Source organism: Daldinia childiae (genome assembly GCF_008694065.1).
Source record: "Daldinia childiae strain JS-1345 chromosome Unknown Scaffold3, whole genome shotgun sequence".
In the NCBI taxonomy this organism is placed as follows: domain Eukaryota; kingdom Fungi; phylum Ascomycota; class Sordariomycetes; order Xylariales; family Hypoxylaceae; genus Daldinia; species Daldinia childiae.
The window spans coordinates 4,794,216-4,916,111 of NW_022984644.1; the positions used below are offsets into that span (position 1 = coordinate 4,794,216).

Genomic DNA, 121,896 nt, shown 5'->3' on the forward strand with positions numbered 1-121,896 from the left:
GTGGGGGTCGATATTCTAGAAGCCATTGCTACGAGAGTTGAAGGTTATGAATTATGAATTAAAGGGGCTTTTTCTCTTGGCCATCTTTAGTTCCTTTTTTTTTAAAAGTGGGGGGAAGCAACCTTGGAAATGGAAACATTTTGAAGGATTCAAGATGGTACCAAGTTGGGTATAGCGTTGGTTTGATCTAGTACAGCAACACGCTGGTCATTGAAGTACGACGGCCAATTACTCTGGCTTGTTGAATACGATCGTACGGTACCCCCTACACTTGTAAGCTATCGGTAGTCGCTGGCCGGGGGGGTTTATTCTGGGGTAAGCTACCTACATACATGATACATATAGGATTCATCGCATCTAAACGTCATCGCGTGAGCAAGTTGGAGATGTTGGAGTCGTTGGGAAAGTCTTATTCAACAGACGAAGAGAAGAGGAAAAGGTAGAGTTAGTAATAAACAAAATAGTATTCGGTAACATCTTGAAATATTATAAGATAGGTAGTTAATTAAATAAAAACTTCATAAATACTTAGCTAGTTATATAAATAATACATAAAGGGGTATCCATTAACTAGTGAACATGTCACCATGAAACTAGTTTAGTTAATATATTCCGTATTCAGTTGTATCTTCCGAGGTAACGAATACCCGGACAAAGCTTTGATTTATAACCCCCTTTTGACTCCAACATCCAATTGACTACACCGTCATGTGGCCCTTTATGACTTTTCCCCCCCAAATCCCCCCCCAAGTCCCCTAATTTTAATTCGTGATCACCAGTGGAGAAAACATGTACTGCAGTTCTTGTGCCACTTCAGGAAATAACAATATCCTGACCTACTGCTTTGATACGTCATGTAATCGATGTGACCCCCGCCTCGTAACGAGACACAACATATGCCCAGCATACCGAGCCACCCGCGCTACCGCGTTTGGTCTGATAACTCTCCTTTATAACTTGACCGGATCATGGCCTAAAAGTTGAAATTCATGTTCCTTGACTTCTCACTTATCCCTCTCTTATCACTTATACAAACCCATAGTCATCGTCACTGTCACCATGGCTACGTTCGCGAGTCTTCCTGCTGAGTTACGTCTAGAGATCTGGGATCTTGCGTTACACCAGGAAGCACGCGATCGCTTACTTATAATTGGCCAAACCAAGAATGCCCCCATCACTAATGAGTCGCCGCTCTGTCTCATACCCCTCAAGCACCACGCAAGCTCACTTCTCTCGGTCAATTCCGAGAGTCGCTATCAAGCCAAGGCTTTCTACACAGCCAAGCTTGATGTCTACGAAGTCCCTCGTCTCTCAAAAGAAGACGTCGGTCGTAACAGCAAATGTTCATATCAAGTGCAATACATCAACAAAGCCATTCAAACTGCTAGCGTAGTAAAGGGCTCTATCTATCTTAGCCCGCGATATGATTTTTTCGTCTCGATTCGAGGCATTGATACATTCCCGTATCTCCAGGAAGAAAAGAAAGAAGAGTTGCCCGACAAGCAACAGGAAACTCAAGAAGCCCCCCGCCATTATGTCACAGCGAAGATACCACCGGAGATCGCCATGAAAGTCCGTAACGTTGTCTGTATACAAAAGAACCTAGACAGAGACGACGACTTTTACGATTGGTGGTGGACAGACACGTACATGGAGAACCTCTTATACAACCGGGAGGAGCTCGTGCGATATCTATGCGTCCCACCATTCCGACCCCGTTTATATGGACCCGTTTACGTCAAATACCTCTGGAGAGCATCCGATTTCAAGCAGATACAGAATTACCTGCATCTATGGCTACCGCAAGAAGAATTAGAAGGGTTTATTTCCAACGTGATCGAAAATCGTGGTCGCGGCTCTTACGATTTTCGGGAATGGTCACTACATCCGGCTAATCGTATTCCCAAGTTGGTATTACTCGATCTAAACGAGGAGCCGCAAAAGCAAGATGAAGATTGTGCACCAGTTGAGGCGCAAATCAAGACCTTATGATAAGAAGAATTGAGATTAATTAGTACGAGATCTTTTTTTTATGGATTCAGCGTTTTGGCATTCGGTTTAGCATTTGAGGAATTTAAGTCCTATACCTACTGCTTAATACCTTGGGAATCTTTCACGGCGAAACATTTTTGTAATTAAGGGTATGTCTCATGAGACTTTAGGAGTTATGGTAAATGGTAAATGGCAAATGGCAAATGGCAAATAGGTGGTACTGAGGAAAATGGGTATGATGATCTCCACGTAGCAATACATTCGCTTTTGCATTTCTCAACAATGCGTAATGCGCAATACGCATAACATAACATAACAATCGGTCCGTCAATCATCCCCACCAGTTTTTCCAGCTGCCGCATCGAGTATTTCACCTCGCAGGAAAAGCAACTTTCATCACAAACAAGACAATATGTAAAAGCCATGTGATAGAATATATAAACAGTGCCAATACATATAATATATATAAGGTATGAGGCGGTTAGTTAGTAAAAATTAAGAAGCGTAGTTGTCATCGTAGCCCTAAGACGAATACGTAACTTCGGCTTGCCCAGTTCCGCACGCGGTAATTTGGTCTCCGAAAACCCATTTCGTTAAGCAGAGTGACGAATAATAACCACTAAACATAAGCATCAATGAGGCTTTTATTTTTAGAAGAGAACAGTTTAAAATCCCACCGGTTAGGATCGCGAAATCGTAGACTGCCTTCCAACCATGCGCCGTGGCGAACGCTTTAATCCAGACAGTAGCGTTGCATCGTATATAATATGTAATTCTTGGTGCTGGAGCCTCTGCGATAAATAAGGATGGGTGCTCCTGGTGTATTTTAATGTCTGTTTCTTACCGTTATCAGTTATTTTGCTCACTAGCTGTAGTTCGTAGAGATATTGGACTCGTGTAATCCCAATTCTCATTCACCATGCCTGTGTCTACCGCCTCTTTCATCACCTTGCTCGGTGCCTTCGTCACCACGACTCTCGGGCACGGATACGTCACCGGCTATGTAGCGGACGGTGTGCAGAAACCTGGCTTCTTGCTGGATTACTACTATGACAAGAAGAACGGAGGGACCGTGCCTCCGCTAGCCGCTTGGTACGCCGAAAACCTCGACAGCGGTTTCGTCGCCCCCGACGCTTACCAAACCGCCGACATCAACTGCCACAAGAACTCCGCCCCGGGCTCACTGACGACGACGGTAAAAGCCGGCGGCTCCGTGGTATTCCAGTGGGGCACCTCGGCAGGAGGAGCGTGGCCGCACCCGTACGGCCCCATCATCGACTACATCGCTCCCTGCGACGGCGATTGCAGCAAGGCAGACAAGACGAAGCTCAAGTGGATCAAGATCCAGGCTAGCGGCATCGACGCGGCCACGCAGGAGTGGGCGAGCGCGAAGCTGATCGCGAACAACAACACGTGGACGACAACGATCCCCAAGTCTATCGCGCCCGGCAACTACGTCCTGCGACACGAGATCATCGCTCTTCACGGCGGAGGGTCGCTAAACGGCGCCCAATCCTACCCCCAGTGCTTCAACATCCAGATCACGGGTTCGGGCACGGCGAAGCCCAGTGGAACCCTCGGCACTGCGCTGTACAAGAACACTGACCCGGGTATCCACTTCAGCCCGTACGGTACTATTACGGACTACCCGATGCCCGGCCCGGCGCTATTCACTGGTTAGAGAAGGATTATTGAAGGATTCGGAGCGGGCCATGGTGCGGCGAAATGTGGGTAAGGTTGAGAAAGAAAGTCGGATTCCGTTGCTCGGATGTTGGAATAGCTAAGCTTGAGGAATAATGAAAATTAGCTATTTAAGCTAACCTCATAACTGACTTCTATAATTTTGGCAATTTGATGTTATTTAAGTGAAATGTACGGATCCGTAAGCTTAACGATGACTTACTTAGGAGATACATAAATATACTCAGTCCTAGAATAATCTCTATTTAAAGATATTACTGTATACCCACTTTACTGTATCCGCGCGCGTCGCATGACCCTACGTAATGCAATGCCAAATACAGTATAAATGGTCCGTGCGTAACTTCCGCCCATCGCAGCCGCACGGCGTCACGCCAACTTCGACAGCAACGCCTCATCCTATCATAAATTCTTTCTTCCCTTCAACATAAAAAAACCTACTCTAAATACAACAAGAAAGAAAAAAAGACACCATATCGATATTGCAACCTTTCATCAAGGATGGGAGCGCTCCTATCTCTTCCCTTCCTGGCGCTGCCCGGCGCTGGCACGGTATGTTTAACAACTCTGATTCCTTTAATCCAGCAGGTCGAAGACTAACGATAATCCAGTTGATATCTTTCGCTGCTAGCTGCTGTGGCGCCGCTACATGCTCCATGGTATGCAGCGCCTGCGGGAAGTGCGGCAACAGGTAAGATAACTATATTCTATTATCCTATGCCGTGTCGCAATGCGCAGACTAACTAACATTGAACTTCAAGTGTTGCTACCCGTATCGCTTACGCCCTCCTCCTCCTCGTTAACTCGATTCTCTCGTGGATCATGCTCACACCTTGGGCCATCGAAAAACTGCAGCATCTGATGTTGGATTATGTTAAGATCAACTGTCCAAACGGCAAGTGTTACGGCTGGCTGGCCGTTCATCGAATCAACTTCGCCCTCGGGCTCTTCCACCTTATCTTCGCCGGCCTGTTATTCGGTGTCGCCTCTACGAAAAACCCGCGAGCTTCCCTCCAGAATGGCTTCTGGGGCCCTAAAATCATCGCCTGGCTCGCCTTCGTTGTCATGTCGTTCCTTATTCCCGATGCCTTCTTCCAGGTCTACGGTAATTACATCGCCTTCATCGGCGCTATGCTCTTCCTCGTCCTCGGTCTTATCCTCCTCGTCGATCTTGCGCATAACTGGGCCGAGTACTGCCTTGAGCAGATTGAAAAGACCGACTCGAAAGTCTGGAGAGGCGTGCTAATTGGTTCAACCCTCAGCATGTACATTGGTTCGCTGGCCATGACTATCATACAATATGTATTCTTCGCTCATAGCGGCTGCTCCATGAACCAAGCCGCGATTACCATCAACCTCCTATTTTGGGTTGCCATTTCGATTATCTCGGTACACCCAGTCGTTCAGGAGTACAACCCTAAGGCTGGATTGGCGCAGGCCGCCATGGTCGGGGTTTACTGCACATATCTTACCATGTCCGCCGTCTCGATGGAACCCGACGACAAGCAGTGCAACCCCCTAGTTCGTGCCCAGGGTACTCGAACGACATCCGTAGTGATCGGTGCCATCGTAACGATGCTAACAGTTGCGTATACTACTACGCGCGCAGCAACCCAGAGTCTGGGCCTAGGTAACAATAGGGGTGGTATCAAGCTTCCAGACGAGGATGAGCACGATCTCGTGACTCAACAGCCGGGACGTGAGGATATGCGAGCAGTTCTTCGCCGAGCAGTCGAAGAAGGTAGTTTACCCGCCGACGCCCTGCTATCCGACGATGAGGATGAAGAAAGCGGCAAGACGCCGAATGATGATGAGCGGGGTAGAACTCAGTACAATTACTCGGTGTTCCACGTCATCTTCTTCCTGGCGACGTGTTGGGTAGCCACATTGCTCACAGGCACGGTGGAAGGATTAGACGACCTTCCTCAAGACAGCGACTTCGCGACCGTCGGGAGGACATACTGGGCTAGCTGGGTCAAGATTGTCAGCGCTTGGATCTGCTACGGCATGTACATCTGGACCCTGGTAGCCCCTATTGCCCTACCGGAGCGGTTTGACTTTTCCTAGAGTAACCTGTGGAGCTCCTTTTGTATAATTTAGTTACCTATTTTTGCTATGTTAGAATGTTGAAGCATTGCTTGCTAGAGTGTATTTTTAACAAGCGTTCTATGTTAATACCTCTACTTAAACCAATACTCAGTCACATAAGTTTTTGATTGTTCTATCTCTTATGTGTGTTGCTAGGCGGTCGTTTGTGTAATTTAAGGAGTAGTTGGGTGCTACTTGACTGGAATATCGCGAGATAAACTATTTACCCTCGAGGGCTTACGAGCGTGGTTTAGTCTATAAAATCTACCAATTCATTGCGATTATATGTGCGAGGAAAGCAAAAGTATAGATTCTGATATATTGTTACCTTTTTTTCTGGCGTTAATCTACGACAAATGTCCCCTGATGAACTGGAAGATCACTTCATAGTAATTAATTATAACAGATAGCTGATAGATTATATACATCTTGAAAGGTAGTCTTGAAGGGATAAGATCTAGAGCTTCCTATTCAACAATATTTTACCAAATCATTAGTGGAGATAGAAAAGGCGTATGCGGATATAGTAGTTGATAGTCTTTTGATAATCATTATGCACAACATACTAGAATTTATTTACATATTAGTTTATTCCAGTGTTTATTCGTCGTGGTCTCAATTATGTATATCTGACGAGGTATAAATATAATTCAAATAGCTGCCTGGTGTTATAGGAAGAACATTGTGGATCGAAAGGACACCTTGGGGACCAGGTACATCTGTCCAGAAAGGTGTCTTGAGGAAAGTAAGGCATATATATAACGGACATCTATTAGCTGACACCGGAAAATGGGCTTGTCTCTAGGTGGCAAGAGGCTGTGGAAAAGCTCATCATATGAATTAGTATTCTAACTGCTTTACTGAATTACATTCTCTCCCCTTTCCTTCCGGGTTTTACTTGTACTACCTCTAAGCTATAAGTTTCCAGTCGTTTAAAGCTCACATTTCACACATGATATCCGCGCAGTTTCACGGTAGTACAATATGGGTAGGTATTGATAGTAAGCAGGCGGCTACGTGGTGGGACGTCATAACCGAGGTGAATAATACCTATATTCGCAATGCTGTTATACCTGCTAAGGATATAGTTCGTTTTTTGTTATTATAGGCTACGGCTGCCGTTACGCTTCACAGAAAGGGGGTAAGCAACCACGTTCTTAGTTTATCTTCGGATTTGATCGTTACGTGTAAGGATGTATATAGATACATAGTATCAACATGAGGCTATTAAGACTTTTCTTAGAGTATATTATAGCTACGTACATAGCAAGTGATATGTACGGTGTTGATATCTAGGGTGGCGCCAGAGCCTCAACAGATCCTACTCAGGCCACCAGAGACATATCAGAACTCTATGACGAGTCTTGCCGAAACATGGTCGTGATGACCGACCGTATTCTCACGTGAATTTCAACTGGTCAAGGTACCTGTGTATAGAGCGTCTTAGCTCGATGTGTTGTCTCAGTTGAACAACAGAATTGCCGTGACCACCCACGGCAAGCAACTTCATATAAATTAAACAGACAGCGTACAGGACCAGCCAGCCAGCCAGCCAGCCAGCACAAGAAATATGACATATCATACTGCGGAAAATAATGACATGATAAGCTCCTTATCTTAGGTACGTAAGAAAACGCCCTGCCGTCGGTTCATTGGGCTTTAAAAATGAGGCTGATCGGCTGGGCGCTTTCGATTATCGCCGGGTCATTCTTTCTAGAGCCTCGAGGAAGAATTATAGACGAAGGGAAGCTTTTTACCTACAAAGCTATAATTTCGCCCCTGAAGCGATGATGTCGCAGGGGCAGCGGCATATAATCACCCCATATACACGCTGCATGTGGGAACGTATGTATGTCTTAATTATAACGCCGACTTACATACAAGGCTTGATATTCCGACTTGTTTGCTCAAATGCATATACATACTTACCTACAGATAGTGAAAGGCTTCCACTGATATTGAGCAGCAGCGGTGCTTGAACTACATCGCATTTGCCTCTGTCCATTCTGCGATGCCAAGATAGCAAACACGTTTTATTGGTGTTGTACCGCTTCCTCTCCTGTCTCTGATCCTGTAAACGGTCGACTGAAGAAATTGCCCGCTGCTGCTGTTCTGCTGCTGAGAGACCGTAAGAGTAAGAATGGTCTCACAAAATAGGGGGAAAAGACAGAGACAGAGATGTTCCCCCAAGTCGGCGAATCAGACAAACACGGACATGCCTCCTTGTAAACAAGCCAAGCGCTCGGGTACTGCGGCTCGAGAGAAAGAAATAATAGTCAGTCAGTCAGTCGTTCGCATGCCCGAGGTGTCGCCCGTCAAAGGCGGTGAAGAGCTGCAATTGCAATCGCAGCTCTGACGATACGTAGACGTAATGGTATCAACGGGTACGCGCATGTCCATTGCAGGCGCCAGTTCACCTGACCGCCCCTCCTCCCCGTGCCTCGCCCTCGAAACAGCTTAACAATTCGCTTCGGGTTGATAGATCGGCGGCCAGTGGCGCTTGTCTATCTGATCTCATGTGCTTAGGTAGATTGGGACGACCGTGGTGTGTGTATGTGTGTATGTGTCTTTATTTCCACATCAAACCTTTTTCAGCTATTCACCGGTTAAAAATCAACAGCCTCCCTAATCTAACGAACAGCATGTAGTCATGAATAGAGAGCTCTTGGCAACGAGTAGCATCTCTTACGAGCCGAATCTTCGCTAAGTCATACCTAATTCCAACAAGCAGCACGCCTTCAGTACATCTGCGCGTGTTCTGTGTCATTGGATGATGCAAGCCACAGTAGCACACCCAGATCGATAATGGAGAGCGATCGTTGCACGAGCCGGGGGGGTATTGTTATTCGGCTTTTTTCGAATTTCGAAGCGTTACTGCTATGTAGGTAGATTTGACTCATACCCGGCATATATGTACGCCAGTCTGTGTGATATATCCAAGTATGGTGATATGACGGACGACGTTTTTGCAGTCATATTCTTACTGCTTGTTATCCGCTTTATCTTGGAAGGCCAATGGAAACTCACTCTCAGCTCTACAGGTTGGCGTGGAGAATGTGATGAACCCACAGGATAGAGCTACGTAAGAAAGGTTTGTTCCTGTCTAGACACCGAACCGCTACGAAGACATGGTTGTTGCCAATCCTCATATCTATATAAGAGTCCGGTCTAGTCATGGCTAGGAGGAGAATCAAACCCGCAGGTTCAACTCAGTCAGTTTTTATGTTCTAATTATTTTTTCTTAATATTATCAGTTTTAACCCTGGACTTGTCTTCTCAAAGTCACTAGCCATCGCTAAGCATCGTATCGATCCCATAGCTCAACTCTTTAACGAACACAATGCCACATAGCACTCATGAGGCCGAGAAGATGCCTGACTGGTTCGTTAAGAGTATCGCCGAGAATAAGATTTTAATTCTAAGTAACGTATATAGCGGCAATGGCATCAAAACTGATAGCAGTTCCGCGCAAGGAACATCCCAGCGTGGGGGAGGTTCTTCTCAGACGACCATGCTAGAAATCTGGGCAAATGAGACGGAACGCGAGAAACTCCCCTTCAGCGAGGTGACCCAGCAACCAGCTGTCCAGTATGTGTCGCCCCTTTTTGTTTTAATGCTGTCCATATACTAAGTATAAGTCTAGACCGCCTGCGAGGCGTTAACTTTGCTGGGGTCTGCATCAACGTGTACATGTAACTCAAGGAAACCAAGCCCTCGCACAGGGGGCCAGGGGTTGGGTGCGTGTTACAGTCCCTTATGTACAATAGTTAGTAAGAACAATGGATCAGCAATGGAATATCGCTTTTTTCTATTGTGAGAATATGATTTTGCTGCAGTGTTACATCGCGATATGCCGCGATTGGCTCCAAAACACGGAACTTCTGCAGGATCTCAAGATAATGTAGGCTCAGACGACGTATCGTTGCTCGAAATTGTGCTTCCGACCTGTGCTGTAGCTCCTACCGCATGAAAACCGTCAAGCGTAATTGTCACTGCACCTGCTTGTACGAGCTAATTGACATTAGTATGACGATGGTATGAAAGCTGACCTATGTTGTGATACTTACTGCACGGGATAGGTCGTCGACCAGGTCATGGACATCCTCGATACCAACACAGAGTCGAATGATGTCCTCGGGCATCTGCCGCTCCTTTCTTGTCTTTGCGTCGATGCTAGCATGGCTCATACGGCACGGCATGCTGATTAAACTGTTGACACACCCGAAGCTCACGCTGATTCCGTATAGCTTCGCAGCTTCAACAATCCTCTCGGATAAGGCGACGTCACCGGTCTCGAAAGATAAGACTGCTCCGGCACCCCGCGCCATGGACCAATGAAGATCGTACTGTGGATGAGATTTCAACCCAGGGTAACGTACGCGGAAACCGTGAGACTCGAGGAATTCGGCAAGTACTTGAGCGTTCGCTTGTTGCTTCTCCATACGAATTGCTAGCGTCTTGACTCCCCTCATGAGAAGGAATGAATCGTTCGGAGAGAGACCGCAACCGGTAGCGTTAATAGTGAAATACATCTTATCACCGAGAGAAGTGTCATTGCATGCGATGACGCCTGCCATAATATCATGATGGCCTGATAGGTATTTAGTACCTGACTCGTATACTATATCTGCTCCGAGTTCGAGGGGATTGCATAGCATAGGCGATAACATGGTATTGTCAACGATGACGAGCGCCTTTGAATTAGCGTCGTGGACAGCTTTCGCAATTGACGGGATATCGACAATCTTGATTAAGGGGTTGGTCGGGGTTTCCAAGAGCACCATGGAAGTCTTGTCCGAGACAACCTCGCGTACCCTTTCGACTTCTGTGGTATCCACATGGTGGACAACGATGCCTTGATTCGACGATAAATATGTAAGTAGCCGGTTGGTACCCCCATACAGATCATCACCAGTGATCACTTCATCTCCAGGACGCAACAGCCTAGTAATAACGTCTAAAGCACCCATGCCGGAACCAACAGCAAGGGCTCGGTTAGCATTCATAATCTTAGCCATGTGACGCTCTAGATGCGTTCGGGTTGGGTTGCCCGATCGTGTGTAGTCATATTCATCGCCACCCTTGGAAGAGGTCTGCTTAAATGTAGCGGATTGGTAGACTGGGATGCTTGAGGCACCGTATTGGTCTTTGGTTTCGGTATAAACAAGTTCAGTAGCAAGAGCATAACGTCGACGGCCGTTAGAAGGACTCGAGGGAGCAGGTGAGGGCGGTAGAGTATGACCGTCGATATCGACCTTGGAAACGGCCTTGTTTAGAGGTTTAGAGTCGTCCATGGTTGAGTGACGAGATGAAAACAAGACCTCCCGGCGGCCGAAGGGAATCTAAAGATTTAAAACTTAGACCCAGACCTTTTTTTATTTTATTTATCAGTAACACCGATAGAACCCAATTGACTTGCTAAATGACGGTTAAACTATCGTACTCTTTGTATAAAAGGGAACCGTATAAGTATATTAGAGAGGAAATTGGGGCGACTTCGAGGTAAGAACATGAAAAGATTCAAATAGGTAGGTTATGCTGACGGATGTAAATCAGTAAAGAAATTCCGTGATTGCTTGTCCGAGGTCGTCAGGTTGTACAGCTTGACTCAAAAGAGAGCGGTGTGGGGTCTAACGTTCCTTGCAGCATCCGGTTATCGGGTTGAAGAGGTAAAATCTGGGGAAGACGCGGGTATCGCTATAGATGACGTGATTTTGGACGGTAGACAAAGCATCCGATCGGTACATCGATAAGATGGCCTATGATGCGCCAAGACCACGTTGTTTGACCCATAGGGCTGACATCCACGCTACCCTACCTAATTTATTCTGTTCCTGCCTACCTAGTATTCTAGGGAGCTTTAGGCCTTTACTAAGACATTCAATATTAAATATGAGCTCTTTTGAATATGTTATACCAAGCACCACCTAGATAGTTAAATGTATATCCAATAATATTGTCTATTTATAAACCTTCCGGAGTATCCATCGAGTTGAGTGATTAATAGTGGCAAATTAATCATAGACAACTAGGTTAAGTCGATATATTGTGACATACTACATAGCTGAGGTATTGCTTTGGAATAGATGGCTCGTAGGCCAATTTCACTAATAATAATGTTATGATCATACGTGCCGATAGCTCTATCGAGATAGGTAAACCTCAACAGCTCAAGATATACTCGTAAGCATCGAACCTAAGGAAACAAATCCATCGTGGGAATTCATATCATTGTACAGAGTGATGTCTTCCAAACCGATATCTAGTGCTAACTGCAACCCAAGTGGTGATCATTTAAAAGAAAAAAGCCCTATTTATTCCGATAGTTATTCCGACGTAAACGCCTTTCTCCGCCCCCCCCCCCTGATAGCTCATATTATGTTCACCCTATGTTCATCCAAGCACACATTTATGCAGAAACCTCCGTAGCAGCCTCCGCAGTCTTCGCACCCGTGGTCGATGTCTCAACGGTTTCCGCGTCGTCCTCGACGTCTTCATACTCGTCACTTGACGATTTCGCTCGTGCGTGATTCTTCATAAGAATCTGGCCAGCACCTTTTCGCCCGAAGAAATCCTCTGTGCGGATTCCTCGTACTTTAGATGGGTCAATGGCAGACATAGAGCTTCCGCTTGCTCGGTGCTGGCGAATATATTCTCGTACCGGGGCCATAGCCGCATCGCGGCAAGCTTCCTTAATGTCGCTACCAGACATGCCGGCCGTTACCCTCGCTACATACTCAATGTTGAAGTTGTTAGGATCGGTCTTGGTATCTTTGAGAACAAGCTGAAGGATCCGTAGCCGTTGGTTTTTATCCGGTAAAGACACAGGGAACTTCTTAGGCATTCTGCGGAGGATAGCCTCATCGATGTCATGGATACGGTTGGTAGCGCCAAGTACGACGATTCTTGCAGGGAGTCCTTGCGTATTTGCAGAAGTTAAACCATCCCATAACGTCATGAACCTAATATTTATCGTTAGTTCCTGATACGGCTATTGCACGGAAGCATCCTTACTCTGCTTTGACCATACCACTAGCTTCATGTTCACCGCTTCTCCTGGTCCCTAGCACTGCGTCTATCTCGTCGATAAATATGATAGCAGGCTGTAGTTTACGAGCAAGAGAGAAGACTGCTCGTACGAGCTTATTTGAATCTCCGTACCACTTTTCGGTCAAGGTTGAAATATGAAGGTTGATGAAGGACGCGCCACTTTCATGTGCAACAGCCTTTGCCAACATGGTCTTTCCGCAACCCGGAGGGCCGTAGAGTAACACGCCAGACGGCGCGGATAACAAGGGCGCTGCGTGGGAGTAGAGATGCGGCATCGTTAACGGGTAAATGACGGATTCCTTAACTTCTTCAATGATGTCCTCTAATCCACCGATGTCTGCCGTACGTATTAGAATTATAAGTCCAAGTAGATTAGACAAAGTGTGCTAACCATCGAACCCGACGGGTATGTCTTCTGGGGGGACAACCTCCAACGCAACAAGATTCTCATATTCGTTAAGGACTAAATCCTCTATCCGAGGACCCCGTTTCGTTTCGTTGTTCGAGTCTTCCTCTTCTATGCCTTCCTCTTCATACTCTCTTGACTTTTGTAGCCTCTGAAGGTTTGCCTTCGCTTTGAGTCGAGCCTGCTCACGCTTCTCCTTGTCCGGATCGGCGAGGGTTCCTTGGAGAGTCGATATGACATTTCTAGTAAGAAACCAAGCGGCTCCAGCCTAGCGAACGGTGTTAGTGGTGCCAATCCGGCCATGTATAAATTCCAATGAAGCGACTTTGACTCACCGTGCCTAGAATCAATAGTAAGTCCCAGAAATAATCAGATCCATTTCGTCTTCGGTCAACCATGGCGAAGGACTGCTTGATCCCGCTGGAAATCATTGGATACACCACCCAGTTGGCTGGGAGAAATTAAGACGGTCGAAATACAGTCCGTGTGGATTTTAAGGTTAAGACACGCCACAAATGTAGGCAAGCGGGCGTACCTAACGTACCTAACAGTTCCGACTCAGGATTAAAATGTTGGAACTGGATGTACTGCAATCAGGTAACTTGGGCTTACACAGTACCTAGGTACCTAATGTATCAACGCCACATGTAGAACGTGGCTGTCCTACGTATTACCTTGGCGTCTTATCGATTATGTTCCAATTCTTTGACTTTCTTAGGTCCTGCCAGCATGCACACAGGTAAGGGAATCCGTAGGTACATAACAGCATGTACATTTGTGGAGACATGGATGTTGCACTCCCTGCGGATTTTTTTGTTTACTGGGACCCTCCAATCCCAAAATATGATTGGCGACAAACACATCCCACCCTCATCGCACCCTAGGATACATACACTATCTCCACGGTCTTTTGTCGCGTGATTGACATAACTATTGTATAAAGCTGGAGTTAGAAAAATTCAAAATTCATACAATCGCATTATAGCATTATTTGGCTTAGACATAATTGGGTCTAGCCAGACTTACACACGACCTTATCAAACACACAAGACGCGCCGCCAATTCGTTGTCGCGTTCAATGTCAAAGGCGAAGGCGGCTGCATTACTTAGGCTAGTGGGTTCGGACGACGAGGAAGAAGATATCTTAGCTGAAGACGCAGCTACTACTACAAGCATGGCCCCCGGAAGGAAAACCCGTGCGACGGCTGCTGCCGTTAAAGGTGCCACTACAACGAAACCCCCAGTACGAAAAATTTTATCTGATAAATCAGCAAATGTACAAGAAAAAGCCGTCCGAGGGAAAGGCAACAAACGACCTGCCGTAGAGGAGATCACACCGGTAGTAGAGGATGAGCTAGAAGAGGGGTCGATAACTAGCGACGCGAAGCCTAAAGGTTCGAGGGGTCGGCCACGAGCCGCGAAGGCACCGAAGATATCCAAAGATGACGAAATATCGACTACCGATCAATCGGAACCCATGGTTCGACCAGCAGGTAGAAGGGGACGTAAGCCAAAGACGAATACCGACACACTACCTGCAGAACTCGAAATCCCCGAAACCCAACCAGCCGAGGACGAGATTCCGGAGACGCAAGCAGCCAATATGACGGGTTTCAGCACAGAAGAATATGATCAGATAGAGGATTTACCTCCTCATAATCGCCACGGATTCTCCTCAGTCCAACGTATCCAATCACATAATATTTTCGGTATAAATCAAAGAACAGTACCAGCATCAGATTCCGAGCTTCACGAACCATCGATGAGACGACGAGTGGGAGACCTGAGTCGGAAGTATGATAACTTAGAGGCAAAATATCGAGACTTACGAGAGATTGGAATTAAGGAAGCAGAGCGCAATTATGACCGACTTAAGAAACAATCAGAGGAGAGAGCTAATAGTAAGTATCAAACGAGAGGATTTTAAATCGTTATGGAGACGGTTAACCATTTCTAGCTGCAAACCAGCTCATCGAAACTCTGAAAGCGCAGCTGTCTGCCCAAACCGAGCTTGCTAAAGAAGCACAACGTTTGAGACAACAGCTAGAAGCTAGTCAGACTAAAGCAGACCAACTTCAAAGCAAAGTCAATGATACCAATGCTTCGTTGATGGAGGCGAAGACGGAGGTCAAGACACTCACCACGAAGCTATCTGCTGCCCGATCAGCTGAAGTGACGACCAAGATTCCGAGTAGTGCTATTAAAGGGTCAAGTGCGAATAACCGACTTCTTGCCAATGCCGAAGCCGCGGCTCAGGTGGCGCAAATGAAAGAAGATCTATACGGAGACTTGACCGGCTTGATTGTCCGTGGTGTCAAGCGGGAGCAAAGCGGAGAAACTTACGACTGTATCCAGACAGGTAGAAACGGAAGTAAGTTTATAAGTTTATTTGCAATTCTATTATATCCTTCTTTGTCAACTATTTGGGCTACAGAGTATAGGCTAACCTATTTCTCTAGCTCTCCATTTTAAACTGGTCGTAGGTGGTGAAGAGCTCACAGAGAAACTTGATGAGCCTCAATTCATATACATGCCTCAGTTAAACTCAAGTCGCGATCAGGATTTGATCGATATACTACCTGATTATCTCGTTGAGGAGATTACTTTCCCTCAATCACACGCTGCGCGGTTTTACGCAAGGGTCATGAAGGCACTCACGGAGCGTCCAGAGTATGAGTGAAGAGAGGGCTGCGCGCTTATTTATTTATTTGCTAGTAAGTTTTCCGGACGGGTGGGGAATGAATTGTTGTAGATATCCAGATACCAGAATATAATTCTTTGTTGTTTAATAACCCCCCTATTATTCAGATAAGGGGTTAGTTGAAGGTCGAGTTGACTCGTTCCCCCACATATGTTACCTAAGGACCTAGGTACCCAACCTAGGTAGGTACCTAATAACCTAAGGCACCTACGTAATCAGCCCTGTCTGTGCACCCGCAGACCCGTACCCGTACCCGTACCCGTACCTTAAATACATGTAGCTCTTAAGAATCCCTGTAAACGTAGACGCGATTTCCCAAGACCGACACCTTGACGGCCGTCACGAAAGCGGGTTGCAACCTGTCAATTTCAACCTGCAACACAGATATTCTCCTACGTTAGGTACTCTACGTCGGAAAACATCTTCAGGTCTCATCTTAGACCGTATACAAAGACATAACACATTAATTCGTCCATATATTTCTCCTATTTCCTATGGATCCGCATAGGGCTGACCAACACATCTCAGCTAAAAACCCGGAATTTTGGTGAGGAGCTCCTTCACTTGACCACAGCTTTTTCCGCTCCAGGACACCACTTGTCCTTTGAAATCTACCGCGATGGCGGGTACCAGTCGCTTCAGATTCCTGGCTATAGCCATGGTATTCCACCTGATTTACATATACTCCATTTTCGATGTCTACTTCGTCAGTCCCATCGTTAGTGGAATGCAGTTGTTCCGCGTAGAGAGACCTGCCGGAGTTAAGGCGCCGGCAGATCGACTGGTACTCTTTGTTGGTGTGTACCGTTCCTCTGTGAAGTATCAGGGTTAGAATTGCCGTCGCTAACGGATGTATCAACTAGGTGATGGGTTACGCGCAGACAAGGCTTTTCAGTCACACCCCGAACCGTTCCCCGAAACCGAAGCCGACGAAGTCCCGAGACCGCTCGCGCCGTACCTGCGTTCCCGTGTGCTAGAACATGGCACATTTGGTGTGTCTCATACTAGAGTACCTACAGAATCTCGACCCGGACATGTCGCCCTGATCGCAGGACTTTACGAGGATGTTTCTGCTGTTGCAACCGGTTGGAAATTGAACCCGGTCAACTTCGATAGCGTCTTTAATAGAAGCGCTCACACATGGAGTTGGGGTAGCCCTGATATTCTGCCTATGTTCCAACAAGGCGCAACTCCTGGCAGGATAGATGCGGATTGCTACGACGCGGAGTTCGAGGACTTCTCTAAAGAGGCGCTTGAGCTGGATTTTTACGTGTTTGATCATGTCAAGGAGGTATTTGCTGCCGCGCAAAAGAACAAGACCTTAAATGACGCTTTAAGACAAGAGAAAGTTGTCTTCTTCCTGCATCTCTTGGGATTAGATACTAATGGTCATTCGTATCGACCATACTCAAAGGAATACCTCAGAAATATTCAAGTCGTTGACCAAGGCGTCAAGGAAATAACGGAGCTGATTCAAAAGTTTTACAACGATGACAGGACAGCTTTCGTGTTTACGGCTGATCATGGCATGAGCGATTGGGGAAGCCATGGAGACGGCCATCCAGATAACACCAGGACCCCGCTCATCGCATGGGGATCAGGTATAGCCAAGCCGTATGTGTATTCAGGGACTATCGCCCCCGGTCACGACGAATACTCATCGGATTGGAACCTGGACAAAATCAAGAGGAATGACGTACATCAAGCGGATGTTGCTGCTCTAATGGCCTACTTGATCGGGGTCGAGTTTCCTGCCAACTCTGTAGGAGAACTTCCGCTTTCGTATCTTTCTGCAAATATCAAAGAAAAGGCCGAAGCGTCTTTAGTGAACGCTCAGGAAATCCTAGAAATGTACAAAGTGAAAGAGAACAACAAGAAGACAACAGAAATAAGATACCGATCTTATAAGCCCTTAAGCGAAGAGAGTGGCTCATCTCCCGAAAATCGAGTGTCATCTATCAGAAAGTTAATCGATAATGGAAACTTTGAAGAAGCTATCGAGGAGTCCGCAGCGCTGATGAAAATCGGACTCGAAGGAATGCGCTATTTGCAGACTTACGACTGGCTATTCTTGAGAGCTCTCATTACCATTGGCTATCTAGGATGGATGGCGTACGCTTTGACAACCGTTTTGAACCAACATGTATTGCAAGGTAGCACTCAGCCCTCGAGAAACCTTGGTGGCACCATTGTTTTCTCCTCAATCCTTGTTACACTTTACGCGTCCTTCATCGTGTCGCACTCACCCATCACCTACTATGCATACGCTTTATTCCCTGTATTCTTCTGGGAAGAAGTTTACGCTCGTAGGGACAGTTTGGTTAAGGGAAGACAGGCCTTATTTGGGCACATCAAAACCGGGCCCAATATCTTATCTCTTACGTTCAATATTATCATCTATATTGGCATCATTGTGTCGCTGGTAAATAGTCCTCTCCGATTTCCTAGGAGACTTTACAAGGATGACTAACATTCATAGGCATTTGGATATATCCATCGTGAAATATTTACAATACTGTATATCGTGGGGGCATTATATCCTCTAACTACTGGAGTATCTTTCCTCCAAAAGTACTCAGTTCTCTCTGCGACTTGGTCTATATCATGTCTGGTAATGAGTATTTTTACTTTGCTACCAGCAATGAAAATCGAAAGCATACCCCTTACGTAGGTCGATTTGATTAGTTACCCTTTGATCCTACCAAACTAACAAGCAGTTAATAGCATGATTGGCGGTTCGCTCATGGTTGTTGTCGGCATCCTGTACCTGATTTTCGAAGATAAGTTCCTGGCCGGCTCTTCAAGTTCAAAGAAAAGCAGCACATTGCAGAAGGGTAATGAAATTTCCCGAACTTTAATTGGGATTCAGGTGAGTCTTCCACTTCACTTGACTAATGTGTCATATTAACTAGAGCAGGTTGGGCTTATCATATTGGCTATGCTTGTCACTCGGAGCAGTGCTCTATCACTTCAAGCAAAACAGGGCTTGCCACGCGGGAACCAGGCTGTAGGGTGGTTGGTGTTGGTCGTATCGTTTTTGATGCCTGTCGCTCATCGACTTCAACCTAATCACTATTACCTTCATAGGCTACTAGTTGTTTTCCTTACATGCGCACCAACCTTCGTCATCCTTACTATCTCCTACGAGGGTCTATTTTACTTCGCATTCAGCTTGTTACTAGTTACCTGGGTACGATTGGAACACCACACCTACGAATTCCTCAAGTCAACTAGAAAGGGGTCGACGGAAGACAAAGATAACAACAAGAAACCGGCGGAGGCGGTAGTGTCCAAATTCCGGCCGCTAGTTCTATCGGATGCTCGTGTGGCTTTGTTCTTCTTTATTCTACTACAATCGGCCTTCTTCAGCACCGGCAATATCGCGTCTATTTCTTCATTCAGTTTAGAAAGCGTAAACCGACTTCTTCCAGTATTTGACCCCTTTTCCCAGGGGACACTTCTAGTTCTCAAGCTTATGATCCCGTTTGCGCTAATATCAGCGAACCTGGGTATCCTCAATATGAGAATTGGAGTAGCGCCATCGGCGCTCTTTATGGTCGCAATGGCCCTGACTGACGTACTAACACTCTACTTCTTCTGGGTAGTAAAGGATGAGGGCTCGTGGCTTGAGATAGGGTCAACAATTAGTCACTTTGCTATAGCCAGCCTTCTTTGCGTCTTCGTGGCCGCTTTAGAAGGGGTGAGCGCATTATTTATTGCAGGTATCGAAGTGAACAACTCGCACGAGGCAGCTGCTGTAAGGAACGGAAAGGCAATGGAAGCGCCGACAGAGACAACCAACGGGAAAATTAAGGGGCAAGAAATAACGCCTTCAGGTGAAAACTAAATGTGTTTATACACGAAGCGAATCGCTGCTATAAGCTTATAAAAAGATTTTAATACAATTTGTACATACTGTACATGCATGCTTGTTGTAGTACAATTACATGAATGGAATTTTCATGCAGTCCTCATGTCGTAACAGCGAATCTCGATACGAGACCCCCTAATTCGCTTCCAGACCGAATGTTTAGTAGATATACAGCTGATCTCGCCTAGCTGAAGGTGAAATGTCCACTCAAACTCGCCAAAAATTGCATATGTACGACGCAATTTCTAAAGAGAAAAAACTAGGCTTGCCGTTTACTGTCCACAGCCTATGTATGTATGTTGACGATCTCTCTACATTTGGTAAATGCCTCGGCAGCCCCGACGTGTTAGCATCGTGTCAACATGTTAAGACCGCGAGATAACTCTCCACATTTCCTCAGGTTTGAATGCCAAGCAATTCTACAGCTAGTCGAATATGACGGGTATCTGCCGTATGTATATTCGTGCTGAAGAAGAATGCTTAAGCGTATCGTGTCGTTGGTATATGTAATCAATGCTTGTGATCTAGGCTAATCTAGGATTTTAGATAGGTACCTATGCTATGCTATGTTAAGTACCTAATGTAGGCGTTGATGTGTCCTACAACGTAAGGCTACTTACTCCTAACCTAGATCTTTGAGCTTCGTTACGGAGGTCGTGGCCAAAACCAGCTCGTCACCCGACAGGCTTGTAAGGGTACTAAGGGTCGTAAGGGTAGCAGGGATGAGAATAGACTAAAAGAAAACGGACTCGCCGCCGAGTCAACCTCCCACTCTTCTTCACATGTCAATAAAATACCCATGTATGTAATGTAGGTATATATATACTAGTAATATGTATGATTACACACGACCTTTAGCTGTATTGTACATTTCATCGAATGATCGGTATCTGAATACGGAGCAAACAGACTAGTCAAGTTACTCCATTATTCTAAGCTTGTAAACATACACGTAAGAGTGCGTTAGGTGCGTTAGGTGCGTTGCGTTGCGTTCTCAACTTCTAACGAGATATAAAAACCGGGTTATAAAAGATGATCGCATATAATAGTTAGTTATCTCACATGTTAAAGGAGTTGTTTAAGGGTAATACCTATGTACCTATTCTTTTAAAGCCCCACCACGTGCGACTGGGTTATTACTGAGAGACGTTTCGTACCTGTTTAGATATTTTATTTTCATATAATTAGGGCTGCAATATTACATCAAGCAGGTATTTTCATTTGTTAGCAACCTATAGTTACCTATGTAGTAATATGTATATACGTTTAGGAGGTAGGTGTTACTTAGAAGATACTAACTAGTACATATAGGATGTAGGTAGGTATTCCATGCATGCCCGTGTAGCACAAAGAAGAACAAACTTTAGTAGGCACATGTACGCTAATGTTTAATATCCGCATGTACTTTACACCAATAAATACTATGATAGGTACATGGGAATAACCAAAATGGATCAGGTACAAGACTTACATGTACTAAACGGACATTTCTCCATACCGGCAGCTACGGGATATCGTTGTATTATACAACTCGAGAATAGGGCATTAGAAGTGTGGAAAGCTTCGGCGAGTTAGAAAGTTCAGTTTGTTATAGACACCGAAGACATCAAGAAAAATCTCCTGAGTCTCCCCAAATCTCCTGGCGTAAGCGCGGGACGTCAAATTCGAAATCCGCTCCCGCGCTCCCCTTGTCGCATTGAACTCCTAACCCGCTCTCATTATTCGCATCGCCTCCATTTGTGGTCCCCAAAGCTCTTCATTCAACTTTTAATAATTTTATCTTCCGCATGTTCATGCCCACGATTCACTAGCAAACCCTTCCGATTGCCTTCCACTTAACCTACCAACCCCGAGGTAGTGTTAATGTTCCTACCCGTCTGCCTATCCTAACTTATCCAATCCATATACTGCTTCACCAGACGATGAGCCACCGTGAAGTTTAACCCCAAAGTCCGAGTCCATCGACGACGTCCCTTTCGCTTTGACGACGAGATACTTCCTCTTTACATACATATATTCCCTCCCTTCGGCTGTAACATATACGTATATAATTAATAGGACGCGAATCGAATCTGGATGGACGCCGATATGAATTCTGATGGTGGTGATCTGGCAAGGCAGCAGCAGCAACAGCAGCAGCAACCGCCGCCGCCGCCGCTATCCGACTCAGGCTCGCTACATACACCTCCTTCTAATAACTACAACACACCACCCGGGTCGACGACGAGTACGCAGAATGCACAAGGCGCGATGAGCTTCCGAAGGTTTGTAGATAATCTAGTGCGGTAGCATATTCATATATATGCGCCATGTGTTTGCGACGAAAAGGCTGACCAAGAGTGAACTTGAATTAGACAACGTGCTTCGAGGGCATGTGAGGTGCGTATTCTAGTTCCTTTTTTTTTATACCTTTTCTCTTCGTGGTGTAGAGATTATCTGGCGCCCTTTTATCAATTTCAAGCTCGAGCTACCTATCTGGGGCTCGAGGTGGGATTATTCTAAAAGAGCCGAGGCATCTCAAGAATGCGATCCATATTCCATCTACCCTGCATTTATAAACTGACCACTCGGATACCAACAGACTTGTCATGCTAGAAAGGTACGAAATAGCGCCGTATTTTGATTCGTCGAATATAAGAAAAAAAAAAAAGAAAATCAAATAAATGGCTATATCGAAAACGTTCATAGAAGGAAGATGATATTTACATAAATTATTAGGTGCGATGCGATGCGGCGAGCCTTGGCGTCCCCTGTACCAATTGTGTCGCCTTCCAAATCGAATGCAAAATCCCACAACCTAAGAGGAAGAAGACCCAGGCGAACGCGGCAAAGGATTCGGACAGGTGCGTGTATAGTCTTGGCGGCTACTTGTGGTGCAATTGAATATCAAGAGATTGATTAGATCGTTTATAGCGACCGTGGGGACGTTATCGAAGAAGCCTCTCCGAAGCCACCCAATGCCGGCTCCTCTAATACCTTCCCGGCACGACCGGCTGTGTTACACTCCTCCGAGGGTGTTCCAACATCGACCGCCATAGAAGCCCAAGCTAGGAAAGAAGAAGTTGCCCATGATACATACCTCAACTTGGTCATGAAACCCAAATTTACCAGAGCCCCTATCACCGAGGCTGGTAGAGTAGCCTTCTTGGGAGAATCGTCGAATCTGACACTGTTGGTTCATGATCGCCAGGGAGATTCAGATGTTGTGCATTACCCGCTTCCCGAGAATGTGCGCGGATCCAGGGCCCGCTTAACTGAGCTGGATAACATTGAGGTCGATATTCTCCATCGACGTGGGGCTTTCTTACTTCCGCCTAGGTCCCTCTGCGACGAGCTCATCGATTCTTACTTCAAATGGATACACCCTATCGTACCCGTTATAAATAAGACTAGATTTATGAGGCAATATCGAGATCCTAAAAACCCACCCTCGTTACTCCTTCTACAAGCTGTTCTACTTGCCGGCTCTCGAGTATGCCACAACCCGCAACTCATGGATGCGAATGGGTCGACAACGCCGGCTGCCCTGACGTTTTACAAGAGAGCAAAAGCCCTTTACGATGCTAATTATGAGGATGACCGCGTGACGATAGTTCAAGCTTTACTCTTAATGGGTTGGTATTGGGAAGGTCCGGAAGACGTCACTAAGAATGTCTTTTATTGGAGTAGAGTTGCTATCATCGTAGCTCAAGGATCTGGAATGCACAGGTCCGTAGAGGCATCACAACTAACCAAGGCTGACAAGAGATTATGGAAACGTATCTGGTGGACGCTTTTCACCCGTGACCGGTCTGTAGCAGTTGCGCTGGGACGACCATGCAATATCAACCTAGACGATTCAGATGTTGAAATGTTAACTGAAGACGATTTCATTGAAGATGAGCCGGACAACGCGAGCGGAGTCGCCCCTGATCCTATACATGTTCAATTCTTCCTACAGTACGTCAAGCTTTGCGAGATCATGGGCTTAGTCCTATCCCAGCAGTATTCTGTGGCATCCAAAGGCCGACGCCAGAATGCTATCGATCTCACTCACAGCGATATGGCTTTGGCCGATTGGCTACAGAACTGTCCCAAATCGGTATATTGGGAGATGCCGCGACATCATTTCTGGAGCGCATTGCTTCATTCCACCTATTACACTACCTTATGTCTACTACACCGGGCACATATGCCTCCTAATAGTAGTAGCGCCGCCAGGTTTCCAGACGACTCTTCCTACCCTTCGCGAAATATTGCCTTCCAGGCTGCAGGGATGATCACGTCCATCATTGAGAACTTGTCAGCACATGATGAGCTTCGATACTGCCCTGCATTCATCGTCTACAGCTTGTTCTCTGCTCTCATCATGCACGTATATCAGATGCGGTCACCTGTCTTCTCTATCCAGCAAGTTACACAGATTCGGATTCGGACCTGTATGGAAGCTCTTAAGGAGGTTTCTAAGGTATGGCTAGTAGGCAAGATGGTCCACACCCTGTTCGAATCAATATTGGGGAATAGAAATATGGAAGAGAGGTTACAAAAAGCTGCTGGCAAGCATCATAGGAAAGTTCAACAAAGCTTAGCTCAGCTAGAACAGCATCAGCAAAGACAGCAAGAAGCTACTAAACGGAAATACGATGAGATGGCTATTGACTTTAGTATAAATACACCAGTACATCAGGAATCGTACGAACGGTCGCGTCCTCAAACCCCCAGGAACGAACCTATTCAAAACCAGCCACCACATATGGGCCCACCCATCAACTCACCGAATACTAGGTCTGGAGACACTTTCATGGGCACTAACAGCAGACCACATACCCGACCGGCAACCCCGTTCAACCCATCCTTCTCCGTCCCAACTACACCTCCGGACCTCTACCTCGTGACTCGTAACTCACCAAACCTTTCGCAATCCATATGGGAGAATTTCCAACCGGATCAGCTCTTCCCTGAGAGTTCTCACATGCCGATGCCACAAATGTCGCCGCCGCAGAATCAGCAAAGTCTCGACCCGAGTCTTGTGAACCCGATACAGGCTGGTATGTCACCGCAGTCGCCTAGGCAGACCAACCAGTTCCAACCCCGGGTGCCGAACAAGGTCGCCGTTACGAGTCCCCCGCAGGCTAACAACTTCTTACAACCAGGAATTGGAGGATACCAGACCCAGACGAACAACCTGTGGCCGGGAGGCGAGGTCAACACGGGAATGCCGGATGGCCAAAGTCCAAGTGATAGCTGGAGTACCGGATCCGGACAGCAGCCTGTGCCGGCTACCTTGAATGTCGAAGATTGGTATGTCATTTAATTTATTAAGATGAGGATTTTGCTAATATATGCTTATTATCTTAGGTTCCAATTCTTCGGTATTAACGGGAGCGATGTAAATTTTTCAGGCTTGGACATGCCCATAGGCTGAGGCTGGCCCTACTGTACAATTCATACGATGATATTTCTGATACTCCCTCGGTACATTTTCCCGGTCTTTTGTCGGGGCACGATTGACGTGATGACATACAAGTGGGCTTATGCTGTCATATTTGCTAGGAGTTCTGGTGGGCTTCTTAAGGATTGAAGCTACAATGTGAACATATTGGAAAATGGCCTATGAACAAAAAAACTACTTATATATTTATACGGAGATACGCAAAAGCGTATGTGAGGTAGTGATAGAATTGCTACTCAATGAGTATTAAAAAAAAGCTTGATTATAAGATGAACAATGATATATATGATTTTGAAGATATCGGAGTTCGATATAGGGATTCCGTATTATTGGCATTAAATGTGAAAGGTGCATGATCCTTGTAGCAGCTAATGTTAGTTCATTTTCTAACCGTCCACAGCGCCGTTTCAGCCGTCTTGGCCATTATGGCGGTGCTTGTTTTGGGGCTGACGGCGCTGTATTGTACCAGTGTACCTTACGTAGGCAGTACATAATTCAGTACAATATTGACGTGCAGATCCTGTCCAATCCCTAAAGGGGGATCCAATAGTACGTGTACAATTCAACGAACCTCCTGTAATGTAAACTTCTTTCTACATAACCTATCAATTAAGATTGTGGCAACCAGATAACTACCTTGAATTGTTCTAGTACTCTTTCGTTTGCCAGTTATTGAACAGATATTTTCTTTCTTCCTCTTATATATTTACTATTACAAGTTTAGAGCCTAACATTCAACCGACACGACAGCTCGTCTTCTACTCTCACGTATCACTCACACATGCCACCATTCGGCTGATTGCCGATTTGACCGAAACCCCCAGTGATTATATGTGTATATCGCTCTACGACAGAGATAAGAATAAACCTGCTTGCAAGCTACATTTTCGTCCGATGCGATCAATGTTATCTATTAATCCACACCAGCCCTAGCCTCCATAGGCTCGTATCGCCTTAGAATATGGCCGATACGGGTAGGAAGTCGAGCCCTGCCGCACCGAGGTCTACCACTGGTCTCGTACCTGCCAGTGCTGACGATGCCACTTCCATGAGGTCGCGCAGTAGAAGAGCGCCCGCAAATAGAGATGCAATAAAATCCCCAGGCTTAACACCCGCCCAAAGTTCTGCACCTAGTAGAGGTGTGAGTCCTATGCCATCTCCACGCCTCGGGAACAGCAAACTACTTTCGAGCGGACGGTCGAGTCCTTCTAATGCCGCATTCTCACGCGGACTTCTCGAGGGTTCATGGACACCGAGTTGGGCATCCGTTCAAGACTTTGCATCTTCTTTATTAGAAGGCGGTTACAATAGCGAACCTTCGCGTCCTAATAGCCGCAACGGGAACAAACCACAACCGAAATCAATATGGAAAGGACTTGGAAGTGGGATTACGAAAGCCGGCAAGTCCCCTAACGATTGGGGACCAGCACCTCCGGCTGGATCACAACCGGTTGCCGGTGACATCGGAGCAGGGTCTCTTGCGAAACGGGAGGCACAGCTGAAGGCTAGGAAAACTGCCAGCGTATTGGAAAGCTACGAGGGTGTTAATGGTGGTCTAGATGTGGCTGGGAAATACAAGAGGAGGAACTCAGACGAGACTCCACGAGGCGCAACGGAGGTCGTCGAGGAGCAACTAGTCTATTTGCACCATGTACAACCCACAGACACATATGCGGGTATTGTCCTTCGTTACAGATGTCAGGAACATGCATTCAGAAAAACAAACGGTCTATGGTCACGGGATAACATTCAAGTGCGTAAGCATTTAATGATACCCGTCGATGCATGCGAGCTCAAGGGCCGGCCGTGCGACGCCCCATCCCAATATTCTCAGAAGGTCGATCTTTTAGCTACTACCCCCATGACCGTGGACCTTAAAAGCCCTATCACATCTACCCCACAGTCGCGGCAGACCCACGATAGTTACTTCGACTCTATCAGTGGCAAGTCAGCAGGACTTGCTACACAAGGAGACGAGGAACCACCTTGGACTCATGTGCGATGGGTCAAACTCGATTTTTTCCAGGAGCCTGTAGAGATTGTCAGAGTCTCAAGGAAGTCAATGGGATATTTTCCCCCCAGGCGAAAGAAGAGTATTCACACTGTATCCACCTTCTCAACCCCGCGTCACTCTCTCGACCTATCAAAAGCCCTAACAAACACATCCGAAGTCTTCGACAGCCCAGCTCAACTCTCATCCAGGCGGCAAAGTTCCATCAGTGCGCGGCCAGCAGCTGCGAGTCTTGGTATTTCCTCGCCCGCTAGAAGCAGAGTCACTAGTCTGGGCGAAGCAGATGGCGTACCGGCGTGGATGCGCAGGCCGGGGGGAGTAGGATCGATGGGAAGGAGCGTCAAGGCCCCGGGCCCGGCGAAGGATTACTTCAACACATGGGTCAACAAGACACTCCCCGGGCTCGGTATCGACTCAATGCCCTCGATGTCCGTTATGGGGTCCGAGACCGCGCACTTCGGGTTCAATAAGGCGACAGAAGAAACAGCCGGGATTGTGGAAAGCCCCTTTGAAGACGGTCGAGAAGCTACCTCCCCGCCCCGTAACGGCATGGGTCTTGAACACGCCGCCGCGTCTATCGAGTCCTGGCTCCGTGGCGCGTGGGCAAAACGCCCGACTACACCAAGACTAAGCTCCCACAGGAGACCGCCCGAGGATCTCGATCTCATCGAGTTAGCGGATGCGAATAGCGACGATGGACGCAGAGGCTTGGAACCGGGACTCTTAGGTCAGGGTTTTCGCGGGAACGGCACTACGGGCCGGAGCGAGGGTGAAGGTACGGTTAGGGGCCGTTCGGCACAGCCGAGTGCGGTTGCTGGGAAGGGGAAGAAGGCTGACTGAGTGAGGGAGGGGCTGGTTGGTGGGAAGGGCGAGTGAGATATACAACGACGATCCGATGATGAAATTTTAGAAGAGCAAACATTTTCGATAGATGGCAGTTCATCCCGGTTCGAGCCGGTCCGATTTTCATGTTTGCGTGCGTGTACCCAGCCAGTCAACTTCGCGGCGGCAGCAGCAACATATCACGGTCATCCTCCTTTTTTTTTTCTCCCCTTTTCCTCGAGGCACGGTGTGCGCATGTTGTCTGGCTGGCTTGATGTGTTGATATGTGTGTGGCCTGCATTGCCGGAGGCGTTTAGGGGGATCCCATGGCGTTTTCTTTTTTTTGTGTGTGCCACGTCGCGGGGTTTGAAATTATCTATTTATGCCCAGCCCTTTTTTTTTCTCGTTGTTTTGTATATAGATATGTAGTTACCTAAAGTTACTATTACATAAAGATACTTTACAGACTTCAGGGCTTGCATTAATTAGGAAGAGGGAAGAAGGAAGGGAGGCGGAATTTAAGTATGTTGGCATTTTTTGGTGGCTACCTCTCTGGTAGTGGGATAGTATAGTTAGATTACTTATTCGTTAACTTTGATTGTTGCAAGTCCCGAAACAGAACTACGTGATATGACAAATATATTTTTCGCGTAACTATTTCACTTACTTGCTCGTTAATATAGGAGGTGGTAAAGGGGCTTATGTTGAATCTTATACCTTAGTTATCTAAGCTTTAGGTACGATAAGATTATCTGAAGCTTATTATCGATCGGCGTTTAAACTTCAACTTACACATATGTAGGTAAATGCACTTGAGCTTTATCTTTATCAACTCTAAGGTCCCCATTCAATTGGGTCCTTGCTGCGTTATGAAGTATACGTAGATATATGTAGGTAGGACCTAATCAAGCCTCTATACTTAATCCTCGGGTTTGGGGTTTGGGGCATAACCTTGACTTATGTAACTTGTTTGAATACCTTCGCTAACTATCGAACACCGTAGTAGTCATGTTTCCGCGACACCCACCGCCAGGCGATATCCCATCCGCACCCTTTCTACAATCGCGAATGCCACCCTCCTCCTACCTAGTCGTATAGGAGGTACATACATAGCTATTACTAGAATTAAACCCGCGCCATTGCAACTGCATAGACAGGAAAGAAATACAATAATGCCGATCTGCATCGAGTGCCGGCACCCGGTCAAGACACTATGGACGCAGTACTCGGGGGCCGGGGACCCGTCGAGCGGACATAACATCCGGCTGACGGTATGCAAGAAGTGCGGGCGCTTCTGCGACAAGTACGTTGAGCACGACTTCGTGGTGCTCTTCATCGACCTCGTCCTCATCAAGCCCCAGGTCTACCGTCATCTGCTGCATAATACGCTGATGCGAGAGCGCGACCAGTTCGACGTATGTCTGCTATTCTTTTCCAATTTTCCAATTTTATGTCTATTGTTGTTTTATCATATTGTTAGGTATTTATATTATTACATGAACGATGCTGATCGGTTAGGAATATTGCCAACAACAGCCGTCTATTATACGTCTCGGAACGCTATTGCTGCTCTTCGACGTCTATCTCACTTGGGCCCGCATCGAGAAGCAAGCTGCGCCTAATCCGAATTCTCCTACGGGGGGGAGTAACCTGGGGAGTCTGGCGCAGCAGCCTATTGTATTTCAATATCTATTCTTTCGTAAGTTCATCCTCACTCTCTCTTTCTCTTAAACATTCTGCTAACCATTTACTCAGTAATTCTATGCACTTTCTCTACGCTCGCCTTCCATCTCAGCATCCGATTCCTAACCTCGTCTCCGTTCTCCCCACTCAATTTCCTAGGCCTGCTGCCGACGTATGCGCGGCCCAATTCGGTATCGACGGCGCTCCTGGTCTCGTCGTCTACTAAGCTGTTCCCGATCCTCATGGTCATTTGGGACTACGACGTGCCTGCGGCAGCGCGCAGCCTCGGTTGGGCCGTTGTCGCAAACAATGTTGAAGCCCTTAAGATCTTACTAGACTGCGGGTATGGCGTCGCGCTGGCTCTGGCGGCTGCGGGCGCTGTCGCTCGTTGGTTAGTAGGCAGAGCGGTCTTGTGGGTTGTTGGGCTCGAGGATGTGGACTCGGGGGGCGAAAGCGGTGTTGCGGCTGATGGGAGGGCGTTGTGGGCGCTACTCGTATATGCGAGGGAATGGGCGGGAAGGCTAGCTGTTGGGTAATATATTAGTTGCTTCTAGCTTAGAGAAGAGTGCTCCTATAAAGTGACACAATATGAATCACAAACAAGAAACCAATTTGTTCAAAATGCTGTCGTATTAAGAACACTATGTCCGCGCAGATGTTCAGCAATGCCTGCTCGCTCTGTTGCTGTCAAGTGCTGATATGATTGATGCCCGTCTTCCAGAACGCCAAAACCAAACATGTAGATAACGGTAGCGATGTGTTATACAGGTCCATCCCCGGCTTAGTCCGGCTAGTCTTTCCCCCCTCACAACACTGTCGTGCTCTTTGCCATTCTTCTTCATTCTTCTTCCCAACATTGGAGTTGAATACTGAGATATCTCCTCTGTATTTCCGACTTCCGTAACTCTTACAAACTTCATTGTCCTTGATCCCTTTCAACCCCCATATCCGCATTGGATCGCTTCATAATCGGAAGAGGCGCAGGGCCCAGATCATTCGTGTTGGAAGCCCTCGCGAATGTTAGACCGTCTCGGCTCGATAAGCGGATGTAGTTGGGCCATAAAGGTGATGAACCACATAAGGTAGCAGCTGACGAATGCGAGGATAAGAGAGGAGCGCCACGTCCTATTAAATTCTCCCAAAGTCAGCAAGCGAGATCAACATCAAGAACATTGAACTTCTTCCTCATCAACTGCCGCCTCATAAAATGGGAAAGGCAAGAAAAGAGGATAGGATAACTCACGTCTGGTTTTCGCCCTTCGGCGAGAAGAACCAAGCTGCGACGCAGAGGGCGCCCACGATGGCGAGGCCGACGAAGATACTGTAACTGTGGTATGGTCAGCCAGCTTGTCTAGCTAGTACGGATAATACGCGGCCTCAGCAGCAGCAGGCGGCGCGCGAGAGTATTGTAACAACGTACCCCTTTGCCATATTGTAAGCAGGGTAATTATCGACTTCGAATTAGTAGATTGGTAGCTGGGGGATTGTAAAAGGATAGGTTAGGTAGTTGGCGTTGGAAAGCTTCGGGTCTAGATTGAAGCTTGCTTGGTTAATTGGTCGGGGTGACTCGTAATTGGTTAACGCGGTTCAGCCCTGTTGCTGTTGCGCTGAACGGTTCAGGACTTTAGGACGTTAGGGGCGCTAAAGGGTATGCTTACCTAAGTCATCTTATCGAGGGTACGAAGTACGTACATAGGTATTCTTTATTACTCGATCCCTGTTTTGAGATGGCATTTAAACTCAAGAATAAGTGAGATCATATTATTTTATCTCATACCCTTTTTAAAGAGCTTTAACGCAATATTTTAAATGTCAACACTACCTAGGTATTCTCTTCTATAAATTATGCGTCGTTCTCAAACTTCAACCCATAGTCCTTCCTCGCTGCGCCGTAGATTCCCGCAATATCGCCCTTATCACCTCCCGCGTGCTCGGCGACACTCTTCAAGTAGTTTTGAGAGACACTCAGCAGCTTGAGCTCGGCGCCTCCGCTCTTTGCCAAGTTTGAGGCGTGGCCCGCGTCTTTAAGTGCGTTGTTAGCTGAGAAGAGCGGTTCTTCCATCTTCCAATAGGTGCCATTTAGCATGCGCTCAGAGTAAACGCTGTATATGCCACCGTATAGCTGGTCGATAAACTGCTTTAGTGGCTCGGGACCGATACCGATCTTCTCTGCCGTTGCGAAGCCCTCACCTAATACCGTCACCATGTTCACGATGAAGGTATTTCCGAGTAGCTTAAGCTTTAGCGAGTTCGCTGGCGGCTGGTCCTCGAATGGAATCTCTGCCCGGCCCATTACGCCCTTGATATAGGGTCGTATCTTGTCGATAGCAGACTTGGTTCCTGCGGGAACGAAACTGCGTTTCTAATATAAGCAAATAGGTTCTTAGAGTAGGTTAGGGTGAAAGATTCCGACTTACACAAGCTGGCCTGCTTCGGCTGCTGCTGGCGCTCCGAAAACAGGACTCGCAATGAAATCGCCCCCCTTCTCTGCTACTGAGTCGGCGGCTTTTTGTGCGGTGTCTGGATGAATCGTAGAGCACTCAATGAACAGCTTGCCCGTTACGTCAACTTTAAGAATGGTGTCGAAGACGTTCTGGACTGCAGCGTCGTTAGAAAGGATGACGAAGATTATGTCGGCCTTCTTGACGCCCTCCTCGATAGAATCGATGATCTCAGTCTTTCCCGCGGGAAGCTTAGATGCCACGTCCTCGGAACGCTTTCTGGTTCGGTTGTATAAAAGCAAGGGCTTCTCGAGGTTGCCTTTCTCTACCAGATTCTTCACCATCCCCTTAATGAGAGAATCAGTGAGTCAAGCATAAGTATTATGATATTGGAGACTTACCCGCCCCATGTTCCCTAAACCGATCCATAATAGTTGAGGTGCCATATTTATTATTATATCTCACCGGCTACTAATATATATTAGTAATTATGTTAATCACTATAGTTACCTAAGATATATAATAAGAGGTGGTGAGTATACTTAGATAATAGTACCTTTTATTTGAGCGTGATAGAAGATCAGTTATTATAACACCCAGATACATTCAACAAATCTAAAGTGGTTATGTTTTTTTAAAGCGTCTATATTTCAAGCTTTAGGAACATCAGCAGAGGGGTAGCCTTTGTATCTAATATGATAAATAACTGTTGCAATCACTGGATGATAATATGCCCGGCCATTGACTAAAGTTGCCCCGCAAGCTTCCGGTCTAAAGCGACCTCTAACGGCCAATTTTCGTCATTAACATTCGGCTTTAACTTGTTCATGTAACTATGCGAACAACTAAACTTACCTACTTATATCGGCAGATGGTTGATGCATGCATAGGGGTTAAAACAACCTCATGCTTTAACCCACAAAATCCAAGTTACTAAACCAAAAGCTATAGTTATAGCAATCATAAACATGCGCTTAGCCGCCCAGGATGTTATTAAGTAGTAGGGTACGGACCGGCGTTCGCGCAAATTTCGCTCTTATTACAAACCTCCCTCGAGGACCTCATCATTGTCGACCTCTTCATCTAGCTCCACCTTTTCTCCTAGAGGACTATACTCCTCGGTACCAGTTTCTATCGGAGGCCGACGCCGCCAAGAAGCGCGAGCTAGCCCGCGCGCACCTCCGGAACTGTAACCTCTGCCCCCGGCTTTGCGGCGTTAACCGCTACGAGACGACGGGCATGTGCCTCATCGGACATGATGTCAAGGTCAACGTAATCGCTCCTCATTTTGGCGAAGGTCAGGGAGCTGATTCCATAATATTCGTTAATCCGATTTCAAACTAATATAAGCAATAGAGCCTTGTATACAGGGTCACAACGGTAGTGGCTCTGTCTTCTTCTCCGGGTGTAATCTTCGATGCACCTTTTGTCAGAATCATGATATTGCTCATCAGAGGAATGGATTCGACTTGACGCCCGAAGAACTGGCGAAGTGGTATATTAAATTGCAGGATGTTGGCCACGTTCACAATATTAATCTAGTTACTCCCGAGCATGTGGTGCCGCAAGTGGCTTTGTCCATATTACATGCACGCGATTTGGGATTAAAAGTCCCCATCGTTTACAATACGTCAGCATTCGACTCGCTCGCATCATTGGAGCTCATGGATGGACTTGTCGATATTTATTTGCCAGACTTTAAGGTATGGAACAAGGCTACGTCTCAACGCCTGCTGAAAGCCGAAGACTATGCCTCTACCGCCGCTGAGAGTATTAAGGCGATGCATGCGCAAGTCGGGGACTTATGTTTCACTGGTGACGGTATAGCGAAGAAAGGCGTATTGGTCAGACACTTAGTAATGCCGGGAAAGGAGGCAGAAAGTGAAGAAATCATGAGATACCTAGCGCAGGACGTTTCGCGAGATATCTTCGTCAACATCATGGAGCAGTATAGACCCGATGCTCACGTTGGGAAACCAAAGAGAAGAAACAAGAAAGAGACGACTGAAGAGGGAATTCAAGAGGAGGTCAGATACGCGGATATTAATCGACCCGTTACCAAGGAAGAAATATCAATTGTGAGGAAGACTGCAGAGGCTGTAGGACTGGTAAGCTCTATCTTATTCAAACCATTTACACTACGTATGAATCATATGAAGTTAACGATCGCTAACTCGGACTGATAGTGGCGTTTTTGCGATCCTCCTCGACACGACGGTTTTGCTATATGACGTCTTTTACATACATAAGGGTCTACTGAGAGTATTATAATTCTAGGTAGATTCTTAAATTTGGTATAGTTAACTATACTATCAGTCTGATATGTTCTATACATAAACCTGAGAACCTCCTTTTCTTTTTTTGAAAGACATTGATATAGCCTAGACGGGAAACTTTACACTCTAGAACTCGCTTTACTCATTCCAGAATCATTTCCATTGTGGGTGCGAATCAGTCCCTACTAGATAAAGTCTCAGTCTACAGTCTAAGGTGTATTTGTATAGTTATGGTAAATGTCTGTTACGTTCCAGAGTATGACAACTTTTGTTGATACTAACATCATACTACAGAACAATAAATCAATCCTAGGAGTTCGGTTCTACACTGCATAAGTAGGTATCTGTTCTCTTTATAGAAACTCTAGCCACACCTGGAATCGTAGTTTGCCTTGTACTGATATTATTGTCGTGAAACCAGAGCACCCTAGAGAATTGTCTCTTCTTGAACTCTTTCTATTCATTTTCTTACACTGGTGTATATCTGTCTCATCCGCTTTACTAGATGACTTGGATTGATCTACAAATAGCCCCGTCTCTCCACGTATATACAGCATAGAGTAAGTCCTATAAACTAAGTTCGCAGAGGCCCCAACTTCATTATGCCAGAAAATACAGGAGACCAGAAGCCCCGCCATAATAATAGCTTCAGGAATCATATGGATAGATCACAGCCATCCCATTACCGTAGAGGTTCTGGATCAGAACCTAAGCAGACGAAAGTCCGCAGTGACCCCTGGCAATCGGTTAGTGCATTACAACTAGGACTTCACCCACGTCCCTTCCATGAACTACATACAGAGCGTATATGTCTCCTCGAAATGCTACAGTTGCATAACAAAAGAGCCCTCGAACTATTTGAACAGGTGCCAATCTCCGAAGAGAATATACAAAATGCCGATACCCCGTACAAGCTCAGACAAGCGAAGAAGAATCGCGGCTGGTTGAGACACCGTATCACTGACACTGTCGATGAGGAGAAGAAGGTACTAGCGCGGCTGAGCGAACTGCATGTTGAGATACAGTGCCAGGAGAGATGGGTCCAAGTTGAGATGAAGAGGGTAGCGAGGGGACTTTCGCAGCAACAGCACAATCCCAACTTTCCAGATTACCCTCCACCGCCGCCAATATCGCCATGGCCCCGTCCGAACCCACCTCCGGCCCACAACGCTCATCATTCACCCTACGTGGGTATTGTATACCCAAACGCACCGTCTTGGGACGCCTTTCCGAACCAAGGAGCTTATCCCGGATATTGTTGGCCAAATCAAACTTACATATGTCCCCCGAACGTGCCGGAAGCCCATCATACGCCCGGGCCATTTGAAATAGATGGTACCTTTACTAGTAATGTAATGGACGATACGTCCAACAGTCATGTAGAAGTTACTGCGAGAAGCCCTGAACTAGAACAGCGGCGGCCGAGTACTCCGCCTCTAATAGATGAAGACGGGTCCGAACACAATCAAAAGCGGTGCAATTCTACATGGTTTTAGGGTACTGGCACGTTCTTTAGAATGCAATGCGAAGGGACGGTATGGATTTTGGTAAAGGGGGAGCTCATAAGTCATCGTTTAGAGTGTTTATAATGAGAATCTACTTTGTCTTGAGAGTAAGACTATTACCGATAGTTGTATCATCCCATCCCTCCGCCGTAAGCTATCCAGTAATAAACTTTAGTTTAAGCTGCCCAAATCCAGTGCTCATGCAAATTCTCCAAACTTGCCGTTGTCAAACCCTAAATCCTGCGCCGACAACCGTTTTGCGCGCGTGCTGCTATGCGAAGTCGGCGGCGGCGGAAGTATTCCCGGACCGCGAGGCGCTGCCGCAGGTGATGCCGAAGACGGCGGCGGAGGTAACGAGAACGACGATAGACCTTCGTTGTTCGAACCCTGAGGAGGTGGCTCTGGCTTCCGTCTGCCGAATCTTCCCGGTAAGTTGACCGTAATCGTCTCGCCTTCCTTCAGGCTGAGATCGCGCTTCTCAGCACTGTCTTTCCGCTCGACGACCGGCTTCTTCCCGGCCTGCCCCCCGGCCTGATTGCTCCAGCCAAGGGTCTTCTGGGCCTCCTGCAAGGACACACCGAAATCGAAAGCCTCGCTACGCTCCTCGAAGCCGACGCCTAGAGTGGCTTTGCGGCCGGCGTCGTCCTGCACGCGCAGCGCAAAGAACCGCGAGCTATCGGAGACGGGCTCGACAATTGCGGCAGCCGTGTACGGTGCCGCGGCAAATAGCTGGCCCGTGCTGGCGTCCTCGAGGATGATATCCGTCTTCACCTGCTCGTCGCCATCACCATCGGTGTCGGCGTCGGCGTTGTTGCCGGGCACGGGGATAGCAGTCTCGATGACACGCATGCGCGCTGTAAAGATCTGTCGGTCATTACTACCCTCTCCCGTCCAGGTCGCCGCGACATGTCCCTTCCCGGGGGTCATGGGCGGGATGTTGTAGACATGCACGGGGTTCGCTACGAATAGCACTCTTTGGATGGCATCGGGTGGCAGCGTTCGACCAGTAGCCGGGTCGATTGACTCCATAATTTTTTCCTTCCTTTGCCTTGATTTTAACCTTAGGTTAGGTACCTAACCTAACCCCACGTAAAGCGGACAACGTACAGAAAGTTATGTGGTGAGGGGTGAGGGGTGGTCTATCCGGTTTGCTAGTCGGAAGTTGATGCTTCTTTATCATGTAAGTCCAGCCAGCGTCTACGGGTATGACGAGGGTCGGCGGCGGAGCTTTTAGACCACCCCTGAGTCCCTGCAGGTCTGCAGGTCTGCAGGAGCTGCCCCCTATTATGTACCTACATGTAGCTTCCCCTCCCGGGTCTGCATATTGTTGCCTGGTTGTAATCCGTAGGCCTGGAAGAAGCCGCTAATGCCCAAAGTTTAAAGAATCTATGTGGGTAGGTACCTATGTACTATAGGTATATGGATTGCCCCGCTAAGATAATCGATAAGATAACTTTAGAAATACTAGTTAGTTATACCTTGAAGTTTCCGATAATCTACCGACTCCATGCGCTTTATCGAAAAATCCTCAGCGTCACTTATACTATCTAGCCTAAGGTCCTCATCAGCATAGCATTGAGCTCCGCCGCGAGCTTGGAATTGCGCATGATGGCTGGCCGGAGTGTTTCCCCTGGGGCGGCGCTCCTGAGATCATCTCGGATGTTCTCAATGCCAGCCCCAATACCTGCTCCTCCTGGTGACCTTTCTTCGGCAACTAAACACTACTCTCCGACTTCCACGATCCCTTTCCCGACGCATCTTACTGTGACGACGACTGCGTCCTCTCGAATCAATGGCGACTGGGGTTTTAAAAGACCATTTCCTCTAAAGACCACGACGAAGACCACCTATCCCCTTGCGCGGGTAAGGCAGGTCGATTCTGTCGAGCAAGTTACAGATTTCCAGTCTGCATCAGACCATACGATGACTTTACGGAAGTACCAGGAAATGAACCTGCCAATTAGTGTACCAATTTCAAACACCCAGGATACTCATTCGGCTGTTAAATATACGAAGTCGGTCTTTGAAGAGGATGCCGATTTGACTGCTTTGAGCGATGAGCAGAAAGCGCAACTGGCAAACAAGAGGTGGAAGTTCTCAGGGCCATGGCTTGCCGGTATGACAGATGGCGACTTTAAGAAATTCCTTGACAAGAAGGTGCGGAATAAGCGTGTGGAATTCCGTGCCTTTTTAAAGAAGATCTATGCGGCCGAGTTATCGAAGGAACAGGCACAGAAGGCTAGCGAAGCTGGGGAGGCGATACCACCGCCACTCACCGGCGACAATATTACGGATGACCAATTGACAGACTATATGAGGGTACTGAGGCAAGACCGCATGGACCTATACAACCTCGTTAGTCGGTTCCTAGATCTTGCTCCAGTGGATTTGGCTACCGAACTCCATATGCTTGGTAGATTGATACCAGGAAAAAGGAAAGAACTCGTCAGTGGGAGTCCGTATGGGGCAACTGGACCCCCTATTACACACCCTTCAGCTGGTATTTCTTATCTGCGCACCCGGAATTTCCAGGAGAACCATGCAATCTACGGACCTCAATTACAGCACGCCCCTATCAAGGCGAGAGTCTTGAAACCTACGAACTTCACTGCGAAAAGTTTTAAACCGAGTATCGGTATTGCTGGATTTGTCGGTAACACGCCGAACGAGGATACAGCATTTAACTCATCGAAGCAGAGGAACGTATCTGAGTTCAACACAGCTATACACAAGCTGGATCTCGATAAATACGGCGGATCGAAGGTCTACGTGCTGCCCAACATGGCCACAGTCGATTCCACCGGAAGGGTTTACGTCAACATAGGGGAGGCGAATGAGGTGAGCGTGTTGGTGCAGAAAGAGATGGTGGGAGAGGGCACCGTATTCGACGAGGTTGTGAAGAAGGGTGCGACCCCGCAAGTTCCCCGTAATCCTAGGGACACTGGTAGCTTCAGCGCGCGGCCGGGAAGCAGGGTGTCCGGCAGTGCGAGTAGTTACGGCCTCGGTCGTACTTTTGGGAACAATAACGACTACGAGTAGGATTCACGAGGGCTATAGTCCCTAAAGTGGGATGAAGCAACGGAGACATCATGTAGCATTTGATGTAAGCTCTGTGCTTTGTATGATTTCTGTACATATCAGATAGGAGATATCCTCTATAAAGTAATAGAGGAGGCCTAGTAAATCAACACCCAAGCTCAAGTAATTCCATCTATCCTCTTTGACTTTATGTGGTATATGGTATCTGGAATATGTAGTGGGACTCAATGAAGATATGTAATAGTAGGACTGCCAGCTGTCAATCGCAATTCAGCGGCTGTCAGATAAGTACTTAGATACTTAGGTACTTAGACAAGGACCCATTAATTCTTGCCAATCAAGTCCCGACGTGATTCTCTCCTGCCCTAGGACCCAGAGTTTTACCGAATTTCCCCCCCACACAGATTCTGCACACTCCCAATAATTCTTTTTCGAGACATTCTCAAGCGCAACTTTTAACAATCTTCGGACTTCTTTCAACAACCACATTCTACCCCTACTAACCCGTAGCCAATACCGCCAAAATGGGTCGTGTTCGCACAAAGACTGTCAAGAAGTCCGCCAAGGTCATCATTGAGCGGTACTACCCCAAGCTCACTCTCGACTTCGAGACCAACAAGCGCGTCTGCGATGAAATCGCTATCATCGCCTCCAAGCGTCTACGCAACAAGGTCAGCAACTACCTCCGGCTTTTATACGAGATGGAAATTCGCATGCAATTGCAATGGTCGAACTAGCAGGAAATCCAAGCTAACTGGGAGGCTTACAGATTGCCGGCTACACTACCCACTTGATGAAGCGTATTCAGCGAGGACCCGTCCGTGGTATCTCCTTCAAACTGCAAGAAGAGGAGCGAGAACGCAAGGATCAATACGTCCCCGAAGTCTCCGCCCTTGACTTCGTCCAGAACACCGAGGCTGGCCAACTCGATATCGATGTTGAGACTAAGGACCTGCTGAAGCACCTTGGCGTACGTTTCTTCTCCCTCCGCTGTCTTGAAGTTAGATGTCATTTGCTTACCATGATCTGATATATAGTTCGACAACGTCCCCGTCAACGTCGTTCCCGTCACCCAGCAGCAGACCGCTGAGCGACCCCGCAGATTCGGCGACCGCGCTCCCCGATAAACGTTACAAATATTAGCGATTTCATCAGGTGAAAAGTGAAGGAGGGTTATGATGGTTGGTTTGGGCAACTGGTATCGGTCTTAACATGGCTTTACGGCGTCTCTACTACGGACGATAGTAGGTACCATTCTAGATCCGCAATTGACGAGATCTTTCCCACACAAGGTGTCCCTGATTCTCCAGTGCTCTCTCTGGGGATGACGGTTGATGGCCAATTCTTATTCCTTCTGCCCATACGTGACTTGTACTTGACTGGGATTTACAATGTCTAGGTCTTTATTAACTCCCCAGTCCCCGTAAGTTGGACAACTCGGCATTAGGTATAAGGGGATGGTCATAATGTTGGCCATTACACTGTGTGTCTCGGTACAAGTTATTGTCTTTGCCATTATTTTCTACTAAGGGTATCTCAAATGAATCTAATCAGAACGCCGGAACTATGCTAGTAATGATCAAATACTATTATATCATTCTGATGTCGGCTTTTCAGAATCATCCTCTTTCACATCTTCGTCTTCGCCTTTTTGTTCTAGCTCTTGGTTGAATTTTGGTTTGTAACCGTCCAGTACTAAATGGCTCTCGCCATCCTTATCCAGCGTGGGCTCTTGCGGAGCCATCCTAACGGATTTCTCCCTAATCGTAAGCTTAACCTTTCTCGTAGACGGCTTGTCCACCGCATCACCTCGTTCGAGCGCCAGATCCTTAGCATCCTGGGCAGCCTTCCTTTCCACGCTCTGTAACTCCCTCTCTAGTCGTCGAGTCGCATCGTCTTCTTCTTCATCGGCCTGCTTCGGCTCGTCCAACAAATCGATCCGGATAGATGAAATGCCCGCTCGTTCCCAAGCCGCGGTCTCACCAAGCTGCACCTTGACGTACATGGCGCGGCGAGCGCATTCCCTCGAACACCACCGCTCCAACTCCTTTCGTGGCACGATGCCAAAGTCCCCCCGCCCCCAGCTCACCAGCTTATACTCGCCGCCCGGGCCAAGACGCACGCGCGGTCGCGGGCACAGCGCGTACCCGCATTTCTTGAGCGTGTTGCGCTCTTCGATCAGGTCCTCGTAGTCGCCCGGCTGGAAGAGCCGGACTAACTGGCGGAAGGCATCGGCGTCGGAAGGGGAGGGATTCGAGGCGTCGTATGTAGACGAGGAGGCTAGGGGAAGCTTCGATAGCTCGATGATGGTGTCCTGGATTTCGTCTTCGAATACTTGCTGCTGCTGGATTATGCGCGCTTGTTGGATGGCCGTTTGGCGTACGTCGGGTTTGGAGGCGGCTGGTTTGTGTTCTTCGATTGGGAAGGGGGAGATGGGAGCTATGGCTGTGGAAGGGGATGAGGTATTGGTTGTTGTTGTTGTTGTTGTGGGTTTCTTTAAGATCCCCTTGGGCTTCTTGGGTTGTGATGAGGCTGTTGAAGTTGCTGAAGACATATTGTTCAGATCCTTGGTATGATTTTCGTTATTTTGGTAGATCTAAAGAATAGGTAATTAGGTCGTTGTAGCTCTTCAACTATCGTATTGAAATTCTATATCGGCGTCACAGTCCCGCTATTACGTAGTGACACGGTGGAGGGAGTAAATCTGTTTTAATATTTTGGACAGTTTCGTATGTATTATCTGCAGAAATCGTAATCACCCCGCACGGTGCGAGTTGTACGGAATACTCTTCCACAATTTAGGTTAGGTAGTCCTGATAAGGCAATGTGCCACAATGAAAGCTGAGGCGTTTAGCCACCGGACTTACTTACCTTCCATACCTCCATAATATAACAAAAAGGAGCTTGTCTCAAGCGAGGGAAAGGTGCATATAACATCGTCATTGGCCCGTGCACTTGCCTTAACATTAAACATACTCTCATAGTAGCAGCCTAGTCTAGGGACGTTCGGAGCGGGCATCAGCATTGAAGCTAAGCCAAGCCGACGAAACCCTGCACACTGCATTGCATCCTTTCCCTCACATTTGAATCCCATCAGGCGTCCAACCGCACTTTTCAGAACTTTTTTTTTTATCTTTTGCCGATTAGATTAGTCCCGACCCCTTACTGATCCCGTCGCTACTACGGGCCTCATAGTGGAATACGGAAAGCGGAAAGCGGAAAACGGAATACGGGGAATACAAAGCAACATATTCATTAATCATATGCACCCAACCCAACCTTGAAGCACGCAACCTCGGTCGACCAGGCTAAGCTTGGCTTTTACGGTGGGTTACATCTCATCTATTCAATCGTGTAAAAAAACCATATAAGGGTACAAGTTCATGCGCTGACGTCGACCTACTCCCAGCCGCTAGCTGTGACAGGCTGCTTGCGAATGCTCAGCCTCATGCGTTCCCCTTTCAACCTAATTTATCGGATCGTGATACATCACCTGTTGTATTAAACAAACTCGAGAATAGATTCTTGTTTCCTCTCCAACGGCTAGAGAGAGAAACAAAAACAATTTACAGACCCCACGGTCGCCTTCATCTTACTCACTGTCTACGACCCCGCCAATTACACAAGAAGCTCCCGAGATCGAGTTCCACCAAGGTAATATTGCAACATTACCACGCTTGACATTTCCATCATCATGGCTGCCGTGCCATTCAAGGTGAAGGCCATTTACGAGTACACCTCGAGCCACGAGGACGATCTGCCCTTTGGAATTGGCCAAATCATAACCGTCACCGATAATGAGGAAGATGATTGGTACGGCGGTGAATATGTTGATGATTTAGGGGTGAGGCGAGAGGGAATATTTCCCCGAAACTTCGTGGAGAAGTATGAACCGACTGCCCCGCCACGTCCAACAAGAACTCGTAAGAAGGAGGCAGAGGCCCCTTCCTCGCCTCCGCCGCCACCAACAGCTGCTCCATCCTCTCCACCGCCTGTGGAGGAGCCTGCGGATATACCATCAGAAGTAGCCTACGGAGAACCACGTGTTGCTTCACCGCCGATTCCAGTTCCCGCTCCCCGCTCTCCTCCGGCCCCAGTTGCTCCTGTAGCTAAACCGCCAGAGCCAGCCCCCATCCCGGCTCCCGTCCCCGTCCAACCTAGGGCTTTCGAGCCGGCAAGCCCACGAGTCGCTGCTCCGCCGGTATCAAAATCTCCAGCTCCGGGTCCTGCTCGAGCCGCTCCCCCGGTGTCTGAGAAGCCCGGTGGCAATTCCTTCAGAGATCGTATAGCAGCTTTTAACAAGCCAGCAGCTCCTCCGGTTGCCCCTTTCAAACCTGGCAACCTTAGCTCCGGCAGTTCCGGTTTTATCAAAAAGCCTTTTGTCGCTCCCCCGCCCAGTAGAAATGCTTTTGTGCCTCCGCCTCGCGATGTGCCTACCGCTAAAGTATATCGACGGGATGAAGATCCCGAGATCAAAGCTACAGAGGCAGAATCTCTAGAAAGTGCGGAGAAGGCCGGGCTCGTTCCTGCGGGGACCTCCGAAGGTCAAGCGGAAGACGTACCCAAACCAACTAGCTTAAAGGAGCGAATTGCCTTACTCCAGAAGCAACAGGCTGAAGCAGCTCAACGTCATGCTGAAGCCGTTGCAAAAAAGGAGAAGCCTAAACGTCCTCAGAAAAAGCGTACCGAGAGCGAGGAAGGGACACCAGCAGATGAGGCGGCAGAAGCTCCGCCTCCTTTGGAAAGAAAGGACACAGCTGAAGTCGCTAGCAAAAAATCTATGGACGAGCCTAGACCTCCACGACTGTCAATAAGTTCTCGGCGAAGGTCTTCTGCAGCACGTCCTGAGAATGACGGGAACGAGGCGGACATGTCTGGCGCAGGAGACACAACAGAAGGGCAAGAAGATCTCACCGAGAAAGAAGATAGTGATGAAAAATCTCGTCCCCATAGAGGAACTGCTGCTGAGCCAGAAATCCCAGAGGATCGAGAGGGGGAAGAAGGACAGGAGGAGGATGTCGACCCCGAGGTCAGGCGAAAGGAGGAGCTTCGTGCCAGGATGGCGAAGATGAGCGGTGGCATGGGCTTCCATGGTATGTTTGGTCCGCCCGGGATGATGCCCGTCGGAGGCCCGGCGATACCCAAGAAGCCTAAAGCTTCACCACCATCAGAGCGCCGTTCGAGCGAAATTCAAGACAGGCCTTCGTCGCCTAGAATGTCCGCTCCCCCGGTGCCGACTTTGATGGCTCTCCCTGGCATGGGGAAACCCAAGCAGGAAGAAGAAGAAGCTGCCAAATCCGATCATGATGAGCCAGGCGAGCAAGACATTACACCAGTTGTCAGTGCTCAGCCAACTGGCTCAGCTCCAGAACGTAAGTTTCAACCCCGGCGTGTGCTTTGTCTTATTATGACTACGGTAAGGCGATTAACACGACGGTCAGCTCTGTCAAATACATCTAGTGCTCCACCTCCCGTCCCTGGAAGCCGACCTGCACCACCCCCGGTGCCTACAGATTGTTGGTTTCACCTTTATTTTTATTCTTTATAGTATTATACTAATTATCTTCCCAGCTCGACCCCTTCCCACCGGCGTAACTTCACCCAGCCAGGGCTCCGAATCCGATGACGAATTATCCGAGAACCCCCAGAGAGCTCTCGAGACTCCCCGAAGCGAGGCTCCCCCGGCTCCCATAGCCTCTCCTACAATGCCGACTTCACCACGAATTCCCAATCGGCCGACCTCCTATATGGGCGAACAAGCTTCACCAACCTCCCCGCCGGTGCCAAGTAAGAGGAATAGCCGCCCTCCGCCTCCTATACCAGGCGGTGCTCCACCTCCCCCTATCCAAAGTCGTCCCCCACCCCCTCCTCCCCCTGGTGGCCCCCTAAGTCGCTCTTCTACAGCTGATGAACGAATTGCACTCCCAATGCGGCCTGGGACTTTGGACAACGGTGAAGAGGGTGAAGTTACTGAATATGAAGGCGATTATGACACTGACATCGCATCTTCGGTCCCTCATAAGGATGCGCTTAAGTCGCATGCCCGGGATTCGAGTTTCGATGACAATACCTCATTGCGTTCACCGGTAACCGATATTCCACCTTTGCTACCCCCTCCGGTCCCCAGCGCCGCTGCTCCGAGAGCTGGTCCGCCGCCACTGCCCAGTCAACCTCCACCAGGCTCGAGGGGTTCTATCGACGTACCTCGGGCCGCTCCTCCACCACCACCTCCAAAAGAGGCATCGTTTAACGATGACGATTATGATCCTTTCAATTATAATGCCGCCCAAAGTTCTTCTGCCGCGGCTGCCCATAGTCTAGCCACCCATGATGAGCCGACACCAACACCTCAGTCGGCTTCCGCGTATCATTCGCCGCCTCCGCCTCCGCCAGTCACCCGAGGGCCCCCACCAGCACCGCCAGTTAATAGGGCACCACCTCGAAAATCATTAGACGTGCAAAGACCAGGTGGAAGAAGATCAGTCGACGCCTCCCGACCGTCAATGGAAACGGGCTACGTGGCAAATGAGATTGATTTAGCCGGCCATACACAATGGTGGCTTTCGCCAACCGGACTTCCTCCGGTCTTTCAAGGTAGACCAGATATTTATACCGAATGCGATGAGTCAACCTCTGGGACGTCAGTTACCAAAGAAGTGTTTATCCTATTCCAAGATTACTCGCAAACCGTAGTCACGGTTCATTTCGACAGCCAAAATCCCGCAGACGTTCAGCTTGAGCAACGCCATGAAGCACCTCCTCGGAGCCTTCGCCAGGACGAGCTAGAAGGGGCGTACGAGCAATTTGGTCGAGCACTATCCAGTGCCGTTGCGACTAAGAAGGACTCAGTCGTTGGCGACGGATCTCCGTGGGCGCTCATCTTAGAACTTCTCAAGCCTCTGAAAGGTGTCCTACTTCCCGTCGGCAGACGCGGTTATGGTGCCTTAGTCTACGCCAATTTAGCTAATGCTTCGACACAACTAAACGACGAAATTAGACCGGGAGATATCATTTCTATCCGCAATGCCAAGTTTCAAGGTAAACATGGACCTATGCACGCCAAATACACTATGGAAGTGGGCAAGCCGGACCACGTGGCGATCGTCGCAGAGTGGGACGGTACCAAGAAGAAGGTTCGGGCATGGGAACAGGGTCGCGAAAGCAAAAAAGTAAAACAGGAGAGTTTCAAGTTGGAAGATCTTAGGAGTGGCGAAGTGAAGATCTGGCGGGTGATGCCGCGTAGCTGGGTCGGGTGGAGTTCAGACTAGCGGTCTCGAGGACCGTCCTGCGAATACCTGTGGCCGATACTCATGAGGGTCGGCACAGATGGGAGGGTCAGTGTGGATAGCCCTATGCGAATGCTGTTCTAATTTCTCCCCACTTCCCCTTACTCCCTATTAGTTAGTACGGCGGAGAGATGACGTCGGCGGCAAAAGGGGTAAAGGAAGTAATAGAATCTACGGTATGAAGCATTAAGTGGGGGGGTGAGGTGTGGATATCATGGAAAGAGGACAGAGATGAAGATGAGAGGCGTGATGATGATATTATTGATGAGGACTAAGACAGGAGTGAAATGGAAAGCAACGAAGAAGCAAAAGCAAGAAGCATTCGTTAAGGTATCCGGGTCGAGTCGCTCGTGTCATAGTCATAAGTCACGATCGTAATCAGTCATAGTCATGATCATAGTCACAGCTAAAGCTATGGATGATGATGATAATGATGGATGTTCTTCTACCACGATTGACAGCAGCGTTGTTATTACTACCTACTTACTACCTACTTATTACTACATACTTCGCTCATGTACGTTACGGTAGCTATTGCGGAATTTGCGTCTTTTTTTGTTAGACCAGACTTTGCTTGCGTGGTTTTTTTTTGTTTTTTTTTAATACTGTCTTATACGACTCGAGACTACATAGGTATATCTTGATTCTCGTCGTGATTACCTACTGGTAAGCTATGTTCTCATATTGCATGCGACATCCCGCGATCAGGGAAATGTATGCGTATGATATACGTATAGGTACACATTTTATGTCGCATCGACGTTGGATATCCGCGCAAGATTCGCGTTGCTATAAATATCTCACCTCTTATACATAGGAGTAGTATAGTGTATCCAGTATTTTTCACTTTCTCCCTTGCCCTACTTATTTCTACTTGTTGACTCGGTATGTACACCTGTTTACTTACTTACTTACGTATAGCAGCACACACTTAACCAAGAACAGTTGTATCGGAACATGATGTTCCTAATGTTAGGTATTTACTAGCGAAGTGTTGTTGGGTATCTAGGTACCCAGGTATGGGAGATGGATAGGCATAGTTGCACGTGTTTGGAGGATTGGCGTTGGAAGCTGGATATCTGACGTAACTGTTTAATAATGAAGGGAGATGGGTATGTTCTAATGGGGGTTGACTGATGGTAAGTAAACTGGTTGATTACCTAATCGTTCACTTAGATACAGGATAGGAGAATATGAATGAGATGCATAGGTGAAAGTGAAACTTGTCTATAACTTGGTGGTAACTTCGGCGGTATTTTAGTTTTTAGTGTCCCGTATCACAACCTAACTAGCTTGAGTAACTGACTACCTATATGCCGGTAAACTATATCTTAGGAGAATTAAGGAATAGGTAACTAGGTAACTACCTAAGTTACCATGATTATAATATTCCTAAATCAACGGATGATGCATCAACTCAAGTCTCCGGCTCTTCGACTGAACCTTCCCCGTACGGAATATTCTACGTACAACATTTACCTATGCTGTCGTCCTCCCCCCTATAAACAAATCTTCAAGTAACACACCAAAAGAATACCGACATATAGATAATAATAAAAATGTCATCTTGCACAATACGTCATCATATTTTTTTTAAGACCGGGGTATATAGGATATGTTTATGTACGTGCTGGGTTTATTCTCGTTGCACGACAGCCGGTGAGAGAAAATGGAGGAAAGGTGGAAAAGGTGGACGTCATTTAGCTTAGGTCAGGTACGGAGGTGCAGAGGGAACACATTAAAAAAACCCAAAATTTGTCATTATACCCACCCCCACGTATAACCTTATTTTTTTTTTAAAAATTCGATAAGCGAATATATGATATAACTTAATGAAATAAATCGATAAAAATGAACGTAATATAGTGAAATTTACATATAATTTTAAATTATTTATATAAATTTTTAAAAAATATAAATATTTTTATATTATATTTATTTATTTTATTTATTTTTAAAAATAAAGTTTATTATTTATAAAATTAATAAATTATTTTAATAAATTATTTTAATACGATAATATAAACTTTTTTAATTTATACGTTTATTAATTTTTTATGATAAATTTTATTTTAAATTAAATATAAAATTAATAAATTATTATAATAAATTAAAATAATATAATAATATAAATTTTTTTAATTTATACGTTTATTAATTATTTTATTAATTATTTTATTAATTATTTTATTAATTATTTTATTAAATTTTTATAATAATTTTTAATTTATTTAATATAAATAATAAATTTTATTTTAAATTAATAAATTTTAAAAATTTAAAATGTTTTATTTATTTTATTTATTTTATTTATTTTATTTATTTTATTTATTTTATTTATTTTATTTATTTTATTTATTTTATTAATTTTATTACGTAATTTTAATCACGTGTTATTTAAATATTTATAAAAAAAAATTTTATTATTAAATTTTATGTAATTAAAAACTTACTATTTAATACATATCATGGCTATAAACCTACCCTATTCATTTAAAAGCTTATATGTAATAAACAATATAGTTCTAATCGGTCTTATTTTGATTTACCCCCTTCACCCTTGGGGTCAGTCCAATAATTTTAGCGTTTTTTTAATGTGTTCCCTCTGCACCTCCGTAGTCAGGCCGAAATCTGAATTTGAAGACGATGCAGTCCTACATAATAATTAAGTAAGCCAAGCCAGACACAACAATACAACAATATCTATAATACCTATGCACCACAATGTTTATAATATTTATATCTGACTATACAATTAACTAGGTTATACAATTAATTAGGTTATACAATTAATTATATAGTTACATCTGCAAATATGTCATAGATCTCATACATCTATCTATATCTTACTCTCCTTCACCTTAACCCTCCGGCCCATCATCTTCGGAATAATATGGCTCGGAGAAGGCGACGCGAACACCCGAGACATTTCTTACTTGACCGCTGAATTCTTTCTTTCGCGTTCGCTGATTTGTAACCTTGACACGTGATACACGTGATACACGTGCAAGAGCTGTCCGACCTTCTAAGTCTAAAGCTGTATGTCTCACGTGCCTTGTTCTATTTCAACCCGGTTTAGGCTTTGTAGTAGTAGGCCTTCTGCAGTGACAAGCCCATTTGGAAAGACAACACTGATCATGTGTTCGTGTGCCTTGGCCTAGTAACATGAAATTTCCCAGCATTATCCAGCATTATCCTTCTTAGGGTAACTCGCGTACTACCTTTGTTCCGAAACTACAACCTCTTTTTTTGAGGCTTAGAACATCAGCCCGGCTTTAGCCCCTGAAAATCCAAACCCCAGTACGCTCATGATTGAACCGCTTCGGGGAGAATACTGCCAAGTATTAGGCGAAGGGATTGTTACAGAATACTCTAATCCGTCTGTCGGCGGCGAGTATAACAAATAGCATCCATGAATATAGGTTACGGCCAATAACCTCCAGGCCGCCATGTTATTGTGCCCAATGTCTCTGAAATACGACGTGCATCTTAGACAAGGGAAGGGAAGTCCGGCAGAGGGACGATGAGTCTCGAATAAGCAAAATTCTTATCTTCACCATGCTGTTTGCTGCGCCAACCCTGCTATCACATATGTTAGCCTAACTCGATATAGATGAACGATACACTCGACCGGATCACTAGGAATGCGTGGAATAGGAGAACTGGATGGCGAAAAATAGCCCGGCAATTGGCGTTGAGAAACCGCTGTGACAGGCCATCGTCCACGAGTTGTGGCAAACCAATGGCCAGTAGAATCAACTGCGCAAATCTCGTCCAAGCACGGACGGGGTGGATCGCGAGACGACGACTCGGACCTTAATCGACAATGTAGAGTTGGTCGCTGGATTTACCGAGCGTGTCCGATAGGATAAATCTTGCATCACAGGGTCACAGTCTTACTACGGGGTACATTGATGGTCCAATGTCCTTCCACTCACGCTCCCCACGTTCATATATATTAGCATATCGGAGAAAAGCAACGCATGCGTTGGTCGGAGCCACCGCAAGGGATCGAGAGGTTAAGTGCTTATCTCTAAAGCCATCAATTGGGGCTATAACCGTTGCCAGCTCGTGGGAACTCGAATTGATGGGAATTAAGACCCTGGATCTTCTTCATATCTGAATCGACCCTTTGCCCGACCCAATGGTCCGACGAGCAGGACGTGGGGACATGGAGAATATAATCCATATTTTTATGCGAATTGGTATCTATATCTAAATTTTTTTTTTCTTGAGTCCGTGGTCTAGGTTCGCATCTCGGGCAATCCAGGGATGGGATCTATGCGAAGCAGTACTAAGATTGCCGCTGCACGCGCCACGACACAGCCTATGCGTTCTAAACGGCGATGTTGTGAAGACCCCTACTTCGTTGTAATAAATAACAACGAAATATGTTACTAGGGACGGGTAGTTACTACCTTGACTAGGATTTTAGGAAACATGACCATATACTCAACATGAATAGAGTCCAAAACCGCTCATGTAAATGCGAGTGCTACCGACGTTACAGGTAAATATTAGTTAATCGTACGTAGAGAGACGATGAATCCGTACTCTACAGATTGTATAGACCATCTTGATGGCGATAGCCTCTAGCAACGGTGGCTCAGTAAACGTATACTAGGCAAAGCCACGATTTTTTTATAGAGCAAGCCGATTGCGTCAAAGGGAACACCATCTCGTCGAATAGGGTATCCAGCGATCTGGGTGCCGACTTCGGCAACCTGCATGTATGTGGGGTATAAGACAGGACAAGCAGCCGCGTGGGAAACCAGGGGAAGCTGATCTACGACGGTAATCAGTGAGGAGCCCGCGATCGAGAGGTTGGTATCGTGAAGATCGCCGACGGCAAGACTGAGCCGCGAAGCTCATGGACTGTCGATGCACTGCAACGACCTCGTTTCCAAAATAAGGACTTTTGGTAAAGATGCCTTCTGCTAGCCGGGGATGCGGTGCTCTAAGGCATCAATCTCTCGCGAGCGGCTTGTAAAAACTGAGATCCGAAGGATCCAACCTGCTTTTTGCTATCGTGGCATAGTCCAGCATCGTCGTTGATGACACGAATGCCCCCCTTGGCCCATTGTCATCTGGGCATATAGAAAAGAGTAACCGAGAAATATGCTTTCCATTCTCGGAAACGCGAGGTGCCTAGGGGATATGCAAAGTGACCTAACTAGAGGGGATCTCTTACTCTGCATTTCTCGGCAACGCTTTGCGTGGAGGAAAAGAACGACACGCAATAACCAATCATAAAGACTGTCCCAATAATACTCACGACTAGTATCTAGAATATCTAGCGTATCTAGCGTAGAGAAAAGGTCCAAGTTGCTAGAAGCACGTGCGTGAGCCTCCCTGTGCGCATGGTCTCGCATCTGACGCTGAGGTCGGGTCCAAATATGCTAACGAATAAGCGGTTGACACACAACAGACCCGTATTTGACCACCTGCAGATGGGCCAGGGAAAGTACAGGAACAGCTGCACTAGCTATTGCTAGACCAGAAAGTGCTTCGAGCTTTCGTGGAGCAGCCGATGATAGCTCACCAGCTGTCGCACAAAATACAAGCGCGCTGGAAGACGCAGATTGATGGCGACAGATGTTTCGTATGATTGACGCCCATGTGAACTGGGCACTTTAGCTAGTGCAGCGTTGTACAACTTGTGCAGAGATAGTGCAAAGATATTTCCTTGCTTGAACAGACAAGCAAAAATCTCGATTGAATTGTCGAACCACGGGGCATTAAAAAATTGGCAACTTCAGACCCCCTCTAAAGCATCGCGGCCTAGGTAATGGCATACGTACCCAAGATGGCAATCTATTGAGCTGGCCAGTGGTAAAGCCTTGGTCCAATAATTACCCTCAGATGCAAGTAAAGAAATAGTTGAATCCAATACCATGCCTATTCGAAACATCCTGTTGAAGATTGGCCTGGCGTAATGGGTGTAATGGGGGTGCGATGGCACTCTGGGTAGTGCCTCTATTTCTCTCGCAGCATCTAGAACCTAGGCGTGGCAGTCAGAAAATTCAAATTAGAAACATATTGAGTTTGAACGAACGCTGTCGACAACGCAGAGGAGTGTTCCAATCAAGAGACGCAGGTCCCCAGACGGGCTTAGTAGCATAGTATGTATAATCGCCTCGGTACAAAAAAAAATTAAATAAATAATAAGACGAGGCGTTCTGGTTGGGCACAAGCGCACCCCAGATTCAAGCGATGTGAGCCTCGCATCTATTTGTCCCTTGCCGGAACGGATGGTGGAAGGAATGACGATAGTGGTGCACAATGTTAGTGATAGACGGGTAGGCAGTGCAGGACCGTAACTATTCCGAAGTGGAAGACGATTGCTATAGGATAGACGGCCTTCACTGAAACGTCATAACGGAGTACGATGCAGTTGTGCCTACTCTCCGTTTTAATATATTCCTATAATTTGCTGTGATCCGCTGACATGACGAGTTGTCAGACATGCTTTGCTGCGTCGACTTCGTGGCTTTTACAGATGGGAGATTTCGAAATTCGCATTAGTCAAGCATCACTACGGAACCCATGGTCATTATTGGGACCAATAGATCCGTAGACGAGAATATTGCAGACATGTTTCTTGAATTGCTTTATTCCGACCATCCTCTAACGAGGTCTAATGCTGACCGAGGGTAGGATGGTGAACTCAATTAGTTTCCGAATAGGATACTGGGAGAGAAAGCAGAGAAAAAAAAAATATAGTGAGCATGTTGTGCAACAAGTTTTTGCTGCCGTTACCGAAGAATAGGTTACAATGCGCGAATTACTAGATATACTGACGGCCAATTGGTTAAGAATTGGGAAGACAATTCTTTACTTTATGATGTACAAGTATAAATAAATATCTCTCATGTTTTTTTTACGTCTAGTTTAACCTAGGTATGTCTTCGGAGAGAATTGAGCTACTAAGTTCCAGCTAGTAGGAACCCCCCAGACGCTCGGGTTAGGTACATGCCTTTGCGCAATAGGTACTACCTATACATGAATACTATACCGTACCTACCCGACTAGTAAAAACGGTATACCTACTAAAACCCCCACCATTCTTTAAGAGGTATTCAGAAGGTTAGGTAGGTACATACTATCCGGCAAGCGCTTACCTTCTTACCTCTAGGGTTATAGAGGTACCTGTAATGATACGTGATTAAGCTTCTAGCACAGTGACACTCTGTCGCATACACCGTATATGTAAATCCGCAAGCTGGGTTGTGCTCTTTTTTTTTTTTTTTTCCCTTTTCCTCCGCAACGCCTAGGTATAAACCAATAACTTCCAATTCGCGATAACTGTTGACCTCGTGACAGTCTCACCGGTATTGTAGCTCAATTATAGGCGTTATACCTTAAAAAGCGCTGAAGCTAATGCGATAGCTTCAAAAAAAGATTTTTTTTTACCGCTTGGGAGGCTTGTAAGCGTTGTATGATGGTGGTGCGATGAAAGCTCGCCACTCACCACATATCCGGGCTATACCTAAGAAAAAAAAGCTGTGCGACGGAATGATGGAACGGAATACTGGATTGGAAGACTCGATCACTATGTGCGACGCCGAAGAAAGCGCTGCGCTCTACTTCTTCCAATATAGTAGGTACATGCCGGACATGCGCAACTGTCGCTATACCGAATGTTACCTTCAAGTCCTACTTTGAGCTTGACCTTAGGGATCTTGGGGTCTTTAGGTCTTGGGACCTTCAACCTTTGGACGTAAGGAAAATAAAAAAATAAAAACCCCCCACTCGAAGATTCTTGGATACTCTGGTACTTCGACCTATTATGGTAGGCTCTCGTCCGTCTCTGTCCAACCAACGACGATCCCCTCTCTTACGAGACTCCTGTCAAGTAATCAGGTAGTCAAGTAACCAAGTATATGCAGCTAGCATCATGACAATTACCTAAGTAGGTATTAGTGATGCTGAGCAGGGTTAGTAGCGCCGTCTTCCTGTCTCCTGTTCTTGTCACTCCCACCCTTCCCTCCGCCTGCGGGCGTTTGTCTTTCGTCAGCTCAGCTCCAACCAATATCGTCAAAGTTAAGCCTCCCCGTCGTTCCACCGGGACCTTATATCTCTCTCGTTGTGCCATGTTGTTCCACTCGTCTCCCCTCGTTTATAACGGATCTCATTCAGCGTTAGACTCTTGCATAAACTCCCGTTCCATTTTCAGTCCACTTTCACGACCAAACATTACTATTTCGCCTTACATATTCCATCATAGGGCCCATTCGCTTCTCGCGTTGACCAGCTATTCATCCTACCGGGTCCCGCGTCCACTACCCGGTTCGGGCGCATGTCGAGCAGTTCTCAAACAAACCCTTGCGTCTATAAAGATCACCGTCTATACATATATCAGGCCTCAGTGGGGCTTCTTCGAACTACCACTACTTGAATCCCAAGTGTCCCACTTCCGACTACGCATCCAAAGACCCTGAGATCACCAGGCCGCATATCCTCCTCGCAGATATAGATAAAAGGATCCTCTGTTTACCTTTTATCCCCGTTCCTCATACTACTCCTACTAACCCCTACACTCTATTCTCTCTTCAACCGCATACATGACTTCATATCCTCCTCTCATCATGGCACGAAGGCGAGATACAGACTTCTCTAGTCATTCCGCTAGCACTCGGGATACCAGGCAAAGCAGCGACTCATATGACTCAAGAAGTACTGCCCCTACATCTCTCTATGACAGCCCCACATCAACTAAGGACTCGAGTTCTCAAGCTCGTAAATTCCAGCCAGAATGCTACTACGAGGAGGATCTTTCGCCGGCTACGAGTTTATACCCGCGGTCGTCGGTTGACACATACTCATCGCAAGCTTCAAGTGCTGAATTTTCGGACGATACGGATACGGATGATTGCCATGAATTTTCGGATATTCCTGACTTGCCTCCCTACCGACACGACATCGAGGAGTTCAATGTTAGAGCTTCAACCCCCGAGGAATTCGCCAGTGTATTTCCGTCCCTGAATCGATTAACTATTCGTCACGATGATTTTACGTCGGATGGGAACATGAACCTAAGGGTGGACACCACTGTTCCGGGTAGACGAAAGAAGACGCTCCAACTGTTTCACCTGCGCATGTATGATCTGAACAAGCGAGAGTTTTCTCTGAGACGGTATAGCCGAGATTCTGGTCGCGAAGTGTGCAACTCAAAGCGAAAATACGTCGAGCCGCCCACTATCACCCGCCCTAAATTGCAGCGATCGATGTCAACTGCGGTGAAGTCTTTAGCCAAGCGACCGCAACTCATCCGCATTCCTACTGGAGGATCCGTCTTCTCATCGAGGAGCCGACCAGGCACGAGCCACTCTGGTGCCTCGACCGATGATGACTTTACCGAAGCTGCCACCAGTCCTATTCCCATCGATAAGAAGCAGAAGGCCCGCCCAACACCCACGAATACGATCAAACTCGAATTCTCTAATTATGCGCGTGTTGATGTAGTAAGGCGCGGAAAGAAGAATGCGAAGAAGTACGAGTTCGAATGGTGGGGCCACACGTACTCCTGGAAGAGAGTGGTGGACAAGCTCACGGGTTGCGTCTCCTATCATCTATTACGAGATGGTCACAACCACTCGCCTGTAGCGCATATCGTTCCCGAAACTCGATCACCGACCCAGGTTGCCGCTGATGAGGCTGCTGGTGGTTGGGTGCCGCCTTGTCATATGTGGATTAGTGACGACAGTTTAGTCGACGCTATGACCGACGTTGCTGAGTAAGTCTTCATGAAAGCAGCCTCCTTTTCCCCTTAAACAAATACTAATGATATTATTAGCATCGTCGTTGCAACTGGCATCATGGCTCTTGTCGATGACTGCATCGTGGAGCGTTGGCAAACAAAGAAGAGCCCTCGCGCCGTATTCCCGCTCTTATCTAGATCACTAGATGTCAGCCCTAAATTTCTTGTACAACAAATGTTTACCCGTAGGAATTCGGACCATCATCCGAGTCCATTACGCTTTCACAAGGCCGTACCGGCTTACTGAAGGCCGACCGACGACAGAAGATCCCGATCACTTAGACGGGTTTAAACTATATTTAAGAATGCGGGGCCAGGCCGCCAACAGTTTTGTTTGTTTTATTCTCTATTGACGCATCATCTTGACGACCACAGCACCTCGGACGGGCGGCGTCCCGTCGAGGGCATATACCTTCGCTTCTTTTAATCCGACACTTTCTTATTATTTTTGAAAAGGGAAAATAAAAAGGCACTCCTCAAGCTTGAAAAAATGTCGAGCTAACGACCGATGACGATGATTTGACGACGCAGCATCTCATCCTATGTTACCACCAAAAGTTTTGCTTCATCTACTGTCTTATTTCATAATTTTGGGTTTTTTTATACCTCTTCTCCGTTTCGGCCAACATTATTAGACTGAACGTCGATGGAGAAATCACCTCCAGCATCACTTACGGCATGTTATATATATATATATATTGGATCTAGGGTATGCATTGCATTGGGCGGCAGCGGCAACGGCGAAGGCGCGCGCATGCATACTCACCTAGATATACTGCTTTACACGGTATCGGCGCTGTACATATCATATCCTTTTTGCTTTGTCTGTTCTTCTCGGGCCATGAGCATTGGGGTTATAGGTGCATCGGTCGGCGGCGTATGAGTGTCTGGTTTTTATAAGTCTGTTACACTATTGATTTCCCTTTTCTTTTTCTTTTTTTTTACACTATTATTACTACCATCATACCATCATCGTCCTTACGAGGAACAGCACGCATATCGCCAGCGTTGTTTTCATTTGTTGCTTTTACTTGTATCAACGAACTATATACCTTAGGTGCCCTATTAGGGACCCGGCTATGGGCGGAATCAGATTAGCTCTATAATGCCGTGAATTTGTCAAATATACACATTTTGATATATTCTGTTACTTTACATTGTCGACGTGAAAATAAGAAAATCCGATTTAGATTGTGAAGAATGATGCTGTTCGTATCGTAGCTAGAGAATACGCAGCTCATCATTGGAAGTACATACATGTTCTATTATCTGGCCAGTTGCACGCTCCTTAACTAGGCGAGTATTCTAAGTTGATGGTTTAATGAAGGAGTCTATTGGAAGTACCATTATACTATACCAACTACCAGTTTTCCTGACTAGGCACATGGACTAACGAAATAGCTTGACCTATAATCGACCGTCTCCATCCCTCTAAAACTCATCATCGCCAACCCCTTCCTCCCCCCTCGGTATACCGGCATCGAACCACCCGCCAAAATCCAACTTCATAAGCAGTCTATCGATCCCACCCGTCCGCCTGGGTCTATACCCAATCCCCTCTTCATCGAATACTTCATTGCCAACGTCACTTTCTTCCTCGCCGTCTAACCCCCCGTCCTCAAGCTCAGCCATAAATGCGGAATCAGTGCTCAGTGCTCTAAGGGCGGCGACGACAGCGCGTACGCTATCCTTAACACCGGCCTCAACTTCGCGGATACGCATACGAACGTCGGCTTCCTCGGCAACTAGGTCCGCAAATGCGTCCACGACGCCTTCGTCTGCTTCGAGATCTGCTGCCGCCCAGACCCCGTGGAGGCGGTGTACGAGGGCGACGAGGTGGTCTGTGTTCACTAGAAGTTCATATAGGGGATTTGTGAATGATGGTTGTGTTAGGAGGAGGCGGCGGATAAGGATCCGGAGGTATAGTCGGTGAGCTATGGCGAGGGTTTGAGGATCGTGATGCGGGGGGCTTGTGCTCTGTGGTGTCCGATCTGATTCTGAAGGATTGTCTGTATTGCGAGGGCTATCTTGGCCGTAGGAACCATTGCTATTGCTAATACGCTTATCGCCAGACAAATTTAGGTTATCATGTTGTTCATGGCTTTTCTTGCCTATTATCCAACCATGAAAGTCATCCCAAAGGCCTTCTACGACTTCAACTTGGAGATATGCTTCAGTTTCAGCCAGGAAGAAGATAGCGGCACTGCTCGTACTCCACACGCTCCGCATTATAGACGAGCGCACAGAGGAACGCTCTCGAAGGACGCGTGTCCTTGAAGCACCGCTTCTAGTAGTACTATATGGAGGTCTAGGGGGTGCTGGATGGTGGCGGCGCAGGGCTGTTATTTTCCACAGACCCGTCAGATGGAGGTGGGAGCGGCGGATCGATAGCAGGTAAGAATTAATTGAAGTATAGATCTGGACATCAGATGCAGTCAAAAATAAGTCCAGAGGTGGTGGGATCTGCGATGTGAGGACCACGGGGACAGAGAAAAGAAGATTTCGGAACGGAGTGTCTGTGATACTAGTAGGTGCTTGATGGTCTATACCAGTCTTGTTCTTCATAGGGGTTGAGGCTTTGGTCTTGGATAGATTCAGCCGTAGTACATCTCGTGCTTTCTCTAGACCTTCATCTTCGTCTGCATGCTGACCCTGCATTGAGCCTAGCACAGCCCATGTCTTCGTGAGAACTGCTGCGACTTCGCCTTCTTTTACCATCACATTGCTAAGCCCAACCCGCTTTTCGTAAGCGAGGTTATCAGCACGCCGCCAGCGGTTGCGAATTACCTCATCGGCTTGCTGTGTAAGGGCCATAGCAAATTCACCACGTCCAAGCAAAAAGAAATCGCGGAATAAAACCAACATCTCAAGTACCCTAGATAATGGTAATAGCTTTTGTAAGATTGTCCGAGACAATGTGAGCCGGATCGATGTAATGGCTCTCGAAAACGCAGCGCTCTTGAGGGGAGATTTTAAATCCGCGATGGTCTGAAGTTGAGATGAGAGGTGGCCAAGTCCATTGCTGCTTGGCTCTATACTGCTCCTGGTTTTCACACGATTCAAGGATGTTCCGATAAACAGCATGGATGTGGCTGCAGATATTGTAACAAATGATGGCAGTAACCGCTGGTTAATGGAATATCCCTAGTTCCATCAGCTACGGTAACTTTCAGAGTTGGTGGGGATGAAGTTTCTCACCAGTTCGTCACGCTCATTCTTCTGGATGAAGAAGTCTGCATCCCCTAATATAGGTATGGTACCGTAGAGGACCCAAGCGGAAACTTGCTTCAGCCAAGCAGTTTCGGCAACTCTGACGAGGCTAAGCGCAGTCTCCCCAATGTCAGCGTAGCCAGTCTGAAGCTCATCGCGTAATTTGTTAATAAGCTGCGCTGCTCGACAAGGAGAGCCCTCGTTCTCTCTGAGCATGAATTGGACCAAATCCCATAGCCATTCCATTCGACGAGTCCAGCCCGAAAACTCGCCAATGACGGCGGTCAGGGGGACGATATTATAAGCACCAACAAGGGAGGCATCTTTTCGAAGGATGCTTTCTTCAACCTCTAGGACTTTCCTTTGGAATGCGGCGAGATAGAGAGAATTGATAGCGGTTGATACTGCACGACATATAATAGAAGGGTGAGAGGCGCTGACTTGGGCAGTATAAGTAATGAGTTTGCAATGAAGATCACTTAGATGACCGGCGGTCCTCAATAGTTCTCTCTCTGGTGGTGATAGGATGGATTGTGCTCTGGGCTCGGTATAGTCATTCCTGAGAAGGGGCGAGGGGTGCCCTGATAGGGAGAGCAGGATCTCATGGAGCATTGTGGAGCTGACGAGCTGTAAGAGTGTTAGAAATGCGCTTTAGAGGCTTTAGAGGCTTGCGAATTCATTCGACCATAGGAACTTAACCCTTGTAAGATATGTGGAGGCTTCTTAGACCGGATCTTATCACCGATATCCTGAATTAAGAGAATAATGGAACCGAGGCATTCGTAGCGGCACATCTGAACGGGTAAACACGCCGACAGTACTGTGTATTGTAGACATGAAATGATGATCTAGATGAAGGTAGTTGTCGATAGAGATCAAAGTCATTCTTCACCTTTTAATTAAAAAAAAAAAAGATTTTTTTTTTAATTAGCCAGAGCGACTCGGAATTTTAGACATCTTTATATTTGCATAAAAGCAATGATGATAGAATTTTCTTTGTAAATGGGACTTTAATGGAGCGTACCTTGTTTATGAAGCACTTATCTCCTTTCTCGACTTCTTCGTCGCGCCTGCTTTCAAATCTAAGCGCGTCAAGCGTAGCAGTGCACGTGACTTTATAGCTAGGTATGAGGTAATAATTCTACGTCACATTGATATAGTATTAAAAGTATTTACTTTAGGTACATAACCTCATGTGATTAAATTATACTACCTATTATTAAGTATACATTCATGTTTGCTATTTTTTTCTTCTTTTTTTTTTTTGCTATCATCTCATTAAATATTTTATTATGGTCGTAAACTTGGGTAAACTTGAGCGACTTCTAAATTTATATAATATGTCGCTAACGTTTCGGTGCCTTGCTGTTCGATTCGCTACTAATGCTTGCTGAATCTGGAACCAAATACGCCTTGGAGCTGTCAGACCTCTTCACTGATGTTCCACCACTAGTATCATCCCCTACAATGATTTCACCTCCCCCTTTTACTTTCCCAACTACCATACCCTTTCCTACCGCTTTTATAACGGCCTTTCGAGAGACTCCTGTAACATCGATATAGACTAGGCCGACATTCTTGACACTCCCGCTTAGGTGCTTAGACAGCTCTCCAGCTTCGGCTCCCCATTTGTGGGCCACCATATTTGTCGTGGATGATGATGCCGAAGTTAAGAGGTTGCGTGTTGCCTGGTCAATTCCATCCGCCACAGTCGTAAAAGCCATTAGACTCTTGTTCAATAGACCAGGCTTGAATGATTCAATTGGCTTCCCATTCTCATCGAATCCCCTTTTTCCTTCTTTAACACCGCGCCCTGCGACCGTAGCCCCCACATTCTGGGCCAACCTGGTCACCTGCCCGACTGTTTTAGACGATAGCTCAGCTACACCTCCCGAGAACGTGCCTATCCGGCGGACTCGTTCATGTGTTGCAGGCGTAAATGTCACAGCTTTACTGGTGGGTTTCGTTTTCTTAACAAAGCTATCTGAGCCGCTCTGCATAGCATTGGTGACGAAATCTGAGGTGGTTATGATTAATCGAGATGCGTACGCTGCTTTCGATACGATGAACGACTTTTTGTAGGCTGGATGCAGTTCCATTTCCAAGGTTTCTGGCGACGCAGGGACTACAGCAAGTTTATTTGTTCCTTCTTCCGGAAGAGTAATCTCGACAGGATCTATTATTGTGTCAATTGTTGCTAAACAAAGCTCTGGGGAAAAGTGATCCATCCATACCTTTAGAACCTGGCTTGACGCCAGACTCGATGATCTGGAACCCATCCGATAGTTCTCCTATGACACTACCATCTTCTTCATCGATCAATACAATCTGGCCACCTGGCTGAGCACTTTGACTGCCCTTTACGTAGCCCTCACCAGGTTTGTATGAACCCGGATTATATGCTGGAAGCTGCTCTGAAGATGCAGCCTTAGACTTTGATGTTTTTGGCGATGATTTAGTAGAAGTCGGCGATGTTGACGACGAGGACTTCTCTTTCTCCTTTTCTCTTCTTGCAGCCTTTGGCGGCGGTGCTCTTTCGAGAAACGCAGTACATTGCGCCAGGATTGTTTCGAATGTATCTATATCCTCTTGAAGTCCTTTACGACTGCCGACTGAAGGGAATTCGATGCGCGTGAAGGCACCGCTATCGGGACCGAGATCCCATCTTGGGATGAGGTAGCTTCTGGGCGGCTGGTGGTAGATCTGAGTGGTCGCGGGTAGCGGAAGGTCTAATTCGGGTGGTAGATGTAGATGAAGGTAAAAATCTTCAGCAGCCGGTCCATCCTGGCCGTCTGGCGAAATTGGTTCAGCCAAAGGAGATGATGTCGGAACCATTAACAGTGATAATGTCTGCGGTCCAGCAGGTGTAAGGGACTCTTCCTTTCCATAGGCGAGGTGGTAGGCTGAGACGCCTTGAATAGCGTATAATAGCCTGGGATCCTGTTGGGGGGCGCGATGTTAATACTGCAGTGCTACAGTATGCATAATGACAGCATCGTAGAGTGCACCAACTTACATTGTGTCCAGATGCCATATTTTCTCGAGGCACAACAATATAGCGGTCTGGAATTGATTCCTAATAAATTATCGTTTGGTAGCGAATGGCTTACTACACAAGAGACTGTCGTGTATGTCGTGTATTCCGATTCCTAAGAGTAATAAGATCTAGATGCAGTAAATTTGGCGGCTATCAGATGGGGAGGATTGGAATTGGGATGGGGGGTATGGAGATATCGAGATATGGAATTATGATTATCTAGCGTAGCCAACAGGAATAAAGAATAAGAATAAACAAGATTGAAATGGGGTTGGCTCTGGTATATTTCGTGCACAATCGCTAAAGTCAGATAGGCAAGGTGAATGAAAGAGCTTCCAGCGCTTAAAGACAAGCGCCGTGTGGTTGCAAGACTGGAACGTAGTTTGTACGAGAGGCCTCATAGCAACGTCATTGGGTGGTTTCAGTGTGATCGCCACTGTGACTCCCTGCCAATACCTGCCAATATCCTCTAAAAAGAAGTGCATACATCATTTGATGTATTGATGTATTGATGTGCTACATACATGTTTTTACATGTACCTGGGTATCTTCTCTGGAGGTGCTTCCATCAGGTATGTAGTTATCCCTTCCTGTCTAGGCAGTTTCGCGTGACCTTGGCACACGAGCATACGAGATAACTTAGGTAAGTTAGACCTACTTCACACCTAAAAGGTGAGGGGCAACTTTTAGTCTAAGTATACCTCAGTATATGGTAAGTCTTAAAATACATCCTGTATTGGTGGGGGGCTGAGGGGTAGAGAAGAAAGAGGGCGAAGCTCACTTAAGGGCTAATTAGTCAGTGAGGTCCTGCCAGTCCTATGAGGTACTCCGTCCCTTCCCCCTCACCTCCCTAACCTCTGCGGCGGGTTAACAGGGCGTTAGTGAGACTTCTCCAAAAAAAGTAAAAAAAGAAAAAACAAGAAAAGAAAGAAAAGTCCAGTCTTACATTCATTCAGAGCCTCGGAGTATGAGTTGTTGGTGACCGGTGCAGTTGAATCCCTGACGGTTCTTCTCTTATTTGACCACATATTACAAAATACATGGCCAAGAGCCTCATAACAAGTCAGTGGCAATAGAGGCTTCTGCTATTGCTGCTATTGCTGCTGACAACGACGCACCCCTTTATGCGCTGCGTAGACGAGGAAGCCGAGACAATTCAATATGATATATTCGAGATAGCCATGACAACATGTATTGGCTACTTCTTAATCTGAGATGATAGATCCTCAAAGATCTGTCTCAAGGAAACCGGAAAGGATTCTATCTTCAGCTAAATCGATCCCGTGCGGTAAACGTGCATATATGCAGCGGAAACCATGAAACCGGTCAAAGTTGCCGAAACATGTGCAATAAATATACCTATCTGCATTGGTCGGCAACTTAAGGCCCTTATACGGCAACTGGAATAAATAGAACGGAATATTGACTCATTCGTCATATTTTACTTTTGAGCAACCTAAAAACATCAGCTTTAGAAAAACTCGGCGCCAACATTTCTTATCCGAGACTCTTTTAAGTTAGTCAATATTTGTGTTAATAATAGAGATGACCTTCTGCCGCCAGAAATCAGAACAACCCCCCCACGAGTGTCGGATGCAAGCGCTGGTGGTTGGACCGGGATTCAAGTATGTGTCCCGAGGAACGTTACAGCCTACCGCCATTGTCGACTTACAAGTCGTAAAAAGATGACCGGTATTCCACATTCCACATTCCACACCAACACATCACTAAAGGATTTTATGAAAAATGACTGTTGGAAGTTCTTAATAAACTGTTCTGCTAATATCTAGGATAATATCTAGGACTTACAATTATTCAGCCTAACATAACCTAACCTAACGTACATTTGTTAAATGCAGCCTTCACAGTACCTCGTTGCCCGCTTTAATAGGGGAGTTTATCCGTACCTATGTTAGGTATGTAGGTACCCTTGTCAATATTAAGAGTAAGGAGACAGGCTACCTACATAAGTACATAGGGTGACGGATGGGTAACATCTGAGCACATCGGCCCGTGGACGTGTCAGAAAACGTTAATACGACCTACCACACCGAGTCTTCCTTCAAACAAGTACCAACAGACGAGAAGGGTTAACGATCCAAGGATTTGCTTTTTCTCCCCTTCTTCATATATGCTAGTTATTTTATCTTTACATTATAGTCTGCAGCGTCATATGCTGTCGCAAATAGCATATCTTCTCATGCTGTGTATCCTCAGTTCTCAACTTGTAGCATCGGAACCACCTTGATCAAATCATCGGCCCTGATATCTGTGTTCGTTCCCTTTTCCCTAGGAATAAGGAAGCCCTCCCCGGGCGACGTGCATATGAGCCTTGTCGGGGACCCGCAACCGCGGCCTGTGCACCAGATGAGCGCTTTCGATCAGGTCTAAGCTGCTCGTTCATTGGATATCCAAGGGAAAGCCGATCTTCGTCCGCCCTCCAACAACTGCTTAGCTTAGGTAGATTGGTCTCTACCCGACCCGTCCGTGTCCGGGGAACTTTTAACCCTTGGAGCCTTCTAGGCTTGCTTTACCCGACAAGGACGAGCTATTTCCCTTTCTCCAGTGCCCACTCCGACGCAGACACTGTAAACTCATCCCATCTATCTTCGTCTGCCAATGTCCCAATATCAGATTGATACTCTCAAAGCGTTGCACGCTTAGGGGTTTATTTTTCCTCCATCATATTCTGATATTTCTCATATTTCTCATATTCCTCATATTCCCATTTTTCGTATTACTACAGGTCACTTATTAGGCCTTTTGTATCCCGATATTATAGCTAGATTGCCCCCCCTGTCCATAGGTAGCTATACGGCTACCATATAGGTGTTTACATTCTTAAGTGTGCTTATGCCGAAAGACGACGAAGCTCTATACTAGATAACGTTAGGAACTCTCAGCTACGATCGCGCTCCTACAAATAGCTGTAGTTTATGAGTCGCGCCCCATTTGCGGACAGTCGCAGCTCGATGCTGTAGCACATTACCAGGAATCGCATCTGACCATTCAATTCGATTGAAAGACGATACAGAAAGAGGCCCCGGAACACAACACATAGTTTTCCCGTTACTCAAATATCAATCATCTTAGGAATACGAGCACGATCGTCTCCACTCAAACTTGTCTTTTGAAGTATCGTGTCCGACCCCGCGGCGTCGTTCGCTCCGCGAGTTGTCTCGAAAAAGGCCTACTAGGCCGTTTGCAATCCATCTGAATCTTCCGGGTCTGCCTTAGACCCAACCGTCACCATTTCCACTCCAATTCGTATCCAGTCGATACTCTCCTCCCCCGATCGGTTAGGCGCCGATGAGAATTCGAATATAGGACAGTATCAAGCTGTTCCGCAGAGACAGTTTGACGAAGCGGTCCCTTCCGCGGATACTACCCTTACGCACCAAACCCCGCCAGTGCCGCCCAGTCAACAGCTTTCTAATATCGACACATCACGGATAAAGGCTCTTGGAAACGTCGCCGCTCGGGGGCTGGGGGATGACGAGGCTAAGGCAATGGTAGCAGGCAGCATTGAGGGGAAGAAACCCCCAAAGATGCGCCCCCCAATGCGATCTAGTATTGCCTGCACACGTTGCCGGAAGAGTAAAATAAAATGTACGTCAAGTTGGCAAGAATAAAGTTGCGAACATAATTTTTGCTTTGTACCTTCCATGACCAGCTACTAATCTAAATAATTAGGTGAGAATACTGGCGGTACAACTCCTTGTGATGGCTGCATCAAGACGGGAAAACAGTGCCTCTTCAAATTGCCCGAACCTGCACCTCCAAAGAGAACCGAGCCACCTACGCTTGCCAGGCAGGAACGAGATGGAGGATCTGATAGGAAGAAGCTCAAAAAGATAGAAGAGATATCGAAAGGCGACAACCAGAAAGCAAGTATTTACGCCGAGGAGGTACTTTCAGCACCTTTCTTAACTGAAGACCTGTGGGAGCAAGTGTTAGATCTCTACAAGTTACATTTTGCCCCGGAACTTCCCTTTTTACACTTACCCACAATGAAGGAGAAACTGGGGCGCAAGTTCAAAAGTCAACAGTCGGATAGTAACCCGGATCCCAATTTCAACTTAGTGCTACTAGGCGTCCTTACTCTCACCGCACGCTTCCACCCAGACCTCGTTAAATATCTCGCCCATATTTGCAGTAACCAACCTGGCAACGCTAGGACTAGACCAGTTCAGATGCCGCTTGATCCCGCTACAGCGTCTGAATATTATGCCGACGTTCTCACCATGGCTCTGGGTCCGATACGAACGGCGATGAAAACTGCCTCCGTTGAGAGGGTGGCAGCCTTGCTCATGTTGGGGTTATACGACTGGAGTCAAACTCTGCCTAGGACGGGAGGGCTAGGCGCTTGGATGTACGTTGGTCTTGCCATCAGGATGGCACAGTATTTGGGGCTTGGGTTTAGTGACACTCCTGACTCACCTGACGACCTGTCTAAATCTTTGTCTCAGAAAGCGTTAGAGAAAGAAGTTAGGAGGCGGACCATGTTCAGCTGCTTTATTCTAGATCGCATGCTCTCTTGCGGTAAGGAGCGAGTGTCTATCATACAATCAGAGGATATAAAAATCCAACTTCCATGCTCCGAAGATAAGTTTGATTTGGCGATGGAAGCTCGCACAGGCTTCCTCAAGGATAGAGGGCGGCATGGCATGGATGATAGTGTACTCGCTCGGTTTATTCAGTTGGTGGATATATGGGGAGAGATTTCGAAGTTTAGTTCATCAGGTGGACGCCTCAACGAGAAGGAAAAGGATCATCCACCATGGACTCAGGGGAGCGCTTTTTATCAGCTTTCCGAGAAGCTTGCAGACTTCGATGCGGAACTTCCTGACACTTTTACGTTTTCACGGTCTAACTACTTCAAGCATGAAAATCACCAGGCTTCCAGTGTGTATGTGCTGTTGCATATGCTTAGGTGTGTCTGCTTAATCATGCTGCACCGAGAATATATACCCTTCGTACCTGTTCGGTGCACAGAGCCAGAAGGACCTCTTGATAATCCCATATTTCAGGAGGAAAAATTCGGCCCACCCCCTAAAGACTTTTGGATATCTAGTGCGGAACAGGTGTTTAAGGCGTCCCGTGGAATTATTGATTTAATTGAGATATGCCAAAGGAAGGGCAAGTTGCCCCAATCAACCATCGTCCTCTTCGCGATCTGGACCGCCTCTTTTGTAGGGTTGTATGCCGAACATTTCCCTCAAATGGACACCGAAAAACACATGTTGAAATATGATTTTGAAAATACACGACAATCCGAATCCGAATCCGAATCCGAAGTATTTAGGCGTGGGTCGGTGGCATTCGCATTCGTAACGCTTCATAAGATGTCTATGTGGCTTAAGATGGCATCTGCATATGTGTCGATTCTGCGGCAGATGGACGAGTATTTCGAGAAAATCAAGCGGGATTACTATAATTTTGCGACAAAGAATCATGGAAATAAGGAGAGATCCTCCCGGGTTCGCGAAGGTGGCACTGGCGGAGCGCTTGAAGAATATAAGCCTATGACTGGGAAGCTGAAAGACTTTGGGACTCTCCAAATACAGAATGAGCATATTGAGAGTCCACATCGAACATCGCCCGGTCCCATGCCATCACGAGGGATAGAAGCTCCAGATATGTCGACCAAGAGCAAAACACAAAAACCAGTTCCACCTGGATCTTTTACGGCAATCAATCATATTCCAGTGGTGTCGGCGTCAGATGTTGGACGTACATTCACCAACGAAGCAGGTTATCCAACACCTCACCCTGAGGTGTACGCCGAGGCTTGGCGATGCCCGCCTCAACAGCAGCAGCAGCAGCAACAGCAGCAACAACAACAGCATCCGCCGCCCCAGGCCTATCCTACGTCGGAAGAACTGTTGGATACCACGGCCCTCGCCACTGAAGCCCATGATCGACTTTTCTGGGACAATTTCAAGAAGGAAGAACCGCGCCGTATCAGCACGATAGGAGATCTTGGTTACTTCTCAAGCGGGGACTCCCAACTCCCCATGACCGACATGCCCTTCGGAGATTCGGATTTAATCCACGGCCTGCCAGATTCGTCTTACCAATACCTACAGCAGATCGCGGAGTTCTAAGGGTCCAAGCAGCAAGAAGAGTCAACAAGAGAAGTGTTATCAGGTGGTCCAATCACGCCAGGGGGGGTTCGGGGTTGCATGATAGCGAAGAGGAAAAGGGGACATGACGTTTTTTCATAACTAGGCGTTTAGTGGGTGATTACCTACCTGATATGCCGGTAGCATATTCTTCTGTTGTGTACGAGATGATTCATATCGAGGTTGGCCGGGTTGTGCCACTCTAATGGTTGTTGTGTATTTGTCTCGTTTCTCAGATATCCAAGGTAGTAAGCTGTATGGTTAGCAGTTGCTATTGCAGCATCCGGCTTATCGGTCGTGCTTGTGAATGTCGAAAAGATTAAGACCTAGCAAAATGTATTAGCAAGTCAGACTGGCTTGTTGCGGTATTATGCTGTTTCCTTCTCTCGGCCAAGGGGACGTGCGGGTATTTGTTGGTATAGGGAGGTGTAAATATCGACGCTACGGTAGTTGTATGTTAGTGTTGTGGCAATATGGGAAATGAGCAATAATTACGTACAAAACCAAGGTAGGTAGACGAGTAAGCAGTCAAGCTATATATCCTATGTGGACATATCCGCGAATAAACCTTCCTTTATATATATATATCCCCGGCAGCTCCGCCGGCTTAGGTACCAAGGCGGGCCGATCCTGTGAGAATCGCCGCTCGGCTATTGACATTGATATTACTGCTATATAGGTGATTTAGATGATATGACAGACTCGTGCTGATAGGTTGGTTAGGGCAGGGGGTTGGGAAGAAGTGCTAGTGGTAAAGCGTCTGGGATAAAGTGAGATAGACTGCCGGGCCGGGGTAGCAGTGGAGGGTAATCTGCGTAGGGATTGAGAACGATGGTTAAGACTTCGAGGAATGCGTCTATAATGGTAGATATACATAATGGGATTTTGTAAGAGCACTGATAATTCATCCCCCTAAAGATGATATGATATGATATGATATGATATGTATTTAACTATGCTGTCGCAAAATCCTGTGAGATTCGTTCGCTTAACTACATTGTATATAGGCCGAAATTCGCAATTCGTTACACACGGGCTGCGCCGGATTTAATATATCGTATAATATACCCTAGGAAGAATATCACATCGTTGAACCTAGCGCGGGAGGCGTATGGCTTGTAGTTATTTCACTACCCCCTTAAATTTATTCTCTGGGACTTGTATGGAAGTTGCCGAGTACGTTTATGTACCTCATGAATGATAACTGAGTCTACAACAGAGAAGACAATTACAGCCTCATAATAACTTAGACGGGTTCACGCATGAAGGCTGATTAATTGTGGTCTGATGATTACGCTGCGGAGTAGGATCAATTGCGTGTCTCTGCCGCATCTCGCAAGATACCCAGGTGGACTACAAAACCAGGGTTCGAGCGTAATTCCTCAGTTAAGGCGTTATTTGGAATGCGCCATGTCTGGAAATACCTGTTGAACTCCTTTATCCACGACTCAAATATTTCCGGATCTCTAAGTTGTTGTGCAACTAGACAGACGGTAGACTTGTCGGTACTACTCTTGTCCGATGCTCTCAATCTACACACGTCAGCACAGGTTTGCACCAGTGGTTGGATCAGCGTGTCGTTATAGATGCAATCGCAAGCAATGACGAGGTCAAAGCTCTTAACCTTATCGCTTCCTGTAAGGGATGGTGTCACCTCATCTAATTCCCAGTCCAACGGCACGAATCGTAGTTCAGCCTTAGGATAGACAGCCGACGGCTTGCCTTTTCGCTTTTGAGAAGTAGTCTTAGTCTGCTTTGGGTTTCCTAGGGGACTATTTTCGGCAATGTTCTTCTCTACTAATCTTGCGACGTAGGACTGGTCTGTGAGTGTATACTTTGCGACCAATGGCGCAAGAACCAATCCTACTAGGCCGGATATCCCGCAACCCAATTCCAGCACATCGGAACAGGATGATAATATGTTAGAGGTCCAGAGGGGATTGTCGGAAGCGACTAACCAATCGGCTATGAGCGGAGTGATTTTCCATACAACAGCGCCTGTGGTACTTCCTGGACGATTTAAGATGGTTGGTGATTGATGAATTACGTAGTCCTTGCCAGCAACGCTGAGGTCCAACGTGGTCGCCTGAGGATCCACGAAGCCTAAGTTCTGGGACGGAATATCCTGGGAGTATAGTAAGAAGGTTTCTGATAAGGGTCGTGTGTTAGTAGGAGATGAAACGGGAGGTCGGTATGTAAGAAGAACGGAGACTCGGTCTCAATCTTGCCTTCTTCCGGGTCTGATATCTCTGGACCGAGCCGATCAAGCAGGGACGAGAACGCCATCATTTCTTGATTTAGCTGTAACGCCTCTTGACGCGCAAGTCTGCAGCCACATGTCAGGAACACTGCATTTTGATTCATACTGAATCATGAGAATTGCTTACAGAAATTACGTGTACAAGACGGTCTGGGGATCTTATAGATTGTCCGAACCTTTCCTAGAAGAAGAATTGCGGCTTATTACCTTAGGTATGTATATAGCGTATAGTATATAGCTGAATATGTAGGTGGTATTTGTAATGTCTTGGCTGAATTCCCCTGGGGTGTACGGGGTGTAGCATTCGTTCCTTTTGTTGTAACCAAGCCAACCGAGCTCCGATGTTGTTTTTATGTAGGTAGGTATGTATGTACGTACGTATATGCCGGTGGTGGTAGAATTTGCAATTGTAACGCTATTTGAGATAAGCTGTCAGGAGATGTATATTCGAATAGATTGGTTCAACAGAATAAATAGATGAAACGATAAAACCGCTTGTTCTCTTGGCGCTCCAATACCGTTGGGGATTATAAGAAGGATAGACTCAGAGACAACTACCAAGTAAAAAAAAATCGAGTTTGTTGAAGGTTTAGATACACATGTCCATGTACCTACCTAAACAACACACATACATGTATGTATGCAAGAATGTAGCGTATGAGGTATTGTACATATTGTACATACCTACCTAACCTACAGAGCAACTAGTGCCGTAGCTGTGGGTATAGCGACCAGACGCTAAACTCATCCAGGGTCTAGGGTATTAAGTCTCGGCACCTCAAATTGGCAAGGGGTATGGTTTTATTGGAACGGAGTAATACTAGTGTCGTCATGGGGCAAGCCTAGAAGGTAAGAGCTTAGCAGCCAAGTAACTAGGAAGCAGCTTAGGATCTTGGATGCATTGGGGAAGCCCCAGAAAAAACCCGCCTACACCTTCGACTTACAAGAAATAAGAAACGTCCATGACTTCTTCATCTCTTCTTCATAACAATTCAATAAGCCTTTAGGTAACTAAGGTCACTTGGATAGATTAATGAATAAATAAGACACATTATTACCTTTCTAGCCGGCCTGACCCCATTCTCATAACTTATTACATAGTTCATCATCTCCCACCTTCTGTGGCCTATACCAAAATCTAAGCATTCGTGGCCCTTCGTTTACATCATCGTCTACATCATCGTCCGGATCTCTTAAAAGTCCCCCAAACCGAACCTCCTGTATTCTAACGCGCAACTATGCCGAGCACAGACGAGTGGCGAGAAGCAAAGCTAAGGCATGTGGTCCTTCAACCCAAAGCCACTGCAAAGCCACCATATTCCATTGAATCGCCGGGAGCTGAAGCCGTTGCGGGCGAGACGAAACCCCGTAGACATCCGTTGACAAAGGATGGACTCATCACCAAACCTTCCGATGACATTACTACCGCCTATGAGCTCCTACGAGTGAGCGTTGCCAAGTTCGGCAATGCAAAAGCCATGGGCTCTCGACGCCTCGTGCGCACCCACCAGGAAAGCAAAAAGGTCAAGAAGATAGTGGATGGTCAAGAGCAAGAGGTGAACAAGGCTTGGACATTTTTCGAACTTGGTCCCTACGAATACCTCACATACAACGACTTTGAGAAGTTGGTCTTAAATCTCGGTTCTGGTCTGAGGAAACTTGGTATGAATAAAGGGGACAGAGTCCATATCTTCGCTGCCACTAGTGCCAACTGGCTGGCTACCTCGCATGCCGCCTCCTCCCAATCGATGCCAATCGTAACCGCCTACGACACACTCGGTGAGGAAGGATTGAAACATTCGATGGTTGCGACAGGTGCCAAGGCTATCTTCTTGGACCCTCATCTAATACCTACTCTTGGCAACGTCCTCAAGGATGCCACCGAAGTCCGTTATGTCATTTGGAACAACCAACACCAAGTCAGACAGGAACATATCAACAACCTAAAGAGCGCCTACCCCCACATTAAGGTCGTGAGCTTTAAGGAGTTGGAAAAGCTTGGTAGAGATGAACCGTTTGATCCTGTGCCTCCCACCCCCGAAGATCTCTGCTGTATCATGTACACCTCGGGATCCACGGGCACCCCTAAGGGGGTCCCCCTTAAGCACAGGAACATCGTCGCTGCTGGTAAGCATCGTTATTCTAGAATGAGATTATACCAAGCTAACCTGATCAACAGTTGCGGGTGTCAGTGTTGTAGTCCAGCCCTTCATTGGTCCCGGTGATGGTCTGTTAACTTATCTTCCCTTGGCTCATATTCTCGAGCTTGTTTTCGAAAATGCCTCTTTATACTGGGGATGCACTATGGGTTACGGAAACCCAAAGACATTGTCAGATGCCTCAGTTCGTAACTGTTTTGGAGATATTCGCGAATTCAAACCCTCCGTCCTAGTGGGTGTGCCGGCAGTATGGGAGTCTGTCAAGAAGGGGATAACCTCCAAAGTCCACGATGGTGGTCCGGTTGTCCAGAATATGTTTTGGGGTGCATTGGCATTAAAGGCTAGACTGTTAGCCACTGGCCTGCCCGGAACTAGCCTGCTTGACTCTATTGTCTTCAAGAAAATTAAGGAGGCGACCGGCGGTCGACTAAAGCTCTGCCTCAATGGCGGTGGCCCTATCGCAAAGGACACTCAACGATTCATCTCTATGGCCATCGCACCGATGATCATCGGTTACGGCCTTACGGAAACCAATGCTATGGGTTCCCTTATGAACCCTCTTGAGTGGACATCCGAGACGATTGGCGCGATGCCCTCATGCATTGAAGTCAAGCTAGTTGACTTCCCGGATGCGGGTTACTACGCGACGAATAAACCAAACCCTCAAGGCGAGATTTGGATCCGAGGCGCCAGTGTAGCAGAAGAGTATTACCAGAATGAGAAGGAGACTAAAGAGAATATGGCCCCTGGTGGCTGGTTCAAGACAGGAGACATTGGTGAATGGGACTCCAATGGTCACCTAAAGATTATCGACCGCAAGAAGAACTTGGTCAAGACCTTGAACGGCGAATACATTGCGTTAGAAAAGTTAGAGTCTATTTACCGCTCGACGCAGGTTGTGGCCAATATCTGCGTGTACGCGGATCAATCGAAGGCTAAGCCTATTGCGATCATCGTGCCGGCAGAACCAGCGTTGAAGAAGCTGGCCGCCGAGAACGGGATACATGGATCCAGTCTAGAAGAGCTTGTGCACGATAAGAAGCTAAATGGCATCGTACTAAGAGAGCTTCAAAACGTCGGACGATCTGGTGGCCTGTCCGGTATCGAGATAATTGAGGGAGTCGCGTTGTCAGACGAGGAATGGACGCCGAATAACGTAAGTCACTGAATCATTTATAAATTAGTTCCACGAGCTAACTGTCCTATACAGGGTCTCGTAACCGCAGCCCAGAAACTCAACCGTAAAGGTATCCTCGCCAAGTACGAAAAAGAGGTGCAAGCAGCGTACGCCTCCTCGAGCTAGGTGTTAGGAGACAACCTCGAGCCTTTTTAGGTATCTTGGCTAGGTTGGTGGTGGTGGTGGTCTTAGCCAAAGCTATATGAGTTAGGTAGGTTCATGTCGTTAGAACATCATAACACAGGGCGGCGCGAGGGAGAGATTGCAATTATAGTTGACGATCGAGACAACTCTGCGCACGTTCGTTTCACGATGGATGCTGTATTGGTTTTTATTCTGTTTGAGTTGAGCGTTTTTATTTTTCGTGTTTGTGCTCGCGTGTACATTTGCAGAAGAGTAATGGTACGAGGGATGCATATGCTTGTGCCCTGAAAGCCGACTAGGGCGGGAAGGAAGTAGACCTAACAGATAATATATAAGTCTAGTTATGCTTCCTATTGCATATACGTGTCATGTAGTATATATTCCTAATATGCCTCATTTAAGGGTGAAGAGCGCAAAATACCAGATTGGAAACAGAGGGCTCTAGGAAGACAGCTGAGTTGAGTATATTGTGTAGATAGATGTTTAATTAAACTAATTGTATTAATGACAAGTAGATTACGCCGAATATGATGGATGATAACTGCGACGACTGCAAGTTGCAATACCTTAACCAGACTGTAACTGTGAGTAGCTTCTATTATATATAGAGCGGGAGGACGTATAGCGTATCCCCACCGTAGCTTGAGTAATTGATATATTTCGTAAATTGGGTTATGTTATAACCACATTATGTTCTGCCTAGTTAGTTATTTAATAGTTAACCCGTCTTTATAGTATAGAAATAGTTTATTGTATAACTACTACTATTCAACGTATAGGTTAAGTCTTTTATTTATACGCGGGTGACTAATAGAGGTATATATTATTAGATAGGCAATATTATTGGCTACCTACATCAAGTCTAGTATACGATAGTAGGTAAACGGGTAAGTTAGAAAATAACTTAGCACACATGTAGGTACATATACTGTACACTGGGTCCTTCTTGCAGATCAGAGTACTATTTGGTTTTCCTAATGTATTTATTTATACTATGAGGTGGGCAGATCTTCCAACGTGCATGGCGCTGTGTATGTATACCGGGATTGCATCAGTACGTCATTTTAGTAAACTCAGCCTGGACCATAGCCTTAAAGCTATCTAGGTATTCGATAAGAAGTTATCTACCTACCTAGGTACCTTACCTATCTATCATAGTATATGTATGACTCCGCCTCATATATAGGTACAGATAGATAAAATTGAGAGATTTCCCCGGCCTCAGCCACCTTGGTCAGAGGGAGGTAAGGAGGCGAAGCAGTTTGTGTATTGGCATCTTTAAATTAAGACGTGTAGGTAAGTAGGTATAGGATAATATCAAGTTAACCATCTCTATCAAATCAATAATCCAGAATAAACCAACTTATATCTTAACTAACATAAAAGCTCGAACACGGGAACTGACGTCACGTCACATGTATAGGTATATATAAGAAACCCCAGATCTGTAATAATGTATGCGGCGTTAAGTCTAATCTCGTACGAAGTAGAGACTGCCTATCTATAAGAAGGCCACTCACTTGCTTTGCCTGCTGCGCCGCGTTCTAGAAAACCTGGGAGCGATTACCGCTGCGGCTGCGGTAGCCGAGGGACCCGGTCTATCTTGGCCTGCAGTCCCAGTTCTGGAGGACGACATGCTTGGCCGGTGCTTTGCTTGATCATCACATTAGACTATCCTTAACCAGAGCGCCAGAAAAAAAAACCGTCATCTGGCCATCAACATACAACCGCGTTTACCCTTCTCTTGGGATATAGATGCCCGTGTAGGAGACAGAGAAAAGAAAATTTGATACACTGGCAACAACCCTCCAAACGGGACTTTCATCACGACTTTGTCGTCTTTTGTTTTCTTTCTGGTTTGAGCTCTTGTTCTCTGCTAGGTCCTCTCTTCATGTTCCCGAAGCCGTCTACTCTGGAAAGCCTCATTTCTGTCTAACCACACTCTTACGCAATAAGAATTATACCAACCCGTCGTATAGAGAGAGTGCCGAGACGATTGTCTCATCGCGTTTACTGCCTTCTTTAAACTCCTCCATATCTAGACTACCGTTTTCGTCCTTATCCATCATGCGGAAGATCTTCTTAACACGTTTTTCGGGGGTATCTTCGTCCTCGGGAAGCTTCACCATCGAACCGACCTAATTCGAACCACAGTTAGCACGCGTTGACTATTATTGACCCTAAAATGGTGTATATTATATACCATTTTGTAGATCGCTTCTACAATCTTTAGCATCTCGTCATAGCTAATCTTGCCGTCACCGTCGATGTCGTATAATTGGAAAGCCCAATCAAGCTTGTCCTCCATCTTTCCTCGGCTTGTGACACTCAGAGCGCAGATGAATTCCTTGAAATCGATCGAGCCGGACTTGTCGGAATCGAAGACGTTGAATACATAATCTGCAAATGAAGATGGATCACCAAATGGAAAGAATTGTCGGTAGATTTTCTGGAATTCTTCTTTCGTGAGCATGCCGGATGGGCAGTCTTTTAAGAAGCCTATGACGCGATAAGTACAGATCCAACCAATAAATTACAGCAACACAACGACATAGAGGTAACCAACCCTTGTACCATTGTTGCAGTTCCTTCTTGTCAAAATGCGTGGATTTCTGGAGTTCGGCTAGTTGCTCTTGGGAGAGTTTCGATTGACTAAATAGTTTTCATTAGTCGGACTGGCCGGTATTTCAATGGGAGACAATAGCAATGAAGTTATCTCCGTTGTTCTCTACGTAAAAGGGAGAGGAATTCTCGCATCATCATCGCGCAGCCGTGCGTGACAAAGATATGATGCAATATATTTTAGGCAAACTCACGATTTTCCCATTTTCGATTTAGTAACGTTGTGGTAGCAACTATTCTATTAAGTATGATGTCTCTCGGAGAGGCGGAAAAGTTGGTGTTTGTCGTGTGTCAAATCTCGAATCTCGCGAGGCCGAAGGTGAAGGGGGGGTTGTTGATTATGCGACAAGTTCCAAAGCGAAAGCGAATGATGGCAAGGTGGGGTTTTGTCGCAACGGTGAAGATAACAATAAGTCCGACTAGGTTCAGGAGTCTTTCAAGTGTCGCAGCAGGGAGAAGGTCTAATGCAGAAAAATGTTGAAGCGTGAAAATGTGCAAATAGATGAAAGGAGTTCGAATACCAATACCAAAAATAAAAAAGTACGCTTTAGCAATAAGGGAAAAGGTAGTTTATGTTGTCCTGTGTTTAGGTTTGAGGCAACCTAGAGTACACTGATGTATGCAGTCCGGATGTATGTAGGGTACCTATGAGGTATGTATGTATGTATGGATGTACTTTATGCAGCTAAGGTACATAAGGTCATATAGGTGGAAGACCTGTATGTATTTATGTACTTCGTACCTCTATGCTTTGTAAGTTGAAAGCTCTAGATTGGAAATATGTAACACGGTACATAGGTAGGCTACTTAAAAGAGCTGGTTTGGCCAGTGATCGAGGCTTAACTAGGCTGGCTTTTGCTGAGTGACAATAAGGCGGCCGAATGACGGGATTGGACTGCGGTACGCAGATGAAATGCGAGCTTCGCACTTAAGATTGAATTAATCCTACAACTCGTGTGTGTAATAGGTGCAATAAAAGTTGCAATGGGGTACAATGGGGTGTAATACATGTACGATAACTAGGCAATCTACCATCTACCTATTAGGTATCGTATATAAAATACAACTAGATACGTACCTAGGAACTAGGCGAAAAAGGGGTGGACCTCTTGGGATCACTTACATGATCTCTTTGAGGGTCCGCCAACTATTGCGCCGATCACCTAGGAACAACTGCGACGATGTAATGCAAGTTGAGGCTCTCTATTTTTAATTGTGACCTTGAGCTGTATGTTCCCGTATGCTTAAGTGCGATGCGTTCCGGCAAATGGGATATTTTGTAAAGAGTACTGTAAATAATAGACGGTATAGACTCGAGAGGGAAATGATATAGATTTGGCGAGCGTAAACGTCAGTCAATCTTAGGTCTTAGGTTCAAAGAGTTGGAAACTTGGAAGAATGCAGTTAACAGGTTAGGTAACTTGGGAGGGAGGTAGGAGGTATGTACCTACCTCATGTATTAGGACGGGTTTAGTATACCTATCTGGACGAACTCAGTTCTGGCGGGGTAATTAGATCATACCTACCTAGGTACCTTACACTAATCAATGGGGGGTTAGTATCCACAATTCACCTACCTATCGTCCCTGCCAGCTGCCAGTATTAATCACCAGTACATATGTACCTAAGTAACTACGCGCGTACATGTATGGACTTGACACAATTGGTCACTAGTCCTAGTGCCTGTGTCCTAGCCTGTGTCCTAGCCTGTGTTACCCTCTCTGCTTCTACTTCTACTTCCATCGAATTACCCCAACCGGATTATAACATTCGGCTTTACTTGAGAGCCTTTGTCTAGCAATTCAGCCGAATAGTTAGACATACATACACGCCTATGTAATAGATTGGTTTGATCTAACTTGACGTCACGTAAAGTCATCATAATCAACTTATACGCTAATAAAAGCTATATCCAAGGTCATTGTATATCTACATATCTACATAACAGCAAGTAACGAACTACTACCACCCGGTTTCCTCGTAACATATAAATAGGCAAATCGGAAACGATCTTGCTGATTGTCATATCTCAACGTTGATCACTCACTTCAGCATGCAGGGTTACGGGTCATCCCGTCTTATCCGCAAATTATCTAGCTAGGTATCTAGTAGGGTCCATGCTCTTAATTTTATAAGAGCGGTTACCTGTTAGATAACGCCGGTGGCTTGGAGCTTTGCGTCATAGCGAGCGAGCCTTCACTATCATTGATAGATATGATAGATTAATATTTGAATAACCTCTTTGCTAGTAAGTGGGATGTCACCAATTACCTAACTTACTTATATACATGTAACTACGTCTGTGGCTAGTGATAGTATACTAATACGACTATATTATATACCTGACTATTAAACACCTTTAGCAATGAAAGACCCGGGTCATGTTCGATGAAGTATGCATATATTCCACGATGATAATATGTACCTAGGTATGTATCAAATAATTGAATGAACCACCCCTAACTCACAGCTCGGCGGAGTATTTACAGAGTCGGAACCAAACGCCAGTCCAATATCCCGTCCGTCGTTCATGCATCGTCCAAGCTCCACCATGCTATAGCAGACGCCTATATCGCTTCTCATGAGGTATCTTCAGCGGCCAAAAAAAGGGGCACATATTTCGTAGCTTATTAAGTAGAACGCTAAGTCTTGCGTCAACGCTCTGGAGTATCTTGGTAGATTGAAAGATTGTCTTGAGGAATCATCCGACGACGGTCTTTTGACTTAAGCTCTCAAGGAACCCGCCAAGGTCATCCTTCCGAACCTCAACGACGCAGTGCTCAAAGCTGTCGATTCGCACGCGGGCGTTTGTCTCGTTAACCACATCTTGGAAGGCGGTGCCGAACTTGTTTAATCCGTAGCCACGGTCTTTATGCTCTTCAACTTCGTCCTCTGAATCCGAGTCTGATCCATCGCTGTCTTCGGATTCTGTTTCTTCCTCGTCATCGTCCTCGCCGGCTGCAGCTCTTGCAGCGCGCTTCTCTTCCCTGATCTTCTCCCTGTTCCGTTGCTTCTGTTCCCGCTCCTTGAGCTTAGCTTCCTTGGCAACCTGTTTCTTTTTGGCTGCTTCCTTATCTAGGAACGCGAGATCAGGTCCGCCGCCGCCACCGGTACCGACTACAACATAGACACCTCGCTTCTCGTTCAGACTTGCTACAACGAGCGGTGTGCCACGTCCGCCATGTGCTAGTTTCCCATTGACATCCTTTTCCTGCTCAGCAAGGGCCTCGCCAACCCAAAGGGCGAGCTTCGTAAGCGCAGCGGGGTGTGTAAACAGAGGGACGTCCGGTCCGTCTTTAATAACGCAAAGACGGAAAGCATGTAAATGCTTGATTTGTCTTTTGCCAATCAGGGTAGTTCCCGTTCGAAAGATAGCACGATGAAGTTCTTTCGCTGTAGGAAGGCCGGCTTTTAGAGCATCGATGCTGGATACCATTAGTTTCTTAGCCTAGTTTCTTGTTCATGGAACTTACTTTTCAAGAGCATCATACGCTCCCCAAAAGCGACTGACCCATTCCTGGGTTTCGGCCACTCCACCTTCATCTTCGATGTCCTGTATTTGACTTGCTCGGTAGCGGCTATCCTCGCCGGCCACCGTATTATGTTTGCCTACTTCGAGCAAAGCGCCAATGATCACTCCGACGTCTTGAGCGCTGAGCGTGGCTCGCCAACCCCAGCTCCGGACAAACCCCCATCCGTCTTTAGCCCCTGCTCGATCTCTGACATCTGTTTCCACCGCAGGTACCATATCGTCGAGGTTGTATAAAGATGCATACTTCAGCAGTTTCGTACGTAGCTCCTTTTTCAGCATCATATCCATGTGTGTGTAGCTCTGCTTGCATTGGACCAGGCTCACGCCCATTTTGGCAAGAAGCTTGTGTAAACGTTTGATACCGCTCTCGCTCCAGATTCGCAGCCTTGAGAAGAGATATGGTGAATGTAGCATACTATCATAAAGGCTCCAATGTCTAATCAGTAAGAATTTTGGTTCGGGGGATAGTCGAATACTCGTGTCCTCCGGGTTCCGAGCTGTAGTAGGGATAATTCCAGCACCATCTGATACTGAGAGTCTGCCCATTTCCGGTGGGTTAAGACGCCTCACTTCGTCCCGCAGGAGTTGCCGTATCCGGGCGCCACGGACGCCCATCCAGCCATTTGACGGCCTAGAATCTGAACCGCGGACCATAACAGCTAAGCCGGCTGAAGAGCGACCATATAGTTCCATGGACGTGACGCCAACGATTGTTAGCCAAAGCAAGTCATTGTCTTCCCGACCCAACTCTGATGCTAGAGAGTAAATCATTGCACTGATAGGCTCGGAATAAGATGATCCCATCCTGTAATACTTCCGAAGGATACCTTCATTCTCATTTCGCATTCGTAGTAGTCGTCTCCGAAGGGTGCGGGCTGACGGGCCTTTAGGAGGTTGTGCTCCGGAGGGCGGATTTTCCAGGTCGTCCGATCTGATCAGATCGGAATCCCGTATTGAAATCAATCCGCGCTGGGCCGGACGTTGCGGGGAGTCCGGAATTGGGGTAGACTAAGAAAAGGTCAGTGGGGGAGTTTCCAGCTTTGATTAGAGGGTATCGTACAGAATTACTCCTTCTCCTTTGTCGAGGTCGGTCATCTTCCTCACCGCTACTCTCATCATCCCGATCCGACCAAGACTTCCTCTTCTTACCAGAACGTAGAGAATGAACCTCTACTTCTACCTCACCTTGACCTTCACTTTCGGAATCACTTTCCCCATACGGCTCGCCATTATCTTCAATATCAGGCATGTCAATTAGCGCCAGGTACGCGTCCCGTTCGGCTTTGAGCCCTTCTTCGATGTCACCGTCGTCGAATACAATAATTCCACCCTTTCCAGGTTTATACGAGTTGCCTACTCGGCCCGAAGCTACACCACTGGGGGCACGGGCCTGGTAACTCGTAACGGCACCGGAAGTGGGTTCAAGTGGATATCCGCCGAAAACATTGCCAAGGTTCCACGGCCGATGCGAGTCTATAACCCAGACTTCAACACCACTGAAACTCGACTCCTCGCCTTCAGTCTCGAGGCCTAAAATAGTTCCCATGTCCACCATACCACCTACGCCGAGGCACACGACAACTCCTCCACTCCCCCCACGGCTCTCCATCATGGGACCAACAAGGTCCTGGCCAACGCGTTCGAGGTCCCCATATCCGGACACTGGGTGAATCTTGTGTGGTATATAGTCATGTTTGAGAAGCCGTGTTAAAATGCGACAGGCACAGAGGGAATCGGGTTCAAGGGCGACAAGAATGAGGACCGGAGGTGATAGGGGATGTCGGGTGTTCTGAAGGTGAGTGTAGAGTTTTGATATGAGATCGCGTGGCAGATACATAGTTTGGAAGTATCTGAACGCGTTTTCGAGTCTGCTACGGTGGATTCATAGGACCGGTAACAAAGTGTAGCTGCAACGAGCTCAAGCCTTAGGTACCTAGGTAGGTTCGGATTCGAGGAAGGTAAATCGAGTTGGTACACGCCAATTACTTGACAGGTAAAATATTAGGAATTGAACTGGCGGATATATTCCATAAATAATTAACAAAAGACTTTGAGTATGAATGTTATCATATCGTGACGTTGGAGGAGCGACAGGTAGAATTGATTAATTTTAGTGTGGACAAGGTATAAGTGTTGATGGCCAGAACGCGGTTTAAAGTGGGCAAGACGCGATTTGGTACATCGCGGGCGTGTTGGCGTAAAGCACCTTGCAGATACACTGTGCGCTGCGCGGGACGATTCCACTTTTATGTGAGTAAGTTCAACCGGGTCAAGGTACCTCTTACATATCAGACAGAGATCAGCCACATTTATGCACCCCCCTGTAGCTAAAGACCTGAATATCCCTTCAGCCTTATAAGTCTAATCCATTTAATTGAACTTTAAGTAATTGAACTTCAAGGTGCGCAATGTTCAATATCTCCTCATATACTTAGGTCGTAAATAAATATAAGCGCATATTTATCTCTGTGTCTCTGTGTTCAAGTCCCCTACAATTCTGCCTGATTGGATATTTATATATTGATATGCAATGCTTACTATTGGCCAAAAAAATACAGCTGTGCCGTTTAGAAATTTACATAGTTTACCTGTAGCGTAAGTATAGTGGGGTTAGCTTAGTACGTGTAACCACAATTAACTATGTACTTCGATTATCTTAATTACCTATTTTAATCATTACCTGTATTACCGTAAGGCCGACATTTGATGAGGGCCGTCAAAGCTTAACGAAGAAGACCACGAGAAGCAGGTATCCGTTTTCTGCTAGCTGAATTATAAGGAGTAATTTAACAATGACATCATCCTCCCCCACGAAGCAGCTCTTCGAGCTCTGTGTTGAAGCAATATCAACAATTCAAAGCGAATGCAATTCGATACTATCCGTGACAGATCCACCCAATGAATTGTTTCCAACAGGATTAGTAGGGTGTGGCCCTGCTTTAATTGATCTACTATCTCGACAGGCGGCTCAGATCAGTATTTACTATCAAGAATTGAAGCCTACAGAAATAAGCACAGCTCAAAGTCCACCAGAAGAGCAAAAGTTATCGTTGGAACGATTATCTGATCTTGTTTCAATTTCTTACTCCAAGTTCTACGCATATCTTTTCAAAGACCTCCCGGTTTGCTGGCGGCAACTCTATACTGATGCTAGCATCTTGAAATTCTGTCTTATCCTCCTCTGGACGCCTTGCATATATGATCGTGCTGTAGAAGGTATTAAAACTTCTCGTGGGCAGGTAGATAAGGCAGGCCGTCAGATTACTCAACTCGTCAAACTTCTCGATTTTGCATTAATTCTTGCTGGGGCCGCTGGTGAACAGAGAGGCAGAAAATGGATCAATAGAGCTATTGAGCTACTCCAAGAGGTCGGGAACGAACTGGGTATCGATACAGGTGCGCTGGAGGAACTCAATGTTATATTTTCGACGATCGAACCATTTACACCACCTGTAAATCGCCCCATCCAATGTACCGATTCTTTATCCATCGAGGCATTCCAGGCATATATGGATAATCACCGAGATTCAAAATTAGGACCGGAGCCGCTTATCATACGTGGTGTTATTGGTGACTGGCCAGCTTTAACTAAGAACCCCTGGAATAAACCATCGTATCTTCTCTCACAAACTTTTGGGGGTCGTAGGCTTGTGCCGATTGAGATTGGCCGTAGCTATGTTGACGAAGGCTGGGGTCAGAAACTTATCACTTTCGGTGAGTTCTTACGCGGATATATTGATCCTTCCCTTCCTCCTGTCTTGGATAGCCTCGTCGGTGACAATATTTCTGCTTCGTCACAAGGGAAATCAATTGCATACTTAGCCCAGCATCCTTTATTCACTCAACTTCCCGGTTTAAGGAACGATATCCTCATTCCGGATTATTGCTATACCGCTCCGCCTCCGCACCCAACAGATCCCAGCATTGACCAGCCAGAACTTGATGAGCCGCTTCTTAATGCTTGGTTTGGGCCTCCGGGTACTATTACGCCATTGCACACCGATCCATATCATAATATATTAACACAGGTGGTGGGGCGTAAGTATGTACGGCTCTATTCACCCTTGAATACGGAATGTATGAAAGCACGAGGGAAAGAGAACGGTGTCGAGATGGGAAATACTAGCTTAATGGACGTTGGAGTAGTCGAAGGGTGGGATGAGATACCCGATGATGAGAAAGACGAACTTAGCGATGAGGACTTCACTAGTTTTAAAGAGATACCGTTTCTAGACTGTATCCTTGAGCCTGGTGATGTCCTCTACATCCCCATCGGGTGGTGGCATTATGTTCGTGGATTAAGTGTAAGTTTTAGCGTGAGCTTTTGGTGGAATTAATATGAGATGAACTTCCTATGTGATAATCTCGAGACTTGAATTCTACGTTTTCAAATATTAAGTGAAAGTGTATTTAAAATAGGAGACTGCTTAGTCATAATTTTTTTTAGTGTAAGTAATCCATATTATTCTCTTATCGAATATATTTATGAATAATTATAACTTTACCGCCAAATATCAGGCACCTAAATAACTTGGAGGTTGTGAAAAGTCGCTGCCTGTCTAGTATAAAATCGAAAGAGACCTACGGGCATAACATTCAAAATTTAAATATTTATGACTCTATAACCCGTTTTGTTTCTGCTTTTACGCCGTCAATCTTGGTTCATTTCTTTAGCAGGCCTCTATCGAGAAACGAGTTAAGAGCTTTGGTCATTACACCCTGCCACTACAACAGTTCTATAAGGCCCTCGTAATAGTGTGATTCTAACCTTACCCTGAAGATGGATGCACCTGAGCAAGATCGGGATGTTGTCATCCAGAAATATTCAGCAGACCTAGTCACTGATTTTGATCGTTCTCTGATACCGTTCCTGAAGAAGCCCAACGGCCAACTTCGGAGACGCGTGCGTATGAGGGAAACGTCAAGACTGATGTCACTTGTGAGTGTCTAATATATCTAGAGTTATAATAATCAAGCGAAAACTAACAAGCAATATTGAGGTTCTGGAACCATTCCAAGAGCTACCACAGCTGCTCGATCCGCATCTGCCCAAGTGGTTACCGACTTTGGCGGAAGCATACTTAGGGTGTTTACAAGACCACCGTAAACATAGATCGCTATCTATGCGGTCTCAACTTCTACTTCCGTTATCTGATGCAATATGCAAACTTCTTTATACATTTTGCAAAATTCGAGGGGAGAAAGTCATCGTTAGATTCTTAAATGTAGAGACGAAATACTTAGAGCTTCTCCTGCTCGCCATCGAAGAATCGGAGCGTAATGCTGATTCGGCTACTTCATGGACCTGGCATGAAAGATATATTACCCTACTATGGTTATCCCAACTATTCTTCGCTCCTTTCGATCTCTCGACTATATCATCTGGTGACGCTGACGATCTCGATCGGCTCACCGTTTCCGGATTTGAGTGGCCGTCCCAGGTTCCTGGTATCGCCTTAAGGGTTATTCCCCTGGCGGTCAAGTATATTGCGTCGCCTGGCAAGGAAAGGGACGGAGCAAAGGCTCTCCTGGTTCGAGTGGCGATGCGGAAGGACATGCAGGAACTAGGAATACTCAACGCTCTAGTAAAATGGGCTTTGTCGACCTTGAAGCCATCGGAGGATGCCCCAGCTAAATCTCCGTACTATTACATTGGTACCATTTCATTCTTAGCTGGGATCCTCAGTGCCGCCGCAGATACGTCCATCATGGATCCGCATCTTCCTTCTATTTTCAGTACCACACAAGCTATCGCCTCCGGGGAGGACCCCGTTTTCGACGTCATTGTCGGTTCTGCGCTAGCTCGGAAAATGCTCATTAAAGTAATACGCTCGATCGTCACTCTGGTCTTGCGGAAATCACAGCAAGTTGATACTGATACTGAAGTAGTAGAAACTTCTATCGGATATCTACTAGAAAGATTAGCAGATAATGATACGCCGGTACGCCTTGCTGCCAGCAAAGCTCTTAGCATTGTTGCACTTAAACTCGAGCCTGACATGGCCTCACAAGTCATTGAAGCCGTTTTAGAATCACTTAACCGAAACGTGCTCTGGGTCAAAAGTAAGGCGGACCCATCTGCTCCTCCTACGCGAGATATTACGGCCGTCGATCCACTGGAGTGGCATGGGCTGATGCTCACTCTTTCACATCTTCTATACCGGAGGTCACCACCTCCTGACAACTTATCCGATATTATTCATGCCTTATTGATGGGACTTTCTTTCGAGAAGCGAAGTCCATCAGGAGGGTCAGTCGGCACCAACGTCAGAGACGCATCTTGCTTTGGTATATGGGCACTAGCTCGACGTTACAGCACTTCTGAGCTGCTTCAAGTACAGACACAATCCGTGTTAGTTGCTAGGGGGCACGACCCCGCTGCATCGATATTACAAGTGATCGCTACCGAATTAGTAGTGACCGCTTCACTTGATCCCGCCGGGAACATTCGACGTGGCGCATCTGCCGCTCTCCAGGAACTAATCGGCCGTCATCCTGACATTGTGGAGAAGGGTATTTCTGTAGTACAGATAGTCGACTATCATGCCGTCGCTCTTCGCTCCAGAGCGATACATGAAGTCGCCTTGCAAGCGACTAGATTATCACCACATTACGGCCGCGGGTTATTGGAAGCGACTCTTGGGTGGCGAGGTATAGGGGATATGGACGCAGGGGCTCGGAGAGTAGCAGCTAGTTCCTTTGGCGCCCTGACAGCAGAGCTGGTCGGCGTCAGAACCTCCGACCCCTTAGGCTATTTCAAAGACTCCGTTGACTTGCTTCTATCTCGGCTCGGAGCTCTTCAAGTAAGACAAGTAGAAGAACGGCACGGACTCCTATTGAGCCTTGCGGCTGTCTTTGATCTCCTTCCACAACTTGTAGACAGAGAACCCGAATCACTCCAGAAAATACCAACAGCTGAGATCTGCACCACTTTAAGAAAGATTCTACAAGATTTCAAAAACATCAAGTATAGAAAACCAGAATTGATTGCGGAAGCTGCTGGTCGACTTGTGGTATCATCAACTCCGGTCCTTCTGTTAAGCGTTGCACAGAGCCATTTTCTAGGCCCTCAAAGCACAAGTTTGCAGTCAGGTCTCTTTATTGTGGACGAAGATAACTCTGCACATTTGAGTTCGATTGCGGATTTATTGGATACACCACACAGCGATCGTCCACAACATGTTATCGAGCTATTAGGAACTTTACAAGATACTCTGAATAATTGGCTCGACAAAAATGATATTGAAGTAGTCAAGACTTCATCGAAGGCTGCTCTAATTTTACTTATCTTTGCTACCCGAGAACGCCGCGCTCAGATCATCGAAGAATGGTCTAATAAAGTACGTCGTCCGCAAGCACAACGTGCCAAGCATGGAGATGGCTTCTTCCATGCTCTTACCTGCGCGTACCAACTTCAGCGGAACCAGCACGATCGTTCAGAAGGCATCCTAGCAAGTAAAGTGCTTGCAGAACGATGGGCACAAGACAGCGATATAGAGACTCACGTCGCTATTCTGCAAAGTTTAGTTGGCAGAGCCATCCTTCGAGACAGGCCATTAGACTTTCTTACCATCGTCTCAGAAGGCTTGGATGACTACACGACGAACGCACGCGGAGACGTCGGCTCCCATGTTCGATTGGAAGCGATCAAGGCAACAAAGACTTTGTGGGACTCGAAGAGAGATGACGAACATGTCATATCAACCCTCTTCCCACGCATACTTCGGTTAGCAGCCGAGAAGTTAGATCGAGTTCGTACCGAAGCGCAGTCGGCATTGACTCTACTTTTACATCCAAGGTTCGTAAATCCATCCCATATCAGGTTGATAATATGTTCACTCATCACCACATAGATATGCTCAGACCTTTAGCAAGTTATCTTTCTCCTCGAAAGACTATTTCAATTTCCTACTTCGGCTCTGCGATAAAGAGCGATTAGATCAAGTCGCGGCGCAATTTTGGACACTCAGCGTAGATGACTGCACATCCATACTTTTAGCCGGCCTAGTAACCTCAGCTGACACAGGGAACGAAGACTTGGTCATAGTCAGTAGAGCCTCAGTCGCCAACTTTTGTGAGGAGTCAACAGAAAATCGGAAGCAGATATGTACTGCTCTCCTTCGCAATCTTAGGCAGTATCAAGGCCAGGACCGGGTCATAATACCTACGTTAGAAGTCGTGGCGTATTTGTTTCACGTTGGCGTTCTGCAGCGGTGTCCTGAGATAAACCTGCGGCAACTGTGCGTCCTCGTGCAGAAGGCGGCGTACAAGACCGGCAACGTGCGCAAGCTCGAGGCCTGCATCAAGGTCTACGGCGCTATCGCGGCCGTAGATGCGGATGATGACGTGCCGGACATATCGCCGGAGCTAGCGATAAAAAGACGCGAGGGCGTTCTCGAGGCGAGAAAGAGGCTTGGCGTTCTTTTAGTGCACCCTTGGCCTAAGGCAAGATGCTTAGTTGTTGATGAACTCTGGGGCTTGGTGTATGACAACGACGGAGATACGAAACGCGCGAAGCTCCTCTCCGTGGATTGGAGTAAAGCCGAGAAGGCATACGTAAAGAATATAGTGGGAGAGCTTGGACTTGAGTAAAAAGTATCTATTAGCTACGCCAGGAACTTGTATACTTGCAGGTAATATTTCTACATCTAGATATATCATATGGCACTGGCCATCAGCGGGACTTTAAAAAAAAGGGAACTATATTGCGATTGGATGAGTAGTAACTAAAATAAGAATTTCACAAAATAGAAATATGCTATTAGAAGGCGGCAGAGATTGAATATGAGGATCACCATGCGTAGGTATGAAACGTAAACTACTTACACATGATCTAGGTACCTAAGTTACCTAAAGCTTGAGGGTGGAAGAAATTAATAGAGGGAACGGAACTGAACAGAACATAAACATGGCATACACCCTCGTGCCGATATCCGAAGAAAAAAGGCCGAAAAGAGATGAAGGTTTCATTGGTATATTTGTATGTCTCCCGAATTGGAATAATAACGCTCATCATTTTGGGCAGTTCGGGGCACTGCCTAATACATTTTGTTAAAGCGGTTTGAACTGTCTCTCGTGACGTGGGATTTGTCTCAAGTTGCCATCAGCATTTGTTGGATTGGGTATAGATATATGAGTTGGACATGTGAAGGACTGCAAGAGTATAATATAAGTGGACGTGCGTGGGAGGTTTCAGTTATTTTTGTCAGCAGGACGATTTCCTAAGGAGGCAGCTCGTGGGAATAACGGCGCTCGCTGTTATGTGACAACGCAGTCTTTGCCGCATACGCCTAGGTTAAATGCTTTATATATTTATATATGTACATGAAGTATATACTTGCGGTAGAGAAAGCTACCTAATACCCATACCAAGGTGAAGAAGCTTGACATAGGCTGAAAGAGAAAATAGACACGGAGCTAGGATTTTGTGTCTGAGGTAAGTTTAGAGATAATTATAACTGCTTAAACGAAATATCAAAACGAGCACTTTTGGGTAGGATGCTCCACGCGTCTGGTCTAGGTTCTTACGCTTATTCTTACACATGCAAACAATATGCAAACAATATGCAGTTAACCACCATGATGTACACATGGATTCCATGTACACACTTTGCCTCAATGTATCTCGACGTACCAGCAAACGGATTACCGAATACGTACGTGATAGGCGTTTTTTTCTTCTTATCCCCAGCGATAAGATTTTGTCCTCTTAAAATCGAGCCCGCCTCTACGGTATGTATTGCGGGAATGGGTCTGCAGGGCGCAAGACATACAGGCGCATAACGTGAGGTGAGAGACAGAATCTAGACAAGCCTCAACTAACACGTTATTAGCCTCATCTATCGAACGTGTCTTACATGCTTGAAAGCTTTGACCGGGCCGAAGAGCTCTTATCAATGCAACGCCGTATCGCCCGAGTTTACATGGCAAGATATCCTTACGCGGCTCAAGCCGCCTCATCAGCAGATGATATAAGACGCGTAAGATTATGCACATATTATCCTGGGGAAACCCGGACCCCTACTATATATGTACTATATATGTATAAGTATACGCTGACGGGCTTTGACGTAGAGTCGGGATGGCTTTTCCGTGTCTTGTTTATAACGGAATAGGTAGTAGGTAATCATTGTCATTTTTACCGTGATTTGACCCTACGAGCCGTCGCCGCTATAAGCCGGAGAGAGGAAGAGAGAGAAAAGAGAAAATGGTTGGGGGATCCGGTAAGGGCTAACCGAGAAAGACAAGGTCTCACGTGCTCGTACTTACATATGTACGCTTTGCGCGGGAGTTCTGCCTTGATTCGAATTCGGTGAGTTTGGAGATGGCAAAGGTGAAAAAGCTAGACTTAAGTTGGAATAGCCGATTGAAACGTCTGGTGGACGTCGAACTGAGAACAGTAATAATTGTTAGTAATAACCGTGGAGTCGACATGGGACCCGCTGTACAAAGTAGCCACTTGGCCAGAGCTTTCGAGATGACCCCTTGTCGAATTGCCCCGCCAGACCCGCTAATTGAACCCCTGTCTTAAGATGCGCGCATCGATCTGCAGGCCTCCCCCGGTCCAGCCAGCTTTTCCTGCAATGGGAAGCTCTTAAAAAGATATCGTCGAGCAAGCAAACCCTGACATTAAAGGTTTATCTTTGGTTACGCCTCCAACGTCGTTTATCTTTGCACATATTTTGACTATTTTGAATTCTCAGAACTGCTTACTTTGTATGTTTATATATATAGGTAACTAACTACCTATATTATAAAGGACGCTTTTAAGAAGCTATGGTAATTTCGTTGATGGGTAATGATCTTATACGAGTAATGCGTTTAAAAAAAATTGTATATCGCCGTATTGAATGACGAGATCCCCGACAAAATTTTCGTTATCAACCACCCTGCCACCCACATCTCGTAATGAATCGCCCCAAACGGCCGGGTGCTGGTTGGATGTTGGTTGGATGCATCTCGTTACAATTAACGCATGTGTTAATTACCACGTAGTACATAGTACACTTCTTGTGATGAAGAGGGACGCAAGGATAAACGTGGGAAGAGGCTAGTACAAATCTCGAATGGAGTTTATACTCCAGGTACGCTACCTAAGTAGATATTATTCATGTTATTGATGAAAGGCCTAGACTCCAGACTAGACGCCGCAATATTCATGTACATTTCAGCCTTCGCCTCAGGTTGACTTACTCGCGACTTCTGTTAAAAACAGGTATGTTGGATGATAACTGGTAGGCCTGTCATATTCTTGCATTTGAAGGAGCCAATTGTTATCATTGGTAGGAAGCCAAGCAGCGGACCAACCTTACCTCTATAGTAGGTGTCCCGAAAGACTAAACATATCGCAATACGAAAGACCTTATAATATTTTTTTTTCTCCGTGTGATGGACATTAAGCAATTCCATATATGTAGCTATACGGTGACTATTACGAGCGAAGGTGGTGAATGCGCCTTAAACACTACATAGTAAGTACTTCTCGACTGCAACCTATTGGGTAGGTACTTGATCTTTTTATAGTTACCAGCCATTCAATGCTGTATAAATGAGGTTAAGCAGATTACAATGCACCTAGTGTAGATAACTTCAAATGCATCACCGCTAAAAACCAAGCTACATTAGCTTGAGACTATCTCAATAAAACGTGTAACGCTAATCGGTTACACTACATTACCTGAGGTACCTTAGAAGTTTGTATATATTAGCCCCGATAGATTAATTAAAGCAAATAGACATAATGCACATGACAATATAGCGGTCTGGAATATTGAAGTTCTCTATTAACTTTGCCCAATGCGTCTTATACTTGTTCGGTTATAATTTTTACCAATTAGGTAGTAGGACAATAACTTATTGGTCGTAATCTACGAATACATAATGTAGTCTACTGATTATACGTGCCTATAATATTTCGTTATCTAAGACTTAGCAGGTGTTAGAATAATAGGTAGCTAATATTAAGGGACAAAATCAGATGATTATTCCTTTGAGTTCTGCGCCGCCAACTTCAAGATGGGCATAAGAATAGATAAGTCCCGAAGTAGTGGCTCCTAGCAAACATCTTGCTTATCTACCTCATACTTATCTACTATTCTTATGCGTCAGACTAACGTGTGCACAGACTCGGCCCATGTCTTCGGGTCCGATACGTGGTGCTCAAAATCCTATCGTCCAACTTCCTGTAGCTCACTGACCACATTTACAAGTAGACAAGCTTAACCCAGTCCTCGCGTGAGCCAATTGTCGCACGCTTCCGGCCATAAAACCTCGCTTAACGAATTTATACTAAGCCAATCACGCCAATTTGGAGATCGTATTGGTGACAGAGGAGGCGCTAGGAAAAGCGTGGGGACGGCATATGTACAGATGTACGTTACATGCTGGTAGGCCCCGCGCCCTGCTCGCATCGTACATGGGTTTAATAACATATCTATTTGATCATGATACCGCTAACCCAGCCTCTTTACTTTGCGCGCGGAGGTGACAGAATAAGGGTCTGGCAAATCAAACTCCGTAATGGGTAACGGCGTCGCGCGCTTCATGATGGCTAGGATGAGGATAAGAAATATTGGCGCTGTAAGATTGAAAAGGGCACTTACGGACTTTTGAACTTGTTAGTATTAGTACGCTAATAGGAAAACGGCACTTCGATAAGTTTGTTTGATATATCCCACGCTATTAACTTATATCGATCGACTCTATCGAACTGCAATCGTCCGGTCTTACGTCTGTACCTTTCCTTCTCGACACGGACACGGACATGGAAATGGTGTGCTCGCACAACATATGTACGTGCACATAGTACCTACGTTAGACGTTGTATTTCATCTCACACACTTTACCTGGCCGAGGTCATCGTGCATATTTCCGAAGTATTAGATACAGGTAAAACATCTACGTACGGAAAATGATGGCCACAAATCTTGGGCTTAGACAGATCCCATCTAATTGGAAGGATCCTAGTTAAGGTTGAAATTTAGTATACCTTAGGTAGTGTAAGTATGTAACACACAAGCGTACAAGGCACATAGCCCCTTGTAACTCAAGCAATCCTACCTTACCTGCCAATCTTCCTACCTACAGTAGTGTTATCTTTCTAAGTACGCTGAGCCGTGGTGGCGGATATACTTTGCGCTTGCACTTATGTGCATAGGTATCTACTAAGGCATATATCCCTGCTAGATTCATACAGTACATGTGGGATATTGAGCTAGTAGTTCTATGTACACTTGAATGTACATGATAACGTTTAGCCCGTCCGCCAAATCCCTTCTCCCACATCCATGCTACCATAAACTACAACTTCTCTAGTCTCCCCCATAGACCCATAGGCACGTTTTTCTCTCGTCTTTTATCTGTCAATATCGAACGCGACATTTACTACCATGCGCGATCCAGGGTACCTGATGTCATATACCTTTCACGTTCATCACCGGCATCGTTATAACTGCGTATTCCATGTATCGTCTAGTAGACTTGATGCGAGTGTCGTTGGTAGAGGATCACAGTCCACTTATTCATCGTCATAAGTCGGATACAATACTCTGGATCCCTTTAAGCCAATTTTTCGTAAATTGGGTATTCTCTCGAAATACAACAAACAACTCTCACACGGCCCCTTTCGTCTGGATCTTAACGAGGAGGAGGAAAAGGAAAGACTTCCAGTTGTTACAGTGGTCGACGAACTCATGTTCCGGTGGGCTAGACTGACCCTCCGTTTCGACTGTGAACACCGTTGCGATTCTATTGCAGTCGGTGTACTCTGAAGACAACGTATCTATCCCCGCTCGTCCCCTCTACGGAGGTTGACGAGCGTGGTCAAGTTCGGGCACAGGCAAGATGCCCCTATACTCGTCGCCACCCCCGTTCCGTTCTCCCGATCAGGACAAGCCGACGCTTCTGGTTTGTTGGTGGATTACGCTATTTTGCACCGTCATAATTCTATTACGCATCGCCGGTCGTTTTATTCGATCTGAGAAGCTGTTTAGGGAGGACAAGACGGCCGCCCTAGCTATTATTCCGCTCTACCTGCGCATGGGATGTGTTCACGTTATCCTGATTTACGGGACTAATAATGCACACTTGCACGAGATGACGCACGAAGAGATGCATATGAAGTCCGTGGCAAGTGGCTTGGTGCTTGCTAGCCGGATCTTCTATGCGGCAACGTATGTACCTTGTCCCTTTGAGCGGACGAATTCTTCTTGGTGTACTTCACTTAGCAAGCCGTCTTGCCATCAACTATTTATATGCTAACTTATTGTCGATTTAAGGCTCTGGACTCTTAAAAGCGCCATTCTTGAGTTTTTCAAGCGTCTAACGAGTATCACCTGGAACCGTTCGCACGAAATCACCTTGATATTCATACGAGTTACTCTAGCTGCGACCTTCGTGGCTGTTCTAATAGCAGATTTAACGGAATGCCATCCGTTCGTTCACTATTGGCAAGTTATGCCTGATCCTGGAGGACAATGCCGTCAGGGATTCGCCCAACTCATCACAATGGCAACTTGCAACATCTTAACTGACCTCCTCCTCGTTTTCTATCCGATTCCTATAATCCTCACCAGTCATATGAGTACTAAGAGGAAGGTCCAACTAACATTACTGTTTTCTGTGAGCCTGACGGTTGTAGCGATGACGGGATACCGTATTCCTCGCATAATCCGCGCGCATGGAAACCAGCAGTTACGCTCTCTGCTTGCTTCCGTCGAACTTCTTTTCGCTACAGCCGCTGCTAATACGCTTGTCCTCGGATCATTTGTCCGGGATCGAGGCGTGAAAAAGACCAGATATAGACACAACTCCACAACGGCCGAGTCTGTTGACCACTCGATCGAACGAAGGCCTACGTATCAAAGGCACTGGGGTAGTGATGAAGATCTAGTGAGAGATTTGGGCCTTGGTGTAGATCGCGAACTTCAAGATGCTGCAAGACAACAAAGTCAGGCCGAAAAGCCAACTAGGCCTATCTTAGCTGTGGATACTTGGCAGTTTCCCCAACATCGTCAAAGCAGTGTAGCACTTGATCTCTTAGACAGGGATCAAATTACTGCATCTCGAAGTAACTCTACCATAACCCCTCGCAGAGTTTCTTTCTTCGACGTTGGCGGGCTACTCGATGGAGAGCCGGATCGAAGTATACGGGATAGCTATAACTCAAACCTTGAACCGCCGTCTCCTCTCACTCTAAGCTCCCCTTCATCCACGAAGCAAGCGACAAGCAATGGCTTCCGCCGCGGCTCTCAAGTAATTTTACAAGATTTAGGTGGCCTTCTGAATCCTCTCAACGCCAGACAATCTCGATCGAGTTCCAAGAATGGAACCGAATTAGAATCAATACCTCAGCATCCCCAAGAAACACTACACGATCCTACCAATAGCCGGAACAGTTCAAATGACACAGAGGTTGACCAAAAAGATTCGGGGGTTGGCAGTTCCCGTAAGACTTCGTTACGGTGATTTCAATATTCGGATTAACTCTTAAGGTTTCCCTCAACAGCCGGTACAAATTTTTTTTTTTGCACAGTCGCTTCATCAGCAACCATCTGTGTTGTTACCATTTAAACACCGTGATCGAACGGTAGGGAGTCAAGGCTGGGATTCAGGGGTTAGGAGTTTCTTTACAACTATTCGCCGCAGAACGAGGAATCGACTTAGGTTAACAGTCGTAACTTACCCATCGCCCTCCATGTCACAACATTATTTCAGCTCAATTATACGACATCAACATGATAATTACCTGCTTGGCGGATCCACCTATTCCAGAATTTAATATCTTAAGAAGATAACAGCTTGCCAGCCCTATCAGAGCGTCTAGTGAGCTCTAGAATACACAGGACGGGATACTAATACGCACGACTGCGTGCGGCTTACGAAATTTACGAAATAACACGAACATTCTTACCTACTAGACTCTATCACATCATGATATTACGACGTCGATGCCGGGGATCTTCCATACGTTGTATAGATACATACCTTATATACGGAAAGTTTAAACGGCATGAGATCGGATAAATATTTAATCATACATTTTCTCTAAAAACAATCGAGTTCGTCCCAAGACTAGATTACCTGGCGTTTTTTGGGGGGGAGGTGGGGGATTGAGATAGGGGGGTTGTCACAATGGCATAAGTAGGGGACATACGGGGCTACAAATGGTCCCTTCGGAGTTTGGATAGGTGTGTGGTGACATCAAAATAGGCACTCGAGGCATTCTCTGGGGGGATCAGGGGTTCTGATATTAGAACATACATGGTCATGTTCATACTAGAGCCTTTTGTTGCTGTATTTTTTGCCGTCGTTTGCTGCTTCGTACCAGATACCCCCGAGCGCCATGCGCTTATTCTCATAAGACATTAAAATTTAGATAAGGACATATAGATGTTAGATTATACATCTGATTTATACTTCAATGCTTAATAGATACGTTCATACCTCTGAATCATTGTTTGGTTGGTTGGTAATCAACTTAACTTTGCCCTTGGTGATATGGCTCTTCCATTTCCTAGGCGCTGTACGTTAGTTTTGGAGACGCAAAGCCGATAACTCAGCCGGAGAAAAGTATTGTAATGCATATAGTGTTCACGAAAGAACCATGTTGTTGAAGAACGGAGGGGCCTTAGTATAAATCTCTAATATGTCTACATCTAGTAACTCGCGATAGAATAGTAATAAGAACTTTAAGATAACCATAGTTACCTATGTAAGATAAACTTACTATAGTAAGTTTAATAGGTATTCTCGATTACTAGACTACAATTTCCCTTTTTCTTGCGCAGCGGCTCTATGTTCAAATTGCAATAAGAGCTTAGCCTCCCCTCTTCCTCGCTTAGTAGAAAATCAACCTCTTAGTAGCTGCGGGAATGAATTTTAGTGATCTCCCGAGCTGCAGACCAAAAAACGCCGTCCTCTGCCAAATCAAGTCATGCTCGTAGACGCCGGTATTTTGCAAAGCTTTGTTCCCCCTCTCCTCTTCTTCTTCCGCTATTACCTGGAGATGGCCGCGGGGGGCGTAGGTGTAGGTATAAGTTCGGGTTTATACGCACAGTCTGTAACTTGCGTAACGACCAGCCGTCTCGCTGGTGCGGATGATCTTGACGACTTGGCCGCGCTTCATGCCGAAGTACTTAGCGACAGGGTCCTTCTGCAGGATACGGGGGAGCTGTGTCTCCTTGAGACGATAGCGCTTGAGCAGAGCGACCTTCTCTTCTCTACTGAGAAGGACGTGACGAGGCACGAGCTCGTGGTGAGTGATATTGATGAGAAGGTCCTCCTCGAGGAACCACTCAATGGAGGTCCACTGGGCGAACTTGGCAATCTCCTTCTTAGCCGAAGCCGACACGGCCACATGCGATACTAGGATTCCCGTGCTGTGGTTCTCCTGCGCGCAGAACTTGCCGAACTTGCGCATGTGCTCCGCTCCTAGCGAATCCTCGTCGTGGAACTCTACCCATATCGTGCCAACTTCTGTTTTCGGTTCCGAGTTTGACGGCGTGGTAGGAGAGGCTAGTTTCTTCATCATCTCTGGGCTCGGTCGCGCCGAGAATTTGAGCTTCGAACGTCTTTGTAAGGTAAGGCGTATGTTAGCTAGCTATTCCCATCGGAGATAGGTTGCTTAGTGTTCTCGAATACGTACACGATAGAGCCGTCCATGTTGCAGTAGACGTTCTTGAACGACTCTAGCGAGATGTTGACTTCTGTCTCGGAGAGTTCGTATCCCTGGTAGCGCATTAGTATAAATGTCGTGTTTGCGCGGCATACGTAGCAGGTTGTGCGGTTATTGGCTAGGAGCTGAGGGGTGATGAAGGCCATAGTCGCTTTCTTACTCGGTCTTGGACCATCTCATGAACGGTTCTCCATGCTCGCCACGTCTTCACCGCGGTCTTCTCGTTTACTTCATTGTTAGGGGAGTTTTCCTGATCCGACATCGTGGAAGCTACGCGACTTTAGATAATTGGTATTCGACTTGGTAGATATTTTACTCGTGTAAAGGGTTCGTCGCGACGCTTTCACGAGGTGGATGTCAGAGTTGAAGAATTGACAAGTAAAGAAAGACAATGCAAGTTCAGCCTTGCGTTACGAAGATGAAAAATTCCAAGGTATCTCGTACCTGTCTGGCTTTATCTGCAGGGGTTGATGCAGATAAGGTACGTACCTGTTAATTGTGACCAGTACATATATACTTCGTACCCTTGCATCAGTACAACCCACTAGTCACACAGTAAGGCTAGTAAGCAGATTGGTGGGATGCTGAGTGACGGGAGAATCTCGGTTACACTTCCAGTTAAAAAGAACCTTACACAGTGCACAGGCCACTGAGCCCACTACAGCCACAGCCACTAGTAAATTCAACTAGGTTAAAGTCCATTGTTGAATCAAAATCACTTTTTATTTTATTTTTATTAACCTAAACTAGTGGTCCGACTCCGAAAAATTCCTCTGCTGAACCTGGCAGGCCTTTAGGACCCTGAGATCTGGCCTCCTTTCCCCTTGGTATCTCTTGGGTTTGCCAGTCACTTTTTTTTTTTATGACCTATCTTCCTACCTAGGCATTACTCTCTTTCTTTTTATATAATAGATCAAGACTCATTTTCTGATCCTTGTCGTTTTACCTTATTCCATTCATTCTCTAACCCGTCCCTACGTTATAGAGAGCGACCATGGCCGAGGTAGCTGCTTCACCTACTCCCGCCCCGGCGGCCGAGAACAAGAAGCCTGAGAAGCCCAATACCGAGCTCTTCCAAGAGCAATTGGTTAAGGCAGAGAAGGAATACCAGGACGCTTTTGCTAGATACGTAAGTTGCGCATCCAAAATGAATTACGGTAGATATATATATATATATAGATATTAATAATGAAATATAGAATGTTGTTAAGCAAAAGGTCGAGCTCGTCACGGGAAACAAGAACAAGGACACCCAGTCTCCCCTCCAAAAGCGCCGTCAGGAACTTATCTCTCAAGCCAATGAAATCCGAAACAAGCAAGGCGCCGGCAAGAACACTCGCAACACCAAACTGGATCAGATTAAACGCCTCGACGAACAACTGCGATCCCGAATCGCAGAGCAGAAGAATGCGCGTGGCAAGGTTAACTTCAAGAGCGTCGAGGATCTCGACCGCGAGATTGAGCATCTGGAAAAGCAGGTCAACGGCGGCATGATGAAATTGGTCGACGAGAAGAAGGCTCTGACGGAAATATCTAACCTCCGAAAGCAGCGCAAGAACTTTGCCCAATTCGACACTTCACAGAAAGGAATCGACGAGCTCAAGGCCAAGATCAAGGAAATCAAGGACAGCATGGACGACCCCGAAGCCCGTGCGCTAAGCGAACAATACACCAAGATCCAGGCTGAGCTTGACACCATCAAAGCAGAGCAAGATGAAGCGTTCAAGAACCTGAATTCTCTGCGCGACGAGCGAAGCAAGCTACAGGCCGAGCAGCAGGAGAAGTTCCAGGCTATACGTAAGCTTAAGGATGAGTACTACAGTGCGAAGAAAGCTTTTGGCGAGTATGAGCGCGAAGCACGCCAACGAGCCCGAGAACGTCAGAGAGCCGAGCGCGAGCGCATCGAAAAGGAGAAGAAGAAGGAGCGCGCACAAAAGCTGCTCCAGGAGGCCAGTGACCCTGCTTATCTCGAAGAGATCCGGAGAGCCAATAGTCTGCTGCAATACTTCGACCCGTCCTCCGCCCCTGCTGAGAAGGCTCCTCTTCTAGCTGACAGCGGTCTGAGCGCTCAAGCTTCGCGTAAGGTTGACGACTCGGGCTTAAAGGGTACTAGGTTAGTGCGAAAGGAAGACCGTGGCGACGATTACCTACCTGCCGTGAAGAAGGGCAAGAAGGGTAAGAAAGGCAACCACGTCGAAAAGGCCGGCCATACCGAGAAGGGCTTCAACCTTCCCCCTGCTGTTATCGATGACTGCTCATTCTTGGGAATCAACCCTCCTATGGGCTCTGAAGACGTTGCTGCCGCCGTAGAGAAGGTCAAGGCTAAGTTAGAGCACTGGAAGTCTGACCAACAGGCCCAAACTCAACGTGTAAGTTGCGTTCTTAAGAGTCTACATTATAAAAATATCGCTAACGAAACTTAGAACATCGAGAAGGCTAAGAAGGAAATTGAGAAGATAGAAGCCGAGGAGGCTGCTGAAGCTTCCGGTACCGCAACCCCCAACGGTGTCAACGGGGACAAGAAATCCGACGATAAGGTGGAAGCTGTCACGTCGGATCTAAAGGAGGCATCATTGGAGGAGAAGTCGGCTTAGAAGTCCACCGCGCCATTAATTGCCAACCACCAGTCAATCGAGGTTATTTAAATGGATTCTCGGATCGGGGAAAAGAAAAGAAAAAAAGCCTCCACCGCCACGCAATATGTTAACTCGATTTCCTATTTGAGAGAGGAAAAACGAATTGCTGTTTTTGGTTTTCTTGTCGGGTGGGACGAGAAATGAATGAACAAAGGGGGAGGGCTGGCTGGCTATAGGGAAAATAAATTTTCGAGGGTTAGATTTCACAGCATCATTACCATGTATTTAGCACAGCATTCAAACGCCTACCTAGTTACCCTATTCCCGCATCTCTCACACATATTATACATGTATATCACCGTCCGTCTCGTGTGACTCGTTCCCGCCTATCTATCCTTATGGTACTGTTTATCTGACTTGATAGAAGATAGTTGCTTCTGACCATATCAATGTAGGCAATTAATATATTAATATGCAGCAACGACATACGCTAGATATTTTACGTATATTATATATTATATATTATAAAAAATAAAAATAAAAATTCACCAACCAAGCAAACAAGCTACATAGTAGCGGCATCGGCCGAGCAGCCTCGATTACATACATACGCACACCCGTTCCTCCATTCGGCGAGCTGCCTTTCGTAAGCTTTGTCTCATGTCCTTCTGCTGTCCCTATATATTACGTGATGCTCGCGGGACCTTATTTTTTTTTTTTTTTTTCGGTCTGAACAGGTTCGTTGATTCGCCCTTGCTGGGGGGTTTCCCACCCACTAATACATACATACATACATACCTACATATATACATTGGGGAGAGGAGGATGTGTGGTTGGTTTAATGGGATGACTGACTTAGTCGTGCATAGGCAATGTCTCATAAAAACATTGGGTCGGGTCGGGACTCCCCCCTCCTCCTTCATCGTTCCAAGTGCTCGTGTTGTTTCGTCCCGGCAGATGCGGATCCTGTGGAGATGGGGACAGATGGGGACAGATGGGTAGATTGGTAGATGGGTAGATTGGTAGATGGGTAGTAGATGGGTGGATGGGAGGTATACATATGTATGCATGTTCATGTATGTATACATAGGTAGATAGGTGGGTAGGTCCATAGGTAGGTAGTAGGTAAATATGATACGTCTACGATGACTGCTTGTCTAGCAGGTACCTAATGCATGCATTCACATGCTCGTACTCATATCGATGAACTTTAGGTATGTGGGTATGTGGGTATGGAGATAGTACATACATAGGTACATACAGACATTCAAGTTGTTCGTAGCTCGCGAGTCGGACATCATGTTATACCAGCTCATACAGGCGAGCAAGAGCACGAAGGTGTCGTGTAGAAAATAAAAAATAAGAAAAAGAAAAAGGAGAAAACGTAACTATACCGATCTATCTTACCACTAGGTAGGTAGGTCGGTATCTCACCACATCTCCTCCATCTCGCAGCATCAAGTCCCCTAGCCCAGCAAGCTCGCTCGCTCCATCATTGACACCCCTCCCCCTCACCCCTCGCTAATTTACATCCCGAGCCGGGGACCGCTTATCACATATCACATATATATGTAATGTACGTACATACATATATATAAAAGGCTCGCCCACTTCCCGTCGCCTACGTGTCAGCCGCATCGCCATAGGGCGAGGGAGCACCGAGACGCGTGACTGAACGGCAAGCTACAGCTACAGCAAGCAGAAGCAGCTCGAAACTCACTCACTCACTCACTCATTCCTGCTGCCGTGCCCTACCTAATCTGATCTGATGCTTTTGATGCCCGGCTGGAGGGTGACCACGTCTGTCCACCCTATCAAACCAAGCCCGAATACAAAGGAAGAGAAGGAAAAAAGAAGAAAAAAGAAATGCACATGCGTTTGCCTGCCAACGCCCATACCCGTGGGTCGTTCCGAGCCATGATTTGACCAAGACAATGTTTCATTAACTTTGTTGTATATTGATTTGACTAAAATACCTCGCTCTGCTATGCTCTGCTTGGATGATAAGTCGATAGGTATATCGTAACTCCGCTCTCTCCCTCTCGCGCAGGTAGAAAATCTCCGTCCCTATGTGCCGACAGCGGGCACGGACAACAAACACATCATAGAAGTGAAACAAGTGAGCAACCAAAAGGCAAGTGAGAAATGAAGCTTGCCGGATCCTTGCCCTTGCTCGTCCAACCAATACCCATGGAACACTCCGTACGCCCAATAGAATCCCGGGGAAGAAATTGCCACCCGTCTTAGAAATGACTCCCAAGGTCGAAGTAGAACCAGATCCTCAAGGAAAACAGGAACAAAATGAATAGAATACGTGTTGAGTTGCGTCTTGTGTGAACAGTTTGTCAAAAAGAGCAGATGTCTCGCCGCTATGCAGAAAAGAAATGGTATCTGGGACGTTTTCCCTCCTTCCATCCATGCAACAGATACGGTAGTCATGATGCGCTTTCGTGGTCTCATGAATAGGTTAGGTGGTTTGGTTCTTCTTTTCGAATTAATTCAAAGAAATAATAAAATATGTCGTGTGTAGATATGCAAGTTGTGCTGTGATCCGGTTTTACAAGAGTGGTGGAAGGGGTAGGATAGTCCAGGCGTAAAGCTGTCGAGGTCACGGCTGGCCAGATGAGATTAAGCTCTTAACCATCTTCTCCAACTATCACTCCATCTACGACTTAAGTCAGTAGGTCTGGAAGTAAGCAGTCGGCGGTGCGGTCGGCGGCCGGTAGGTGCTATGCCTTCTTTGAGGACCGGGTGGCGGTGCAAGTGGATTCGCAACCGGTCCCGGCGTCCTCCTATCTATCCTGTCAATTCTATCCATGGGGGGCGGGGGTGTCCTTCTTGCAAGAGGGTTCCGTTCCCGCTCCCTCTCGTGAAAGGTATCCCCTGCCACCGTAGCCGTTGACGCACCGCCCCGTCTGCTAACCTTCCGTGATCCGCTTAAGGCACTCAACGGAGGGTCTTTGACTGCAGGTTCGTCATCAGGTGGGAGGGTCAATTCCACCAAACTGTAAAAATATTCTAGCACTTCTGGGTACCGCTGAACGCTAGATTGCCAATCCTCGTCGATTCCTCTCTTCAGAGTCGCTTGGGCCGCGGCAATCTCGTTGGGGTGCGGGGGAGCGTGGTAGTAGTGGTATGCGTGGGCTGTTAATCGTTCAAGATGTTGCGAATGTGCAGCCTTGCGTCGTTCCGTGAGCAGTCGGAAATACTCGAGTATGTAGTCCTGAGCGTGTGCTCGAACCCAGGAACTGGTGCATGTTTAGTAGGCTGCCATACGAAGGCTTAGAGTCGCCCGAGGATAGGTACGAAGCACTTACCGTACGTCATTATATACGGATTGCATCATGCGGGACTCTGCTTGCTCGACGGCAATCTCGAGCCCTTTAGCCTCGCAATCGCAGGCGAGGCTGGCAGGAGCGTGGCAGATAGCACAGTCCGGGTCCATTCTGATGATGGACTTGCGGGGTTTATGTTCCCTGGTATACATCTTAGCGGCGTGAAGCCGGAGGTGGCGGGCAGGAAAGCCGGTATGTAGAAAATGGTGAACATGGGCGGAGGTGTAGAGTATAGATGGGATTATTGTACGACGACGCTGTTCACTTGACGACCCGAGAAGGGTCCATGACAAGAGGGAAAGAAGAGGGAAGGAAAAAGGACCGGGGGGCTAGGGCGAAGGCACAAGGAATGACTGACCTGTATTATGAACAATAGCAAAGAAACAACACAGCAGGCTTGACAATGCGCAGAGTCGCAGCAGGACAACGTGGGAGCAAGAGGGGGAATTGGTCGAGAGTGAGAAGCAGTCAGTGGCTGGCTAGCTTCAGAAAGTTGGCCTGCAGGAGCCAAAGGCTGACCGCCCTGTTGAGTGCCGCGATAGTCAATTGAGGGCAGCAAATAAGGAGGACCGTAGTCAGTTTGCGTTCCGATGGCACCGATATCTGGGCGCGCAAGATACCGCTTGTATGGAGCGTGGGGAACGCGGAGAGCGAGAGAAATTCCAAGAACCCGAGACGGGAGAGGCGAGGAATACCTAGACTTGTCGGTGGATCAACGGGGGGGCGCTCCCCTGTGCGGAAGTGAGATAGTGAGGTTTTGAGAGGCTGGTGCTGGTAAAAGACTGATCTCTTTGGACTAGGAAGACTGCAAGACTGCAAGACTGACTGCAAGACTGACTGCAAGACTCGCACAAGAAAGAGATAGATAGAGAGACTAGGGATTGGGACTTGCAGAGCCTACCTGCAGTATCGACAAGCCCACAAAAAAAGGAACCGGGAAGGCCAATTGCTGGTGGGGAAGATGCTAGACGAAGAGCCCAGCGGAGCCCAAAGACGAGCTTAGCGAGCAAGGAGGTTCGTGAGGGGGGACGACAGTTATGTCCACGTTTGGCCACAAGGAAGAAATGTAGCTGTCGTGGCTCGAATAGGTGGCAGGATTACTAGTAGCATGCAGTGTGCATGAGAGTAACCCAATCGAGAGTTTGCATAATCCGGCCGGTCTGGTGTTGCTGCACGAGCCAGTAGCTAATCGAATGTTGGAGAGAAGATGTGACGGGGGGAATGTATATGTATATGTAGATGTATATGTAAGGTAAGGTAAAAGGTAAGATATATATGGTATGTATGTATATGTATACGTATATGTAAATGTAATGTACGATAGTTATTATTTATTATTATGTTGTTAGGCACGTATGTAGAAAAAAAAAGATGATGATGTGTTTATGTGTTTCTCACCCCTAGATATATTGTAAGACGATGGCTTACCAAACAATCATGAGAGGGCGTCAAGATTGATGATAAAAAGGGATGGATGGATGGATGAATGGATGGATGGCTAGATAGTTAGTTGTATGAGATTAGACCCCTACTATGTGATAGCATACCATTCATATATATATTTATATATATGTCGACCAACAAAATAAGAGAGAAGATCCCTCAAGCGCTTGCTTGTCGGCTTTATTTGGGTCAACTCAACTCCAAACGTGGCAGCGGTAATAGCGGTGGTAGCGGTGGTAGCGGTGGCAGCGTCACTGATCACTGATCACTGATTCTCGATACAAAAGGAGAAGGCCCGCAATCTCGAACAGTGTGTTTGAGGCTCCGAGATGGTCCCATTTGACTGGCCGGTCGCCAAGCTCGAGTTGCCCGCATCTTGCTAGGACCCCCCAAGTTGTACAGCAGAATGGCGTCTTGTTGGCCCTAGCATAAGCTCACCGCCTTTCGAGCGCATCCAGCGGCTTTTGAGACTCCGGTTGAGGCGAGCCATTGGCGCCTATCAATCCAGTGAAGTCCTTATTTGAACCAACTATATTAAAGGACGATAACTGATCAGAGTAACTACACGTCTTCGAACGGTACTATATTAAGGTGTGTAAAATCTCCTCGATTGGATGTGTTCTGGTGATTTCGCACTTATACATATAACTATACGTTTGTGTTGTATGTATTGGTTTTTTTTCGGGTTGGGTTTTTTTTTGTGCGTGCTGCGCTGTCGTGTGAGGTTGGGTCCCCGTCCACATCCCGCCTTCCCCCTTCCCCATTCCGGAAAAGATGTCCCGTCGACCATGTGACCTGCCACTACACCTTTAGCCGAAGCCGGCAGCCGGCATTAAAGCTAAAACTTAAAACGAAGCGCTAGTCTTATCTTATCGACAACGCGCCACCTTATCGCTATCAGATAAAATTTCATTTGGAGAGAATGAGCCGAGGGGGAGGCTTCGGTCGGGTTATCCAACCAGTTCCGTGGAAGCTGAAGAGGGCGCAGCTTTGTAAATTTCACCGACGACTATGAATTTAATATAGCTTCAATCGATACCCAAGATGCCTCCTAGGTGCTCGCCGGGCTCCGGCATATTCCTACCATTCTTATACCCGACTCTCTTCCGATCCGCTTCCTCGCGTATAATCGGCCGAGCGAGTATTACGACCACAACCCTGCACTCATCCAGCTCCTCCAATCCCAACCCCTCCTCTTCGAGTAGCACTGAGCCCTCGTCCTCGAGCGACGCCCTTCCGTCCTCACGCCTCAACCCGGCGCCGGACGATTACGCGCTATCGGCCTTCGCGGATAAAGCGCGCATTACGGTTCATGCAGGCAGCGGCGGTCATGGCTGCATTTCATTCTTGCGGGAGGCGTACCTAGATAACGGTCCCGCGAATGGAGGCGATGGCGGGTATGGTGGAAACGTGTATATCCAGGCCGTGCACGGCGAGACCTCCTTATACAAGCTGGCGCGACGCCGTGTCTTGCGCGCGGGGAGGGGCAAAACGGGGCAGGGAAGCAATCGAGGCGGCGCCCGCGGGGACGATTTCGTCATCCAAGTGCCGGTGGGGACAGTGGTCCGAGAGCTGAACCGTATAGACCCAGTTGTCGAGGAAAACGCAAGGTATCGCGAGGCAAGAGAAAAAGAACGCGAGTATATGCGACTGGTGAGGGAAGCCGATGCAGCGGTTGCTGAGGCGGAAGATGTGGAAAGTGCCATTCGCGCCGAATTGCCTGAAGCTCCCGAACACCCTCACCTGAACAAATTCCTACTGTATCCCGGGATATCGCATACCGAGCGACGGAGCTTAAGACTTCCCCGCCTCCCGCGCCGTGAGCGCTTGTACGTGCAACCTGATGGGCCCATTCATTTGGACCTATCGGCACCGACGCCGCAGCCCATATTGCTAGCCGCAGGTGGAATAGGGGGTCTAGGGAACCCGCACTTCGTATCGAAGGAACGTCCACGGCCCCTTTTCGCGACCAAAGGCGAACGCGCCGTAAGTCTACAACTAGAGCTAGAACTCAAGCTTCTCGCAGACGTCGGCCTAGTCGGTCTCCCCAACGCCGGCAAGAGCACGCTCCTGCGCGCCCTATCAAACAGCCGTGCCCGCGTCGGTAACTGGGCATTTACAACGCTCCAGCCCAACATCGGTACGGTCGTGCTCGACAACCACAAAGGACGCCCCGTCGTCGCTCCCCCGAAGCCCTCACCCCCTCAACCCCACTCCGTAATCCACGACGCGAAGTACGGGTCAGTAGTGATCTCGCAACGCGACCAGCTCGGTGCGCCAGCAGGCTTTACACCAGAGCCACGGACACGGTTCACCGTCGCCGACATCCCAGGACTAATCGAAGGGGCGCATCTAGACCGCGGTCTCGGCGTCGAGTTCCTGCGGCATGTGGAGCGCGCAGGCGTCCTGGCTTTCGTTGTGGATCTAAGCGCCGGCGACGCCGTAGAAGCGCTCAAGGCACTGTGGACGGAAGTAGGCTTGTACGCACGGATGCGCGAAGACGAAGAGCAGGAGCGGGAGGTCGCGGGGCGGATCGACTGGGAGGGGGACGGTAGCAGTTCCCCGAACACCCGCGGCGGAAGCGGTAGGATGGGCTTCGGTGGGCAGATGGTTGTAGCAAATTTCCCGGAGCCGATGACCGGTGGAGAAGGGGGTCTGCATATCGCAGCGAAGCCGTGGTTCGTAATCGCTACGAAGGGCGATTTACAGGGGACCGAACATAACTACGCCAGGTTGAAAGAATACCTAGATGCTGTTACCGATGAGCAGGAGCCACATCCTAGCGGAGTCGAGGGTGCGTGGGTGGAAGACTGTGCTGCGATACCCGTAAGTGCTATTCATGGACACGGTGTGGATAGAATTATACACTGGACAGTAGGCCTACTAGACGAGTGATGAACAGAGTAGTTTAGATCTCAGAAGCCGTTGGTAGCTGCATTTTATACATCTGTATGCTGCTAAATCCGAAATTGTATATAATGTACATAGAGCGACTGTTCGTATGATGGACTTCATAACAAGCAAAAATGCAAGCCTCCCTTTTCCAACACAAGTCTACGTTTCGTTCATAGCTTTGTGTTATGTAAGTCCTCGACTAACTTGAGCTGCAATTCATCGATTCAGACAAATTCAAATCGTTTGATACGATGGATGGACCGCCAGATAGGTAACGAACCATCTCTTAATTAGCCTCAACTTTAACATCCCCCGTTACCTCGTCACCGTTCTTTTCATCAGGCTGCTCGACTATCTCGTTTTCTCCATTAGTTTCCTCGACTGCGGGGGCATCTTCCATAGTCTGATCACCCTTAACCTCTTCATCCGCCTCAGTAGCATCCTCCTTCTTCGCCGACTCCTTCAACGTTCGGTTGATAACCGGCGAATTATCATTGAAGACGCGGAGAAGCATTGCAGACCGATCCTCCTTCGGCAGCATTAGGTTCAACGAGTGGAAGCTCTTCCATAATGGAAGCACCATGCGCTCCGAGAAATCTGGATCGCTTCCATCCGGCTCGACGATAAGGATACAACAGCCCATACCAATCTCTTTAGCCCTCTCGCCAATCTCGTTGAGTTTCTTCCAGTCGTCATCGATAAACTTGGGGAACATCTCCTTTAGGAGTCTACGGAAAGTCTCCTTGTTCGTCAGGCGGATGACGCGCTCCGGGCCGACGTAGCCTTCGATGATAGGCATGCCCTCTGATTGTATTCGCCATCTGCAAACCTCGGCAGACGGCGCATCCTGCTTCATGAACATCTTAACACCTCCATGCACAAACTTAACCCCACGACCTTCGTTTTCAGATAGGATGTCCCTAAGGAGCGCACTTGTGTAGTAGATGGCCTTTGCCGGTTCGCCTGTGGCATTTCGTACCATAAATCGATCTGAAGGGAAACGTGACGATACTTTGTAGAATCTTTGAATGTCCTGGATAACGTGGTGATCCGGTGGCAAGTACTTGAATGGCTCTTCGTAATTGCCATCTGATGGCTTGACTTTTCGGTCGGCTTGGGTATTGTTTTGAGAAGTAGTTTTAGGCTCCGGTTTGACTTCTTCTGTCTTAGATTCCGAAGGTGCTTGCTCTGTTTCGGTAACCACTTCAGGTTGGACTTCAAGCTTCTCGCTAGGAGGCGAGGCAGTCTTTTGCTTCTTGGCGTCTGGTTTTATCTCCGCATCCTCATCATCTAAAATCCTCTTGGCTCCAATAGTCGGTAGTACATCAGTCGGCTCACCTAAAGCGGCCTTCTCTTCTTCTATCTCTATCTTAGTCTCTGTTTCTGCTTTATCAACGCCATCAGAGCTGGTGGTATTGGCGGGGGCCCGATTTCGAGCCTCTGGCTTAGCTTTAAAATCTCCCAACTTTTCTAGTACTGTGATGAAAAAACCACCGGTATCCTGTTGATGAGCGTACACTCGCATGCAACGGTCCAGTGCTAGGGCAGAACAGTCGCTAGTATCTGGCCTGGGGAACATGGTTTCTGAAAGCTTGCCCGGTATTTGTCCCTCCGTTGTCAGGACGTGCTGCTGGACTTCTTCCCAACTGCTCCAAACGCGACCAGACTTGTCCATAATTTGCCATTGATGCATTCCCGGGCTTCGCTTCAGCAGAGGAAGTCTATCTTCACAGTCGACAATGTTAATTGTATAGGGACCGCCGCAGCGCTCAATCGCGGAAACGATAACCGCTTCATTCTCAACGGGGTTCATGCTGCACGTTGAATATACAACCCTACCACCAACTTTCAGCATCTGGAGAGCACGAACCAAAATCCGAACTTGAGTAAGATGAAGTCCCAACGCGTTTCCAGGTTGCCAATCCTTCCACAAGTTGATGTTCTTCCTCAGAGTTCCGTCACCTGAACAGGGCACATCCGCAAGTATCCTGTCAAATCTTAGGTACTGTCCCTTGTCCGGGTGTTTTGGGTCTGGCGGTAGCTTGATAGCTGGGTAAAGAGTTGCGTCGTGGTTAGTAACGAGAAGATTCGGCGAAGAAAGTCGCTTGAGTTGGTGGACAAGCATGTGACTCCTCTTGTAATCCGCATCATTGGCGATGAGAAGTCCAGTTGCGCGACCATCGTCATAAGAATTCACTGGAAGTTCAGCATTCATACCGAATCTCTGCATGTACTCCTGAATTCTTGCCTCCTCTCCAGCGTGGACCATCTCGAGTAGCTGAGCAGCCTTGCTTCCAGGCGCTGCGCAGAGATCTAGAACAGTCATCCCAGGCTTAAGGTCCATCAGTAGAGGTGGTATCATACTGACAACCTCCTGTCGGCTAATGTTGCCAATGGTGGTCTCGGAAACTAGGAATTTCTGGAAGGCGGCGAAGGGGGGAAACTTGCGAATGACATGCTTGGGGGTGTTCATAGAGTAGGCAAGCTGGTCGGGGTACCAGGGGACTGGTTGAGGGGCCTGTACGGGCTCGCCATCATAGCGCTCGATCTTAACAATATCAGGCACATATCTTGTTTCTAAAAGTCTCTTAACCGCAAGCGCGTGGCCTTTAGATCCGCAGAAACGGAATGAATTAGGCAGCTCCCTCTTCAATGCTTCCCAAAATTCGGGTCTTTCTTCATCTTCGAGGGGGAGCGCGCTGTTGTAGTACTTTTCCAGATTTGTGTTCTCCTTCACAATCTCGCTATATGATCGATACGGTGCAGGACCGTCGCCGCGAGGAGCGCGATTGGAACCGCCTTTGCGACCACCCTAATAGTGAATAGTTAGACCCATTTAATGTGAACACCAGATATTATTGAAGTAAATATTTACCCGAAACTTTTTGCGCCCCATTCTTAATTGTTCGCGAAAGCTGTTCGAATTGAGAGCTTGTCGAGAACTGTTGCAGGTAAATGTTGAAAGTTTTGAAGTTGAAGCTCTTCAGCAAAAATAGACGTCTGAGAAAGCTTAGTTGGTACCCCACTATCTTATCTGCCCCACCAAAGCTTTTACATGGTATTCAGCCCATTATTACGTAGAATCTGTTAATGTAATATATACCTCATTTAAGCATTAATATTCAATTAGGAGGATTGGTATTTCTCAACCCCGATTACCCGTAGCTCTTAAGAGTTGTTCTAGAAACATTTTGTTCCCGGAGAAAACAGTATATTTCAAAATAATTACCTGGTTACCTATGATTCTATAAGCGCTTAGCTTGCTCGAATAAGATAGATATAATAGGTTAACCAGGTATTCAGTACCTAGTTACCTTGTTGTCAACTTATTGGGATCTTAGTCTTAGGGATGATCAGAGAAAGTCATCATAGCATACTGCATAGCATTTCTATCTTACGACATTAATTACCCAAGCCAATGGTGTATCTAACATATCATATATCCTCCAACTTAAAATCCATCCTCGACTTGCTTTAATCTGTGCCTCTCAGCACCTTCAAGGCATGCTCAAATTGCTCAATGGCGTGTCCTAGCTTCTCCCTACGCACTTTTATAGGCGCGTCCTCGGCTGCAATCATGTCCAGCTGATCTTCGTTGAGGTTCAGCACCATCCGAGTACTAAAGATCTGGAGCGGGCTACCTTCGCCTCGCAGCAAGTGGTGGTTGACCGCTTGTTGGCAAACTACATCGACGAACCGTTTGCGGGAAAGTTTGTAGTAGCTCTTGAGCAGGTCATGCATATATTCCTGGACGTACTGCGAATTCGCCATGTTGAACGAAAAATTCTTCAACTGTGCCCAGGTCAAGTGTATCCCTGGCTCCGATTTAACGATAACGCCGTTATCATCCGGCATACCCAGGTTTTCCTCTGTTCCTAATTTTTCTATATTCGAAACCAAGCGACCGCTCTGGGCTTTTTGGAGAGTATCGTTGAAATAATGGTTAAGAGTTAGCGGGATGCCTTCACGCTCGATACTAAGTAGATATTTTGCTTTGTCCATAGCTTCACGGTAGGACTTTTGAAGCTCCTCAAGTAGGTATCCGCTCCAGAGCTCTTCACGTACACGCTCGTCGGGGCAGGTGGTTTCGAGGGCTTGAACAATAAAATGGTGAACAGCCCAAATAACTCGGCTCACGTAATCCAATGTGATAGGTTTCCATTTCTTGGACTGCTCCTTAAACATAGTCGATACAAGTGGACCCCCAACCTATTCAAAGTATAAGCTTGCTGAAATCTTCGAAGTATTGCATCCAACTTACCATCCCGAGTTCCAGCCCACGGCTATCCCTGTAAACTCCTGAGATATAATCCATAATGTCGTCCTGGCCGCTAATATCAGGCATAACAGTGTCCAAGGGGTCGAACATCTCTTCGAGTTCAGGGTAGGTGCCATCTTCAGGCTCGGGAACTTTGGTAGAGCGGTTCTTATTAATCTGTGGTATGAATCGCGTCTCGGTATCATCTTCCTCAGATGTAAAATTGGAGGCAAAAGATCTAGTGTGCCCGTTGATCGCCATGTCGTCTGAGTATTTCTCATTGGCTTCAACGACGCGAGTAATTAGCCTGAGATCGTGCCTTTCCTCGAATATCTTATTCCCGGTGTAGTATGCGTCGAGGGCGTCTCTAGCCAGTGTCTGGAATGCCTCGCTGATCCTGTTAAGGTACGCCCTCTGCGTATGTTGATTGCTCCTCGATTGTCCCATGTCATCCAACTGTGTTCTAAATCCTAACAACTCCCTGGCGACTTCCGTTTTGAGCTTTGGGAATTCCTTCTTAATAAGGTCAATGAGTAGATCACGAACGCGCGCCTTAAGTGCTGTGATGCCAGCTTTCCCGGTGTTTCGAAGAACTACCCAAGGACTTTGCGAGAAGAACCGTTTTTCATCGGCTTGACCTTGTTCGAGGGTCTTATCCGCATCATCAGGCCCACGATTCTTGACAATGTAATATCCAAGCAAGAGATCACTCCTGGTGCCTAGGACATGTGAAATGGCGATATTCTGCATTGTGCTCTCGATTGCCAGGTCGGGTTTCGTTAGAACGGCCATGGTACGGACCATTGAAGGGTCAGCTCTTTTAGCTAGCTTCAATATTTCTTGGGTCGCTGGATCGACCTAATGTATGAAAACATCTCGTATCAGCTTTGCATTACTACAATTCTAGAATCTTCACTGTTCTTTTTTTATTTAGTCGAAATGATAGGGCCATCACACTTACTACTGAGCGTTAGCTACTGTATACCTAGGTGGTTCCGAAACCGTTCTAGAAAGGGGGTTTCAAAAGAATAACACGGGATGTTTTCATACATACCATTGCTAGGCATGATTGCTAGTATGCTGAAAAGTGGTGATCATATTAGACAAGAGCCACTATCATAATGTAGGTTGTAACTTACATAGTTCTAGAGTCCTTCACTATAGCTCTAAGTTAGCAAACTATGATATATGTATATTAGATTGTGAAGAAGATTAGTTAATACAACATACTATAATTCTTGACCATGTTCATGACGAGTTCTATGTCGTCTTCAGTGGTGACGCCTAAATATTTCGTCAGTATTCTGTTCATGTTACTAGCATATTGGATCACGGCGAATCCTCACCTTCAGTCTCCTTGCGGAAAATTCCAGGAACATCAATAACCGTAAAATGCTCCTCCTGTAGTGCCTTATTAGCTATTTATCTCTAACGAAAGTATTGTATTATGTCACAGAGCTTACATTAGGACCAAGTTTCTCAATCTTGAGGATGTGCTCGCTAAATGCCGGAAGGGTAGAACCATCCGATAGTGTAGTATTTGTAGAGCTCCTTATCCCCATAGCTTCATTTGCCTGAATATTGCCGTTAGTAAATATGGATAAGATCTAAGCATGTCAGTCACTAACCTCTTTAAATAGCTGGGCAAGGCTTTCAGGTGACATCTCCTTTAGGGTACGATGGAATCTCTTGACACGTTCCTGCTCAAAGGCAGGGGAATCGGCGTGAGGTATGATAGAAACATTTATGCTTTCTACATTCTCACGACGACAAGTGATCTGAGTTGCGTAACGCGTACAGAGCTCGGCGTCTCGAGGGAACCCGAAACCTGTCAAACCTTCAAGCACCGAACTCTTTCCCGATGACTGATCGCCCACGACTACGAGCTAGGAAGTATCAGTGCTAGTCTATCAATTTCTTCGTCGGTGGATTCTCAACTAACTTACCTGAGGCAAGGCGACCTTCGTTCCAATGAGCTCACGCAATTTATCTACCTTAGTCAAGATGGCGAGGTTGCCATGGGTTGGCTGATCTTCCAGCGTAGTCCTTTCCATAGTGCTGCCCATGTTGATGATCTTTGTCATGGATTTAAATGTAGAAAATAACTAATGAAGTTGAAGTTTATCGAGATGGGTCAAATGCTTTAGATAATGAATGGGAGATATGAAGCAAGCGAACATTACGGGAGTTCTTGAATATATAGCCAAAATATATCGACAAGAAGCCCGGGTACCATAGCCTACTTAGTTTCCAAAGCTATTGCCTTGTCGACTCCTGAACCAAAGTTGACTTAACGTGTTGGCCAAGCATTGGGTGGCTGTTGTACTACATCTCACCCGTTTTCAAACGGAATAATTCGACCACATTGAAACAACGGGCTCATTGATAGGTTAGCTCCTGTGTCAATCCGCATATGGCATCCAGTTAATCAAGAAGTAAACCGGAAAGTCTGGGAGCCTTGCCTATCTACATTCATCTCATTTGCTTAGGCGATTGACTGCAAGGTGTGATAAGTGATGTGTAATATGCAAGTAGCAAAGGTAGTTTTTACACAAGTCTTTCTATGGCTCGGCAGGACTTTCTATCTTAGAATTGAGAGGGCTCCGACGAAGCCTTATGAAATGTTTCAACAGTTCTCCTATGGTTGCATGAATTTGCGGCCGAGTTTACGGCCAGGATAAATCATAGCCGCCGAGCAAGGTTCTAAGCCACATATCGAGTACCAACAACAAAGATATCGTTACCGAGTTAACATATATTATTCAGCTTCCTGTGTTTCAGAAAGTACCTAAATAAGCCATGTCGGCTATTTCGACCGGTGTAAAAACAGGTGCCCGAAGAGTCGGGATGCCGATAGCCCTGCCATCCCGCTTATCTACATCGACTTAAGAGGCGTGGGTAGTGGCGTTTGGAGGTCTGATAACCCGAAGGATGAGAAACATGAATAGGGCGGTTATAGCGTGCGCTCCATTGTGTTTTAGATTATATTCATAACAATGTAGATAGTTCCCGTCCCTAGGTAATTTCCAACCCAAATCATAGCCTCTATGACATATGTAACGGTAGTAACTATACACTATTTCCATAGCTAAGGCTGCCTAACTAGGATATTGAACTGTATCCCCTTGATAATAAAGAAGGCCTATGCAAATAGGTGTCCAATTGACATGGACTATAGGGCCTTTTCTCTCGGACCGGTAACCCTCTCGAAAGTCTCCAAGGCCATCGTCAAGGTATGCCGTCCCTGGGTCTTTCCCCTGAGCTGGGTATCGTAGTCGAGCATCTCAACAAACGGTACCCGAGCCGTAATCTCCAGCATCCGCAGGCGGCCCTTCCGCGTCTCCCGAAGCGTCGTTTGGAACTCGTATGGGTCTGGCGGGGCGTAGATATTGGATACGTTGACAATATCGCCTTCTTGAGCTTGGGTTTCTTGCATATCCCTGACTTCGAGGACGTGCCCCCCGCGACCTGTGTGTATGTCGTGCTGAACGGCACCTGCTGACACTTCGGGGCAGACGATTGTGACCCTCATAACTGGCTCGAGGATGCCAATCATACCTTGCTGGTGAGCTTCTTTGAGGGCTGATCTTACTGCTTTATTAGCTGCACCAACCAGGTGTGAGCTTGGAGTTGAGCTGGAATTGATCGAGGCATCATACGTGACTGTAACAAGGCACTGATGCATTGGTGAATTGCGACGAGGACCTCTCGCAAGTGCTGCTATTACACCATTCGTGAGATGTTGCCTTGTTTCCTCCATATTAGGTACGAGAACCTCCTTTGGAAACACGACCTGAATGATGTTGCCGTCTCGCTCGAGGTAGGTTCCTGATAACGTATCGTTATGATCCTCTTGTAGAGGCTCGATTACTACAGAACATGCCGCCTTACCAGATTTACCTGCTACCACCCCGTCGAAAACAGCTTGATGAGGAGTTGTCCGCGCGGTTAAACATTCTTTGTAATCAACGGAGATTTCGCCCCAGTAAGCCTCGGCTTTATAATGGTTCTCCAGACGATCACGCGCAACTTCTAAGTGAAGTGTACCCATCCCAGAGAGCGTATATTGCTCTGTTTTTTCATCTTTGGACCACCGTAGACTCGGATCTTCCCTGGAGAGATTCTCTAAGGCCGTCTCGAGAGCCTTTGCACCCGTTGGGTTGTACGCATCGAGAACAATAAAAGCCACAGCAGGAGGTATTTCAGGCGGTCGTACTTGTATAGTAGCAAGGTCTGTCTGTGGTGTTGAATTTGAATTAAAAGCAAGTAAGGTGTCTCCAGTCCTCGCAGCCTTTAGGCCCGTGATTGCACCTATTTGCCCCGGAGCTAGGTGAGGTATCTCGATGGTCTTCCCTGCCGATATTTGCATCATATTGAGAGAGCCTTCAAATTGCTGGAGATTAGCATTCCACATGCGGGTGTTTTTCTTGAGAACCCCGTAGTAAACCCGCACAAATGTGAGCATTCCTCGACGGGGGTCGTTGACTACTTTGAAAACCGACGCCAATGCTTCGATACGCGGCGGAGGCTTTTTAGAAGGCTTTGGTGCTTGAATGACGTGGCTAAGGGGTTGATATGTTCGACCTACCCGGACTTCGAGCTCGGGACGTTCTGAGGGACTAGGCAGATAGTCTGTGATCGCATCAAGTAGAGCGACAACGCCGGTATTTTTCAAGCTAGATCCCGTAAAGACGGGTATTATAGATCCATCGCCGGTATTAACAACACGGCGCATACTCTCTTTAATAGCTGTGTCAGGCAGGTCATTTCCGCGAGCAATCCACAGTTCCATTAACTCATCGTCTTTCTCGCAGAGTTGTTCAATCAACCGCTCCCGTGCGCGTTCGACCTCATCTTTGATTGTACCCTCGAGCGGTTTTCTTGCTAGTTCTTCAGGGGCGTCTTTGGTTCCCATCCAACTGACAACAGAACGACTGATTACATCTACTACGCCTTTTAAAGTCTCATTTTGCCACCAGGGTATCTGACAGACTAATGGCATACCGTTGAGCTTCAGCCCGATATCTTGCACGGACTTCTTAAAGGAGGCACCATCGCGGTCGAGTTTATTAACGAAGACAATTCGAGGTACTTTAAATTCTTGAGCGGATGACCAGACTCTCTCTGTGTGTGCCTCAACACCTTCGACTCCGTCAATGACGCATACGGTCCCATCAAGAACGGGTATGCAGCGTTCGACCTCAAATCTAAAATCCACATGACCAGGGGTATCAATCAAGTTGATGATATATTGCCGGCCATCTGGGTTTAGGCGTTCTTTAGGTGGCCAGTTGAAAGTAATAGCAGCAGATTGGATTGTGATTCCTCTCTGTCTCTCCATTGGCAAGAAATCGGTCACAGTGTCTCCCTGATCAACGTCTAGGGTACGCATCAGTCATAATATGTCAGGACGAACGTCTACTTAACTTGTTTTCTCTTTCTTCGAGGGTACTTAGACATAGATTATACATGGCTAACAACTTACTTCCTGCACGTTTTAAAGCGCCACAATTATAGAGCATCTGCTCTGTAGTAGTTGTTTTCCCCTATATAGCCGTGAGCGTCAGGGTGTATAAGATAATACTTATATCCATAAGAAACATACTGCATCGACGTGGGCAATGATACCTATATTTCGGACATATTCAATACCAGTGTCCCGGGGAGTAGCTGTATGGCTTGAGAGCCGCCTGACACTGAAGCGTGTCCTTCCATAGTGTCTTAAGTACGTTGACGAGAATATAGCCAACTGAGAGCACCTCAGGGGAGCTCGGCACGTGAGTGCGAGTAAGCTCATACCCGCAGATTCTAAGAAGCGAATGCCAGGTTCATTACTAGGTAAACTACCGAAAACTAGCAATGGATAGACTCGGCTTTCTATAAGCTATTCGGATCGAGTAGTTTCCTGTCGTTATAATTAACCTTTTGTTGGAGTTGGAGAAGTTTGAGAGGAAAAATGCCTATCATATAATTCTCTTGCAAAAAGCATCGCAACTCGATATAAAGTGCACAGACCAATGAAGTAGAAGTCATTAAGTAAGGGATAGTTAATAGCACTGTAACCAATAACTAATGACGCACGGACCAGTGCTTGAGCACCTAAACCTACCTAGGTAGGTACCTCTACTTTGTACTGCAACTACATTTTAGGGTAGGTGCATACAAGTAACAAAGTACCTAGACGTAGGCAGACGGCAGGACCTATTCCCCACCGATGATGATTTTAGTTCTACTTACGAAGGCAGCCCGTGTCCGACTTCATTATCATAACTTTTAAGTTATTGCTTGTTCTCAGCTAGTTTTGGTGAACTAGCTCGAGCATTGAGGTTACAGTTTAGACCTGCAAATTCTGATTATTACCTATAATCAACCATTGCCGTTCAGTAAATTTTGTGGAATGCGACCCCTTATCTAAATCTATTCTACTCTCCTGCTGGACCTTTTAACTTCTACCAGCCTTTCTTCCAACCGCCACTCTCTTTCAGGACGCAATGGATTACCGCTCTACGATAGCCGATGATGAGCATCCCGCAGGCGCTTCCCCTTGGGGATCATCATCGCCTGCGGCCTCCCCGCGCCGTAGCGAATCTACCTTTAGCTCTATAGGCAACGAACCACCGCCGTCCTTACCATATCAATATACAACCAACGACTCGAGTAATGGATTCGCGCATGATGACCCAAGCGTTAACGCTTTCAGACGGCCAGACACAGCCAGTAGCACGGCTTCTACGTCAGCATATGATCCCTCAGAACAATCAGCACCCTCGGAAGGACAACAGGAACAGCCTACCGAAGCTGACGCGAAGCAACCTCAGCCTCAACCTCAACCTCAACCGAGTACGCCGCCGAAATCGCAACCACAAGTAAGGTCAAGAGGCCCTCAGTACAAGTTGCAAGCAAAGATCACAGGATTGGAACGTACGGGTCGCAAAGATCCTATCTTGAGATTCGACGTACATGTAGGTTTCGACGTGAGGACGGTTTGCGCCTTATAATACTAATTTATCTAGACAAATATCCCTAAGTTCCGAACTACGCAGTTCCGCGACGTCCGCCGTTTACATTCCGAGTTTGTTAAACTCGCTGAACACCTCATATCTGCCAACCCCGATGCTCTAGTCCCGGCTGTGCCGCCTTCGGTTACATCGGCAGGCGCCGGAACCGATGAAGACGAGTCGAGGGTAAAAGCTCTCATGCAGAGATGGTTCAACTACGTGTGTAGTAATGAGGTTCTTATGAGAGATGACGAAATGGTTTTGTTTGTGGAAAGTGATTTTGGGTATAGTCCCATGGTCAAGAAGAAGCAGCCAGCAACAGGTGTACGGAGGAAGGTATTGAAGCAATTTGCACCACCCCCTGACGACACACCGGAGCTAGCAGAAGCACGACCAATAGTGAAGCTATTCTATCTGGGCTCGATGGATGCGGGACACAAGGTTGACAAACTCGTCAAGTCCCGTAGAGGTACGTCTACTCTTTTCTACGAGATTATCCTTAGTTAACATGACAATTAGGTCTGGGATTATCGGAGTCCGATTTCGGCGTCAAAATTGGCGCAATGCACATTCAGGAACCGCATCAAGGCCTAGCAAACGCATATCGGAAACTCGGCAAGATCGTACAGACGGTGGGTGACTATCATGCAGCCCAGGCGACTGCCGAAGCAACGACCCTTAGCGACCCGTTTCAGTATCACTCGCAGGATGCCTTCATCGTCAAGGAAACGCTGACGAATAGGCAACTGCTTATTCGCGAATTTCTACAAGCTCAGGAGACCACGAGGACCAAGCTTAACGCTGCGGACAGGCTAAGAGCCAGCAACACCGTACGACGGGATAAGGTAGACGAGGCCATCACCGCTCTAGACGAAGCGAGAAATGTCGAGTTAGAGCTAGCGCAGAAGACAACGAGAGTAACGCAAACGTTAGTGCAGGAGCGTCGTAAGTGGTTCGCGAGAACCGCCGCGGATCTGCGCCTAAGCATCCGCGAGTTCGTGACTCGTGAGATCGAGGCGGAGCGGCGCACCCTCGCGCTCCTGGAGAGTGTTCGGCCCGATATCAGAGCCATCGACGCCTCAGGCGGCCTAAGCAGACTAGGTCGCGAGGCCCACCCAACAATCCGCCGCGCCAGCCTTGCAGCAAGCCAGGGACCCAAAGGCGACTCTTGGAGCGGCGTGCCCCGGCGCACGGACAATAGGAGTATGTCGGGTAGCTTCATGTCTAACGTGGCCGAGGACGAGGACGGAGAGAACGCGCAGCGTCCGGGGTCGAGGGCGCTCAGCGGCACCACCATTAATCCGAGCCTGGCCGGTCTTACAGAGGAGGATGACGAGGACCGCGTGGACGCCAGAAATGCTGCGAGTCGGTTGGCAACGAGCACATTCTAAGACGCCGACACAAACGAAACTGACTTATCGGGGAGGCGGGTTACTAATAAGAGCCGGAATTGCCCCCCTTTCTCTTCACCGCAACGAAGAAAAACTTTTGTCGTCGTATACCTATGTAGTCATTGTATGTATGTACGTGGGATGGTTCTCCTCCCATAACCCTTGATCCCAGACCAGTTTTTTTCCCCCGGTGTTCAATGAAATCAGAAGCGTAGCTTGCATGCTTGCCCCTCTTGGCTAGTTGATCTCTTCTCGCCTGTTCCTCGGCCGTGATCCTGAAAATTACAGATCAGATATGTACCTGGCAAGGAACAGCAAACCCTTACGACGCCTTGGTGTCACCCCGAAAGTAGGATCATATTCCGAGCACGACCGGACGTAGAGAGCTTGCTTGGCTACCTTTTCGGTGCGACGGTATCTGCGGTGCCCAGCCGCACTACGGTAGTATGGACATGCAAGATACGGCGCTCGCAGTAGCCTGTTTCATGCGGCCGTCGCTCATGCGCGTTCGTCAGCTTCTCGTCAGATCCCTCTAGACGACCGGTATTTCCTATATAATACGTATCTGCAGCTCACACCAATATGGAACTATAAGGTGGCAAAGATTTTTTGGTGATTCACCACCAATCAATCCTCATGTAAGCCTAGAAAGATCAATATAGTTATGTGCCGACACAATTATCCTCTTCGTATTCCTACTCTCTTGATGTGAAATTTATGTATGGCGTCATCGGGTAGCTACATGGGATGCAGTATATAGTATCGTCGTACCCCCGCTGCCCTCGAGAGCTCGGATCATCGTCTTCTTGCTTCTATAACCGTGTAGGAGAGCTACACAAGCTAGACATGCATGCACAGCACATTTCCTATGCATACTAACCTTTAGGTTAAAAAACTTCGATCCAGTGTGTTAAGTTTTACAATCTATACATGTATTCGTGGATATATCGTCAGACCTAACTGTTTTTGCCTCCTCGGCCGAAATTGGACACTGCTG

The 121,896-nt window shown here is 46.9% G+C and overlaps 35 protein-coding genes across 35 annotated transcripts; 20 read left to right on the forward strand and 15 right to left on the reverse strand.

Annotated features, from left to right (window-relative positions):
- Positions 1-1,059: 1,059 nt before the first annotated feature.
- On the forward strand, positions 1,060-1,992 carry GL218_04025 (uncharacterized protein; the record flags this gene model as incomplete). Its single annotated transcript, XM_033580606.1, has 1 exon — positions 1,060-1,992. One exon carries the CDS (start codon positions 1,060-1,062, stop codon positions 1,990-1,992), a length of 933 nt encoding a protein of 310 aa, XP_033437484.1.
- Positions 1,993-2,911: 919 nt separating this feature from the next.
- Positions 2,912-3,673, forward strand: GL218_04026 (Endoglucanase-7; the record flags this gene model as incomplete). The annotated part of the gene is made up of 1 exon (XM_033580607.1): positions 2,912-3,673. The coding sequence occupies one exon, from the start codon at positions 2,912-2,914 to the stop codon at positions 3,671-3,673; it is 762 nt and encodes a 253-aa protein (XP_033437481.1).
- A 521-nt stretch (positions 3,674-4,194) lies between these two features.
- On the forward strand, positions 4,195-5,760 carry GL218_04027 (Membrane protein TMS1; the record flags this gene model as incomplete). The annotated part of the gene is made up of 3 exons (XM_033580608.1): positions 4,195-4,245; positions 4,305-4,384; positions 4,455-5,760. The coding sequence occupies 3 exons, from the start codon at positions 4,195-4,197 to the stop codon at positions 5,758-5,760; spliced, it is 1,437 nt and encodes a 478-aa protein (XP_033437482.1).
- Positions 5,761-9,672: 3,912 nt separating this feature from the next.
- On the reverse strand, positions 9,673-13,635 carry GL218_04028 (Cystathionine beta-lyase; the record flags this gene model as incomplete). Its single annotated transcript, XM_033580609.1, has 6 exons — positions 9,673-9,792; positions 9,849-11,123; positions 12,203-12,743; positions 12,796-13,168; positions 13,223-13,505; positions 13,573-13,635. 6 exons carry the CDS (start codon positions 13,633-13,635, stop codon positions 9,673-9,675), a joined length of 2,655 nt encoding a protein of 884 aa, XP_033436511.1.
- A 776-nt stretch (positions 13,636-14,411) lies between these two features.
- Positions 14,412-15,917, forward strand: GL218_04029 (Monopolin complex subunit pcs1; the record flags this gene model as incomplete). Its single annotated transcript, XM_033580610.1, has 3 exons — positions 14,412-15,138; positions 15,195-15,608; positions 15,697-15,917. The coding sequence occupies 3 exons, from the start codon at positions 14,412-14,414 to the stop codon at positions 15,915-15,917; spliced, it is 1,362 nt and encodes a 453-aa protein (XP_033436512.1).
- A 640-nt stretch (positions 15,918-16,557) lies between these two features.
- On the forward strand, positions 16,558-25,213 carry GL218_04030 (GPI ethanolamine phosphate transferase 1; the record flags this gene model as incomplete). Its single annotated transcript, XM_033580611.1, has 11 exons — positions 16,558-16,735; positions 16,802-18,360; positions 18,418-18,605; positions 18,663-18,807; positions 18,856-19,695; positions 21,868-22,073; positions 22,164-22,188; positions 22,391-22,408; positions 22,528-22,652; positions 22,723-25,089; positions 25,147-25,213. 11 exons carry the CDS (start codon positions 16,558-16,560, stop codon positions 25,211-25,213), a joined length of 5,718 nt encoding a protein of 1,905 aa, XP_033436911.1.
- A 988-nt stretch (positions 25,214-26,201) lies between these two features.
- GL218_04031 (uncharacterized protein) lies at positions 26,202-28,091 on the forward strand (the record flags this gene model as incomplete). The annotated part of the gene is made up of 1 exon (XM_033580612.1): positions 26,202-28,091. One exon carries the CDS (start codon positions 26,202-26,204, stop codon positions 28,089-28,091), a length of 1,890 nt encoding a protein of 629 aa, XP_033436910.1.
- Positions 28,092-29,245: 1,154 nt separating this feature from the next.
- On the forward strand, positions 29,246-30,292 carry GL218_04032 (Protein arv1; the record flags this gene model as incomplete). Its single annotated transcript, XM_033580613.1, has 3 exons — positions 29,246-29,488; positions 29,592-29,772; positions 29,829-30,292. 3 exons carry the CDS (start codon positions 29,246-29,248, stop codon positions 30,290-30,292), a joined length of 888 nt encoding a protein of 295 aa, XP_033436913.1.
- Positions 30,293-30,748: 456 nt separating this feature from the next.
- Positions 30,749-31,187, reverse strand: GL218_04033 (V-type proton ATPase subunit e; the record flags this gene model as incomplete). The annotated part of the gene is made up of 3 exons (XM_033580614.1): positions 30,749-30,881; positions 31,000-31,083; positions 31,177-31,187. 3 exons carry the CDS (start codon positions 31,185-31,187, stop codon positions 30,749-30,751), a joined length of 228 nt encoding a protein of 75 aa, XP_033436912.1.
- Positions 31,188-31,599: 412 nt separating this feature from the next.
- GL218_04034 (putative oxidoreductase YfjR) lies at positions 31,600-32,643 on the reverse strand (the record flags this gene model as incomplete). The annotated part of the gene is made up of 3 exons (XM_033580615.1): positions 31,600-32,110; positions 32,174-32,544; positions 32,599-32,643. 3 exons carry the CDS (start codon positions 32,641-32,643, stop codon positions 31,600-31,602), a joined length of 927 nt encoding a protein of 308 aa, XP_033436915.1.
- Positions 32,644-33,184: 541 nt separating this feature from the next.
- GL218_04035 (uncharacterized protein) lies at positions 33,185-34,428 on the forward strand (the record flags this gene model as incomplete). The annotated part of the gene is made up of 3 exons (XM_033580616.1): positions 33,185-33,494; positions 33,554-34,305; positions 34,384-34,428. 3 exons carry the CDS (start codon positions 33,185-33,187, stop codon positions 34,426-34,428), a joined length of 1,107 nt encoding a protein of 368 aa, XP_033436914.1.
- A 1,748-nt stretch (positions 34,429-36,176) lies between these two features.
- On the reverse strand, positions 36,177-37,007 carry GL218_04036 (Adaptin ear-binding coat-associated protein 2; the record flags this gene model as incomplete). Its single annotated transcript, XM_033580617.1, has 1 exon — positions 36,177-37,007. One exon carries the CDS (start codon positions 37,005-37,007, stop codon positions 36,177-36,179), a length of 831 nt encoding a protein of 276 aa, XP_033436916.1.
- A 576-nt stretch (positions 37,008-37,583) lies between these two features.
- GL218_04037 (uncharacterized protein) lies at positions 37,584-39,017 on the forward strand (the record flags this gene model as incomplete). Its single annotated transcript, XM_033580618.1, has 1 exon — positions 37,584-39,017. The coding sequence occupies one exon, from the start codon at positions 37,584-37,586 to the stop codon at positions 39,015-39,017; it is 1,434 nt and encodes a 477-aa protein (XP_033436730.1).
- A 524-nt stretch (positions 39,018-39,541) lies between these two features.
- Positions 39,542-40,144, forward strand: GL218_04038 (40S ribosomal protein S17; the record flags this gene model as incomplete). Its single annotated transcript, XM_033580619.1, has 3 exons — positions 39,542-39,688; positions 39,787-39,987; positions 40,055-40,144. 3 exons carry the CDS (start codon positions 39,542-39,544, stop codon positions 40,142-40,144), a joined length of 438 nt encoding a protein of 145 aa, XP_033436917.1.
- A 467-nt stretch (positions 40,145-40,611) lies between these two features.
- Positions 40,612-41,571, reverse strand: GL218_04039 (uncharacterized protein; the record flags this gene model as incomplete). Its single annotated transcript, XM_033580620.1, has 1 exon — positions 40,612-41,571. One exon carries the CDS (start codon positions 41,569-41,571, stop codon positions 40,612-40,614), a length of 960 nt encoding a protein of 319 aa, XP_033437253.1.
- Positions 41,572-42,711: 1,140 nt separating this feature from the next.
- Positions 42,712-46,285, forward strand: GL218_04040 (SH3 domain-containing protein C23A1.17; the record flags this gene model as incomplete). Its single annotated transcript, XM_033580621.1, has 2 exons — positions 42,712-44,533; positions 44,589-46,285. 2 exons carry the CDS (start codon positions 42,712-42,714, stop codon positions 46,283-46,285), a joined length of 3,519 nt encoding a protein of 1,172 aa, XP_033436679.1.
- An 8,582-nt stretch (positions 46,286-54,867) lies between these two features.
- Positions 54,868-56,310, forward strand: GL218_04041 (uncharacterized protein; the record flags this gene model as incomplete). The annotated part of the gene is made up of 2 exons (XM_033580622.1): positions 54,868-56,039; positions 56,100-56,310. 2 exons carry the CDS (start codon positions 54,868-54,870, stop codon positions 56,308-56,310), a joined length of 1,383 nt encoding a protein of 460 aa, XP_033436554.1.
- A 1,184-nt stretch (positions 56,311-57,494) lies between these two features.
- Positions 57,495-59,885, reverse strand: GL218_04042 (putative spc97 spc98 family protein; the record flags this gene model as incomplete). Its single annotated transcript, XM_033580623.1, has 2 exons — positions 57,495-59,207; positions 59,262-59,885. 2 exons carry the CDS (start codon positions 59,883-59,885, stop codon positions 57,495-57,497), a joined length of 2,337 nt encoding a protein of 778 aa, XP_033436555.1.
- Positions 59,886-60,619: 734 nt separating this feature from the next.
- GL218_04043 (Spartin) lies at positions 60,620-62,307 on the reverse strand (the record flags this gene model as incomplete). Its single annotated transcript, XM_033580624.1, has 3 exons — positions 60,620-61,449; positions 61,508-62,213; positions 62,290-62,307. 3 exons carry the CDS (start codon positions 62,305-62,307, stop codon positions 60,620-60,622), a joined length of 1,554 nt encoding a protein of 517 aa, XP_033436680.1.
- Positions 62,308-64,219: 1,912 nt separating this feature from the next.
- Positions 64,220-68,417, forward strand: GL218_04044 (uncharacterized protein; the record flags this gene model as incomplete). Its single annotated transcript, XM_033580625.1, has 4 exons — positions 64,220-64,226; positions 65,548-65,919; positions 66,004-67,607; positions 67,656-68,417. The coding sequence occupies 4 exons, from the start codon at positions 64,220-64,222 to the stop codon at positions 68,415-68,417; spliced, it is 2,745 nt and encodes a 914-aa protein (XP_033436676.1).
- A 1,327-nt stretch (positions 68,418-69,744) lies between these two features.
- Positions 69,745-70,724, reverse strand: GL218_04045 (Diaminohydroxyphosphoribosylamino-pyrimidine deaminase; the record flags this gene model as incomplete). The annotated part of the gene is made up of 2 exons (XM_033580626.1): positions 69,745-70,583; positions 70,664-70,724. The coding sequence occupies 2 exons, from the start codon at positions 70,722-70,724 to the stop codon at positions 69,745-69,747; spliced, it is 900 nt and encodes a 299-aa protein (XP_033436677.1).
- A 1,209-nt stretch (positions 70,725-71,933) lies between these two features.
- On the forward strand, positions 71,934-74,157 carry GL218_04046 (Long-chain-fatty-acid-CoA ligase 1; the record flags this gene model as incomplete). The annotated part of the gene is made up of 3 exons (XM_033580627.1): positions 71,934-72,822; positions 72,875-74,010; positions 74,065-74,157. 3 exons carry the CDS (start codon positions 71,934-71,936, stop codon positions 74,155-74,157), a joined length of 2,118 nt encoding a protein of 705 aa, XP_033437460.1.
- A 1,976-nt stretch (positions 74,158-76,133) lies between these two features.
- On the reverse strand, positions 76,134-77,002 carry GL218_04047 (Calcium-binding protein NCS-1; the record flags this gene model as incomplete). The annotated part of the gene is made up of 4 exons (XM_033580628.1): positions 76,134-76,313; positions 76,379-76,674; positions 76,742-76,827; positions 76,992-77,002. 4 exons carry the CDS (start codon positions 77,000-77,002, stop codon positions 76,134-76,136), a joined length of 573 nt encoding a protein of 190 aa, XP_033436678.1.
- Positions 77,003-79,498: 2,496 nt separating this feature from the next.
- On the reverse strand, positions 79,499-82,166 carry GL218_04048 (Cell division control protein 45 like protein; the record flags this gene model as incomplete). Its single annotated transcript, XM_033580629.1, has 3 exons — positions 79,499-80,222; positions 80,271-81,337; positions 81,390-82,166. 3 exons carry the CDS (start codon positions 82,164-82,166, stop codon positions 79,499-79,501), a joined length of 2,568 nt encoding a protein of 855 aa, XP_033436681.1.
- Positions 82,167-83,121: 955 nt separating this feature from the next.
- On the forward strand, positions 83,122-84,666 carry GL218_04049 (Lysine-specific demethylase 8; the record flags this gene model as incomplete). The annotated part of the gene is made up of 1 exon (XM_033580630.1): positions 83,122-84,666. The coding sequence occupies one exon, from the start codon at positions 83,122-83,124 to the stop codon at positions 84,664-84,666; it is 1,545 nt and encodes a 514-aa protein (XP_033436682.1).
- Positions 84,667-85,109: 443 nt separating this feature from the next.
- GL218_04050 (Tubulin-specific chaperone D) lies at positions 85,110-88,921 on the forward strand (the record flags this gene model as incomplete). Its single annotated transcript, XM_033580631.1, has 3 exons — positions 85,110-85,268; positions 85,330-88,127; positions 88,183-88,921. The coding sequence occupies 3 exons, from the start codon at positions 85,110-85,112 to the stop codon at positions 88,919-88,921; spliced, it is 3,696 nt and encodes a 1,231-aa protein (XP_033436728.1).
- A 5,250-nt stretch (positions 88,922-94,171) lies between these two features.
- Positions 94,172-95,794, forward strand: GL218_04051 (uncharacterized protein; the record flags this gene model as incomplete). The annotated part of the gene is made up of 2 exons (XM_033580632.1): positions 94,172-94,500; positions 94,606-95,794. 2 exons carry the CDS (start codon positions 94,172-94,174, stop codon positions 95,792-95,794), a joined length of 1,518 nt encoding a protein of 505 aa, XP_033437342.1.
- A 1,579-nt stretch (positions 95,795-97,373) lies between these two features.
- Positions 97,374-98,265, reverse strand: GL218_04052 (DNA-directed RNA polymerases I, II, and III subunit RPABC1; the record flags this gene model as incomplete). Its single annotated transcript, XM_033580633.1, has 3 exons — positions 97,374-97,899; positions 97,974-98,056; positions 98,164-98,265. The coding sequence occupies 3 exons, from the start codon at positions 98,263-98,265 to the stop codon at positions 97,374-97,376; spliced, it is 711 nt and encodes a 236-aa protein (XP_033436374.1).
- A 732-nt stretch (positions 98,266-98,997) lies between these two features.
- Positions 98,998-100,597, forward strand: GL218_04053 (uncharacterized protein; the record flags this gene model as incomplete). The annotated part of the gene is made up of 3 exons (XM_033580634.1): positions 98,998-99,132; positions 99,203-100,372; positions 100,427-100,597. The coding sequence occupies 3 exons, from the start codon at positions 98,998-99,000 to the stop codon at positions 100,595-100,597; spliced, it is 1,476 nt and encodes a 491-aa protein (XP_033436727.1).
- Positions 100,598-103,256: 2,659 nt separating this feature from the next.
- Positions 103,257-104,066, reverse strand: GL218_04054 (uncharacterized protein; the record flags this gene model as incomplete). Its single annotated transcript, XM_033580635.1, has 2 exons — positions 103,257-103,827; positions 103,897-104,066. The coding sequence occupies 2 exons, from the start codon at positions 104,064-104,066 to the stop codon at positions 103,257-103,259; spliced, it is 741 nt and encodes a 246-aa protein (XP_033437371.1).
- Positions 104,067-106,401: 2,335 nt separating this feature from the next.
- Positions 106,402-108,252, forward strand: GL218_04055 (putative GTP-binding protein P8A3.11c, mitochondrial; the record flags this gene model as incomplete). The annotated part of the gene is made up of 1 exon (XM_033580636.1): positions 106,402-108,252. The coding sequence occupies one exon, from the start codon at positions 106,402-106,404 to the stop codon at positions 108,250-108,252; it is 1,851 nt and encodes a 616-aa protein (XP_033436380.1).
- A 286-nt stretch (positions 108,253-108,538) lies between these two features.
- GL218_04056 (Multisite-specific tRNA:(cytosine-C(5))-methyltransferase trm4a) lies at positions 108,539-111,148 on the reverse strand (the record flags this gene model as incomplete). Its single annotated transcript, XM_033580637.1, has 2 exons — positions 108,539-111,064; positions 111,128-111,148. 2 exons carry the CDS (start codon positions 111,146-111,148, stop codon positions 108,539-108,541), a joined length of 2,547 nt encoding a protein of 848 aa, XP_033436729.1.
- Positions 111,149-111,726: 578 nt separating this feature from the next.
- GL218_04057 (Interferon-induced GTP-binding protein Mx) lies at positions 111,727-114,576 on the reverse strand (the record flags this gene model as incomplete). The annotated part of the gene is made up of 7 exons (XM_033580638.1): positions 111,727-112,461; positions 112,514-113,358; positions 113,741-113,794; positions 113,857-113,911; positions 113,974-114,084; positions 114,139-114,396; positions 114,457-114,576. The coding sequence occupies 7 exons, from the start codon at positions 114,574-114,576 to the stop codon at positions 111,727-111,729; spliced, it is 2,178 nt and encodes a 725-aa protein (XP_033437427.1).
- Positions 114,577-115,682: 1,106 nt separating this feature from the next.
- GL218_04058 (Ribosome-releasing factor 2, mitochondrial) lies at positions 115,683-118,307 on the reverse strand (the record flags this gene model as incomplete). The annotated part of the gene is made up of 3 exons (XM_033580639.1): positions 115,683-117,889; positions 117,996-118,056; positions 118,116-118,307. 3 exons carry the CDS (start codon positions 118,305-118,307, stop codon positions 115,683-115,685), a joined length of 2,460 nt encoding a protein of 819 aa, XP_033437429.1.
- A 694-nt stretch (positions 118,308-119,001) lies between these two features.
- GL218_04059 (Vacuolar protein sorting-associated protein 17) lies at positions 119,002-120,899 on the forward strand (the record flags this gene model as incomplete). Its single annotated transcript, XM_033580640.1, has 3 exons — positions 119,002-119,472; positions 119,524-119,977; positions 120,028-120,899. 3 exons carry the CDS (start codon positions 119,002-119,004, stop codon positions 120,897-120,899), a joined length of 1,797 nt encoding a protein of 598 aa, XP_033437428.1.
- Between the last annotated feature and the right edge of the window lie 997 nt (positions 120,900-121,896).